This window comes from Myzus persicae, unplaced genomic scaffold, assembly GCF_001856785.1.
Source record: "Myzus persicae strain clone G006 unplaced genomic scaffold, MPER_G0061.0, whole genome shotgun sequence".
NCBI lineage: Eukaryota > Metazoa > Arthropoda > Insecta > Hemiptera > Aphididae > Myzus > Myzus persicae.
The window spans coordinates 29,923-160,083 of record NW_019101136.1 but is presented as its reverse complement, the minus strand read 5'-3'; the positions used below and the strand labels follow the sequence as shown (position 1 = coordinate 160,083).

Here is a 130,161-nt window from a genome sequence, read left to right as displayed (position 1 = left end):
AAAACCCGAAAAAGAATTGAAATGCAAAAAAGGCAAAATAAAAGTTCGTGCATTTGCTTCTGAATAGTAGGTATAGGCAGATCGAATTTATGGCTGGCATAGATTCGTTTTAGAGCTTTGGAAAAAAAATCAAATGCCTCAAAAATCCGTACTCGGCATCCACCTGCAAGTTCTTGTGACACGTATTAATGCGGAAACGTATGGAAAATACATTTGAAAAAAAAAACACTACACAACAGTATTGAAGTGTACCGTTTTCACGGAGGACGACTTTAATTCTGTATTCACAGGACACGCCGAAGTCAGGGGGCACGCGGTATCCGAATGAACGCACTTGAACGAACGAAGTTGTGCGTATACCTATATGGTTCGTACCACGAACTCACGCGCACGTAACTCGAGCACATTTCTTTTGACAAGTCTGACATTTTTAACTTAATATTACGTCAACCGGAGCTGTCGATCGCATAAGAACGCGTGCGGATTTCCGTGATAATTTAACGTGGACCAGCCGCGCACGCGGAAAAAAAAAAAGAATTTGGAACAGTGAACAGTTAAATATTTTTTAAGTCAGACTAACAATTACGTGACTACCGTAACTATAGTTGTTGAGTTGTCATTACTACGATTAAAAGTTGTGTTCGCGTCTCACAAATAGTTGAACGGTGCTGGTAAAAATAACTAAACGTCACGGTTATTACGTATAAATTTAAATATTCAGTCTTGGTGAACACAACTATAATTTATAGTAAAATATTATCAAACCATCCACCGCGGGTTAATACGGCTGTATTGTAAAACAGGCTGTACTTAAAAAAATATTGCAAATTAAAATAAGAGACGTTTCCCAATAATCGTTTGTGATAAATATTATATTACATCCTCTCCGTTGGGCCGGGCAGCAGTGCCGACTACGGAGTACGGAATATTATACTCGTGTGGTCGTACTGTCGTGTCTCCTCTGTTGACTGTTATTCCTCTATATGTGTACACGACCGCACTACCACTCTCCCCCGTGTTTACTGTTTGTGAATTCATTATTCTCCTTGTGCCGAGTACAGACGTATTATAGTCGTATTGACGCGGACAATCGGAGCTCGGTAAGCGTGTTTAATATTCTACTTGACCGGGTGTTCACTCGTGGCACGTCTAGTGCGACGAATCAAATGTTTCGATCCTCGCCATTACCCGCCACGACGACGACACTATAGCGTCCGTATACCACTACCGGGTGCACCTAACCAAACCTGACCACGAACGCATCGCGCGGACGTAACTCGAGCCCACTTCTGCAGACGCGTACGGCGTTTTCAACTCGACGACATTTCAACCGGAGCCGTCGATCGCATCGGAACGATTGCGGATTTCCGCAACAATTGAATGTGCATCGGCAACGGGCACGGCGACGACGAGGGCGCGGAACGCATTCGTATACGTGACGACATTATCGCAATATCGAAATTAAGATGCAAACGACTCTCAAAACCAGACCTAATCGGGCGGCGGGGGACTGGTAGGACGAAAACCGACGGCACACGGCAACGTCGGATCGCGCAGACGCACGAGACGGCGACAGTCGCGGAACGCCCAGTGTCACAGCGGAAATAAAATTACGTCGGACGAGGGCATATCACTTTCACGAATTAAATTCTCGACGGTCACCAACAATGCGTTATTTTGTGTAACTACAGTACGACATGGACACGACGCTTATTTCATTTTAACATATTAACGCCAGACGGCAATATTATTATAACAAGGCGTGTGATACGTTATAATATCGTACAGGGTGATTTTTTCGAACACGATCAATCCCATTTTTCCTTTTGTTAGTATCTACGTCATTTATTTCTAATTCTGATTTTAAAAATATGCAAGTGAACATAAATATTTTAAAATGTCTGATATTTATTGTACTACTTAAGGAGTGTCCTGTGGCGATGCAAACTCATATTTTTCAAATGAGAACCCTTCTTTTTTATTGCGAATTATTTATAGCAGGCGATTTCCTTGAAAATTAGATACATTAAAATTCTCAAAAAAAATATCTGCTGCATAATCAAAAGCCCAAAAGGGGGAGGGGGGGAAGGGGATCCCTGTTTGAAAAATAGAAGTTTGTATTGTTATACAGGATCATCCTTAAATGGTACAAAAAATCTCAAGTATTCGGAAATATAGTCTTTAAGTGTATTTAAAAATTCCAAAGATCAGAATTTCAATACATGCATACATTGCATATAGGCAATTTAAGCATAGAAATAGGGTGCTGCCTGTGCATATACCTGTATGTTTATAGTATGGTAGTAACAATTTTGATATAATTTAAAATAGTATTACATTAATAGTTACACGGACAGAAAAAAAACCCGACGTTAAGTTGTAGAAACATTATTAATGATGGGAACGGTCGGCGGATTGAATGTTTATGACTTATGAGCTTATAAGTTTATGACCATAGGAAGTCAGATGGAACAGTGAAGGTTGCTTGACTTAATATGAAGGTACCCGGTACACGGTAGTTATGCTGGCAAGGACATTGGTTGCATCTATCAAGAAGAGTGAATCTTTACTAATGTCATCATTACGAATGTCCACATTTGTTACCAAACGCACGTTACATAATATTATTATATGCAATAAACATGCACCGAAGTAGAAAAAATAATCAATGTGCATTTATTATAATTTATATTATAAATATAATAAATTCGTTCAAATTAATAATTATCTAAAATCAATTAGTTTCAGCTTATATATTGCTTAAAAATTATATATTAGTAACACATATTACATAGGTTAAGCCTTAACCTATGTAATATCACTAATATGTGTTACCTCCGTCTTGCAAACGTACAACATATCAAATTTGAGTTGAGCAGAACCAATGTTGGGTTGTTACCTTAAGTATTTAAGGGAATTGACCTACTGCTAAACATAATATGGTAAAAAGTAAAAACATTATCTCAGTTAGTGTTGAAATGTTGAATGGCTTGACTCACGACCAAGCAACACGTGTGTAGCCTTATCGTATCGGCGTTTTTATCTTTCAGTAGAAATGATCCAACTCAAGGATAAATGGTAATATTTTGTTTTCATATATAAATAAATAAAGTAAACTGCTTATCTAAATTAAATTAAAGTTTAAATAACAACGGTGATTATTCGTAATTAATAACAAACCGTCAATCACAACAATACGCGTTTAAATTAAAAATTCTACCAAACTACCTCTAAATGAAAAAGTATTAACTTTCAATTAACGCAAACTAATTCCAAAACAATTTCCACCGAATTCACCTGTGTGTGTAAGTACACTAGTGTACTTAAAAATAAGCTTTAATATTTTGTTACAGAAATTATATGTCCAGTAGAAAATATTGATACCCCGATTAAGGTTAAAACCACAATATTTCCGGCGCATTCGAATTGCGTCCCTAAATTATATTTGATCCGAGTTGCGTCCGCGGTTTTCTCGTGACATGTACGAATTGCGTCCAAGAGTTTTTCAGCGACCAAGTATAATGTTTGGTGATAAACTCGTAGGTAGCTTCGGTTATGGATATCTTATCTGTAAATACAGTTGGAAATTAATTTTTTTAAATTAATTACACTATACATTATACAATTACAATTTTTAACCTCACCATTTTTTATAGTCAACATTATATTTCAAGAATTTATTTAAAAAAAACTATGACTCCGTTTAAAAACAAAAATATAACACATCTTGACTTACAATTTGCAAACAAAAAATTACCACTTTTTTAAAATCAACATTACATTTTAAAATATATAATATTATAATATACACTATACAATATACAATTACAATTTTTAACCACACCATTTATACAAACGACAGTCCTCAGTCTATAAAAGTGGGAAGGAACATATTATGTATAATATTATCCAATTAATCAATTATTAACCGGGACGCAACTCGTATATGTCGTGAGAAAATTGTGGACGCTACTCGTATGTGTTGTGCAAAAACCACGGACGCAATTCGGATATCACGATTTTTATTTTCGTAATCTGGGACGCAATTCGTATGCAACCGATATTTCAAATTAGGTAATCCCTTATGACGAATGACATACGGTCCAATAAACTTAACCGTTTTCACGATGTATGTACTTCGCTCATAAAGTTAGAATGGCTCTTGCCACCGACTGTTTCCACTGTCAATATTCTGGCGCTTCACATGAGCTACACCTAACCAAACCTAACCGACAGGTGACAGATCACGAACAACAGGATCAGTGTCAAAACCGTGAAAGGGTTAAAACCTTTACCATTGTGGTAACTGTTGTCGATTGCGTCTAATCACAATAACCATACAGCTGATATACTTATGACTTATATATAATATGGAATTTTGTCGGATTAATTTTGAAGTGTTATTTTGTATTATTTATGAAGGCGCCACACCTGCAGCTTCCGTTGTATTTTGTGTATCCGTCTTATAAGCGTGTAAAAGGAAGTTTGCCTATTTTTTTTTTTTAAATGACCTTTAAGCAAATTATTAAAAAGTACCAACATTATCCGTGTTTTTTCAGCGTTTTTTTTCGATATTTTAATTTGAAATCAAATGATAACATACAATTTTAATACTGTATGATCTACGTACAAGTATACGTTCTTACTTAGTTTAAAAACTAAAATATTGACAAAGCCCTCTGCGAGAAAATTCAGGTAACGTCATTACTTTGTAATTACATTGTAGGTCAATTCACACTTATATTAAAAGTACAAAATTAAACGTGAACTGCAGTTGAACGCAAGTGTGTTTGTAAAACGAACACTATTGGAATATAATACCTATAACTAAAATTCGGGTGTGGCGACCTCGTAAATATCACGCAAGACAATAAACTATAAATGTGTTTGATTAAAATAATAATATTAAAATACTTGTCCGCGCCAATCAAATGAACTTATTGCTCTTTTATTCCACACTTCAATTTGTATAATCATGTAGCTATAAAAATGTCTGAATACACTGCGAGTTTAATGCGAATTTCGGGTTCAGCGTGGCAGGTCTCGGAGTATACAGTCACGTAATGTGGGTTTTGAGAGATTATTGACAGGTGGCCGTAGGAGACAAATTGTACGGTCTCGGGTTGACAGTTGTCAACCCTGTTCGTCGAAAGTATTTGGTTTTCAACAGTTGGGGTTCGGTGAACCTCTGGCTGTTTGTCCCCACGGAACGGCATAGCACGCTACAATTATGTTTGAAACGCAAGCTGGATCCGATAAATGTCCGGTAAGAGTGCACTCTATGAATTTTATCATGATCGATGGGAATATAACGTATAATACTACATTAATCAACCATGTAACCAGTACATTTTTATTATCATTTTTTTTTTCTGAGGGTTAAAATAATCAATATTTTTTGTAATCACCAAGTCACTTAGAAACGTAAAATGCCTCCAAAAGTTAAATTACAATTCAGCTTTTGTATAAAATCTCATTTTTAATTTGTATACTTTTTACCTACTACCTACGCCAATAATTGTTAAAATGTAGAATTCACAGTAATACAAGTTCGAAATAAAAAAAAACACACTTTCTTTAGAAACTTGATAGGACGTCAAACACGTTGGCCGAATCCAGTAATGGATTCGAGCTACGCCGAATCGATCGTTACCTCCGGGGTTGACTCACTTTATTTCACCGACTCGTTGATTACCGTAGACTATATAAGCGATTATACGATGGTAAAAAATTCAAACATTTTAAGCGATAAAAACGACAATCTGTGAAATTGAACGCTTAGTGTAATTAATTTGAGCCTTAGACGTTAAACGTAAGATCGGTCAACAAATAATATCGGTGATGTAGTTCGCATTTATTTTACAGTGGCCAGAACTGTTCGTCGAAATTAACCATACATATATTCATGTGTCGTTTGTAATATGGCTGAGTGAACGTGGGGGTAGCGATTGGGATTACTATACGACGACATGGAACGTCCTACGTCATGTCACGATGTTATCGGAAAAGCAGCAACGGACCATCCGTCGCGGGAGATTTCAATAATATAATAATATGCATAATATAAATCACAGAGTAAAAGCAGACGCCGGCGATCGTGTCGTACGTCAACCGCACGGCCCTAAATAAAATCCCGAAGACTTTTTCCCGGCCATCGTGCATTGACACACTTCTACTGATATTCCGAAATGTTCGGTCGCAATTACAATATTGTAACGTCGATGGGCCAAATCCAATTGCACACCACTCAACCGCTGAGGCACTGTCGTCACTGTACTACGCAGTGGCGTACTAGAAAGTGTTCGGCCCAAATGTCTTGGCGATGCATTTGAAAACGATATAGAGCATTCAATTATACTCTGCACACTGGGGGTACTCCATGCCGATCGAATTTCGGATTTCAACAATAACCGATCGGTAGGTATTATCGAAGTTGCGAGTGTTTGTTTTTGAAACTATGCGGTCATTGTTCGACTTTTGTGTAACGAACACATATTATTTATTGTGATGCAATCGTGTTTTGCAAACCATTTTCTCTCTCGGACAAAAGCACAATTCGTTGTGTTCGCTGCTGCTGAAATCCGTCGAAGTTTCAATATTATTATTGTTATAATATATTATATCACCGCGAACGAACGCAGACGCCGATGACCGACATGTCATCATACGTCCGACACACACCTCTAAATGAAATCCGGAAGGCTTTTTCCTCGCTATCGTATTTGCACGAGTCGAACATTTTCCGTCATTCGCAGTTGCGCTGCAGTAAGTGCTGAATTGTAATATTTATGGGCCAAATCCAATTACATGTACACCACTCAACCACTGTCATTAATATTATAGTCACGTACACGGAAAGTGTTCGACCTATTGTCTCGGCGATGCATTTGAAACTAAAGTGCATTTTATTAGATACTCGGCGCCCTAATTATATCGTGAAACCGATCGAATGACGGATTTCAACTGCAATAACCGATCGGTATATTATTATATTATCAAAGTTACAAGTGTTTATTTTTGGCTCTATGGTTTTTGAACAACTGTTATCAAACACGATCATTTGTCATATCGTGTTCTAGAGACCATTTTATACAAATTTCATGAAAAAATGGGTTTTTTTTTTTAAAAAAAAACAATTTATTTCCTCATAAATGTAAAATGTAATGTGAAGCGAAAACAATCCAATGGTATTTAGTAATCACAAAACATTAAAGGTTTCTGGGAAATACACTATCCCACATCAATATATTTTTATAGGTAGGTACCGGTATTTTTATGACAAATATTAAAATATCCGTATTAATTGTTATAATAGGATTATTATACAAAGTACGCCGTATTGACAAATGTGAAATGACGGTGACAGGTTTTTTATCTATTTTTGATGAAGAACATCAAGTGTTTATGAAATGTATTGTGAGTCTGGACAATTTTAATATTCATTTTTTGACCAGTTTTCATTTGTAGAGTTACTGAAAATATTATTTTGTATAACTTTCGTAATTTAAAAAGAAATGTGTTGTTTTTTTAATGATGTCTTTTGTTAATAGAAGAATGGTAGGTACCACTAATTATTTGTTTTAATTGTGAGTTATTTTGCTACATTTAAATGAGAACAATAAATTATTGCACTTCTTATTTTCCTTAAAATAAATACAAAATGTAATATAAAAATGAAAAAAAAAAAATGTTTACGAATAGTTTTTTTAATAATTATTATATACGTCAAAAATAACTTATACCTTTATACTTTTGTTTAGTACAGCTAATGCATAAAAACAGTACATAATTAAATAAATATTTAATAAACAGTTAAACCAATGAATACTAAGTGGAAGTATAATTTTACTAAATTCCAGGCGTGGGCACATAAACAGCTTAAAATGTTTGAATAATAAATAAGATTAATGCAATACATTTTCTGAAATAAATATCATGCGATAATAATGGAATTTAATTATAAACATCTACAAACAACGGTGGCTAATTCAAACGCGTTTATTATTTAGGATAACACTCACTATTTTCACTTTAAATATTAAAAGAGTCGAATTTATGTTCTGTTTGTTATGAGCTATAGCAGTACCAATAGTAACAGCTATATTACGATTGATGCTCGATGCATGACAATAATATTATAGTTATTATTTGAATACGCAATATAATTTAATTTATTACAATTTAATTAAATTTGTTATAACGTTCTTATGGACTATATATTTAGTACGATTCATAGTGTTTACGTACAAATATCTAAAAACCAAAAATATGTTAAACTCTACAACAACCTTTGGAAGCGTCTAAGTATTTCTCATATAAAAAGTTAACAGTGACTTTCATAACAACACTGTGTTAATTTTGATTTCGGTTTTTCTGATTGTATTTCTATTGTATAGACCATCAATAATGGTTCCTATATGTTCTACGGCCATAGCTTTTCAAAATCTTTGCATCTTAGCATGATGTAACACATTAAGCATTATTAACTCTGAATATTTTTCGTGTAAATAATTTCATCTATAAAATAATTTACAGCAAGTACTTAGGTATGTTATATATTATAATAAAACAGAATAGAAATGTTCAGTGCTCACTGTGAACGTGCTAAAGTCCAAGTTTTTGCGTATTTTAATATATTTTCGCAATAAAATAGAATCTCATATTGTACAATTTAAAAACAATTTGTTTATTACTAACAATTATAACACAGATAGAATCACATATTGTTCAATTTAAAAACAATTTATTTACTGTTCGTCATGTCATTCATAACTATGGTAAGTAACGGACGGGCGACAACAGAGATATAAGGTGTTCTTAATGTATGCGTTACATTGTGTTTTATTAGTGTGAAGTTTTATTAATATGCTATGGGCAAAATGTATTATGTGTAAGATGACTTATGTTCACTGGAAATTGAAAGTATTGATAAAAGTTGAAAGTGTTGGGTTGTGTGTATTTTACAAATAGCATTTAAAAGGGTGTTTTAATAATTTAATTTTTAATACAACGAAATAAATTATAACTCCCATAAACAATTTATGTACAGTGACTACGAAAAGAAATAAATATAATATACAACAGCAGCAATCGTAACTGTATACTGGAAATAAATAAATAAAAATCAACAATATATATACATATATATATAATTTACATACATCAACAATTCTGAACGAACGGACTCAACAGAGATATTATAATGTGTTCTAAACATATGTTTAGGAACCTAATGCATGCGCGTAATGATATTTAAAAAATGCGTTAAACAGGGCTCATCGGGGAGATGTACCCGCATATTATAACATCTACCAGACGGGAGGGCCGTTGACAATTTCGCTCTCGAGCCTTGTAGTTGTAATGTTGCGAGACTACTATATACGTATGCATTGCATGTCTACATGCACATAACAAGTTCAATTTCGTCCAATCAATCATTATCGTAGAAAATCATCGAAATCAACTGCATCAGCACACCACACGGGGAAGCCGTTGCAGTGCAAACCTACGTCTTGTTCAGGAATTTACAATCTATATATGTATACGCCGCTGTACACAATAAGCTCAACGACGCTTGCTATATTATCCATGTCACGTACATTTAACGAATCAATTATAACGACGGAAAAGCGGAAAGCGCCGACTGAGACAACAAATACAGCCGCGTGTGCGCTCTCCCCCCCCCCCATCCGTACCACCTGACCGCCGAAAGTACGCGCTCGCGTGTTGCGGGTAAACGTCAAACCTCGAGTGCTTACCATCGAGAGGGTTTTGGAAATTTAACGAGCGGTCGGGGAACATTACTCCGACTGGGATTAGGCGTGAAACGTATATGTATGGGCACAATACGAACGAGCACGACATTATGTTACCTATGGCACAACGCGATTTACAACGTCAATAACGTTGAAATAATGTTTTATGCCTACGTAAAGAGGTCTCGCTTGATATCGATATTGTTTTCCCCCTGTCGCCGACAATGATTGGAAGATCATTATTCATTAATGAAGACGACTGTGGGACTGCTTGGCGGGACGGTCTCGACATGAGGACATAATTAGTGATTTTTTCAACAATAGTGTGTGCGGTCTACCGCTAACTACTAATGGAATAAAAGAACATGGAAAACATTCTTAGGAGTCGGCCTTAGAACCTGACAGCCGGCAGATAGTCTTCGCTCAGTATCGTTATTCGTATACAATGATTAATTATCGTTGAACTCATATTCACTTACACATCCATAACAGTGACTTGTCGATATGGTGGGGAACACTCAGAATTCGCTTACAGCTGTGTGAGTTCCGAGTGTTTTTTTTTTTATAGATAAATGTGGCATGATATTCTAAAATAATTAATACTTCACAGAAATGAAAATTGAAATGCTATTTTTTAGAAAAAATGGGGAGATAATCGCCCTACTGTACAGTAAGCGTTGAGCGTTACACCTCGTCATTGAGTAAGCCACATAACACAGTGCAATACTATGATTGTTAGCCTGCACGATTAAGATAAAAAAATACAGGTTATTTAATTATAATATATTAATGCCTATTGGCTATTACTTATTAGGGCTATTTATATACTTACATACCTATTTTATATTTTTTTTTACACATATGTTTTTAATTTTTATAATTACATCATGGATAGCACGTTCTCAATTCAAATATTTCAAATTCCGATATTATAATATATTTTATTTTTATATTCGTGTGATGATAATTATTATTGTGAGCGTTTTTACAAATATAGTATACCTACCTACAAAATTATTAAAATTATGAGTCTATGAAATATTACTTTTAAATAACTATTTTTAAATACAACACGACTTTGCATTAATATTTAGTTAGTTATAAATTATATTACAGTCAGCTATAGTCAGCTATATCGCTTAGACTTGAGGAGTCGTCGCCCTAAAATGTAAAGTTAAAAATAGGGGATTTGAGTTGTTTAAAAATAATAGTATCAATAAAAGTCTAAGTAGGGCCCTAGATAATAATCTTACGTTTATATTTTATAAAAAGTCAATTCACTCTAATATCAAAACTAACAGCACACTACTATCGAGACTGGTGAATGAAAATTTGATAAGTCGTAATACGTGTGTTGGACGGAGACACCACATGCGACGTCCTCTTAAAATAATATGTTGTATAAGTCGAAAGGAGAATGTTTGTGTAGTATATAAAGGTACGCGTCGAGTTTTAATGGAATATTTAAGTGTTTACGAAGAAATTTTTATCGTAAATTTATGTTTAAATTTAATATTATTAATAACGGAAATATTTAATATGCATGCGCGGATGATGTTATGAAAATCGATTACGAGTTATTAAAACTTTACTCAGACGAAGGATCGGTTTTCCCGATGGTATAACAATAATATTATAATATAATTGTGGTTTGCGAAAGTTGTCCGCGGATAAAAACGGTTCAACGCCAGGTTATACTTTGCAGAATTGTTTTAGAGTCGATTGTTATCAATTTCATTACGCCGTGTGACCCGCGTGTGTCTGAACAACAGGAATGTGTTTTATTTTTATTTTATCACGCGTTTTAGTATCCATTTCCAATTACTATATTTTTTTCGATACAATATTGCGACACTTTAACGCCCACCTTAGTCTGATGTGTCTTCGACGCACGTCATCGGTATACCAACCCCATTAACCATCCACGATTTATTATTATTACGTGATAAATATTATATTATATGATATATCACGTCCTTCGGCGGAAAAATGATTAAATTTGTTACGACCTATAGCTGCCCTATAGACTTTTAAAAGTTTTTAATCATCAGATAATAATATGTTAGTCATTTTCAAAGATCCGTGTCACATCCATTGTATGTTCCAGGTTGTTCCCAAACGGCACCCGTCCTTATGAATAAGTAGATCACCTACCTATAATGGCTCCGGTTTGACAACAAAAGTTCTATATCTAAAATCGATAGTACATTTTCATAATTGAGGAACAAAGATTTTGAATTTGTAAGACCACTGAAACATATTTTGCTTTCTTCGCCTACCGCACAGTCAAATTAATTGGATTTTTCTCACAGACAATTTAATGGCTTTTGCACCGAAAGACGATAATATATTGTCCATGGTTTTTGAAAATATTATTTAAAGTTTTATAATGCCAGATGGTCGTTTCTATCCAGAATTACGGGTCGAGTGTTCATCTTCCACTTATTTTACCACAAATGCAGGCTGTAAAATGTTCTTCAGTAAATTCAACATCAAATTCAGTACTGATCATCCCATTATATTAAAGATTATTTACATACTGGCCGAAATACAATCCAAGACCTAAATAAAAAAGCTCGTAGTCATGGTAATACTTTTAGCACCAAATCAAGAAAAAACAGGAGTTCGCTGAGGCCGTTGTTGATGGATTTTAATCTAATAAAATACAACTTAAATAAATAAAAAAAAAAAACGTGCTTCGAAAATGTAATTGTCTTAGCCCGAAGACTGACAACGAATAATGTTTCAACGAGAACATAATGACTTTATTTATGATTATGATTTTTTTTTAATCGAAATTTAAATTATCGATTTATTAAAAATAATTATTATTACCATCACATCAAATCAAAAAACATCAACCCGTTTTTAACCGCACCTCTTTTGAGACTAAATTACTTGCCTTAAGTATGCATGTGTCAAAAACAAAAGCCGATTGGGAACTGACGTATTCGTAGAACTGGAGCAGCTTGGAAAAACGGGGAGCCAAATCGGCTATATAGCCGGTCGAAATTGGGTCATTTCGCTATCGTGAAAATTATTAATATTAGGTATATACATAAAGCAAATGTAGTACCTCGCGAATTAGATACTAGACGACTCACTGATGCTCACAATGTTATTATCATATTTCTGAGAATAATTGAATTCGTTTAGCCGTGAATAATTTAAGTATAAACGCGTATCGCGGTTGTGGCCGAACAAAAATCATCACGAAATAATACAATATTATGCAACGTGTTCGTGAAGAGCAGCAATACGACGTTATGAGACGATAGCACCGCACTTGACGTCACCAAAAGCAGTTATGCTTATATAAGTTATTGTTTTTCAATTAAATCCGCAATTAATCACATTTTTAATGATTCCTTTACACTCCGGCGTGGTAGTTTAGTTGGATTATGTAAAAACCGGGCGATATAAAGTGCAGTCTACGGTTCAAAACGAGTATCGTTATGACAACAATTGTATTTCAGACTTAACGAAATAACAATAATTGCATTTATCATTAAATAGACGTATCAAATCCGAAATCCGGACATGGTGTTAGACTTTCAATCACCGCGGATAAAATAGTTACGGATAAGTTTTCGGATGCCGTTATCGAGTTATTTGTTTGCGCTGTAATGTGATTGCAAAACTAGTTACAAAGTACACACTTGTAACATATTATTATATACATGCCACATAATACATCCATACATATATAACACGTGTCCACAAAAACGGGATATGGGTTTACTGTATAACGCAGTTAATATTGCAATACTCGGTTCCCTATACATATATGTTGTTAGATTTTGTCCGCGCGACATGAGACTAAACTATTGGATCATAAATTCTTACGACTTACAAGTTCTTGACTCTTGTATTTTTCCGTGCTCAACAACTTCACTTTATCTGTGTGTCCTGCTTTTGTGGTCACATTGTGGTGCATTAACATTGCGATTGTAAGTTATTGTTTTGTTTTTATACAACAAATAAATGCGAGTCGTAAAGCTAGAACCATTACCATACAAAAATTACTTCACTGCGGCAATTCAAAATTAATTGACAAGGTGACATTTGAAGGCAATTCTTCATACTTTAATAATGTCCCTAACGCCGTGGGCCACTATACTGTCTTGGAAATAAACTTTATATTTAAGTTTAAAATACCCCGATCGCTAACGTTTTAATATGAGAGTTTGATAGATATATATGTGCGTCAAATTAAAAGTGAAGAAATGTTTTCATGTGACGTTTCCTGGTTTCCATTAATATAAGTTGAGCATATTAGTCTTTATTAATATAGCTTTAGGACGATATTTTAATTTCATTTTGGACGTTGATGTATATACATTTTACGTGACCAATGCATATATAGGTTTTTCGCCATTTTGGGTCTTTCAAAATGTCGTTATGTTCATTATTTGATGAAAAAATCTACAGAAACGTTAACGTTATATTAATGACTGTTTCCAGCGTTCTTCGAAAATCGTTTGGAATCGAATGCGATAGAGCATATACGCTGATTACAAACGTTCTCCGCTTCCTAGTACGCCATAATATGATACTAAAATTAATAGTGGCTTGTGAATTTTTTGGTGTGTCCGGAATCTTATATTTTTGCAAAAACCAAAATCGAACTTGATTTGGACACACCTTGAAACTCATATTATACAGTAGCATTCACCACGCATACTCACACTCGTATTTTCCTCGATAATGAAATTCAAATTGTGATTTTTGAAATTTGAAGTGTAACCATATTTTAAAAATACTTTTTTTTTTAAATTTTTATCATAAAATTTAATAGGTGTTTAGATGGTGACACCAACTTTGTTGTTAGAATAAAATTATAACAACTCTTTTTTTCGTGTTCTTTGAGAAAATGTTGATGTATCCATATCGATATACGAACAAGTAGTTTTGAAGTTATTGAAAATTGAGTGCTAAGCCTAACACAAGATAATGGGTTTGGAAGACATGAGGGCTCCGACGGTTTAAAAATATAATGCAGTAAAACCTCGATAAGATGGAACTTGGGTAATACGGAAAATATCCTTGTTCTTTTTTTCAAATACATATAATTTATCCCACTGAGACGGAAACCTCGCCAAGTCGGAAACGGAGACGTTTTTGTATTAAAAGTGGCTGAAAACCCTCTCTAAGACGGAAATATAACATGATTGTGTAATAAATTTAGTTTCGTATTGTCGATACCCATAGACAATCGATATACGAACGCGTACTTTGTACGATTACTAAAAAAACTAATACAATTGATATGTCTACACTATGCAACATTATTAGACATTATACACATCCAACAGGGAGGTTTTGGATTTTACTTTGAGAGCCAAAGAGTGTGTGATACCTTTCGGAATAAAATACAAAAATCAATAACCGATTTTTTTTCAAAAATTTTAATTATTATCATTTATCAATATATTATACTGGCTATAAATAATTAATTTGTAATTAAATATAAATAAATAAATGTAAGTATAAAATTTAATTAAATATGTATGTAATTTGTATTATGTATTTACTGATTCAAAATAAATAATCTTTAATTTGATTCAATTTAGTTTTTTGAAACCAGTCAAGACAGAGACCCCGTTAACACAGACAAATTTCACGGTCTCAAGCGATTCCGTCTTATCGAGGTTTTACTTATCTTACTAATATTAATCTGTGAACATTTTATACTTCATATACATTTTTTTAGAATCATATTAAGTAAGTATATTAGATTTAATACTGGTACGTCTATTTTATAGTTTCCATACAAACCATTTTTTAGGAATATTAATAATTACTATCCTAAGTATGTATATTTTACCAACTCAGAAACTACTCTTCCAAATTGTAATTTCATGAGATCAAAATTTAAAAAAATTCACATTGGCAAAACGCAATGTAGTTTTGCATTCCGTTCACTGCAGGCGGGAGTGAGATCGTCTAAAACGTCTGTGCGAAAATTCGTTAACGTATGTGTAGCTGCTGGCAGACTATAAAAACCATAATGTTACACCACACATGGGTCGTTTATCTTTGTTATCCGGCGCGCTCGTGACGCGGAGAAAATCGATTATCCGTTAATTGAGATACCTCGGTACGTTTGGTAACTACGTCGATGATTTACGCGTGATGGAAAAATATGGAATAAGTACAGTCGAGTTCCGTCCGCATCAATTATTCTTGTTCACATAATAATTGTTACGATTATAATTGAAATAACGCATAATATTATGTGATCACATTATTTGATAAGCGAATAAGCGAATTAGCCCCGAACACTATACTACACGTCTGCACCCACCGAAGCCGAGAGAAGATTTCCAGACCACCAGCACTTAATAATATAATTATATTATATTAGTAATCATTTATTATAAAAGACAACATAGAGTGTTTATGTTTATAAATGCCTTTCAAGTTGCAACGCGTTTGAACTCGTAAATTCATAACCATTTTTATAAGTTTTTACACACAACACGAAGCCAAGCCGCGATCATTAAATAATTTGATGTTTAACGTTTCATGTTTTGGCAGTTTTTTGTCAATGTTAAATGTTTTTTTTTTTCAATATAATTTAAACTCGAGGGTTCAACAGAAAAAAAATCTGACGTTGATTTACTCTTTACTTTTATTTTCAGATTCCGACTTGATGAATATTTTGTTTATTAATATTTATTTTTCGTTAGTATCGAATGGCTTAACTAAACGCGCAAACCTATTGACAGTATATACAATTACGAGATAGTACCGTAAAAGGTTTTAAACAAAATTAATAATTTAATAAAATTGAGATTGTACTTTTTCAAGGATAAAGAACGTTGATCTCAATATGAATGTATATATTACGTCCCACACTTTCCTTCTATGAAATATTCTACTGCGAAGTATAACATAGTCCATAGAGCAGTGTGCACACTGGTAATCCTAAAATAGTGAAATTGTACATTTCATCATAGGTAATTTATATTCCTAGTTGTATTATTAGAATATATTGGATTTCAGAACAATATAGGTTTATTTCATATTTTTTATTACAGAGCATCGGTAAATATATTTTTCTGGCAAAATGTTAGTACTTTAAAAGTTGCATTTGTTCGTACAATATTGTCATTGGTTAAAAATCGAACACAGATTGTTCTTACTTTTCAAAAAGTTAACTTTTATTGTTTTGCGGAGAATTACAATAAAAATATTCAAATAAAATAAAATAAAATGTATGGAAAACTGTTGAATAAAAATTATAAGAACAACTTCAGTTGGACGTAAAACTCTGATATAATATTATCATGAATTATTATATGATGAGTTCAAATAAAAAATTTAAATATATTGGTAATCAGTGTTTTTAAAAATATATATTATATTATAAATAACCAATAAGGTTTGTTGTGTATGTCCCTATTTCTATTATAACCTATCCTTATGGAATTATTGATGTTATAAAGGATTATATTATTTAATTGCATATACAAAATAAAAATATTGAAATATTATGCATTTAGTCTTTGCAGTTTTATACATTAATAATGGCTCGTTACAGGTTCACTATACCATATTCTAATATCATACATTTAGGTAAGCTCAACTAAGTATATACAATTTTTAACAAGCGTTTGTGGAGATTAAAAACGATGCTCACACTATAATAAGTATACTAATTAGTATAAATCATAAGCTTCTTTTGAACTTAATAATAATCGCAGGCGATATTTTTAATCATTCTGCAATTGTACGACCCACCCAACACTGTATAAACTATGGTCCGTATAAAGTATTTACCGTTTTTTCCACCGTTTTTTTTTAATTAGTTGAAATCAGATGGACACTCATCTGGATTTTTTGAAAAGTTGTCTACTAGCTGATAAGCCACTAATCAAAGTTACAAAACAACTAACTAACCAAAAAGAAGCGAATAAACACTTACAGAAAACAATCGATTCGCAATTTTACTGATACAAGACAAATTGTGTTTGTTAAATTGTATTTAAAAATTCATCGAGTAATAAAATTAAAAACATTTATTTTTCCTTCATGAAACAATTATTTTTTTAAATTATCTAAAACAATATGTTATATTAAACGTTTATAAGTAGGTTTTTACTTAAAAATGTAATCAAATAGTTAATATTGAGCTGATTGTATACACATTTGTGCACTTCAAAAAGTACATAATAGACGGAGGCGAGGCGACCATGTTGTCACTTAATATTACATTATTCTGTGAATTAAAGTGTATATTCCTGAAAAACGTATGTGTATGAAAAGTTTTCAACAGATTATCAACTACTAATATATTAAAATGAAAAAAATCGCAATAAAAAATATTTTAGTATGAAAAAGTAAATTACAATACGCATCTTTTCTACTAAACAAATAACTATTTGTATTTTCTGCAATATGTGTTTGTAACGATGAGATAGTAACGGCAAGATAAATTTGTTAATTGAAATAAAATTAATTAATTAATTAATTGGTAACGAATGCACAAAAAATAATTTTAATGAAGATTATCATAATTATTTGACCTTAGAACTTAAAATATTACTCCCCCGAACAACAGTAAGATCGGTCCAGAATCTCTTACAATGCCTAAATAAAGCACCACAGGACGTCTGATTGTAATAATTTTGCTATTAAAATGTCATATTGCAAAATATTATACCTCGTGTCCTCGTGGGATACCGAAAAACTGAACCCTTCGACGTGTACTTGAATTGCCTATCTAAGGCGCCGTGTTACAATAATAGTTTTGCAATATTATAATGATATGCATAAACTAAATCAACTTATTTTGGTTAAAGTATTTGCATAATCATGATTTGATTATTATTTCTAGAATGAGATTTCTTTAAACCAAAGTTTATACATAATAGCGCGTATATTATTTGCACGATAACGGTAATTATTTCTATTTAAATAAAACTAATAGTTTTTGATCTTCGACGACTAGCTAAAATAAAGTGACCTTTCAAATTTGATAAATAAAAAATGGAATATAATAGTATTATAGATTCGAATACTTTTATAGTATATACTGTATTCGTGTGTATGATAAATTTATAATTTATAACTACGTCCGCAAAAAATTCCACGCTTTTATGAATAATATTTTAAATATTAAAACGATGATAAAAGAGGTGCCAACCTATAGTGGGATAGGAAGAGTAAACCACTTAAACCAGCGGTGTCGGAGGTGACGGATAGGGTTAGCGTGGTATAAATATTATTATTTATGACACCCTGAAAAATCGACCTATGACATCAGCGTTGGCGAAAAAGACAGCTGTGTAATCCTCGTCGTATTTTTAGGGATTTAGAGGTTAAAAATATCTCGCCGCGTTTCAGTCATACAGAACCGTAGCTGTGTGGAAGACTTGTTGGATAGATTAATCTTTATAATGATGGCGCGTACAAGCAAACTACAAACAGACAACATCTATATAGTTCGAGAAGTGTATTTGTACGATTTATATTTTTTATTGCGATTCCGCGTCCAAATTTCGGAATGCGGATGTTGAATAGGAGCAATTTTTTTCGTCAATATTACATTAATTTGCGTTTAAATTATATTCCCCCTCCATAATGCTTGCAAGTAATGGGTTTATAGCATAGAACGTGACTTAATTATTAAGGTACATATCTATTATGATATCATACATAAGTATTTGTGTTAAGCGCGTTCGTAAAAATAAATTTTCAGATAAAACCACATACGTTTCAGAAATTAACATTAATAATATAATATCTATGTGTATGATTGTATTATTAAAAAGTAAATTAAGAGTACTGAGGGAGAACTGTTGTATTAACCGAATCTCCTAATAAAAGTTAACTTATTGAAAAGCAAAGTCAAGCTGAAGTTAAATAAAACATATAAAAAAGTAAGGCAATGAAAAAAGTATCGGAGAGACTTATTTAACAGAAAAGAAAATAAGAAGATTACGAAAAAAAAACAAAAAAGATTGTTCTTCAGCAAAAATCAAATAAATGACACAGAATGCTTGTACCTACTGTAGTTACAATTATAGACTCCGAAGAAGATTGGATTTGTGCTAAAAATGTCTAAAATGAGCCCATTTGACATATGCTGTAAAATACGAAAAATGTGACTATACCTTTATTTGTGAAAACTACTTCTAAACAAAATACATCATTCCTATTTTAATTCACAAAAAAAAACTTATTTTAAGTTGTTAATTTTATTTTTAAGTTTTGATTATTTTTAGAAAAATATTTAAAACAGAAAACAGTACCCATCCCTAATACTTTATATATAGTAAAGGGTAAATTTTAAACATTTTGCATCTTATTTTTCATTTTATTTTAAATTTTTTTTAGTTAAAAAAATGTTTACATGTTTTTGTATATCTTTTTATTTTCACAGTATATAAATACATATAACATCTTAACAACTGAGGTTTTTAAATTATATACTCCACACTTCATAAGTTGTATAATTTTAATACATTTTTAACCAAAAATGAAGAATTTACATCAAGTTAAACGTTATGTGTCTCATTTTGCCCCAAGTTCTCCTATTGGTATTACTGGTTTTAGTCTAAAATAATAAATAGTTTTATACCATTATAAAGTTTAGTTGTTTAGAAGATTTATGATAATATTTTGTAAAAACGTAATAAATTTATATTATGGTTTAATTAGAGTTATTTTACCAGGAATGCATTCAACAATGACAATCGATATATTATTAAACTAATTGTGAAGGGAAAATTAAAAAAAAAGTTTACGCTTTGACACTTTATTAAAATAAACAAATTAAAAAAAATAATCATGAAAATAAAATTCGTCAAAACTACCATAGCATTTGTTCGGGGCGCATTATTTATAATATACAAACATTTTTAATTACATTATTACGAATAGATAATATAAATATTGGACACAAATAAAGAAAAATATATACATATATAATGTAATGGTATACTCTTAACATCCTATATACTGACCTAGGTATACCTTCAAACGTTATTTTAAAAAAAAACACTTTGTTGATATTTATTTTATCGGTTCCATTTTTATTTTTGTTTCTATTTGTCATTATGATTTATGTCTAATTATTTTGTTTTTAATTATGTTCATAATGTCTTTCATTATTTTGAAACTTACTGTTAAAGACATTTTAAGTGCGTCCTTAAAAAATCGAGGCTCCTAGATAATTAATCTGGCTTATACTGTGCATATGTATATCTTAGTATTTTAAACCACCATAGTATTTTATTTAAGGTGGTTTTAATGTTATGTCATCAGAATTGGGTTTTCATAATTATGATATATTTGGATTCTTTTGAAATGCAATCACAAACTGATGTCATATATACCGATATGGAAAAAGCCTTCGATAGGGTTAATCATAAATTATTAATTAAGAAACATAAAATGTATGGATTTACTGAGCCACTTCTTTCATGGTTTTACTCTTTCATCTCTGGCCGTATTCAAGCAGTTGAATATACCTAAACATTAAATCTCTGACTTGATACGCGTGACATCAGGTGTTCTCCGAGGAGATCGTTCATCTCCTATATTATTTTGTTTTTTTATTAATGACATTTCTGATGTTATGAGAATTCTAAAATTATTTAACTAGCTGATAATGCAAAATATAACAATGTTTTATCGGACATTTTTAATTCATACCAAACTTCGAATTATTAAAATTATTGAATATAAATTCAAAATTGAAAATGGCAACATCGCAGAGTTATTGCTAGTGTTGTTGCGTTGTTTTGCTTTTGTATTTCTATATACTTTGATACGCCAACAAATGTATTCCATCGTATCGTAAAATAATATGTTTTATGTTCAATCGTGTTCTAGTCATGTAATTAACAGTATAAAATCGTATAATGTGTATGTCTATTCATTATCATCCATAAAATATACTAGGGAATTTCGGTAACAGCAAACATTCATTCATCATAACGAAAACATTGTTTTTTTATTTTTATTTTACTATTTACACATATACTTATATATATACTTTTTTTGTTTACCTAACTATTTTTTCACAAATAAATTATTTGTAGACATAGTAGTCAAAGATGGTCCGGAAATAGAATGTACCACAGCTCGTCACGTCACGTTGACTTCAACAAATTTCCCCAAATCTGTTCACCAGCGCTATCAGTGTTGTCGGGCGTAAATATAAGTAACACGTTTACCTATGTAATTAATCATTATAGGCTTTACCGGAATCGTTTATAAATCAATATTACGGCCAAGGCAAAATCGTACAAGAATATAAAAACGCATTCGGAACTTTCGTTACCAAGTGTAGTCACTTACATCATACCATACAATACGCGCGCGCGTGTTGTTGGCAGTACGTTTTACCATTTATTAAAGTTTACGATATTTGAGACATTTGTGCATAATATTCTTATCAAGCAAATCAATTCCATAATAATTTAATAAGTAATTGTGCTTAACGCACTTGATATTATAGCACTGAAGTAATTGTATAACTACCTATTAGTATACAATGTTTTATTCTTGAATATCACGGACAAGATTTGAAATAATGAAGAAATTTTAATCGTTCAAAAGTGTTACACGTCGTACCAATATATTATCTGCGTGTACTTAATTTAACGATTATATATGACTTTGGAATAACGGCGAACCTTGTAGCTTTGTTTACCAATTGGCTATTGGCTAAAAACATTATAAGGAATTTGTACGTGTCTATATGCAATGTGTAGAATTCCATATTACAAAGGACTTGAGTTCCCCGGTAAGGAGATGAGTCTGTTGTGATGATGTTGAATGTTGGAATTAAACATGGAGTTGAATAGGGAGTGGGTGTTTTTACGGTGATAACATTTAGGTCGTCGGGTAATAAGTAGTTAGTGGTAAGCCACTACTCACTATGATCACTGCGGCATTTATATTAATATTTTTAAATTATGTATTTTTTTGAAATTTAAATTCCTTCTAACATCGTGCACCCAGGAATAGGATAGCGAAAACGAAAAATGAACCGAAATATGTAAAATTCTAGCTGCGATGGACGTTTTACTTCGTATCTTCGCGGAAAATGCCGTAATTGCTCTCGTTATAGGGTAACAAATATATTATATCGTATTTTCTAACTGTTACTAATTAGTCAAATAACAGTTTTCGGGTGTTCGTCTCATTATGATTCCGTCTCGAAACAAACTTATGTACAACTAAATATTGTAGTAATACCACCGTCAAAATGCACTTATTCGGGTGATTGGACACCGTTATTGTACATATTCAAATATTAAACTATTGTTATCATTATAAATGTATGTCTTGCACGGCTGCAAATTATTACTTACATGAATTCCAACGAAGGTACACAGGTTTAGGCAACCGGTCGATATAATATTAATTTGGTAATAATCTAATATGCTCATAACACAGCACACAAGGGCGAATAGCAGTCGTTAGGATATTATGTAGAATTACGCGTATACTCGCTCTGAGCCGAATACGTATGTATACAAATACAATTACGGGTATAACATCGTTGGTGAGATCATAGCTATACCCAATAATATAAGCATATATACACAACAATAGTATAAGCCTTTTAAGTTTTAGCCTTATACTATAAGGTATAATTGTAGTAAAAGTGCGCAAACGCTAAATCTCTAAGCGTGGTGCATTAAGCCCCGGAATAAACGATTGTTTTATTATTTTATTGCGGCAAACGGCAATAATAACGTGCGATGCCAATAAAATCGAATAAGTATCAAATTTAGTGCACTACAACTTATAATATGACAATATACAGTTTTATAGGTAGATATATTTTACGATCAATAAGGTGTATCCGGGGGTAATAATTTTAGTCGTATACACGTATACTGTCGTATAATGTATATATATATATAAATGCATCATAAAGGGATTCTACCAAGTATGCTCACTCCAATTCGTTATTTTAATAATACATTTATTCAAAATCTGATTTTTGTCATTTTTTAGTAAGTACGCTCAACTGCCACATTTTCAAATATTTGGATCTTTCATACCATATATTGAGTATCTTATGATGATAAAAACTTCTGATTGTTGGTGTAAATTGTTAAATAGATATTTTTTTTAATGTTGATGCATTTGGATAGAAATTCGAATGATTACCTAGTTATTGGGTTATTCAACTTTATGCACTATAAGGATAATAACCCTGTATTAGGTTTGCATATCATTTAAAACAAAATTTGCAATATTTTTAGTACCTACTTTAGTATAGTTAAGTAATCTTTACAAATTATAAATTATTATAGATTAATATAAATTAATATCATTTTCAAATCATCATAGTTCTAAAATCGTCATACAATATTGCTGCATTTATGTACAACCCTATATTATCATTTACCGTGTACTTTTATTCTTAGTACATTTTGATTTCAAAATTTCAAAATCAGAATTTTAATAAATGCTTAATTAAACGAAAAAATGATATATAATTTATAGGTGTATAGGTCGATTCACCACAATTCATACAGGAGGGTTTATCGTATTTTTGAGTTTCCTCGTTGAAACTCGACACAGAAAACTAAAAAATCACCACTGTGGCCTGTTACCCGCCCTGTATAGGCGTATTTTGTGGACTGTGGTGCACAGGTGAAACGATAAAAGAGGATTTATCCTTCGCGCCGTGCAGATGAGTGTAAACCTTTTCTAAGACAACCAGACGCGAAAATAAATAATCCAAATGACTGATCCCACTCATTCTTGAGGATATACGAAGTGTATATAGTGTAATGTATATTGTATAAATATATATATATGTGCATGTATGCAACTATATAGGTATATAATATATAATATATTATCGTGTGCATGTGTGCGTGTAATTTTATTGCCAGGGAAAAAATTTGAACGAGGTATATGTTTGCCGAAAAGAAACAAAAAATGAAATAAAATGGATCGCGTAATTTAGCAACGCGTTTCGAGAACACTTAGGTAGAGACCGTCATACACTGCGCACAGTAAGTAATATATATGGGTTTTTTTGTCAAGTTACTACAGGGTAGTGAGGACTGTGTTTTATATATAATAATAATAAATACGGCAACATGATGATCCACTAAACGTAAGATGGCTGTGCACGTAGAGACGTAAAGAAAAGTTTTTATCACTTTGCTCGTAAACTCTAAACTGCAATAAAAAAAAATTCGTACACACATATACCTACCTACGCATAGAATATTATATTCTCCACGTTACATAGTTTTTAATATATTATTTTATACACTGAAATAATATTCAAAAATGGTATATACCATACGGTATTAAACAAAGTTACAGAATCGCAGATATGAAAACTTAAGACGGCCGTTTTGACGTTAAATAAAATATTGATTTATGATACATAAAGCATATTAATATTGCATGATCAATATACACATGTTAGGTACGCATAAAATATTATATGGAAAAATAATTGTAAGATCTCAAATTAGGTAATGTATGATAGTCGTGTGGTATTTTATTATATTATATAAAGTGCTGCAATTATTGTAAGTTTTCTATCTGTTTCTAGGAAAACATGTTTTAGAGAAACGAGTTTGGTAAGTTTTACTGATTTTATACCTTTTTTACGTGTAAAGTCTACAGCTATAATTATTATGTTTGTTGCCGCCCAAATTAAATGTCAACTCTGCATATATTAATTTTGGATCAATGAATTTAACTAATTTATTTTGGCCAAAGGCGTGTTAAAAATTATGTAACATAATATATGTATATATTAACAATACGATACATTTTCAAACTATATACCTACCAATTTAAAATAAATAACGTTTTATTAAATTACGTTTTCGTTCCAATTTGATGACCAAAATTTCTTAATTATTCGCCGTTTTAGTCAACTTATTAGTTAGTCAACTTATTAGTTATTTATGCACTTGATTGGTGTTAATTTCACTAATTTCACGTTTAACTATTTCGATGGAATCCGCATAAATGTATTACCAAAGGGTAAGGAGTGAGTGTAAGCTCTACGAAATTATATAGCTGAAAAAAAGGCCCAATGGCTAACAAACTGTCCCGGGTCAACTTAATTTTTACGCATGGAATGTAGGCTCACCAGGGTCTCGGGAGAGGTACGTTTTACAGTCACGCCAACATAAAATATGGTTTGTGTATTAACATATAAGAAATTGTAAACAATCTAGTAACTAACGTATACAACACTAAACACATACAATAACGTTTCGTCCCAATGGAAATCGAGTTCCAAATAATTCTGATGTGAAAGCGGTTGAGGATTTTTCGTATACCCGTCGGATAAAACTGGGGATGAATTGGAGGAATTTACACGTGACCTTTTTTAAACTCAAAAATGACCCGTAAGTAAGCCTTACTATGCGATAGGAAGAGTTTACTAATACCCACCGGCCACCGGTTGAGCTTACATTTATTTACGTACAGGTCAAAAAGTTGTGGCGGTGGAGTTGACATGTTTTCTAATCCGACCTCAAAACGTAGTAATACGTGAAAACCTGTGGAATTCATACGCTCGGACTCGCATGCAAATCGTAAATAATTCAATAATCCACCCTACGGCTATATATTTAATAAAACTCATTTTAATCATGTAGTTCTGTAACCAGCACTACTATCGAGGTGACTGAAACAACAGCTAGGGCCCAAAGCAAACGTCCTTGCCTCGTACACCTCTCTTACGAGCAATATAATATAATAATAATATTTTATGCTTATATATTAAATGCTGTATGTGTAGGTATATTACGGTTGTGGCGGTGTCGCTTCGTCATACAAATTAGGAACCGCAAACGTACATCAACGTCGAGCATTACGTTAACACAACCACTTTACACAATATTTAGAGTTGGTCGTTAGTAAGTATGCGCAAGTGATGTAGGTTCAACGAAAACATTAAAACGCAGTTTGAAAATTCGATTTACGAATAACGTGCGAATAATACCCACCTCTTCGGTTCAACAACCGTCTATTTCCACCAACGTCAAAATTGTTTTCCCCCAACAAAAAATAAATAAATAATTGAGTCCATAAAAATATTATTTTAAAAAAAATGATGAAAACATTACCGAGATATGATCATTTAGAAAAATAATATGGTAAGATAAAATGTATACGTTTTTATTTTAATGTTTTAGTGTGAATAGTAGTTAAAATTATGTTTGCTTAATAAATGGCGTTTGTTTTCACGGACATAAGAATACAAATAAATAATAATTCAGAATTTCAGAAGTATAGTATGGTATGAATGTTTATTAAAAATTCATTTAAGACCAAATTCTATTGAAAATTCAAATTCAAATTTTACACTAAATTTTATATGAAATATAATATTATTATTGTTATACAATTTTTTTTTAATATTACTTCGAACTTAACAATGTAACTGCCATCATATTAATAATAATGTGATTTTAATTCATATTTTTTTTTTAAACAGTTTTTATCCCATTTAAATTTGAATGCATATTTTACTATTTGTATATAAATATAAATATTTTACCTAATAGATATTAGGAGAAAATAAAAAGGAATGTAATATGTTGCATTAAATTAATTGTTACAATATTGGATTTGGAAAAAAAAATACCAGTAATAAATTAGAATTGTATCTTATGACTTATAACTTATAAATTATAATGTATATTTCTGTAAATTAAACTAAAATGTAAATCCATATCTCTATTAGTTATTAATAAAATATGTGTCTACAGCACTTGAGTAGCACATTATCCCCGAAATTAAACATTTATTTTAGGTCTAAAAATTAAATTTAAGCCCCATACGAATATGAAAACAAACTTACTTAAACATCGACTATTTCAGTTTTTTGGTGAAATCCGTTACATGTACATAGTGCAACACCGCCGACGTGGGAACTCTGCAGCAGTTATCTGAATTGAAGACATTATAATTTATGAAAAATAAAACCGTACTGAAGACGATGGGTTTTTTGTTCGTGTCCTCTTTGTTTATTGAAATTTTAGAATCGTTAATACACTCCGTCCTCCGTTTGGAAAAGTATTTTTCTATCAATACATAAATACGTTTAGGTACTTAAATACTTTGCAATACTGATTGCAGTATAATTGATCATAACCGATGGCATTCCATAGTATTATATAGTTTCAAATCCCATACCTATATATATACGTTTGATCTATGATAATTGGTCCCCACGAAGACAAACGCCATATTTGAACAATTAGACAATATTTTTATATTTATACACGATGAATAGGACTTTCAGCAGTTGAAGAAATAAAGACCATGGAGCAACAACAAGACATGTCCCAATATTTCCGACAGTGTCGGCCTGGCCATGGCCGCTAGGCGGCAAACGCGTCCGGGGCCCTCGGCCGTATTTGTGTTGGGGGCCCTCCGCCCCCGATCGTACTCAGAAATATAAATATTGGATAATGAATATTATTGTACAATTTTATCATTTATAATAATATTATGTATTTATGTGATAACTTTTGTTATCTGTATGAGTGATTATTGTGATAGTGAATAGTAGATAGTTTTCGACCTCCAGACGAAAAAACCAATGTACCATTAATGCTAATGTCCATTGAAATGGATATTTTGATTGACTTAGATGAGTTGATTGATACGATCGCTAACTCATCTAGTGAACTAAAAAAATTACTCATATAAAGAAAATCAAATGCACAATTAATTTTGAATTTGAATCACATTAAAAAAAATACTAAGTTGTATAATGTGAGAAGGTATTATTTATATTATGTAATATGTAAAAAAATTTTTAGAATAATAAATTATTAATCTAACTTAAATCTTAACTTAATGGATGGTTAATTTTATATATGGTACCTTTAAAAAATTATAATATTTTACACTACTTATAAATACATTTTTAATAATTTTATGAACAAACATTTTTGGGGGCCCTTCTGAAGAAATGCATCCGGGGCCCTTAAGGTACCAGGCCGACACTGATTTCCGACACTAACTTTTCTATGAAATAGTCTTCATGGAAGAAATACCTTATATTATATTGGTACAACGTACAACCATTGAACTATATTATAATCATAGACATATATAAACAGTATATTACATATGTATATATATATCATATATGTACTATAAATGTTTATATATTTCTATGATTATAATAACTGGAACGCTCACCACGCAGTGTGGCCCGAGCGAGGATGTTAAAAAGAGATAGCGTATTTATTTATTTATTTATTTTTATTTTATTCTTCAAGAAGATAATCGGCCCCACTGAACATGTTCGTGTATATATTAGGAGTATTTATCTTTGTTTAACATATGGTGCCAATTTATAATTTTATTTAAAAAATAGCTATGTATCAAGTAATAACTATTAGTGTTTTACTATTTATGCGGCTTCATGCTTGAATCATAATTATTGAACACTACGAGATATATTTTTACAATATAAATATACGTATATATACATATTGTATGATACATGTTTGGATTAATTACCAATTAAATCTTACCCGCATTCAGAAATTAAACCATCAGCTTGATAAATTGACAACCGATTTATATTTTGGTAAGCAATCAAAGTCTGTTGTTGCGATATTTAAATTATTTACTTATTTATTTATTTAAAAAATGTATTGTACAGAAACAGAATGAAATACAATATTCTGAAATATGAAATAATTAATATATTTACTTTTCCATTCAATATTTATTAGTTTAAAAAAAAAATGTGAAGTGTAATAATTAATATCATTATATAAAAATCTTGGGAAAAGCGAAATATTTTTTTCAATCAAAGTTTAGATTTACTGAGACAATAATGTGGCTCTCTAAAACCATAATGGAAAAATATTGCATTTATTTTTTTATGAATATTGAACGGATACAGCATAGGTATATTATATAGCATATATATCAGTGGAGCAACCAGGATTCATTTTCGGCAGGTATTTGGTAGTGAAGAGGAATTATGGTTAAGTTGGGTTTATGATTAAAATCTGAAAATTACAAATTAAATTGTTCAGCATATATTTATAGTTAATGCATATTGGAAAATAATTTAGGATCATACATAAAAATGACAGGGGCCAGACCTCCCCCCTAGTTTCACCACTGGTATATATGATACGAAACCTCCCCGAAATTATATTCTAACCTACAAAAAAAATAAATAACTAAATAATCAACCACAATCAACATGAATACTAACTTATGAAATATTAATTCATTATTAACATCACTTGAACTGGAACAGTTAGACGCACTACAACAATTCACCATTGCCTAATTGTACTCATGGACTAGAATATAAATTATAAAACAAAGTTAACAAACACGTCGATTCAATCAGAAAGAACAAAAAGGTGAAACATCGATCACAATATTTATGCCAGTAAACATTGAAAAGTGAATACGTTACAGCGTATTATCAATAAAGACAGAGATAGAAATACCTAACGTATTCGCTATCTCTTCCTAACACACTCGGTCGGTTTTATTTACATTAGTCATATGGGCGGTGAACGTTCCAGTTATCATATAGTTCAATGCGTGCAACAACCATACAAATTCGATTATTTTCTTCTGAGTTATCATACATTTCGTTAAGTATTTTCTGTTGTACTCGTATTCTCAGTCAACCAGAGAAATAAAAGACATACCTAATTCTTATTTTGTATCTAGGGAAATGTTGATTGATATAAGATATGAGATGTAGTCGGTGTTGAATCACTTGAAACACTGAATAATGTAGATCATGCAGGTAAGTATTAAAGTATATATATATCAAAAGAGTAGTTTAGTTATAAGTTATAACTAATGAGAATTCGTATTTTATCTTGTCCTGTTTTAAAATATGGCTCGTCTGCAGCTGACACACGACCATGTTTGTTAGTGACAATGTAACATTAAGTGATATTTATAATAATTTGAAAATTGTCATGTTTGTTCCACATTATAAAATAATTAAATTCTGGAAATTACTTACTTATAATAGGTAATTGATGAAAAACAACATTTCTGAAAATTAAACAACATTAAAGACGATTGTATGATATTAAATAGAATTTTTGTTTTAAATGTATTTGTTTAAAATGTATAAGAACATTAGTTACCCATATAAGTTACAATTTTTTATTAATATTTGTGTCACTCACAAATGCTTAAATAGCATTTATATTGACAATTTATAAGTATAGTAAGTAGGTATAGCGCATTTTCGTGAATGTTTACGAATTCTCCACCTGTCAAATAAGTTCATAATTTAAAATTATAATATACCTATTAGTTAGTGTATTGAGAAATACGTGAGACACGAATAACCACGACGATACACTTTTAAATAATACAGATATCAACATAAGAAAGAAAATGGCGATCGTATTTATATATATAATATGTGTGTGTACAATGTGCATACAACATATAGTTGGCACATAACCATATGTGTATATATAGTAAGTACACACTCACGACACGAAATCTCGTGACGCGTCAATGTATATATATATAAAGATCTGTATAGACAGTTTTTCAATCATCTCTCGAGGAAAATTCGCCCTCCGAAATCCCATAGGCATACTTTGTATCTATATATATATATATAATGTATACGAATGCACGGCCAGGCGGCCTATACCCACCCACCTCGCGGTCGTGTGACGCCGAAGAGGGAACACTCATCGAGCAATACGGACGATATTCTTTCCCAAAAATCGGAAAAAAAAATGATATTAAATATTCTTCGCTTCACACTTGCAAGCCGTGTGTTCTGACAGCCACCATCTCTAAAGTATATAAATATGATATTATCATCGTCAGAACGCGTCTTGCGTGATCCCGTGAATCAAAACTACGAGTATTCCTATACAGGGTGATTACTGAATGCTACGAGCGGTGACATAAGATTAGTTAGGACGTTTTTTTAATTGTAACCACACAAATATAACCTACGTACTCATAACCATAATAAAATGTAAAATAGTCATTGTTTTGTCATTATATCTTTTTGATACACACGCAGGTACTAAAATTGAACATTTCTGAAATATGTCCTGTACCTACCGTTACGCGTCATCATTAAAATAATTGCCATCGCCGACGCAATGATTGTTTGTTTTGCTGTTGTTAATTATACTGTAAATATGAAATAATTGGCAAAACTGAAATATTTTAGTACCTAACTATAATTATTACTAGAGATTCAGACAAAAACAAAATATTTGATATTCATAATGTCCAATACTATTTTAGTAGTTATAAATTATTAGATTGAAATAACTGTTTAACGATTGTAATAACTGAAGCGTGTGTATATCACGCAATACTGAATTGATTAGTTTTAAAATTACTCGTATTTCTTAACATATTGCCAGCTGCAGGTTTACAATAAAAGAATCACGCTGTACATTGAGTATGTTATAATATTTTGTGTATATGACGTATATGCTGTATATATATATTATGTAGTATCAATGTATAAAGTAATAGGTTTATAGTGCACAAGCAGTATATCATATTTATGCTCGTCTGTCTTTGGCACACGCATATACGGAGTGATTCGCCAAACATGCTAACCCCAAAGCTTTCCTTTAATAATAAATGTATTCAAATACCGATTTTAAAATTTCCAAGTATACTTAGGTACGTATAATATTTTCAAAAACATTGCTTACGCCATTTAAGGAGTTTCCTATGACGATACAGACTTATTTTTTAAAATAGAGAGCCCCATACCCTTTTTTTTTACTGCAAATTGAGAATTTGAGAAGCATAAAATGTCGTACAAATTCCCAAAATCAGAGTTCGAATAAGCCCGCTATTAAATCAAACGACGATGCTCGGTTAATCACCCTGTATATACGTTTTACTATGTAACTACTATGTATATACGCCAAATACAAAATATACATATACCTTTAGCCTATTATAGGCGCATATATATAATAAATTACATTATATTATGTGATGCGTCTGGAAAACAATGCACGAGTTAGCTCCTCGCGCGAGTGCACACAAACTTTCAGCCAACAACTTTGCTCTCATTGCGTCCATCATCGTCTCGGCGATTTTACTTATACGTATATTGCATATACATATATATGTACGATATGTGCGCATATAGGTCTGGTTAACGGTCTAGACTCGTCTTGCAAGCCCCCTTGTCACGCGCAGCAGCATCAATCCACGTGACTGACAACCGCCGCGTGATTCTCGCACCCCATCCCCGCACCCAACACACCCACATCTGCCGCCGCGGTATACCGAAACATTCGCGAGTCGTCGTTTTTGCGACTTCCTCGGCGATCTGGGCTGGTGCCATTGCAGTGATTAATTGCAAAACGACGACGAAAAACGAACGTTACCGAATATCATAATAATTAATGTGCAAGCACGTGCGGACGATCTCGACGTCGAGAATAATAATAATCGTGAGCCGAATCAAAATTTGCAAGACCATTCTATTTCAGTCACCCTCTCTCCTGATTAGGTTCTATATAAACCTAACCGGGGGGGCATGCCTCGTTGCCTCCACCAACCGTCGGACGCATTTCTATTTTATTTTGTATAGGTTTTGTATTAATTTGTCCCAGGGGCGTCCCTAGACAGTTTTCAAGGGGAGAGGGGGTGAATTGAAATGTGTTGATCATAATATTATTTTGTCGACAATGAGAGTAATTTTAAACATTAAAAATTGTTATGGGGGCGAACGCCCCTTAGCCCTTTCCACCCTTGGGGACACACCTGATTCATCCATATTCCATATTAGATACCTATGTAATATATGAGTACGTCATCGTCAGTACTCAGTACGTATAACATGATAATATTATGAATAATAGAAATTGTATTTATTATATTTATTAATAATTTTTATTGTACCCCACACCTTTTAAAAATATTTTCTACGCCACTGATATATACTTATTTATATTTTATATTTTATATAGAAATATTACCTATATTTCAAATCACTCATCTGAATTTTATGATGTACACACGATTCTTATTTGAAATAAGGTGAATTTTGAATAATGCGAACTAGGCACTTATTCAAATCGACCGTTTTTTGAAATCAACAAGATAATAAAAATCTAAACTTAATTACGAGTTTGTAACGTAAAATTAACATTTTATTAGAATCGCTATATGTACCGGAAAATTAAATCATTTGTATCGGTTTAAATAGTTATGATCAAAGTTAATTGTAAATAATTGTGATCATAAGTCATAACATAAAATAACTATTTCATTATTAAGGCTAATAAGCAAAATAAAAATACGCATTGCTTAAAAAAGCAAAGTGCAAAATCAACTAATAATAGTTTCTTTCCTTTGTTACCGTTTTTTTTAAAATAACTTTTATGATGGGTTTTGTTCTTATTTAACTATAGGAAGTTCAATCGAAGAAGAATATCGCAACTATAATAAAGCTTATCTTGAGATAATTGAAAAAAACAAATGTTGTATTGAATCAACTGATTAATGTCATGATTTAGGCTTGGGGATTTGTAGCTCTAAAAAAACCCAAATATGCACCAAAAAATAACCGTATATGTACTAAGATATGGCCCTCAAAAAATAGGTCTAACAAATATATGCTAAAAATTAAATATTTATTTTATTAGAATTTATATTATATATTAGAATATTATTACTTGAATTGAAAATTATGTAATAAATTGAACTTTTAAAAGGTAATTGGTTTAAATTTTAGTGTTCTTCAGTGTCTTCCGATCCTAAAGTAAAAATAAAATAATGTTTAAATATTCAAATGTTTTAATTCTTATTATTTTATTAATTTCTTTACCTTGCACTTCAATTACACTGCACAATAAGATATTTCCTGATGTTTTCAAACGTGAATCTACGATGATTACTTGACAGTACATTTTTATACACGGAAAAACTCATTTTGACATCTACAGACGACATTGAAGCATACATAAAATAAACCAGATCATTACTTGTCAAGTCTTCAGTCAATTCTTCCATATCTTCAAATTCGCCGGTTAAAATTTTTGAAATTTTTAATAAAGTTTTGAAACCAGGATTTTTTTCTAAAACATCATTTAACTTCTTTACGACTGCTTTGCCTTTTTTACATTTTTAATCAACAATTTTATTTTTCGCATCTTCGACCATTTTTAATGAATCGAATAATTGTATTCCTCTCTTTTCCAAAAATGTACGGATTTGGGTAAAAATTCGAAATTCGATTAAATAAATGCCAAGTTACACTGTAAGTTATTCTTTTTCAAATACTTTTTAGCTGTCTTAATTGAAGCGGCATCATCGCTGTCGAATGTTTTATAACTGTCTGAATGTTCTCTAAATGTTCGCAATAGTGTATGATGGCATTTTATCCAAGTTTCCCATCTTGTTAGTATAGGTTCAGGTGGTAAAGGAATCTCGTTTTTTGTCATATTTAAGAATGTTTTTATACGTAAGGGAGATTTTTGAAATACACTAGTGAAAAGCACAAGAGAGACGAAAAAAACGACGGATAATAATCGACTAAACTAAATTAATAACTATTATCGGCTATCGGTCGATAAGGTTTTATAGGATTATTTGTATCTACACAAAAATTATAACGAGATATGATTGGTAGTTTCTAGATAGCATATTATTGGAAGTATTAATATATTTATCATTTTCAGGATATTTTTGTTTTATTAATAGTCGATTTTCTTAATATTATATTATTAATTGTTATATTATTAAACTAATGTCCATTGTTATTTATTATAAATTATTCGAAATGGAGTCCACGTGGAGCCTCAATGATTACTTTACTCAATTTGTCAAAATATACAAAATAAGCATAACAATTTTAAAATAAGCTCTTTCCTGCAAAATCTATCAAATATGCAAAAATATGCATATTCAAATTATAGACCTGATATCGTGGAAATGAATTTATTTCGCACTCTACTATATTTAACGATAATTTAAAAAGTATGCAAATACAACAAGTCCCTAAGCCTAAACTCGTGAAAATTATCTGCACAGATGTGATCACATTAAACGGAACTCTCTGAGTGTAGACTTTTATTCGTTACCAGTCATTACGGAAATAAATTTAAAAAATGTAAGCGATAGGGCTGCATTAAAATACAAATTATTTTGTATTCTTCTTTTTAACGTATATTTTGCTTGAACCAACTAACATATAGTTACACTCAAACGCAAGTAATACTTCTAAAACATTTTTCAATATAGGTAGCATTCATACCACATAGACATAGTAAATAAAGAATTCACATTTTCATTTTAAAAGAACTGTGTATTGTGTAATGTGTTATTCGATTTCCTCTCGCAGATGTCTTAAAAATAATTTAGGTCGAAACTGATTGGCAGTTTTTGCGATCAGTCGAAAAAATATAGAGAACACAATTCATGTAAGTATTACTACGTGGTATAAGCATTACGGTGTATTGGTCAAAAAAAATTAAACATCTCTAAGATATAATAATATACCGAGGCTATCTACATTATACGTAAACGGAAAAAGCTCTTTCGAGAAAAATATCGAGTACAAACGGCAAGTAGGTACCGGTACCTATACGTAATTATTTAAGAGTTAAGTTTGAGTTAGTCTTAATATTTTGAAATTTATATCGAGGTATAGAAAATGATAATTTAAGCGACAGTGCAATGTTTTAAATTTCTACGATTCAAAGGTACTCTTTGAATAAATTAAAAAAGAGCCAAGTAAGTTCAATACCGCAATTATTGGAAACTGGCAAGAGGCTTACACTGATAGAAGACGCTGGAAATTGAAGACTGATGATATTATACGAGACGCATAAAAGTACTTATCACCTGCTATAGTTATAATTTATAAACATCAATATGACCAATCTGGGTGTACAAATTCTATAATGAGAATAAAATGAAAAATAAAACCATGACATTTTCATAATTATATTTTTAACATATTTATTTTATTTTGAAACAGTTAAAACGGAAATGTATAAAGCCATTTAGAAATACATCTCACACATATTGAACTTGTAAATCAATTCAATTATAAATGATTTTTCATATCAATTAATTCAAAATTTAAAGAATGTATTTTTGAATATTTCAAGAAGGGCGAAGGTTTCAATTTTGAAATATATTTCGTACTCATAACATTCATAACCCTATTCCTAAGACTTTATTTACTTCCTATAATCACTGTAATACCTACAGCGCCTAATATTAATCAATTATAAAACTGTGTTAACACGGCGCATTAAATAGGCAATTTAGATACATCATTGTCGCGGACATTACATTGTTGCAGTGTCAATATAATATAATTATAATTGAGGGGTGGAAATCCTAAACGTACTATTACCAAAATTGACAAAAACGAGTTAGTTATCAATTCTAATATAAAAAAAAAAACATCTATTGTCAGAATAGACCAAAACGTACTATTTCCTGGTCAAATCAGCTGTTAAAAATGACTACTTAATCCAAAACGAACCTTTTCCATGCAAAAATTTATATTTAGATAATCAAAACGTACTTTTTCAAGTTTTACGTCAAAACGTACTTTTTTCAATGTTAAAAGAATAAGCACCAATTATTAACCATACCAAAACGAACTATTTCCGTAAATTATTCCAAAACGTACTTTTTTTTTATGTTATGTCAAAAAGTACTATGACCCGTGTTGTAGATACAGGGAAATAAAATAGTTAATCCAAATCGTACTAAAATGTAATTTAAAATTTAAAATATTAAGTTATTATCAAAATAATTAAGTTTGAAATTAAATTAAAAATATGATCCTAGATTATTAAACACATTTGAATCGTTTTTAATATAAATAATATATTATTAAGGGGGACGGAGTGGCCGAGTGGATAACGCGTCGGTCGCAACGCGCACCGTCGCCGGTTCGAATCTCGGTCACGGGTGGCACTTCTCTCCGGGCAGTCACGGTGTCTGGAGAGAGAGGCCGCCATCCCCCAACCGGGTATGGCAGAAACCTACGGGTGCCCACTAGAAATTCTGCCAAACAAACACACACGTGTTCCATAACCCTACAGTAACCCAACAGTCCCAAAAACCCTACAGTACCACAACCTACAGCTAATGGCCTCAGTTGCCGAAGCTTAAGATCAATAAAAAAAAAAAAAAAAAAAATATATTATTAAATAGTTTAAAAAAACTTCCTTATCTTCAAAATGACTCGTCTATTTACAAACGGCTTGTTTATATTGATAATGAATATTTTCCCTCGAATATTTACTACGACCACGATGCAATTATTGTTTGTTGCTCGCTTATTAGTCGCACACTAACTAAATACTTGATTCCAATGTCATCTCCATTTTGGTAGTTAATAACTCATATGATATTAAATTACAATAAAATAATATTGGTCCTAAGTTTCTGAATAATAAGTAGATATTTAAATCAATGACTATGGTTTTGGTATACACATTTCAATGGTTTTTACTTTTTCACATCTCCTGCAGGAGATAAATAATAATTAAGAGAAACAATTGTTCATTGAAATAAGATATTACATTCGTTTTTTTTCGCTCATAGATATTTCACTTGTCTTTACCCCGACCGTTTATCGTATACCACTTTCAAATAGGCAATAGCATAACTTATGCCCGGATCCTTACAGGCAAAGTTAAGTAGGCCATTCTTTATCCAAATGCTTCACATCAAGCGGTAAAATAGTACTGAAATTAGGATTACTTTTGATATCGGAGAAAAGATAGAAGAATAGAATAGAGGTTTGAATGTCTAACGCAATTAATATAATGTATGAACAAACAAGCACAGCCCAATTTTTCTAAGTGTGAATTATCTAATAACAATATGCTGTTGTCGTTGAAGTTGCTGTGGAACAAAAATGTAAATGATTGTATTAAATACCAATTTTTACAAATGTGTTTACCGATCCGCACGATCGACTTTACACTTTCCAATAACACTATAATTATATGATAGCAACAATGTTTACTCGTGATCGATGTCCTATCCATCAACGTCGCGAGTGCATCCGTCAAAACTGTGTGTCGGAAGTGTTAAAAAAAAATTAACAATCTATGAACAAAACAGCATATATTTTGAAACACCAGAAATTCGCAGAATCAGATGTATGACGAAACACGAAAGTATGGTCTCTTCATTTTCATTGCACGGAACGTGACAGTATTATGATTGTTGTATCGAGCTTAAACCCTGGGCATTTTATTTTAACTCCCTATATAATATACATATAAGAAAGTTCAAAAGTTGTACATTTTTATCCATAATAATAATTATCTAAAAACCATTAGGGGCTATCTGAAAAACAGTATAATATATTCTCCGATGTATACGATATTATTATATTATAATGAAATATTAAGTATTGAAATTAAACAACAGTACGTCGGTATCTATTATTCAATTAACACTTCTACAATTGTTAATTGGAAAAATTTTATTGATTTTAAAAGAACTTGTAACTGTAAATGTGATTTGGATTAGTTGCACAACTGTAACTTGAATATTGTAATATTTTAACCATTTACAACTAATCACACGTCGAAATCTGTATTAGATTTAACAGCATTGGCAAGTGTTAGTTATTTTTGAGCTAGTTCTCGATTGGTATAATCACAAATATCAGAGGTTTGTTTAACATAAGAGTAAAACTAGCCCAAGACTATGTGTTCCATTGACCACCCAATGTAGTAAAAACAACACCAATTTCGTTTTATATCATATATTCAATTATTCATATGTCACTTAACCCCCTACTATTCATAGTTATTCCAACAATTGCATTTTTGTAAAATCAAATTTCTGTGGTCAAGATCGTATATCAGTTATTACTGTCACTGGTGATTCCTATATCATACCTACGACCTACCTATCAACAACTTATATCCAGATGAAAATTCTAGACAAAATCTTTATTCAAGGTAACTTTAAGAAAATGTCAAACCTGGTCCTAAGAAAATGTACTTTTATTACTAGTTATATTTACTATTTATTATTAATAAATATTTTACACATAGGAGTATGTGTCATGTGTGGCTCTAAATATATTATATATTTTCACTATTACATCATATACTTAATTATGAATGGTAAATGGTAATTAATAAATTAAAACATTAAATTTGTTTTTATAATAGATAAGGGACGTTTTATCAAAATCCATACATTTCCTGCTAGAACAGTAGGCATATAAAGCCGATCGACTGAAGTCCAAATCGAAAAGAAAAAAAAAGAGTACCTATAACGGCTATAACTAAACACGCAAAACTAGGTAGTCAAATGTATACGAGTATTGTGGATTGCACATTGCTGAAATACAATTTGTCACTACATATTATTTAATTTTCACCCAAGAATTTTATTACAAACGCAATTCCTTAGGAACGTCATTAATAACTATAGTTGGACGAAAAAAAGTTGTTTATTTAATTATTGATAGTTTTCGTTTATAAATTACTTATTATTCACACTTAAAAATGTCTTATAGCTAACATTATGGTTTAATGCAAACACTGTAGGAGTTAACGTTTAAGTATTAAGTTTTGCTTTTCAACAGGTTTAATAATTTACGTATCTAATTTATGCTCAATTTTTACTGAAACTGGAAGTGGGGGGAGCAAAATTGTGAAAATAAATAAACAATAGTTACGAAAAGTCGTTTCTACCGTAACAGTCATTGCATACTACGTAACTAGTGAATGATAAATACATTATATATGAGAGTAGTAATGTAATATAAGTGAAATTATATTATTTTCGAAGTGATATCGCTTTTAAATATTAATGTACCTAGGTATAAGTAATTATTTAACAGCAAACATTTTAAAATAGTTACACTAGAAATTTGATGATAAGCCCCGTTAATATGACTTTAGGGAATGCTTAAAAAAAAATTGCTTGAATGTAATATTTAATATTTTTAAACTATTATTATAATAACGAATAAAGAAGATTGTATTCAACTTTCAAGCTTTTTGACACCATAAAAACAATTTAATTGACATTTATAGAGAAAAATAAGTATTGAAAATTTGTATAGAATATGATTAATACAATATTTGGTGAAACTTTAAGTACTTCAGGTTATTCGTATTAGGATAACAATGAAATAAGAATATCTTTCTATAAGATTTAATTTACGACTGAAAAATCTAACGTCAAAAAAATTTGAATTTCAAACGCTCATATCAATTAGTTTGACTTTCCAGTACATTTTCTTTTTTTCAGTTAAATGTAGAAACTTATAACGATAAAATATTAGAGGATTAAATATTTTAAAAAACAAAACCTTACGAAAAATCTGTCAGAAATAAAAAAACGTATATACACCCCAAAACATATTTATATAAAAAAAACCCACACACACACTTATCATTATAAAATCAATACAGATATTCATCGCACTACTCAAATCCAAAACATTAAAATAGTTTTAAAGAAATAAAAAGTAAATAATTCTGTTCTGAAAAACGTTCCTACAAAATATTAGTAGGTATAGATTAATTAATGCTAATTAATCATAAAATCCTTAACAATTTCAGCTACCGATTGAATGTTTATTTTAATTTAGTTTAACATTATTATTTATCTACATAATATAATATACTGTAAACATACTTTTTTTTTAATACAATTTTACTAGGTATTTCATAGAACTTATATTAAATTGTTCTTATAGTACAAAATAAAGGACTTTAGTTATTATTCAATCTTATTCGACGTTTTTATTATTGCTATCAACCCGACCCGTAACAAAAATATAATATTCTATTTCATTTTTATTTAGTTTTAGTTCTTAAGATCAGTTGCCCGCTGATTGCAAGTTGCGCCTTGCAATCGCAGTTTAGCTAATTCAGGATTTTATAAAACTCTAACATTTGTATAATATTATAATACCTATCATGACGTGTGAGAATCATTTTATTTTGTCATACTTTTATCATAATTAATTGCAAATGCGTAAAGAATAAAGTGACAGAGACGGATCTTATTAAGGGGATAGGAGCGATAAGGGATATTTTGAGTGGCATATTAAATACAAAGAACACTTGAAATTTTTTAATTAAGCAATTAGCAATAGGGGTTGAACAATATGGAGGGGCAATCGCCATGACACCCCGTAAAGTAATAACTTTTAACAACGCACATAAGGTATACTGTAATTTGCGTTTCGTGTATGTATGAGTTCAATTTTTGATTAATATAAAAGCGAACAAATTTAACTTTGTTATATAATGTATAAAATACGGAATTTGTTTACCGATCCACACGATCGATGACACTTTATAGACAACTTTAGAGTTTCCAATAACACTATAATAATATGATAGCGATAGTGTTTATTCGTGATCGATGTCATATCCGTCATCGTCGCATGTGCATCCGTCAACGCCAGGCTAAAGGTGTTAAAAAAAATAATAATAACCGATCGACAAATAAAGCAAAATAATAATATGTTTGATGTCTTTTTCAACTTCTTTGTTTTATATGTAGAAAATATTTTATAACAACGCATTTAGTAAAATTAATAAATAATAATATTTCTTAGTGTGAGGGCATGAAAAACTTATGTTAAAATTGACACTGTGAAAATAATAATTTTTCTCTCAACGGGAAAATATACAATAAAAAAAAAATTATAAATAATAAAAACTATAACCTAGTGTTGAAATACTGCGGAATGATTAATAAAACACTTTACGTACTACTTTTTAACAATATAAAATAATTAAGTATCTACATATTTCACTGTTAGGAGATGATTTCTGAATCGGGTGCAGCTTGGACGTGTATATCACTTAACGTTCTAGCTGCTCACTGTGGATTCGCGTCGAACAAGTCTTTGATGGTGGGGCAAAATATCATGTAACTGTCGTTGGACAGTTTGTCGTCGATCGTGCTTTGCAATTGTTTCAAACCGAGCTCAGAGAATACCGCATGCATTGTGCCAGCACTCCACTCCAACACTGGAGCATCTGAAATTCGCATAGAAACATGAGATGTGGTTTCATTATTATCGTTACAAAGCGTATCAATATTATTGTAAAGACCCTGTACACTACGCATTTTTCGTTTTAACTCCCCGTGAATGATACAAGTAAGCAATTAAAAAGTTGTATGCTTTTTTTAAATATAATATCCATCTAAAAACTACTACTTTCTGGAGAACAGTACATTTAAAGTGTAGACATTTTTATTGTTATTTAAATTAAATACAGTCAAACTGACTATTTGAAAACAATACCTATATTATAATTTATAACGTATTATTATCATAATTGCATAATTATCACAAATCTATACAATTACTATTTATACAAGTTTTAATATACAAAGGAGTTTGATTATATTACGATGTAACTGAGTTACATAACTGTACCTTGCAACAACTTCCAGAACTTAATAGTACTTTGTATCTAGAAACCAATTACGACTAATTGAATTAATTGCACAACTTACTAGTAGTAGCAGTGGTGTATACGAAAAAAATATATCACATGATCCGTTAAAACGAAATAATCTGCTAACTTAAAATACGAGTATATTAGCATTACAACTATCTTAGTTTAATGTTTGAGGGGGGGGGGGGTTGAACCCATATGAGAAAAATGTGTATTGTGATATTCGTATATACAACGCACCTTTTACGTAACACTTGTGGGCTGTCGCTGGTAGATAAATAAAGTCCTTGGACATCTTCCTAATGTCTTCGACGTTTGTCAAGTACTCCATTCCCCAGTCCAAGAAATAAACCATACAGTCCTTGTCGTTTTTATCTAAATCGTTGGGGGCTTTCACGCATATAGCCCTATACCACAGCTCGTCAACTAGAAAAAACAAAAACAATTTTTTTTTTTATTTCAATACAATCGCAGCGGTGAAACAATGCAATGAAGGTGGTTAGTTTGGGGTGTCGTGGTCGGTCCTTTATCGTTTACTACTCACAGTACTTGGCCAGACAGAGTTCATTTTCAGCGGGTGTGTACAGAGGATCGGCAACGGTTAAGCAGTGTTCTTGGATTTTTGCTTCCAAATCTGCCAGCGTATCGTCGATCAGATGGTCCCTCATCATCAAACAGTCACCGTTTACACACAAGAACGTCAACGTTTTTGCAGCACCTTTTAGCCATCTCGCGTACTGTACGTCTTTGATCGTTAACATGCTGGAAAACCGCTTACTGTGATCGGCGGCACCAGACGTTTGCTGTTCTTGACACAGGGTTGTACTCTGAAAACGGTAAGTGTGTAACACAATAAAGTATGAGATTTCGGTTTGAAAAATATAAATCAAAACACCAGTGTACTTTGTGGTACAGTGGGGTCACTGCTTACCAATAGATTTTGTTCGTTGCGGCTGTTGTTGAATTGAAACTGTCCTGAGTCTTCAGGTATGGGGGTCGAAGAAAACGACGGTAGCCCAACATTTTCCTGAAACGACGAATCAAGAGTCGTATAAACGGTGATTTAGAAACGATCGAAAACATAATATTGTTATTAATAAGCTGTTATTTACTAAGACATGAGCACTACGAACCAGATCGTCATAAGATTGATCTACTGTAGATCCCTGCAATACTTCCACCACTGTGACATTGTCCAACTGCAAAAATATAATTTGTTTCGACTTGGTTAAAAAGAGCCAATAACTCACTTTTTTGGAAAATCAGGTGAAATTCGTTTTATTAATTTAATTATAAAAATTGCCGTGACTGGAGCTATAACTATGTTTTGTACATCTAGTTTTTTAAGGGGGGGAGTTGTAACGAGGTGGGTGGTCAAAAAAAATAAAAGCCACACCTGGGACAGAAGGATGCGCACGCCCATTGTAATTATAGTGACAAACAATATTGACCGTTCGTTGAATTAACACACCGGGATAAAAACTGAACGCTTTTGTCATGGAGTAGGAATATAATTAGTTCATTGTTTCATACTCGATTAGTTATTAAGTTATAGTTTTAAGAGAATATAGTACATAGAAGAATGTAGTTACTATTTAGAATTTAGCAAATATTGGTTTTCCATTAACCAAAAAAAAATAACTAAATATTCTTTGCAACAATTTCACAAATACAAAACAGTGGATTGTATGATTTTTCTAAAATAAATGTATTTAAAATTAACATGATTGAATTGCAATTAATAAAAAATCTTACGTGTTTTTTAGCAATGATTCTGAACGTCGTAACTGATAATTTTTCTTGCGGTTCTGGTTGTATCTCGATATTCACCAACTGAAACACAAATAACATTTTTTAGTACATCGGACGTCTTACTTCAAATTTAACTTACATACCGATTTTATTAGATAACAATATACACAATATAATATAGTAACACCACTAAACAATCAGTGGTTCGCAGACCGCAATTAGTGTGCATGTATATATTAATATAATAAACATGGATAACCAGAGACCGATATATATACATATTAACAAAACAAGTTATTTCACCTAATTAATCACATAAGCATTACATTTGAGCAATAATTGTGGAAAATCTATTTAAGATAATCGGTAGGAATGCATTTTCAAAATCGACATTATAACCAAATAAGCTTATCTTTTTTCGTTTAAATGAAGTGGATTTTAACTATATAGATTAGGTTAAATCAATAGCGATATAATGTATTACCAAAAAACATAGTCTGATGTACGTTGAACATTCCTGAGTTTTTTTTAAATCAATAAGACATATTTTAAAAATCTGGGCAGTCCAATGCTGTAATAAGAAAATGTAGTATTGATCAAGAACCACCGCGGAAATGAGCAGGGTGTGTGAAATGATGTTTGCTAATAATGTAGTTTGTTGTTAGAAGGTAAAATAAAATCACAAAATATGAAATATCGTTTACAAAATACTACTCAATACTTAAACATTACAAAAATGATATGTTTAAAACTATGTAATTATAGTGAAAAACTGAAAGAAATATTGTTTTAAAAATGTAATAATTTTAATTATTATTAAACTTTAAGCAGTAGGTACAATTCGTACAAGCTTATTTTCAAACTGATATGACACTAATGGTCGAATTAACCAATATTCATCTTATTTTGTTTAATAATCCGACGATTAACAGAAATTTGTATAATTGATGTGCCCAACTTTTCTCGTTTATTCAAGGCATACGATTTACAATAAAAATAACTATGATTAGTGCAATAAATATAATAACCGTAGAAGTAACCGTGAAGTAACTGTTCACATTATTAAGTATAGGAAGTTAAGGTCTTCGTTAACAATATTTAATAATTAATAAATAAAACCAACTTTAATATGCGCATAATAGCATATATAAAAAATATAGGTGGGTATAGGTATTTAAAAATAGTTGACTGTAATAAACTAATAATTAACAACTAATAGTTAAGAGAAAGCTATACTCGCATGCGTTGTCTCCTTCTTGCAAACGTATAACAAAGTAAATTGAATGTGCTGAATAATTATAATAGCGAGTTATGAGCATTTTAAAATAGTAAGTTGTTTGTACTTTTTAAAATTCTCATAATTCTCTCTTTAAAATTTAAATATAAAAAAACCTACGTAATCGACTAGATAATATTTTTACTTCTGAATTCGATAATAGGTCAATTCACCCTAAAGTTAAATATAACAGAGTTAATGAATTATTTAGAACGAACAATTTGATATGTTATGTATTTGTAAGACGAAGACGTATTTGTAATACATAATATCAAGATCGGTTGGATTCATAAAGACTGAATTTATATTTTTAATTTAATCAGAGGTAAGATGAAAAACATTATAGTTGTAAAATAAATATAAAATGTTGTACACGATCGTTGAATAAAAAGAGTAGAAATTTGAATAAATATGTAAATTACAAAAACTTAGATGGGAAATTTTAATTAATAATAAATAAAAAAAATTAGATATGCTCTGCAGACAGTAATCTTTCGTTTACTATTTCTATATAACAATGTCTATAAATGGTTAGTATAAAATGTAAATTGTTTATACTTGCATATTCTATACATAGTGGACACTGTATAGTGTATACTATATACTATGTATACCTGGGCTCATTGGTAGTAAAATACTAAAATATGAATTTATAAATAAATTTTAAACTGTGCAACGTGGAAACACATTATGATAATTATTCGCATTCACTGGTTGGTGTATTCGAATATATAGGTAATATCATATTAATATACAAACCTTATTTACTCCGTATTATATTGTAGCACCTCAGATCATACATTATACATACGAAGAACATACGTTAATACGTTGGAGATTAAATTATTTTGCGAAAATCCAATAAATTACCATTGAGTTAGATACATAATAATATTATATTATACAGTAGAAAAAACACCAGGAATTCGAAGTTCATATTAGTTTTTACAATGCACCAATAAATACTTCACACCACACACTTAGGAAAATATTGAGTTTACGTTCAATTATTTTTTTTTTTGTGGTCCAAATACGCATTATAGTTTGTATAGGTAGGTAATAAAATATATGTCGTTCGATTGAATCGCTAAGACTTATACATCGCTGTTGAATCGATAGGGCGCACACACAATACACAGAACACGCCGTATGGGTTATAAAAACGGAAAAGTTTGCGGTAAAAAATATAAAACACACGCGTGCTAGGGCACAAAATCCGGACGGGAGATTTATTCCGCACGCCGTCAGAACGGGTTAGTACTAAATCAACCGTGGTGACTGGTGGGTACTATCGTCGTGGTCCGCAGTTTCCTGAAAATTCGGAGGTGTATTTTTGAAACAAGATATGATTTGTCGGCCGCCGTTTCACACGTACTTATCGTCGCATGAACCACAAAACGACAATAATAATACGCTCAATCTGCAGCACACCCCAATAAATAGATTAGATAGTTAGATAATATACCTAAAACCCTACCCTGACGGCGACTTTTAATATCCCTCCGGAAAAAATGTTAGTCGTTATTATTAGTACTTAATAGTGCTCAAATCAGAAGTGAAATTATTAATTTAATCTAAAGTATAATATATTAATATGTGTTAATGTTCAACTCATAACGATTTTTTAGTTCAAATTAGTATGATAAATCAACTATTTGAAGAACATTTCGCAATAATTGGCACAAATAGTAACAACATACTACAGGGAACAATTTTTTAACAAGAACTTCACGAAACAATTTTTGGTAATTTTTCGTTTTCAAATTAAAAACTACCCATATTATGTACTTAGCTAAGTTTACCGGAATGCATATTACGGCATGATTATTATTTTATTTTCAAATACATCACGAAGGGTGGTGAGGACGTTTCGACACACATAATATTAATATTATTAATTACGATCACTCATACACTACTATACACTTAGTCACTTTATAGCGTACAATAATAATTAATATTAATATGATGCGTAACCTAACCCGCTTTTGGTTCGAACTTTTAGTCGACGGCAATCGTTACTCAGATGAACAAAACGTTCATAAGCCCCACCCCCTTGTGAACGAAGCCCCCTTAACTCAACAAAACCAAAAAATCCGGGAAACCGTCGGCCTTTACACGACACGGAGTCATACGATTGAACAACGTGGAAAAACCGTGAAGTCTCGAGTATATTTTATAAATAATATAAAAAACGATATCGATTATATTTTATACGTGTGTATAAGACAACGGTTTAAAACTTGTTTTATAGTATAAGATATTATTTTCGTCTTGTCATATGTAGGCGAATCTACAGTTTTAAAAGGACGTCGCACCCACAATCCACATGTGTTGTCTCCGTCTTACACACGTATGACATATCAAATTTTTGTTTACCAGTTTCAATAGTATGCTGTTAGTAATTGGTATTGATATTAAAGTAAATTTACCTACTGTGAAATTTTAAGATTAGATTACTAGACTACTACTATCTAGAGCTCCAGGTTGATTTTTATTATTTTTAAGTAAGTTATGACTGTTATGAGTTATAGCACTTTTGAAACTGTACATTTTAAAATGATCATAACTTACTTAAATTAAATACATTTTACTATAGGGAAATTCGCTTTAATATCAAAATTAACAGCACACTATTGAAACTAGTGAACGAAAGCGTACTGTTGTACGTGTGTAAGATAGTGACAATGCATGCCAGTGCGATGTCCTCTCAAAGCAATATTTTTTAAAACTGTATCACTGTCCCGGGGGAAATTGTTACAAATTACTTTCATAGGCAAAGCGCCCACCACCACCCCACAATCATTTCAGCGGAAACGAGAGCGATGAAGTAAAAAACTGATCAAAACTGACTATATGGTCTTTGCTGGTCGGAGTCAGTTATGCACTCGTGCATAATAATTTTTATTTTGAACGGTGAAGACTAATGACAAATAATTATCACTGAAACGGCCCGTCTTAATCTCCGCACTATCTTCCTGCATATATACTAACTCTAACGAGCATTTATGCTATGAAGTGTCTATTTTGGGTTTGGACGTCTTGTTAATATTTACTTAAAACTATTTATTTACACAAAACCTATAGGTGTATATTTTAATGATTTTAACAGTACCCAATACAACAAAAACGTATGTAATTTAATATTCGTATTAAATTATGTTAATTTTACTTATTATGTATTTTATATCTATACAATATGAAACAAACACTACGATTTCTATGTGAAACACATCAATTTGATTTGTGTTTGCCACAAGGAACCCCCAATCTATATTTTACACCTCACGGTGTAGAGAAGATACGTGGACACTGCTCCCGTATCTTGCAATGGTACGATAAAAATAATATAGAACCACGGCAGTTAGGTAGTTCAGAATTTATCACTAAAGTACGCCACCATTCGCACGAAGGCTGACTTTTATACGAGTCGTAATGAATATTTACATTTAAATTGTATTTAAGTGTATTAATTGTTATTCAAATGTCAATAATCTACATCCCAACATAACATATTTTATGTTATATTGTAAAGATTATTAAAATAAAAATAATAATATCTTAGAATCATGTACTAATTATTATATGAAATCGTAATAATATTACATGGTATGTAGCCTGCATATCGTACAAATTTATTTATTTAAATAAAATGTATTTGTTATTTTGTTCATTTATTATTTGATATATATATGTACAAAAATGGAACTAGTAATATTTACATACAATAGGTATAAGGTACGAGTCTTAATTGTTAATAAACGCTCAAATAAACTATTACCTTATGACTCAAGTACACAAATAAAAAATCATAATTGCAAATACATTAACTAAAAATATTATTACATTTTATTTACAATCTAGAATGTATTTTGTATGTGATGTAAAGAAAGCCACTAGAAAAAAAAATTAAAAACAAAAATATTTAGCGAAGCAGTGTAAACTGATATACCTAACCGTGTAGCATAATATTGTTGTTAAAATATAATACAATAAAACTTCCTTAATTGAAACTATTTTAAATCCTACTTATGTTTAAAATGAATTTATACTTTATTATACACTTCGAAACGTCAGATCCCAGTGGGACACATACCAAGTACCATTATTTTTGTATACAAAATATATTATGTACATGCGTGCTCGCGTGTGTACAACGTATTAACGTTCAAAAACGAAATGGATCGATTTTATTATAATATACAGGATATTGTCAACAAGAGTTAATTATTATATGTATACCTACGGCCTTTAGCTGTACATGAGGCATATAATTGAATAAATACATTTTTTTTTTATTTGTATATAAATGAAATAACTAATGCGTTGTTTGTAAAATGAAATGAATAAAAAGTATTATTACTGATATCTATTCTAAGAAAAGGTCAATTTGAAGAATTTTTAAATGTCTTAAATATAAACCAAGTAGGTACCTAATATACACAAAATTACATTTTCAAAAAATGGCCTTGGGAATAGATAACGAAGACGCTACAATCGAGTTAGTTAATACCCGGACATTGGTGTAAAAGTTGACTTGAACATTAGTCATTGTTTTTTGTTGATTAAATTGGCCAATGAAGTCTGTACACACTACACGCCTATGATAATGTTTTATATGACACTAGCTCATGATGCACCACATCGGCATGGGTATTAAGCTACAAATATCCCTGTTATTGGGATCACACCTTTAGGTATACGAGTTGCTAGCTTATAAGAGTCAAACTTATTTAAGCAAAATATATACTAAATTAATAAGAATAAAACAGTCTTGTACTGAGACAGGGTAAGAAAAATGCACGTAATTATACACTTTAGTACCATGACAAGGCAGTCAGAGATAATTCGCCGAATATTAAGAGTTGGAAATTAATTTGAATTGTCCACATTTCTACGTTATATGTGTTTTAACTATATCAATTTGAACAAAAACATTTTATTAGATACACATCATAAGAATAATAAACAAATACGTCATGCGTTTACTCACAAGTGATTTTCCTTTGTATTTTGACGGCATGCGGAAAATTTCTTTGACGTTGCGAACGACACTGAAATTTCCAACGTCCACAAGACCAACTTTTGCGGTGACTTGATCGATTACCTCCAACACTTCTCCGCGATACCTGGAAAATCGAATATTTGTAACAAATGTTAAACGTGTTCTCAGCCATGCTATTTTACCAACTAGGACTAAAGTACACGATACACGGCATATTAACACTGACAGATTTAACAGATTCGAACGTTTTACTGTCTTCGAAAATTTGATTCTCCAATTTTATGAATTCAAGCCGACTGTCGTACGTGTAAACAGAGTACCTCGAAGAAGATATTTTTTCGGCGACCCAAACCTAGTGATTATTTATCAAATTGAGTTAAATAATGATTTAATATATAAAATGTAATTATAGTAATAAGAATAATTGTAATGTGTAAAAGGTAAAAAAGATAGAAATAACAAACCTGAGTGACAACATCCAACGGCGGTTTGCAGTACTTTATCACACATTTTTCAGAATCAGTGTCTAAAAATAAAAAAAACAGCATATATTAATAATATAAATTATACTGACATTTAGGATAAACCTACCACCGTTGGCGTATACGCCGCTTTGAATATGTTGTCCAATATTTCCTTTGCCTAAAAGAGTCTTTATTTCTTTATTGATATTGCACTGGGTATTGACTGATATCAATACAACTTTGTTTTGTTCGGTGATAGAGTCCTAAAAAAAAAATCTCCTAATTAAAAATTGCACTTAAATTTATACAACCGAAAGGACAATAACTGATGAGTAATACACCTACAATTATAAATGTATCTGTTTGACTGATATTCTCTATGTAGTGCAATATTGTGGGATTAGCAGGTTCTGCGTCTAGTCCACGTAAACCGACCATAAACGTAGATGGACAATTTTGTAGCTACAAAATTACATGTGTTTGGAATAAAATAATTAATACATAAAGCTTTAATTTCTGTATACATTTTATACGAGAGTAATTATGTCTAATTTTACCTGCGATTCGGACGGCTGTACCATACTACCTTTGTGTACAGTATCACAGAATCCAAAATCAATAAAACAGACATTAAAATTGTCATTGTCTACTCTAGAAATAACTTCGGCCCTGTAGAATTTAGTTCCTCCTTGTTCTCTTGCAGCAATGATTTCACCAACTTTAGGATCGTTTTTAATAGGACTTTCTATGAATTACGATACATATAAATTACGATAATCAAGCAAAGGCGAAAATAAAAACTATGTAAAAAAGGAAAATTTAAATTGGGGATATTTATTAATAAAGAAATATTTGTTTTTGCTTTAATTGATACACAAAAATACCAAATGAACAGTGGATTTTCATATCTTGGTTAAAAATGCATTATATTATTATATTGTAAAAGCTAACAATTAACTGTCCGCTCTTAGCGGATACGTTACTTAATGATGTTCACATATAATGAACACAAAATAAATTGTTCATCGAAAATTATTACGTTAATTAGGATTAAAAAGAGTATGGATGACGCTATGATTGAATTGATATATAGTTTGATACCTAGTGGATATAGTTTCAGAATAAATAGAAGACTAAAATAGATAGTATATTAATCTCGTTTCCGAGAATATAATTTTTTACAAGAAATTATGATAGAAATTATGATAGAAATAATCTTTAAAAATGAATTTTTTAACACACTTTAAATTTATTTAACTTTTTATTGTTAATTTAATTTTCGAAATTCTGTCGAGAACATACTCATTCAATTTTAGTGTTTTAACATCAGAATGATTTTTAGTTGGTTCGCACTAAGAGTTTCTAACGTATATAATATGACGTATTTAATTGCTTAGCATGTTATACCAATTATTATAGACAGAGATAATCAAATTAAATTCTAAGTGAGTAAGTGTCCTCTTAAGGAACGAAAGTAAAATAAATATTTATAAAAACTAGTGTAGAGGTAGGAACACTAAATATTTACCTAACGCGCAGGAAGATGAAAAATTCTCCAAGAATGATTTAAATTTGTCCGTGCCATTGTTAATACGTCTGACGTAAATAGCGTGTAGATCCACAAACATTGAAATATAAACAATATCTCCTTTGCTCAACATCTGCACTGTTTCTGGCGAATCTAAATAATAAATAATTTTATATTACATAACTGAACAGTAAAATGTATATAATCAATTCAGTGCATATAACAGTGGTCGCTTTATTTTACATATTTCTTTAACAATTATTAAATGATATGGGTTTATCATTTATGTTTGATAGTTAATGGGTTTAATGAACATTTTTATGTGGTTTAACCTCTTTCTTTTTGGGCCAAAAGGTTTATCAGATGATTGTTAACATTTTGTTGAGTTTTAATAGTAGTCAAAGTCACAGCATTTAATCCATTTGGACTTTTCTCGTCAAATTCCTAAAATATATAATATAGAACAATATATTTTAATAACAAATAAACCAACATATTCATATTATAGAAAATGCATACAATAATTAATGGCAAGTTTTCGCAGAGCATATTGACATAAGACATTGCTTGGGCGTTGAGAATTCCGGAATCGATACCTTTGAGACGTATCGAATAAATAGTACGAGGAACCTAAAATAAAACGAGATATATTAATAATAATCACAATGAATTAGTAAGCAATAAACATGTATAGTTATGTCATACTATTAGAAGGATGGCAAAAACAAAATAAATGATTTTACACCTCTATAAAAACAAAACCAAAATTAACATAATAATATGTCAAACGTTATACGTCATTATTATCAACTATTTTAAAAGATAAAAATATTTTTTTTACGCATATATTCACGCCACACAGTAACAATATGATTATTCAAATCACCTGGACATTCGGCCTATAATTTCCAAAAAGTCAATGCATTACTACCATCAAACTTTTTTTAAAAATATTTTTAGAGTGAATCATATTTTAATTGTATTATAATAATACGAGTGTATAGTTATTCCTAATATCCTATGCATATAGGTTAGAAAAAAATATAAAAATCAATTATAATCACAACTCACGAACATAATAATATAATACCTACCCCCTAACGAATTATAACTTTGTTCTGATCTAGTATTTTTTTTAATTTTTTATAATATATTGAAGTGTACGTTAACAATGTTAACTTAACATGTATAAAATAAAACATTGTTTTTAATACTAAAAATAAAAATTTTCAAAAACTTGATAGTAATAACATATAGGTAAGTTTTATTTTTTATGACTTTTTGAAGTAATTCATTAATTTAGTCATAATTTTTTTTTTAACCTCAATTTATTAAAAAATGTTTTTAATTTAATTTTTTTTATTCAATTTTTTTATTTGACAGAAATATTGAGATCTGAAAAAATTGCAAAAAAATGAACTACATGATTTAAGTAAATGTTTTTATAGTTAACGTTTTCCTAAAAACAAGACTTACAAATAGGCTATATTGAATTTTCCAAAACATTTACATCAAATTATAATTTTTTTATTTCTAGTATGAAAAAATAAACTGTTGTATTAAACATACAGCGAGAGTGTCATTAAATTGTACTATATAAAACGAAAAATTAAAAATATTGATTAAAACAATAGTTATTTTATTTGACAAATCTTACTGTTACTCTCTATACTCTATACTATTGAGTCTATAGTATACAATGGAAGTACTTCTACTCGAAAAGTTGGGTTGTTACGAAATGTTTAAGCAAGAGAATAATACGGCTGTTATACTGTATAAGTAAATTATTCACAATCATTAAAAAACTACACGCAATTCTTTTATTTAACGGGCACCTCAACCCCTTTAAGAAAATTATAAAGCATATTTTTTCCATTCGTCAACATAAAAAACTACGGTACATTCTGTATTTTATTTTCTATACGCCGTTAACGATTTAAATGAAAATAAACCGATAGGTTTATTGTTCATATATTTTGTCTTCGAACACAAGTTGCGTGAAGGATCGGAGCTAGCAAATCCAGATTTTCCATTTAAAATGTTGCTCCGTGGTGACATGCGCTGTTTTTTTCCATATATATTTATTTTAACAATTCAGACCCTCGGTTTTAAAAGCATTTTTTTTTTAATTTGAGTACATTTTTCATCTCGTGCCATGGTTTCCGAAGACATCGTGGTCGAAAAACTACACACCAGTACACCACACCGCCCAGTATAACTGTGGCCTAAAAAGGACCGTAATGTTATAAACAATCACAACCGTGCCAGTTATATGTATATTATATGAACATATTTCAAAAATCTATTTATCTTATTTGTATCACTTAGTATTGTTCTATAAGTGAAACAGATGGCATAATGTAGAATTTTGAGAAAAAAAGAATATTTTTAACAAAATAAAATTCTGTTTGTCTAATGACGAGAAAATTGTTGGTGACGTAACCGGTGATAAATAGTGTACATGTTTTCTTCGTGTACAAGTATCATATACGTAATACTATCAACCCTTTAGGCACAAAATAATATAAAATAAAGAAAGGAAAAGAAAAGAAAAGAATAGAACTCGATAGATTGCAGGTTTATATACATATATATATGGTATATAGCAAACAGTGTTACTAAAATGATTACTCATCAGCATGAACTCGGAAAATATAAGAATTTTTTTCAACATTTTAATACTTATATACTATTATACATTTGTCTACGAATGTCAGTACTTTGGGTAGGGTACCTATTTGTATAAAAGGTAATAGTTTCAAAATGACCTAAGTTACTAAGTTTTTTTTTTGATATATTATTGGCTGGTTAGTGATAATCTGTATGGCCGTACATAGACTGCTATATCGCAATAGCTAAAAAGAATCAGTTTTTGCCGTTTTTGGGAATATCAGCTTTATAATATTTCAAAAATTATGAATCCTGATCACCTATGATTTTCAGAATACAGAAGAATTTTTATTCATCTTCTATAAATCTATATTCTATATACATACAGGTGATTTTCTAAACATGCTCATGTCTATTTTTCCCTTTAATAGTACATTTGTTCAAATTCTGCTTTGTATAATTTTTAAGTATACTTATAGACTTTGACTATACTTTCAAATTTCTGATATTTTTTTAACTACTTAAGGAGTATTTTGTGACAAACCTCTATTTTTCAAATGGTACCCTCTTTTTTACTGAAAATTATTTAGAGGATAATTTTTTTGAAAATGTTCATCTATATAAATAAAAATTCTAATGAGCAATTTCTGATGTTATTAAAATGTTTATATTAGGGATAATAATTATTAATAATGGTTTTAAAAATATAAAACTATGATATGTAATGTTAGATGTAGTATTTATTACCCTATTTATTACACATGGATCATTTTTACAAATTATTCATATTGATAAATCAATAGTAATTGCTAAATTGATGTTATTGGTTGCAGATTAAAATGGTAATAGTAGACATTAGTATCTTTTGTTTTGTTCATTTAAAGTGATGCCATTGGTTACGTAATACATTCCGTCATCACCTACCATTATTATATTAGTAGACATGAGCAACCATTTGAATAGGCATGGAGAATATTGGTTTTTTGTGAGCTGAATAAAAATACATGTATAATTTAAATACAACTTGGTAAAACTTTGATACTTTAGAATTAAATTATACATTTACGTATGAAACTTTCTGTAAATTAACTACCTATTACCTGATAATATACTACTCGCATAACCACAAGCTAGTCTAGATTAAAATATAATATGATTTACACTTAAAAAGACATTTATTCAATCACAATTTTTTTTCCTAGCAAGGCCAGAGGGGACAGACAGCTGGATTATTCTATATTATGTTATACATCTATTCGTGAAATAAACGGTGCTACTCAGGAAGAAGTGGCGATATCATAAGTACTTTAAACGTTTTTTACGTTTAACGAAAGTTTCTGAAACCTGTACAGCCCATTTTTCATTATTTATTACTAAATAATACCATTTTAGAACGTAAATGCACCAAATAAATAAATAAAGTAAGTGTATACAATAAGTGTATGTGTATATACTAGTATATATTATATTACATATTGAGTGCAGTATAGACTACATTAGTATATTATTATAACACGTTAATCGTTCAGTTTTCGAAGTTTTATAATTAATAATTATTTCAAACACGTGGACAGTTCTATAGACGAAGCCACTCTCCTCTCCCGTGTCAACTTTAGAGTGCCACAGCATTCTTTCTGCTTCTATAATCCTCTCCCAGTGCCGAATTGTTCCACAAATTACGGTTGTAACAACTCTATCCATCATATGATGCGCATGGCTAATGAACAACCAACTTTTCTATCGTTACCACTTTATTTTACTGTTATCTAATGTACTATATAATATACATGTTACTTGTAATTGGACTGTGCTCTTAATGTTAGAATAATTAAGTGGGAAATCGTTATTTATGATAGTAGAACGGAACGGAGGAGGACAAAATGTGACAATGTATTCTCCTATGATGATCCAGTTGTACACAAAACAACATAACATTTCACAACGGGCAATTGTAGGTACAATAATAAATATTTATCTATTATATCTGTCTTTAAAATAAAAAAGTAAGAAACTAAAACCTATTACCTATTTTGTTTATATTTCATGGTCATCAAATGGTAAGCCAAGGAGGAAATTATAAGTAAAAAAAAAAAAATGATTTACCTGTTTTAAGTGTTCTGGAATTTCCACAAAACTATCTGCTGACACAATATCTTTAGTGCCTAAATCAAATAAAACTACTTTGTATTGATTTTCATTCAACTTTTCTTCGATAGCACCCCTGTTAAATGAGTTATCAATAGATGATCTGATGCCAAAAACTTCACCTACAACTGGAATTCTGGTAATAGGTTGAGCTGTAAAAACAAGAAATGCTGTTCATGTATACCAAACTATTGATTTTTTTATTTTTAATACTTACAAGTCAAACAATAGACAGAAAAGTCTTTTAAAAACTTGTCGACTTCAGTTTTATTAAAAGGCACACTGATATAAATATCCTTTAAACTAATAAACGCATGAATAGTAATTATGCATTTGTTCGTCAATGGTGGAATCAGAGGGACAGTGATGTTGTTAGATATATACTTCATACCTTAAGTTCAAATTATATAAAAATTATAAACATTGTAATAATATTTTATTTAGTTTTAGATTTACCAGAAGTAAGTTGTAAAGAATTATTGATGATAGTACTGTCCGTTGTGGTGCTGTCCACATGCAATTCATTTAAATGATCTATCACATTTTGATTGTTGCTAATGACAGTGAACTTCACTTTAGTTAAATCTTCAAACTCCTTCATTAAACAATAATTCATTGAGCTCAAAGCAATACATATATAAATTCATTTATTTGAGGTGATAATTTAATACTGAGTACAGCTGCCACTAATGATTATTAATAGACACCAGTTATCAACAACAGTCGATAGGACATAAAGTTAAAAACATTATCAAATTATGTTTTTGTTGAAGGGGTCATAATATAAGAAGATACAAAAATAAATTTTGTACCAAATCCTTACCCATTGATAATAGAGGAATCAAGGAGAAATCACAAAGTTTACTAACTCTCACCTGAATGTTTAAATAATAAATAGAAAACAAAGTAAGTTTTTTACTTACTATTTTCAGTGATTCACAGAGTAACATCAGATTTTCTAAATAGTTATGGCCTTCTGAATTAAGATTTTCAAAACTTGCACCTTTGAGCCCAACTAGAGTAATAGTTGGAGTCACCTACAAATATTTGGTATAATAACATTAGTAAAAAAATACAACATATAATTAAATTAATATGGTGATTCAATTACTGAGCTTTCGGTAGATAAGATACTTAAAATGTAATTAAATTAATTTTTTTTTTTTTTTTAATTAATTTATTACATTTAATGTATTGATTAACTTAATTTAACACATCTTATTTGAAAAATTATTAAAATTATTAAAAATATTTTTGCATTATTATTAAACAAAATCTAAGAAAACAAATAACATTTTTACTATTTTTTATTAAATTTATGCTATACGACAACAGGTATTTTTTATTTAAGCTGAAAAATGATATGGAGTATTTCAATATATATGATTAGAGTTAGGGGACGGAGTGGTTGAGTCCATCTGTCTGGAAAGAGGCTGCCATCCTCCAACTGGGCATGGCAGAAACCTAAGGGTGCCCAATTAAAAACTCTGCCTAACACAAAACACACAAGTGTTAAAACCTATCGTTCCTCCTCCTACAGACCAACAAACCTACAAAACACCTAATGGCCATAGTAGCTGGGCTTATAAAAGAAAAAAAAAGAATAATGAAGTGGACTAAAAATTGTGCAGGGAAACCCTGTGCCACACCACTCTGCTAATCTTAAATTAGATCTTTTAATTTTAAAAACTGAATTGTCCAAAATTTAATTTTTATAAATCTTCAGTATGTACTCCAAAAATATTATGCTTTGAAATTAAAAAAATGAATGTTATTCCAATAAAAAAAAAATTTGAAATAGTGGCATTCGTGTAGCAGGTTATCTACTACCTCGTTTTGGGTGTATCAGGTGATTTATCGTATTATACTAGGTGTAGTTAGTGATCTACAATTATTATTACCTACTATTAGGTATATTATATTATATTATTCTAGGAGAGATATAAATTTGTTTTATGAAATAGTGAAATTAAATACTAAGTTTGAATTTGTATATTTTTGCATAATATTTCGTCATATTTTAAGAAATGCAATTTTTAGCATATTGGGCATATTATGTTTTACTTTAATTTTTATAAATGTAAAATTGTCAAGAAAAATCATAGTTGGGTGATCGTAGTTTGTTGTATCTAACACAACATATGTAAGTCTGTTTACGATAGTTTCGCGAAATGCAATGAACTAGGTACAAAAGAACTATTACATCGTCATCTGATTGAAGCATGATGGAGATCAGTTAATGTTCAAGATACTTTTTTAAAATTTTTAAATGATACTAAAAATGTTTACTGTAATTGAAATTTGTATTATATTTGGCAAATTATTTTTTCTTTTTTGATATTTGAAGAATATTTGTATGATAATATTATGACGTAGGTAGTCGAAATAAAAAATATTATGTTTTTATACAATTAAAAAAAAAATTTTTTAGTTTTTTACGTAGATCACTCGTCCTAAATTAGCAGATCACTCTACTGCAGTAGATCACCTGCTACACGAATGCCGAAATAGTTTATAAAAAAAGTAAGTTTTTGTTACAAATACACACCAGCATGTGTTGTCTCCGTCTTAAAAACGCGTAACATAACAAATTTAAGATCAGCAGTTCACGTTTTATGCGGTTAGTTAAAAAATTAGAATGAATTGACCTAATATGAAACTTGATGGTAAGAACTATATTTGGTTTTTGTTGAGAAGTTTTTTTTTTACGTTAATTCAGTTTTTAATTGAGGTTTGCTTTTATAAGAAATGTAAATTAAAAATATTCATAAATCACTTAAAAACTGAATTATCGTAAAAAAACTTCCAGCAAAACACAGATTAAGTTCTTACCATCAAGTTTTATAATAGGTCAAATCGCTCTAATTTTTTAACTAACGGCATAAAATGTGAACTGCTGAGCGTTACGCACTTGTAAGACGGAAACAACACATGTGGGTGTGGCGTCCTCATAATAGATTTCAAAACAACAAATGTTCTTTAAAATCAAAAATCACTCTATTTATTAAAAATGTAATTTCAAAACCTTAACTGAACATCAAATTAGTATTAAATACAAGACAATATGATTTAAATAATAGACTTTCTTGAGGTTAATATTATTTTAAACAAATGTGTCACTTAATCATAACTACTAATTTAACTTAATTTAACCTGTTGTAGTTGTATAGGTAGTGGAACAATATTGGCAACATTCACACTTTCTTCAAAACCAAAATCAATAAAAATTGTTTCATAAGTTTTTTCATCAATTTTTTCAATTATCTTTGCTCGATAAAAACGTCCGTCAACTGAACTTTGAGCGCCTACGATTTCATTTAATTCTGGAGATTTACTTTCGGAAGTATTTCCTATAGTTAAAGATAACATTAAATTAAGCAACAAAATGATTTCTTAAGGTAAAGTACTGACCCAAAATACAACAATTATTGACACTTTCAATAAGATTTTGAAATTCGACATTAACATCTTCAAGTTTGCGGACATAAATATTATACAAATCAATATATGATGTAATAAAGACAATGTCCCCATTGTTCAGTTTATTTGTTTTGTCACACAACTCAGGATCTTTAACAATAACTTCAGATGCTTTAGGTATGTCTGGTAACTCCGTAAATTCTACTTCAAAAAAAAAATTTTACTTAAATTGTCATAGGTGATTAAATACTATGTACAAATAGGGCATACGTAACCACAATAATTAAAACATTTGACAATACGAAAATTAAAATAGAAAATGATCATAATATTTATTTAGTTACTGAATTGTATTATTTACTCTATATTATATCATAAACAAAATTAAAATATAGGTATAACCTGTTACATATTTTAATTTTTTAATTTTGTAAATACCTGTTTGATCTTTATACAAAGACATCAATATTACATAAATAATTAACAATTAATGCGTATAACTATACTATACTATAACTATACTCAGTTCAAATTAAAAAACATATTCAGTGGCACCAATTTTAGTATGGCCGCAGTCAGTCAACACCAGTTTGTCAATCTTATGGAGTTAACTACCATGTAGTATTGCATATGGCCTAGCACATAGTTGGCAACTGACTATGTTTCTTAAGATAATGTCATACTCTCTATGTCTTGTATCTTACAAATGCTTAACATAGTAAATTTTACACTCGGCAGATCGCGTTTAGCTCAGTTTAAAAATTAGAGTGTATTGACCTCTTATGAAAATCAAAGTTAAGATTATTATCTAGGGCATCTCATGGGCTTTTTCTCATATTTTAATTTCAAAGTAAAACTATGAGTATTAAATAGATGTACAAGCAATTTACACTTTAAAATACTCATAAATTGCTTCAAAATTAAAATATAAGAAAAAGCCCACAATATCAAGTCGATACATTTTAATTTTTTAAACGGAGCTAAACATGATCTGCCCATGTGAAATTTGGTATGTTAAGCACTTGTAAGACAACACATGCGGGTATAACATCCTCTTAACCTCAACAGAGTATAGAAAGCAAGAATATTTTAGAATTTACAAATCATATTTTTTATATTAATTATTATAGAATGTATTAAATAAACGAAAATTATTATAATTATACCTTTTACATGTTCATCTTCAACAACATTTTTAGGTATACTAATGTTTTCATCCTTTAGAAGTTGATTTAAACTCTCGGCAACATTCTCATTATTTTTAATTACTACTAGTGTAACATCTTTAATAGGAAAATTATCATCAAAATCCTAGACAAAATTGAATATTAAAAAAATTTTGCAATACATAATAAAATATTATTATTACATCTATACCTTTAGTAGAATATTCAAACAAAACTTACTATTGACAATGGCTCATACGTTGATAACAAGTTTGTAATATAGTTTGATGCTTCAATGGTTAATGAATGAGACTTAATGCCTTTAAGATTTATTTCCATAATAGTTGAAGGAACCTAACAAATGATACATAGAATAATGTTAGCTTATAATTAACTTTAATGGTTAATGTATGCATTACCATAAAATCTGTGGGAATTTCAAATGTTTTTGACAAGTGTACATTATCTTTATCGCCAAAGTCAATAAACTGTATTGAATAAGTAACATCGTCAATTTTTTTTAAAACTTTTCCCCTATAAAAACTACCATCTAATGTAGACTGAGCTCCAACAATTTGACCAATTATCAAAGGTCTATTAATTGGTTCAGCTAAAAGAAATATTCAATAACAAAGTAAATTTATTGTTCATAAATACTAATTCATAATTTAATTGTAAATTCATATTTACCTGATGAACAGAATTCATTAATTTTGTCCAATAAATTATGAAATTCGTCATTGTAATCTTCCCACTTTCTTATATACATTTCATCCATACTGACAAAAGCCGTCAAATAAACTACACTGCCCGGTTTCAAGGTAATAACATTACATTCTACTAAAGATTGATCTAAAATTAATGTAATATAATAATAGCTAAATCCTTTAATGATTTAATTTAAACCTGATTTGAACTCTTCATCAATTTCAATCAAATCATTTATATTTATTTCCTTGACATTTTCAAACATTAATTCCTTTAGACGATTATTAATATTTTCATTATCTTCAGTTTTCAGTATTACTTCATTTGTATTGTCTATCGTGTCCTATTTTTTTAATTTACTAGTTAAGACAACTATGGTACAATAATTATTAACTCAAAAACAACTTACTATTATCAAGACGCCATCAGAGATAAAAGTGATATATTCACGAGCTGCTTCATTTAACACAAGAGATGAAACGTTTTTCAGTTTAATCAAAATTGTGGTAGGAATCACCTAAAAAAATAATGAGGCAACACAAACATGTAATGATATTACTTTTCTGGTGTTATGATTCTCTTTAAAAATCCATAGGTTGAAATAAACCGTACAAAATATGTATACTTTAGAACAATTTATATTTTGAAAAGTTTTTCAGTATATTTCTCCATTTCAAGAATCTTACAAATTAAAATTCAATAATTTAAGTCATGATTTTGTTTTATTTTATACAATATTAGAATATCAAATTGCATTCAAACCAACCTAATCAAAATGTTGAGACTAAAAAATTTATTTCGCATTAATTATAGATTGTGAGCGATGAATGCATTGATTATACAATGATGAACGTTTTTTTTTTTTTTGCTTTTGTGTACATGATAAGTAGTAGAAGTAATGCTTCGATTTTCAACTTTGGTATCTTTTCTAGTAAGTAAGCAAATCTATAATCTATGACATGAAACATGCGACAATAAACTATATAGATTGAGAACCCATGGCATCAGTTGGGGTAGGCAGTGCAGGAGGCGGTGCTCAGAAGACATCGAGGACGTCAAAATCTAAATTCCTCTAATTCTTTTATAAGTATCATCCGAAAAAAACTTGAAAATTAAATAAAAGATTTCTCGAGAGTTTGACTACCATTCCCCAAAATAGAACTATATCAAAGGTCAAATTAAATTTTTATGAGCATTTAAGTTCAAATTTTTAAATGATAGAATTTTTATAATATTTAATGCTGTTTAAAATTCTTTTAGTTTTTCTTTTTCTATAAATGTCAATACAACTTTATTTATTGAGTCAAAAAGCTTGAAAATTGAATACAAAGTTTCTTGTCTTCACACATTGTTACAATAGCAATAAAAAAAATATTAAAAATACATAGACAAAATTTATTTTATAAGCATTAAAATTATGAAAAAAATTGAAAAAATTGAAAATTATTTATGAAAAAAAACTTCCAAATACAAATTGAAATTGTCCAATGCCCATAAATAGCTCAAAAATAGTCATATTTTGAAAATTATATGGTTAAATGGTTCGTCATATATATAAGGTTGCTATTGGTTACAGAAATTTAATTCCAAAAACAAAATAGTTAAGCCAACTGTTACTGTGAAATATTTTTGTACATAATAGAGGTTGGCAGATTGCCCATTTCTTTTAAATTATTTGACAAATATACCAATAGTGCCGTATTTCATATTTATTTATTTTTTAATGAACAAAATTGAGTAATAGTATTTAATAAAAATATAGTCCATAAAATATTATTGTTCAATAACATCCCTAATCTCAATCTTTAAAAGTGAACTTGAGCACCTTTTTTAAATATAAATTGTTTTATTTTTAGATTATATTTTACATACCTGTTTAAATTCAGTGGAAAGATTAACAATATCAGATAAACTAACATTCTCCTCAATCCCAAAATCAATAAATTGTACATCATAACTATTATCATTTACTTTTTTTACAACTTTTCCTCTGTAGAAAGATCCATCTATTGATTTAGCTCCAATCAAGTCGTTTAATTTTGGTAATTTCCCAATAGGGGTTTCTAACAAAGTTTGAAAACCCATTAAACTTTGGACAAATATCATCAAATTTTATGAATAGTAAAATGAAAACAATAACTACCAGCCGAACAATATGAATTCACATTTTCTAGGAAATTAGTTAGCTCGTCAGTATCATCTTCAACTTTACGAACAAAGCAATTATGTACATTTATGAATGTTAAAATGTAAACTGAATCTCCTTTTTTTAATCCTGGTGCAGTTCCATTACTACATGTATTTTTTTCAACATTATCTAAAACATAATAGATAATATTTCTGAATTATTTTTTTAATATAGATGTGCACATACATGGTAGCCATGAAACATTGTGTACTAATATTTTACTTAAAACGTCACTTTCCAGATATATTTTGTCTCTGTCTCACAAGCGTGTTACATACCAAATAATCTACAGAACTTATAGGACATACTGTGTATTACAACTTTAAATATAAACAATATTATATAGCCTAGGTACCTTGTTCAAGTTGATTTTTTAACTCTATTGTTGATGTACTGTTATCATTATTCAGTAATTCATTTAATCGTTTATTCACATTTTCATTACCATTCACTGTTGTTAAAGAAACTTCTTTAAGGGGTTGTACTGGAGAAAATTCCTAAATTAAAATATAAAATGAAAGCTTGAAAAAGAAATAATTTTTATACACAATTTGCCATTAGATAGAAGAACAAATTGTAGACATTGTGAACTATGACAAATAACGATATTCATCAAAACATTTTAAATAATGATTTAAACTAGTCAAAAAAAATATGTTAGTTGTCACACAAAAGAGTAACCCCAGGCAAGCTTCTGCACACCATGGTAATAGGTGAGAAAAACACTCATCAAATAAAGCACTTTTGACACACTTTAAACAAATTTCATATCCACTTTGCATTTTAGTAAGATTAACATGAAAAAGATATTTCTTAACCACAGTGTTGACAACAAAAGCTGACAAAAGCTGTTGACAAAAACCACCAATTTACCAAGGGATGTAGTCTGACTGGACCAGATAGAAATCAGTCGCCAACCTGGTGTTACTCTTATATGAGATGGAGTACATATTATAATTAACCACTATTTTTTTTCTCTGCCTGTTTTACATATAATATTGTGGGTATGGTATTTCGTACTTTCACAGCTAGATTTTTTTCTTTTTTATAAAGATTAACTTGATATTATATTTTTATTTATTTAATTTTAAACCATTAATAACTTATCAAAAATACTATCTTTACCAGCTATGCTTCCATTGTACAGGAAATGTGATTCTTCAAAAAATTCATCACAGATCCATTTGTTTTAAGCATAACCAGATTCGTGATAGTGGAATTACGGAATACCTTTGTAACTATACTACACAGGAGACGGACAGAGAAAATAAATGTTAGTGTGCAACACAATTCAAGTTATAATGTTTGCTCAAGAGCTATGGAATTGCTGTTGTCATAATTATTCTCAGGATAAAACTAGCTCAAGTAAGTAAAAACAATAAATAAATTTAATATTTCAATTCATTTTAACAAAATATAAATTTCAATACTTACGATTATCATTGGTTCACAAGTGGACAATAAATTAGAAACATAGTTTAAAGCATCTACATTCAGTGGAATATCATTTACTCCTTTCAAAGTTATTTTAATCACATTTGATGGAGTCTATAAATAGAAAAAATTTAGATATATGAACAATTTATCTAAAATAAAAAATGAATATATTACCATAAAATGCTTGGGGATTTCAAATATTTTTGATAGAGGTACATTATCCTTATCACCAAAATCAATAAATTGCAATGAATAAGTGATGTCGTCAATTTGTTTTAAAACTTTACCCCTGTAAAAATTATCATCTATTGTAGACTGAGCTCCAACAATTTCTCCAATGATCAGTGGCCTATTAATTGGTACCGCTAAAACAAATAATTAACCATTAATTGAATTTGTTTCTAGATCAATGAATTTAGTTTGTAATTTGTATATAAATCATAAAAATATAGTTAACATTTACCTGATGAACAGAATTCATTAACCATATCCAAGAATTGTTCATGGTTGTCATCATGATCTTCTAACTTTCTAATGTATATTTCTTTCAGATCCACAACACCAGTCATGTAAACTATACTGCCAGATGGCAAGAAACATTCTAATTGTTCTGACATAGCTAGAGAATCTAAATTTAAATTTAAAAAACTTTACTTGATTAATATTACCAGGAAAAAACAAAAAATAATAAACCTGATTTCACCCCGGAGTCAACTTTCACAGGAATAACTGTATTGGACTGTAAATCAAATAATTTGTTGGAATCGTGTACACAATTGTTTAAGCTTGTATAATCATTGTCATTTGATGGATTTTCCACAAATGTCTAGTTAAAAACAAAGAAATAACATTTATTAACAAAACATAATTACAATTTCATAAACCTAATGTAGTAGCAATTATAAGAACATTTATGATTCTCAAGAACAAATAATGGTTATTAATGAACTGTACATATTATTTAGTTGAGTTCATAATCAATTTAAAAAAAATACATCCATTTTGGTTCAGTAATAAAGTAAAACTAAGTTTTTGATAAAAATAATAATGACTTTGAATAAAAACAATTTTATGAAATGAATAATCACTCCAACACAAGTTAAAATAGTAACTAACCACAGTAAAAACCTATGTTTAACATTGTAAGACATAATTTAACATACATTTTTGAGCAACAATTGTACATGTTATTATTACTTAAGATTATATTTACCACAAATTTCATATTTTCTGTTCCAAGTGAATCTAATAAAACTATCAAAAGTACAGTAAAACCTTATTATAACAGAACTGCTCGGTGCCAACTTATTTTTCCACTTTAAGTAGATTTCTTACATAGAGACATATAAAATATAATTATAAGGGACTGTTATTTTCTTTTGTAAGATTTCTGTCTTATAGGGAAGTTTTACTGTATTTACATTGAAGAAATTTCATATTATCTACAATAGACTTGTAATAACTATTATAATAATTGATAGTATGATATGTACATATAAACACATAATATATGAATTGATAAACAATGTCAAAACTATTTTGTTATAAATTCATTTAAGTATATTATGACTGACATGATCATGTTATGTTATCTTGATATTTAATAAATAAATAAATAGTTCCAATAATAATATATCATAACGAATAAAATACTTCAAATTAAATTTGTCTTACTAGAAGTTCTTTAATATGTTCATTTACATCTTCATTGTTTTTAATAATAGTTAAAGTTACAGAATCCAAACCAAAAGGATCATGGTCAGGGTATTCCTAAAATATGATAAAAATTAATTATTTAATATTAAAATACAATCAATGAAAAATAAAAAATAGAAACACAATTTAAAAAAATACAATATTAAATGTCGAAGAAACTCTAATAATAACAACATTTTAATTTTACAATCTCCTACCAATTTATTAATATTTTGGTATAACTCACTATCTCAGGGTTCTACCCTAAGCAAATTTCAAAAGAATACTATTTAGTACAATATGGATGTACTATTTATCTTAATTTATTTTAATTAAATCGACATGATGATTTCTTACCAATACCATGGTTGTAGAATTTTCAAATAATTGTTCAACATACAAAGACGTTTCATGTGTCCAAGGCTTTAAAGTTATATCTTTTAAACCAACTAAACATACAGTTGGTGGAATCTAGGATACATAAAAAAAGATCATATACAGTAGGTATACATATTATAATAGACCTATAAAATTCTACCATTTAAAATTATATATTAATCAATAAGTTTATAGATCTATACCTTTTTTAATGTGTCTGGTAAATCGACTATACAATCAATTGAAGCAGATATCACACAACCATTGTCTATTAAATATAAAGAAAACCATGAATTTTCTAATATGTCAATGACTTTCCCTCTGTAAAATTTATCTGTGCATTTTACAGCAACGATATCACCTATAGTGGGGTTTCTTAAAATATTTGAAGCTGAAAAAATAAAACTAACACTAAGCACCATATTTACCAAATATTTTATCTTAACTGAAATTACCATTTTCACAATGTGTCTGCAATTGCTTACAAACATTAACAAAATGATCAACACTTCTCACAAATATATGCCTCCAATCATAAATTTCTACTTTCGCTATGACGACAGAACTACCATTTTTAAACATAAGTGAATTATAATTTGAGTCTTCGACATTCATACATTTCTGTAGATCCCAATTTTTTATGATGAACTCAATAGATGTAGTTTTAAAAAAAAGTTTCATGGTTTTATACATTTCATTGTTTGGTTTAATTTTAAATGGTTCGAATTTTGCACAATAATCTTTGAAATTCTGAAATTATGATAAAAATAATAATTAAAATGTAGTAGAGCAGTTTTAAGGTTGGAATATTATTACTGCACCAACATTCTTTTAATGATGTAAATAATTTTAATTCAACACTTAAAGGAATAAACATTAAGTACATTGTGTTAGGTGCTATAGATCCAATAAACTTATATATTTTCAATTGTAATCAATATGGTTTTAGGAAAGGACTCAACAATCATGCTATTTTTAATGTAACTAGATGTATATACATGAAAATATTAATTTTTAAAATTAGGTATAAGAAATATTTATTGACATGAAAAAAGGGTTTGATTCTATTAATAAAAATATTATGATTAAAAAACTTGAATATTATGGTATTTGAGGAGTAGGTAGTACTAGGTACCGTTAGATTTATTTCAATTATATTTTTTCAATGGATCACAAGTAGTTAGAAAAGATTATATTTTTAGTAAAGGAGAAAAACTACTTTTAGTGTTCAACAAGGGACTGTTTTAGGCCAGTGTTTTATTTTTGATTTATATCAATGGATTGTTAAATGTAAATTTTGGTAAGGTAATTTGCCTTGCTGATGATACAGTTAATTCTACTTTGTCATTTTTCTTTTTAATGACAATTCCATGGATAAACTTTAAGTTAAAGCCAAATCTGGTTTAGCATTAGTTCATAAATGATCATACAATAACTCTCTAGGACTAAACTTTGATAAGTCTTATTATTTACATTTTATTAAAATTGAATATTGATATGTCCAGGTATAAAATAGTTCTGTACAATAATACAATACCTACCTATTCAAAATAATATTGGAGGATAGGTTTTAAAAAAACTTAATTCTGCAATATACTTAAGTTTTTTTATTAATGATAGTTAAAAATGGAATATTCATATTGATCATATCGACAATATTGTAAGAACATTTTTTTGTATTTTTAGTCTACTCAGAAATATTTTGTCACCAAACTTAAAAGTTATAACTTTCATAAATTTGGTTCAAATCATTTTAGTTATGGGCTACCTTTTTTGGGAATGTGCATAATATAATATTCAAATTAATAAATCTAAGATAACAATTAACTTTTAAAATGTATAATTTTTACGACAAGGCAATACCCCAGTAATTATATTTTTAATGATTATTGTCTGCTTAATTTGGATACCTTGTATAACTAACAATGAGGACTTAATTTAGTTCTCACTACATACTCTGCTACTAGATATAAGAGTTGAAGTTGGGGTTTAATCCTAAAAGTCAGAACCAATTTAATAAGTTTTATCCCCTCTTCACTATTAGTTTTTAGCAAAATTTGTGTTTGGTTAAAAATTAATTTATCTATTTTTGGTAATAACTATATTAATTTTGTAGGCCACATTTAACATTGACAGTAAGATAGTAAAATGTATGGATTTTGTCATGTAATAATATTATAATTAGGCATATATGATTTATACATTATTTGAAAAATATAGTAAATTTAGTTTTATTGCATATATTGTATGTATAATTATTTTTTATTTAATTTTTGTTCTATCTTAAACCCACCTCATACCACAACCATAGGCTGCTTTAGTGGATTACTGTAAACTAACCTTGCAATATTAAATTGTATCAAACATATTATTGTTGTTGATAAATAAATATTTTTATGATTATTATTTTATTAAGTTAAAAAGACAAACCAGTGAAGCACTGACTAATTAGTATCAACTACATATTTTTTCAACTTTTTTTAAGTATCTAATTAAAACTTATTTGTAAATAGTTTTTCAAATAAGAAAATATCCATAGTACATTTGTTAGCAGATATTAATAAATTTTGACGTATTTGTAAATGTATATGCACTTGTATGTTAAGATATTAGTATTGTCTACCAATGTCTTTATATCTATGCTAATGCTTAAGATATTAGAATTGTGTTTCATTAAAAAATATTTAGTTGGTTGAAAATTAATAATTCATCATACAATTACATATAAAAAACTAGATTGGTTAATGATTTTGAATTTACCTCCATTAAATGTTTTAATTTTCCATAAGGACAAATACACTTAACCTCAGCTTCAAATGTAATAACTGGTATATGTTTGTACTTTTCTGGAATATCTTTAAGTTTTTTTGTTTTAGTCAACTCACCAGTTTCACAAAATACAACATTAGCCTGGTGATGCAAAATAGATACAACATAGCACCGCATCCATGTTTTATTTTGTGGATGAAGACAAGCCAGTAATGAACCAGGTTGTATATTAGACCTTAATTTACATTTTAAAAAATTAATACAAATGTGTAAATCTGTATAAAATATGAAAAATAGCAAAATAGTAAAAACATTCATTTAATTTATAAAAATAATAGAAAGGTAGAACTTTTTTTTAGAATTTCTTTTGACAGTTATAAAATATATCATTATAGTAAACAACTAATTCAAAAAGTTAAGGAAATAATAAAATAATAATCAAACAAACAATATTTTTAACTTACAAAGGTATGACTGGTTCATTCAGTAAAGCCAAATTAATATCATCATTATTAATAGATTCACATTCTTGCAACAATAGGTGAAAAATAAACGTATTGTATTTGTTTCTTACAATATGTTTAATTTTTCCAGTTATTCCAATGTCCAAATAGTTTAAGGTATCATTAAGTAATGGAAATGGTGATCTAAAAATAATCAAGTGGTCACCTAGTGTTGTGTTATTAAAATATATATAGTACTATTGGTTTTAAATTGTACTATACACAAATTAAAAATAAAAATTATTACCAGTATATAATTAACAGTACCTGTTTACCTAATTATTTAATTTTAAAATAAATAATAACTATTTGTACCTACCTATCCGATTCCATATTATACTTCTGGAATCAAACACTCAATTAATACTCAAAATAAGTGTACTGCAAACAAAAAAAGATTTACTTAATTACCAAATATTTTTTAACCACCAAATTTCTACAAAATATAATACTTATGGGGGATTAAAATTTATCTTAGCAATTTATAAAACATAAAACAATTATTAAATAGTTACTACATATTTAGTAAATATTAACACATAATTACACTATTTTTAGTTAATACATTAATATAAATAAAAAAAACATATAATAATAGACATCAATACTCGTAATTTTATCACAATATGTATAGGTAATTAATAATTTAACTTCTAAGACTCACCTTTAAATAGTTATAAATTTCATAATTTCTAGGACTGCTCCTTTTTGGTAAGGCACTACACCAGCATGGTTATAGTCTAATTTCAGTTATGTGAAATTACAGAGGTATAGTATTTTGAAGAAAGTCCCCAATTTATGACATTGTTCTTATTACACTTGTATTATATTATATTACATGATTATATTAATTAATACTTGCAAAACGGTTTAACTCAACAACACATACAAATAGCAATCATTAACTGGTAGCTCCAACAATAAAATTTCACTAAAATTTAAAGAATGTACCAATGGGTATGCAAATTATTCATTTTTAAGGGCATATTTCAACAAAATAAAAGAATAAAAGCTTATTTTGTTTAAAGTTTTTAAAGATCATATATTATTTCAATTCTAGGTACTAAGCTACTATACTATACTACAATAGAGATATTGAGATTTGAAAATGGACTTCCTAAAAGTGTATAAATACCCAAAAACATAAAAATATCAAGATTACATATACCAATGAATATTTAATTTTCAATAGATGTTAGTTGATTGAATTTGGTTTAACATAATATATATATATAAATATAATATAGTCATATAACATATATTTAAGTCTTATGTCTTAGTCTTACACATAATTTAACTATTTATGTTACCAATCCTACTCTTAAGGTTTAACTAAACCTCCATGATTCAATATTACCTATTGAATGTTTTTGAATGAACATTGGTAAAATCTAATCAATGCTAGATAACAAATAAAAGATTGTCATATTTTTTTTAAATATAAAAATTAATTTAAAGTATACTTAGTCTATAACATAGAAATTATTAAAATATCGATGAAACTAACCCAAACTTGTTTATAAATAAATATTTGTATATATTTAATAAAAATGTCTAGGTTTATTGTAACTGAAAAAAGCATAAATACCTAATAAATAATTTCTATTCAAAGTCATTTTATTTTATATCAATAGCTATCAATAAAACTAAAACCCTACTTACTAGTTTGGATATACAAAATTAACTGTTTATGCAATAGTTAAAGTCATACCTAAATTAATTATTATTTATTATTTTCATTAACAAATGATTAGGTATGTAAATAAAATATTATGTTTACTCACATAATATAATGTGTTTACCTAAATAGCATTAACTTCTAATATAGGTAGGGAAGTAATGAAAAAATGTAAAATGGCTCCTAAAAATTAGATAGCAACAATTTATGACTAGATAATTAATTTTATATTTTTACACTTTTAAAAGTAATCAACATAGAATACAATTTGAGTAAAGTGAAGTAAAAAATAAAATTTGTAAAAATATTTGCAAAAAAGAACAGTAAGCATAGGTTGGAATTAGCAATTGCTAATAATGTATACGTCAATGCATACAGTAAAATGTAAAATTGTACTATTTAATAGTGCTTGGGTACAAAGTTTTAGAATTGTTGGGACATCCCAAATGCTATACAATATTTCCATTGAAGAAGTGACTGGCTAGCAACATATGATAGTATATAGTAGTATACCTTAAGGCTTAAGTTATGAAAAAACCGGATTGCAAAAAATAAATCCTTGGAAAAAAACCCCCGGCAAACAACCCTGGAAAAAAATCCCCAACCCTAGAAAAAAAAATTCCTAGGCTTCAATATTACTCAAGAACAAGGCCGTATTTGGGGGGGTCAACACCCCCCCCCCCCTGAAATGTTTTCGTGTCACATTATGTGGTAGTAAAATAACTATATATTAATATATTAAGAACTAAAATAAAAATCATTGTACCTAATACTAAGTGGACTAAACTGACATCAATGATACTTGGTGGGTTGAAAACCACGACGGAATTCAAAGATCATAATAAAATTAGAATACATTTTAGCTTTTAACCCCCCTCCCTCCGAAATTAATTTCTAGTTATGGCCTTGCTCAAAAAAACATGTAAATTATTAAACAAATATGTTTTTAGATGCTAATTGGTGTTATTACTAATCAAATACCTTTTACTAAATATTTAATTACAAATATATACTTTATACTAATAATATTGTGTTTTATAATACTGTGATATTATGTATAATTCTGTAAAATTAAATAACTGAAATAATTTTTTTTCTTACGATAGACTATTTTCTATAACATTTTGGAAGTATTAATATATTATATACGATATAAGAATTAAGAACTTAAAATGTTACCTATTGTAGTGTATGGTATAGTACTGTAGTGTGTAGGTAACTATTGTTTGATAATTTATTTTATTTTATAATATTTTAAATAATTCATCTATATAAAATAAAACTTGTAAAAACGCTCCCTAAAAAATATTTTATTCACATTATAATCAAAATATTACAAGAAACGTAGGTAATATTTTAAATGTTCAAACATTAGGTAGCAATAGAAATTGGACATTTTCTCCATTTTAAGGATATATTACTAGGTACATTATAAGTATATATTTGTAATTAAATATTAATAATGTTGGTAATTACATTAATTAGAGTTTAAAAAAATATTTGGTCAATAATTTGCATGTGTTAGTGAGTAATATTGTAGTCTGTGGAATTTTATTACGATTACCGAAAATACCTCTTTGAAGGATGACTTTTAATAGCGGGCAATTCAACTTTTTTTTGAACAAAACCTACCACACATTTGTTTATGTATTTTCAAAACTTTTTAACTTTTAACCATAATTTTTCTATCCGCACCCTTACACAATTTAACCAAAAAGTAATCAACAATTAGAATTTTTGAAAATTCTACAGAATACCTAGAACAAAATTTTGTTTTCATATCTTTCATAATTTCCGAGTGATACCGTTGCTCATCATAACACGACTTTCGTGATTGTAATTATTGTCCATTGACATTGGACAATAATGGACAATGAGCTTAGATGATGCTAATTTTTGCAAACTTTTTTCCTCATTTCAATTTAATAAATATGATTTGTACATTTCTGGTTTGATTGTGTATTAATTGATCAGCATAGCACAATAAAATAGCTTTGAAAACAAAAATATTGTGATTGAAAGTTAAAAAGTTTTGAAAACACATCAGCAGATTTGAGGTATTTTCAGTTTTGATTTTAAAAAAAAGTCGAATTGCCCATAATTAAACAATTTAAAAAGTTAGAACCACAGTTTAAGGGGATTTTTTTCACAACTCAAGGTATGCTATCATGACGCCGATCTTTAACTTTTTCACGGGACACATTGTAAAATATTAAACAGTTAGAAGCCTAGCAAATAATAGCTTCTTTAACAAAAATATAAATATTAACAGGATATTGAATAAAAAAACTACAGGAAATCTCGTAACTGAACACAGAGTTAGGTAATAATAAATAAACAAATACTTACTTGAAAGAAACAACCCCAACAGGATATAGTATTCGAGATACGAATACAATCACACAGGTAATACCTTGAGTACCTATTCAAACAATCACAACACACTTCGTACCGATCAAATATCTGAGAAAATATTTGCGATTTGTGAATGTTAGGCTAATTAACTCGGCAAATACCTGTATATTTGTAGTGGTAAATTAACAACAAACAAGAGTAAAAGTCACGCTAAAATCTGAAAACACGGCAGTCCGGCAGTTATCCACAAAAAGTATGTTCAAAAATAGATAATTTTGGGTTATGGTCGAATATTAATTTTAAGAAACGAACTATAACCTACAAATTGCGAAAACAGACGCCCTATGCGATAACTAAATTTAAAATCAATGTTATTTAGAAATTATTTAATTTGTTTTTGACCATGCGAATACAATGAGACAACAATTTAAAAAGTCTACACCACTGATGGACGATTTGCTTTTTTTTACCAACATTTTTAATTATATTCTTCATGTTAATAATTCAAAAATTTATATTTTTTTCATTGTTTTGGATAAACTGTCATTTGCCATCGTCATCGTCATTCGCGATTCGCCAATACAATATTTATTGTGTTCAAATTCTATTTATACCATTAAATACACTGATAGCTGCAGCTTGCAGCTGATGGAGAATCATGGCCAACTATACATAATATACAGAATAGATATCACAGACTTCTATATTTAATATTATAATACTAAAGAATTTGTTCCTGCTCAATATTACACAATGAATTATTTAAAGTGTATTCATAATTTTTCCATCATTATGGTTGTCTCTAGTTCGGCCTTCGGCCTATGGTTGTTCTAATAGATATAAAAAGGACCAATCATTAAGTTTTTTCAAGAGAGTATTTTATTAACTTTTTAAAATATCAAGATTTTGTGCTTATTAAGAGTATGTGTTTTATAAATTGTGTTGTTAACACAAGTTTTATTTACAGTTTTCCCTTAAAGAACAGTATTTTACTAAAACAATGGGTAAATGCTTTAATAAGAAAGAACTTCAAGCCTACAGAGTGGAGTAGAATTTATAGTGAACATTTTACCAAAGAAGATTCTGAACATCATTATTAAAAGTTGATTCTGTGCCTTCTATTTTTAAAGGCTTTCCATCTTATTTACAACCAAAACCCATAAAAACTAGAAAACTACCTTCACACAAGAAATCAGTTGCTTAATAATGAAAGTATTTGTATATGATTAGTATTATTTTGATAGACTTAACTGAATTCCAATTTTTATTTAGGTACCTATGGGTACTTTCTTATAAGATATAATTTTAAAATGAATTTTATCGATTGTAGTAGGTAGGTACTAATTGTAAAATAAATTACTTAAATCACAATAATATCATAAAATATACAGTGAAACCTCCACTAACGGACACCTCCCAATAGCGGACGTTTTTTGGGGAACGGGGACATTTTCACTACTTTTCAATAGGAAAACCTCCGAATAGCGGACTCTCCGAATAACGGACATTATTTTATTAGGGAATTTTTAAAATAATGGTAAATCCCTAATCATTATTTGAAAATATAATCTGTAATATGCCTATCTGTATTACGTTTTAAAAGTCAAAGAAAAGTACTACTTTTTGTCGACAATGCAGCTCCTCATCCCCATCTTAAACTGAAAAATGTCGAGCTAGTCTTTTTTCCCCCAAATATGACGTCTCACTGCCAACCTTTGGACCAGGGCATAATCCAACAATTTAAAAGACAAAGCTCACCGATTTTTTCAAACAAAAATAATTTAAAAATATGTTAAAATATGTATTTTGTATAATTTTAATTTTAATTGTAATAATATACTATAAATAATAATACGTAATTTGTAAAAATATAAAAATGTAATGATAAATATTAAATAATAATTTTTGATTTTGATTGTAAAAATATACTTTAAATAATAATTTTTGATTTTGATTGTAAAAATATACTTTAAATAATAATTTTTGATTTTGATTGTAAAAATATACTTTAAATAATAATATGTAATTCGTAAAAATATAAAAATGTAATAACTTACAATAAATAATAAGTAAAAACATTACATATATGTATATTTACATACATAGTACATTATTATACAAATAAATTTCAAAAATGTATCCCCTCTGAATAACGGACACCTCCGAATAACGGACAAAATGTTGGTGACCAAGAGTGTCCGCTATTCAGAGGTTTCACTGTATTTAGTATTATATTGGCTGACATTCTAGATTCAGGATTGTTTTTTTCATATACAATGATTTTATATCATTGACTTCAAATTTAACAAGTTACAATTGGTTCAAAATAATAAATTCTTGACTAAACAAAAAAAAATAAGAAAAATTTTATCGGGAGCAAAATTTGATTCTTCTAAAATAGGTAGAATTAGTTAGAAAAAGTAGAGTAAAAATAATTGTATTTATTATTAATGTCCTACATGTTTATGTTACCAAGAGCTGATATTTGCATTTTAGATGGCAAGTTTTTTACCACATCAATCGACAACTATTATTCTACTATGGGATTTATAGTAAAAATTAAAAACTAGTATAACATAATCAAATGTACATAGTAATGACTAATGAGTACTAATGACTCTAAAAGTAGTATGTAGCGTTGCTGAATACTTTTCTCCTTTATACTACATAATATTATATTTAACAACTTATGTTGTGAATTGTCAATGATAACTTTAAAAATATATTCTTTATTTATAACTAACAATGAAAAAAAAATAAAATTGGTAATGATAAATTAAGTAGTTTATATATTTGTATACAAATTAAATGCATTTTATTATAACATGAACAAAATATATGAACATTTTTTCACTTAAAAACAACTACTTAACAATCCAACTGGCTAATGCAGTTTTTATTCCATCTTCAAAATTAGTATGTGTTCCAATTCCTAATTGATTAATGCGTGAAACATCTAATAAAGTATTAAATGGACGTTTCACTCCACCTTGTCCATTTACTGGTACTACTTGCTTCATACTAATGTTAAAAATCTTAGCCATTTTACCCACCATATCATACTTTGTATACATCTCTTTTCCACACCATTGATAAATACCACTGATGTCATTACTCTGAAAAATCATAATTTTACAATAAGTAAACATATTCTGATAAAGAGAATTTAACTTACAGATGCAATTTTTTTTGCCAGTAAATTAAACACAATGTGTGCTATATCATGAACACTTGATGGATTTCGAAGTTCATAGTTAGAGACCTTAAATACTTCATTATTGTTTTGACACTTTTTCAATCCCATGAACAAATAAGTAATTGCACTTTCTTCTAAACTTTCAACAGGTCCATATAGTACTGGAATACGGAGAATGATATTATCTGTAAATAATTTTTTTTAATAACTAGTTTGATTTCCAAATAAAAATATTAATACCCTACATAAGCAGTGTTTGGCATTATCTAGATACTTTTTTCTTATATTTTATCTCATCTAGATAATTTAAAAAAAATTAATTTATCATATCTATTTTGATTAAAAAAATTCTTATAAGACCATCTGTTACAGAGCTGAACAAGCTTGATTATTAAAATAATAAAAATAATAACATGAAATTAAAATAATGAAAAGACTTCTTTGAAGAGAGATACTTCGTCATGAAATATTAGTTATAATAATAATTATTATTATTATAATAGTTATATGATATGTATAACTATAGTGATCTACATATTATTGTATATAGATAAAGTCATAAAGATAATGCTTTACTATATTCTCTATATTCATACAAATATAATCATTATTATTTATTTCTGACAGAATGTAACTTTGTGGCTTCAATAATAATACTGAAGAAAGTTATAACTTTTTTAAAAGCATCATGCATCATCTCGATTATCAGATATTGATATCGACATAACAATTAATGTTTAAGCGCTACAAGCTATTCTAAAAGACTCAAAAACTCTAAATTATTAAATCAATACCACATGTTGAAACAAATTTTTTTCTAAGACACAATATTAATCTACCTTCCTCAGCCCCAGTTCAGAGATTGTTTGGTGCAGCCAGTCAAATTCTTACGCCTTGTAGAAATGTTTTACACGGCAATCCATTTGAAAAATTATTATGCTCCAGTTTGACAAAGTAATAATAAAATATTATTGAATATTTACCGAGATATTTACTTATAAAGTATTGTATTATATTTATATAATAAAGTATTATTACTTCAATGTGTATTCTTTTAAATTTAATAATTATCCAATGTACATATCATAATGTAAGTGTATTATAATTACAATATATAATTACTTTATAATACACTTCAATAATATTGTATGAATAATGTAGCAAAATATAAATGAATACACCATTTAAATTGTAATACATCATTATAAATTGTGTATAATAAGCTACCTATACTTATTTTATAAAGTATTAAGTATTATCTAAATAATTTTGTTTAAATTTATTTATCCATTTAGTCCATTTAGATAATTATATTGAAATGTATACCTATATTAACTTTTTTAGATAACTATTTAATTATCCCATGCCCAACACTATGAATAAGTCATACTTCGATTAGCAGCCAGAACTGCTTTTTCACCAAGCAACTTCAACCTTCCATATTCATTTATGGGCGAAGGTTCGTCAGTTTCTTTGTAAGGACTTTCATCTCCATTAAACACATAATCTGTACTGATATACAACAATGGCACATTGAGTTGATCTAAGAGAAAAAATAAATTATTTATCACAAATGAAATTTAATTTTTATACAATTATTGTTTACAGGTGAATGCAATTTGTCATATTGTATAATGGTGCCTTTAATATTAATGTTGGGGAGTTAATGATTTGCATAATTTTATTTACATATCTTTTAGAGGTTGTTTAATTGATGGTTGTTTATAATTTATATATCAGTTATAACTAGATGTAAAGTAGAACATTTACTTGCTACATCAGCTAAATGAGCTGATACTCCAACATTCAGATCATAAGCAGCCTGAGGATCACTTTCTACTTTATCTGGAAACCGTTCAGCAGCACAGTGAACAATAACATCAGGACAAACCGTATTAAGGAGATTAGTAACTGCGTCTTTATCGAGCAGGTTCAATTTTGTCAACCCCGGACTCGTCCTGGAAATATGTCAAATTCTAATCACTCATTCGACTGTCATGTCACACGTATATTATACTTGCCTTTTGAACGAGATCCCGCACACAGTCCAATCCGGTTCATTCAGAAAACGTTCGTATATAGACCTGCCCAACAGGCCCGACGCACCGGTTAAAAAGAGTTTCATCGTCAATGAAGCGTTTGAAGTCTTAAAACAGACTTGTGGAAATGCGGAGATCACTCGAAAAAAAACAAAACACGTACTTTTCGATACTGATTACAATATAATACAATACATGTTTAGGTATAATGGTATTATTGACGTCCAACTTCGTGCCAGTCTTCGAGTGTTTGATGGCGGGGTTCCGGGTGACGGGGAGTGTGTGGGAAGGCGGAGAAACATGTAAACGCTAATATTTTTGTTCGACATTGACCAGCGAGTGGCGACCGTGGACGTCGTCATAGGTCAATATTTATAATTATTAATTTACTATCGTATATATAAGACGTTAGACGTGAGGCCAATTTAAAGTATAATATTATTATTAATACATTATGACCACCACTCACTAGATGAATGTACCAGGGTCCCACGACTTCGCTTGTGTTTTCGATTTTTTAATCTATTCTGTATGTATTTCTGTAAGGCAAAAATCTAGGTGAATTGATAAGGTGTAAAGTGTTAATCTCTAATAACGTTTTCCATCTCACTGCACCGGTGTATGTTAGTAGGTTCCAACCGGAGTACCTATAAGTGCGCACCAAGTACGAAGTAATCCATCCTTTTCATGTTTCATCTCACTGCACTACACCAGTTTCTTCCACTCGGTGCAAAGATAATCGCACGTGCGTTATCATTATCCTGATACCACAGACATCTAGATTCCATTCAAAATTTTCTTGAAAATTATTTTTTCATTATTAAATTAAAACATTAACATTATAAACATTTGCAGGTAAAAATATTTCTGTTTTCATTTAATTGAAACGTCCAAGCAAATACTCTTTATAGATATAATTGTTTGTCTAAATGTATTACCTATAAAAACAATCTTGACAGGCAGAGGCGGATTTCCCATTAGGCATTGTAGGCAGCTGCCTAGGGCGGCAAAATTTGGGGGGCGGCAAATTTTGTAGTGTTTTATTAAAAAACATCAAACATATAGTACATCGTATATGATATTCAGTATACCAATCTATTTTGGTTCATTATAATTTATAGTCATTACCTATAAATATTATAGTAAACAATTATATAGAAAACAGTTTTTGATAATACTATATATTTTAACACGTTGGTATAGTCCACCCAGAGCCCGCATGGGTCATAAAAATATATAAAGCAACAATGGTTTTATTATTCTTATCGGGGATCGACGTCGCGCGTCGTCGTAATTTCGATAAAAATAAATACTCACACTGCCACACTATATTACTAATTCGACATATGACAATCATATGAACTCAGAACTGTAACGAATAATGATAATAATAATCAAAAATTTGGTTATTAAATTATTATATTATTTCGCAATCTGTGTTTGAAACATTGAGTCGCGTGTCGTAAATAACTTCAGGCGAAAAAAATAGTCTAAAAATTAAAATGGATGTCCACTACTATTGTCTATATATTAAATATTTAGAGTAGGTATTTTGGAGGGGTATTGTAACTTTTTCACCTATTATAGGAGCGGCAAATTTTTGGTGCCTATAGCCGTAAAAAAGATAAATCCGCCTCTGTATGACAGGTCTATGATGTATGAATATAAAAAATATTATTATTGGAACAGCATAGTACGTAGACATTTTTGGAAAAATCAGAACTAAAAATTATCTTACTCAGATTTTTAGGAAGGATTGATTTAATTTTAATTATGATTGTGTGTACAAAATAATAAATATTAAATCATCTCAATTCTCAATTAGCTCAAGAAAATCTCACTAAGTGCGATTATTGTACATTTACTTTGAAACTATTTGTCGTCGGCTTAATATTGTATGTTAAAAAAAGAATTAAATATATCAAAAGCATTAGGTGTATGTCGTTCTGTTGTACAGTAAGTAACAAGTGGGTCACTGTAATAGATGGTGACATGGTGTTAAATTTGAACTCGATGATATAAAATCATTGAATACGAAAAAATATTCTGAGCGAAGACGGTCTGCTAGTCTGTAATATTACTTAGTAATTTAGTATATTTCATGATATTGTTGTGATTAAAATAATTTATTTCACTGGTAAACAATTATAGAACTATGCAGTAGATTAAATGCATTAAAAAAAAATACATTTGAAAAGTCATTGTCGGTGTAAAATATAATAATATATAATTTCATCCAAATTTGAACACAAAAAAACTGTGCCATTATATTTTTAGATTTTTTAGTTACAGAATAACTTTGTTTTTAAATTTTCAACCTTTAGCTATAAAAGTTGAAAAAATCTTAAAGTGTTACTATAAAATTATTTTAAAATGTTGAATGGTATGAATTTTGTCAAAATTTGAACTTTAAATACATATAAAAAAAATTTGTGCCCATGTATTTAAAATATTTTTCAACTGCTATTGTAACAATATATCAGGAGCCTAGTATAAACTTTTCACGCTTATTGACTCAACAAATAAAATTTTATTGACATTTGAGAAAAAAAAACTGAAAATTGAAAATGTCCGTAAACAGCTCAAAACGAGTCAAAATATTTTGAAAATTGCATGAATTGATAATATAAACATATGGTATAAATTTCAAGTATCTACAGTTATTCGTTTTTGAATTACATCATAATAAGAAAACCGCTGTATGAGAAATTTAGTGAACATCTAATGTTGTAAAAATTTCAACTTCAAACCGTCATAAAAATTTAATTTATAAAATTTTTCTCGTAGAATTTTTTTTTAATAAAGGTATCTACACTTATAAGGAATTTTGTATTAAATTTTCAAATCTTAGGTATGAAAAGAAAAATTGTTATGAATTTCTACCTTAAAATAATTTGCAATTGATATAGATTTTAAGTATTATATCTTATAAAGGTATTATTTAAGTATACTTACAGTTGTTTTGAGTAATATTGTAAAATAGATATCTAATTTATTGATGACCATCCTAAAGAATATTTTAACAGTGGTCTCGGTTAAGTATTACTTTTTACAGTTATTACAATAACAATTTTAGAACTGTATTTCCTATAAGTAGGTAATTTAAGTAACTAATTTTTACTTAAGGATTCTACCTATAAAAAATGATACCTTAAAGTCAATTTATATTCTTATTAGGCATACATGAGCATGGAATAATATCAATAGAACTTACAAATCCACATATTAATCCTAAGTATAGGACTGTTACTGGTATGATAGAGTAGAAAAAATGGAACCTTGATCCACATATATATATATATATATAAATTTATTTATTCCAAATTTGAACCCGTTTATGAAAGATAAATAAACAGTCAGGTATGAAAATTTTTAATATACTCGTAAGTAATAAGTTTATCAAAGAATTTTTATCTAGAAACACTTCTCACAGGGCGCATTAGTCTTGGATTTTCGAAATCATATTTCTAAACAATGTATTGTGTATACACTACATTTCCTCAAGCTTTTGTTATTTTTATTATGTTCGATTTAAGCTACAAATTTGAAAATCAATGTTCAATACGTCCTGTAGAAAATTATCCTCTAACTAACAAAAAAAAATTATCAAATCTGACCACTCTACAAATCTACAATACGTCCTAATTTTTCCTGTAAAGCGTGTTTTGTGCAAAAAATCACGCTTTTTATTTTTGGTCGGCGGTGCGGTTGACATGTGTGTGCGTCCAGTGCGTGTGTACTGTGTAGATAGGTATAGATAGCTCTGTATCCGTATACAATCACACTCACACTAATTATCATTGACTACTAACACTAATGCCATGGGCGGTGGTAACGAAATTGCTTATTGCCTAAATATTGCCTCTTAAAAAGATGCACGAGGAAGCCCCTCGAAGGGATTTGCTAAATCTATTTACGTTTATGCAGATATTTTTACCACAGATAAAAGATCAAATGTATGTACATGACTATGGCATTAGGCGCCAGGGTAAGAAAAGTTATCTAGACAGCACTATAACCTCCCAATACCAAATTAAATATACATAGATATTAGATATAAATATATAATTTATATTAATCAACCTAATCTATTCTTCTTCTTCTTTAGTTACGGCCCTTGAGACCATCCTGTAAACATTAAACTTTGCCACCTATCCCTGTCCTCCGCTACTTCTCTCCATTTGACACCATACTCTATCTTTTCCACTTCTCCCTTCACACCATCTTCCAATCTTAACTTAGGTCTACCTAGTGGTCTTTTTCCATAAGGCTCTTCTTCGATCACCCATTTTACTAAAGTACCCTGTTTGCGACAAGCATGTCCTGCCCAACTTAGTTTCCGCTTGGCGATCTCTCTAACTATATTCGGCCTCTGGAAAAGTCCTTGGAGTTCCACGTTATGAAGTTTTCTCCATTCATTCATTTGTTTATCGTATAACCTAACCTATATATGTAATAAATATAAATATTACCAATACAAATATCGTTTCCAGGTCCACAATATTTTAGTTCGTGGTTTTGCTAAAAACTAATGAACGCACTACCACAATCTACAGGATATATGAAAATATAGTCTGTGGCCTATTCATTCTTTATTATCTTTGGTGTTTACTTAAATTAAGTACCTATGAACTTATGAAATACAATAATATCCAACATTTCGCAGTTGATAAGCAATTATTTATTTTTCAAAATCATTACATAAATGCTTGATAAACCACAGCGCTGCATTTATAAAACTATCCATATCAGCAGCAACAGTACTTAATGGATGACAATCATCATACATCAACACTCTGCAATAAAAAATTACAACAAGTTTAACTACAGTAATAACTACCAATTAGTAAAGTAAATTTACCTAGCTGTGACACCATGCTTCTTAAGAAGATGGTAATATGCCAAGCCCACGCATGGGAGAAGACGTACATCTTTTTCACCGAGTAATAAAAGTGTAGGCGCTTGAACTTTATGAACGTTTTTACACGGTGAACAATCTGCTAATTTCATTAAGACATCTTTAGAATTTGCCAAACTATCTACATCAGAGAAATTATAACCCGCTTCTGTAATGGCCCTGCAAACGAGTAAAAAGGAATATAAATCTTTGTTAAGTTTAGAGTCGCTACCTATACTTTATTATACACTCAGGGCCGTATTTAGGAGGGAGCAATGGGGACATTTGTCCCCGGCGGCCAAATATTTATCTATTTAGGGGGCGGCTGGGTCCCCCGCGGGAGCTCTATGTACCTAGTATTGTATCAATAGATACTTTTTTTTTTGGAAAAAATTTGTACTATGACTCGACCCTTGTGAACTTAACAGTGCAACGATAACGGATAAGTGCTAGTGCCTAGCATAGAATATAATCAATATTATTTTAACATAACCACGGTTGTAGATAGACAACCATGACTTAACCACAAAGAATTATAACTAAAAATGTGTTAAGAAAAATCAAAAAAGTGGATCTATTTTTAGTTTGGGGGGGGATGTAAAATTATAGGGCCAAAAATTGTGAATACGGCCCTGGATACACTCTTAAATTAAATCTAAAGTAAAACATCTAGCATGAAATAAGTCTGCAATAAACACAGCAATACAAGTATACAACATACCAGTCAGGAATATCAGATGATCCAAAGAAAGTAATCAAATCAGTAACAGGATTCTGTGCACACACTGCTTTAAACATTGACTGCAATTAAAATATTCAATAAATTAAAGTACAACTGAAAAACGTTTACTATGCATGTAAAACGTTAATTTTGTATCAGGGTGCATTAATATAAAGGTTAAGTAATGTACAAAACAGTACTTACAGGATACTGTCCACTTAAATGTGTAACCAAAAACCCACCATGTGAACCACCAAATAACACCAATTGTCTATTGGACCACAAAGGATTAGACTGGATTGCATTATAAATATCCTTGACATCAAAATCACCTATATTGCCAATTAATGATTCAAGATAATCTTTACCAAGACCTGTGGATCCTCGGTAATTAATAAGCAACACAGCAAAACCTAGTAACACGTCAATAATAACAAAACTAAAATAAAAATAAAAAACTAAAAAAAACTGTAATTAAAATATTATTAAAACTTGTCATTACCTGTCTGAACAAAGAATGCAATATCTGCTCTAAAAAAGTCTAAAGATGACAAATGAGGACCTCCGTGAGGCAATACAATCAAAGGACAATTATTATTTTTTGGGCCATAGAAAATTGTAGTAGGTTTATCTATAAGTACATATAATCAAATATTTATTACAGATCTCAGTAATTAATTTAATTATTTGAATCTTACTATAAAGAGTATAACCATGCTCAACGACAAAGTTTTCACTATTAGGAAGACTATGAGATGGCGAAATTTCGTGAATGGAAATATTATTAAAATTGTATGCTTCGAACGTAGAAGGTATTTTGATGGCAAATAATTGGCCGGGCTTATTAAGCGATGATTTATAACATACTAAAACATTGTTGCAGACATCTATTACATTAACACTTTCATGAAAAGGTTTGGTGATTGGAAGATAACGGATATCTTTAGATTCTGAAAAATAATTAAAAATTAGAGTTTCAAAAATATTTTGACGAACATAAAACTTGTATAACAACTAATTAAGTAGTACAACTATTACCAGTATCAATAGCAAATGTATGTACTGAACCACCTTGAGGAGTGCTTAATACAAGAGTTTTATCATCATTCAGCCAACAATTTCTTGGTAATATGTTGATATGATATAGTAGATCATACAGGCCATAGAATGGTAATTGTTCATTGTAATCAACAGTATTGTGAAGTATTTGATTGTCAAAATCAACTATCGTAATAATCTAAATTTATTATAAATAATTATATTAATTCATGATGTTAAGCATAATTTTCAAACAACTAAGAAACAAAATGTGAATAAAATAACCTCTTTTGTTGACCAATTGAGAGACATCAGTTTATAACATGAACTATGTGGTCCACCCGCTAAACGTTCTAACCACACAAGCTTTGTGCCATTCAAATTGAACCTGGGATACCGCACACATAATTGTTCTGAATTGGAACTCAACACATCTATGTAATAAAATAATAATTATATAAGGTATAATCACAGAATAGAGACAATAATTAAATAGTATAATTATTAGTAAAGTATATATATTAACTTACGGGAAAATATCTATAAAGTGGTATTTAATAACACTACAAACACCTATTAATTTAACAGAATATCTGTTTAAAAATAAAATATTTTGATACACCATTATTAACCATAATACTACTAGGTAATATTTGATATCTCCATTCTATTATTCCACCTACTAATCTTTTTTACAATACTCAAAAAGAAGTTTTACATAAGTAAAGAGGTTTCAAAGAGATCTAAGATTTTTGGCCTATAAATGTTATTTTTAAAAAAATGCAATAATAATAATAAATATTTTAATTTTAAAGATTAAATTCATGCTACATAAAATACCGAAATATTATACTAACCATATTGGCCATCTAATGTGAGAGAAAATACAATACTGGGACTATTGGCACAGTAAATTAAACCTAATTTACGAGGAGTGATTATGTGTCCAATTGCCACGACTCCTTTTCCGTCAGGTGTCCATACTGCAGTGGCAGGATTAACATCATTTGGAATATTTGAAAGAACATCTATAGTGTCTGTTTTTATGTCACATACCACCAAAACTGGAGTAATCTTTCCGACCAACTGTTCACCCCAATCTTGGCTCCAATCATATTCTTTACCCTACATATTCATCATTATCATAAAGTATTAGTAACTCACACAGTTGGAAAAAATATCAGTAGGCATACCAGCACAATTTCATTATTATCCACACCATCTTTATAAGTCGGTGCTCTAGGTTTTTGTTTATAAAATGGTTCTGACTTTTGGACTTTTTTTTCAGCAATGTAAACAATTTTTGTTTCATCAGGAGACCACTCTAAGGTCCTGAATTCGTCTATAAATTAATAATCAGAATGTACAAGGCACATCAAATTATGTAAATTATTAAATTTCTTATGTAAATGTTAAAATTATTCATACTAACCATCAGCATAAATTTTTCCATGCACATCTAAAGCGCTCAAGTCATAATTCTTTACCAGTGAACAATCAGCCCATACTTCTAAGTACTGTTTGATTTCATTTCCAGATTTCACTTCTCTGATCACACAAAAATACTTACTTGATTTTGAATGAGCGCTTATCAACCTAAATGCGTATTATTTATTTTATTTTTTATTATTTTGTCATATGGTTACTCATGAATAATGTTACTATGGTCATTATACTCATTTGTTATATCAGTCGGAGGTGATGTTAAGGTATAAGTCTTATAATCTGAAAAGACAGTTTGCCGGAACTTGATCACCGCTTGCCTCTCCAAAACTTTTTGTATCCAAACAGAATGAACACAAACGGAAGCTTTTGAGCAATTCAGTATTCTAGCAGATATTAATCCTGGATATTGTGCGGTCACTCGATATGCTGCCACAACTTTTTCTAACTGGAATGTCAGTAATGTCACACAATTAAGAATGATATTAGATACGTTTATAAATTATAAACGTTAATATGTTTCGTTGTATTATTTATTCTTACTTGAGCCATTTAAAAAATAGGTAGGTGCCTGTATAATTCCAATAACTCTATCTGAACTCGTGCTATTTATAGCCGTATAGGTGTACCTATAATTTATTAAACAAAATATTAATTCAAATAAACTGTTCTACTACGTAGGCAGGTAGACACTATAGTAACTAGTAAGGATAGTGGTCGTTCTACCATGAGAAAATGACATTCTTACGTTGCAGTTCATCGTTCATGGCTGGGTGTTGGGTGGGTATACATGATTTATTTTAAAACCGGTATATTGCAGATTAACCATTAACCTATGACATATGTAATTTTGTCGTAGTAATGGGAATAATATTCGGATTTTTAAAAATCCGGATTTTCTATTTCTGGTTTTCACCTGTGCTGAATAATATTCAGATATCCAACTAAATTGTACCGTTCAATGGCCCATTTTTATAGGTATTCTAAAAAATTGAAGTTCTACTGAATTTTTTTAATATGGTAGGCGGAAAAAAGTCCACGGAAAAAAGTACAAAAAAATAAACACACCACAAAAAAATCCAAGAAAAAAAGTTAAAATATGTGAACACATGTACCTATACCTACTCTACTCCTAATTAGTAATTAATAATTCATAAATTATTATACACGTGAACATTACTCTTATGCTTAACTATTAATTATGTATAAAAAACAACTTGTAATAGTAAAAACAATTAAATATAAATATGAACTCATCTAATATCTATACATAATATTATGCAGTGTTATAACTTTATAAGTTATAAGTCAAAAAACATCAGGGGTATAAGCATAGCATCTTAGGTATATACCGCATATACCTACATAAATCTACACTCATACAAAAATCACACATAATAATAATTTATGACATTATTTTCATTAATCATTATAATATATTATATTTTGTTATACAACAAGGTACACTCCACACTGTAATTACTAATTAGGAGAAGAGTAAACATGTGTTATTCTGTATTCACAGTTATATTTAATTTTTTTTCTGGGCTTTTTTTCCACGATTATTTAAATATATCTCATTAGGTACTAACTCATTATATAATTGACTAGCTGCCCGACCTTCCTCCGGAAGAAATTATTATTTTATAATTTAATTTAAAAACATAAGACTATTTTTTGGCTATACAAATAATACAACGATTATAAAATTAAAAAAAACAGACATCGCTATCGGTGAATATATGAAAATAATTGGTAATTAGTTAATTATTATTATTATTATTATAATGAGGGTTCAAAATCGGTTTCCTTCGTCTCCAAAATCAAGTTAGATTCTTATATATATAGATGACCATTAGTGTTGACTTGCCCTAGAACAAATCAAAAACCCAAATCCATAGATCCAGTTGATCCGAATTCGTTAAGTCCGAATAATTCGAATATTCAGATTTCATGCCTACTACTAAATGTTGTCATGTTAAAATATGAGCTCATGGGGGACGCCATTTATACGGTTGAATGTCAAATAATAGTTGAACCTCAAAATCTTGAACATAAATTTATGTCAATATCTTGAACATTCAAAACCTTGAACGTTACAACCTTGAATTTCAAAATTTTGAACAAAAAAGTCTAATTCGAAAATTCTTGCAAATCATTATTTTGGAAGTTATACCAAAAAAACTATAAAATAGTAATTTTTTCAAAAATACGTGATATCTACGATAAAAACATTAAAAAACTACATTTTGATTTTTTTTTAATTGTATGTTTTTATGATCGATGGAAGTATGCATAAAGATTCTAATTATCGTACTTGCTGTTTAAAAATTCAAAAAATTGAAATCAAAATTGTTAAAAAAAATTAAAAAACAACTCGACATCACAATATCCCTCGGCGGTACTTATCATTTATCTCGACTACAATAAAAATTATAAAAAAACTGTTTTAAAAACTAGCAATAATTAATAATTCACTGTAGGAGGGAAATGCTCAGACATGCAATCTAAAATATCAATTCTTTAATGAAGTGTGTCAGTGATGCTATGCTAGCGGCACTCGTCGCTACGCTCCTCGGCGCCGTCGCTGCGCTCCGCTAATCGAAAATATCCCCCGACTTGCTGTGTAAACCCACCTCATGTAAGTCACAGGTTAAAAACTAAATGTATTAAGGTATTTATACCTTCCAACAATCGCTGATAATCTTAATAATAACAAAATAAAAAGTTCAAAGTTTTGACGGAAACTATTTATTTGTTCAAGATTTTGACGTTCAAAGGTTTGACGAAAACTATTTTTTTGTTCAAGGTTTTGACGTTCAAAGGTTTGACGAAAACTATTTTTTTGTTCAAGGTTTTGATGTTCAAGTTTTTGAATGTTCAAGATGTTGACATAAATATTTATGTTCAAGATTTTATCGTTCAATATTTTGACATTCAATTGTTTGACATTCAATGTTTTGAAGGCCTCCCCCATGGGAAGACGATGTTTGCCGAATATTTTGATGGCAACAGGTGAACAACACGGCCACACGGAGTCAGGTCGGGGACTGTTGCTTGAAAAATTATAGAGAAGTTTATACCTACCAGAAATTACGGTGGAGTACGATTGCGCGCGTTTTACCTTTTTGGGCATACGATTGCGCGCGGTGCCGGAATAACAAATAATCATGCTTTTGCCTATTCAAAAGCGTACGATTGTGCGTGAAATTGGATGCGACGTTGCCAAATTATTATTTAAATATAAAATAATAATTATTATAAAAAAAAAACAAATTTTTGACTAGCCCAGTGATATCTTCTAAATTCAATTTTTTAGGTCAACAAATTCAAAAAAAAAAAAACAATAATTGGTACACGATTGAAAATCATCAATTTCGATACAAAATCACATTATATACAAATAATAATTTGGTTAAATTATATCTCGTTAAATCCATAACACAAAATAAAACAGATTCTTTATATTCTTTAAAAATCGTTATAATAAAATAATATTAATCTGAAAATTGATTTTGATTAATTATTTCAAAAAATATTCATATTGATTCAACTTACTTTGCGCCACCAAGCTTGTCCCAAGTGAAAACGGCAAGTTTTAATTTTGACATACGGAAAAACTTCTTTTGTTGCTTCAATAGCACCAATTTCAAAATCAATGTGTAATATTTCATATTTACCGTGCACCTATAATCTGTGTATTTGGCAACGTTGCTTAGAAGTAAAAATAATTTAGCACGCGCAATCGTACGCCTAAAAAGGTACCGCTGATAAGGACCGCGCGCAATCGTATTGCAGCCAGGAATTATACCAACGTATCCTTAGTCCCTACGCGGGTGTCTCCCAATTGCGGCCCAAAGTAACCTTTTTACCTTTTCACCTATCCCAATTGCGGCCCGTACACATTAGGTAGGAAACTACCATTACAGTGGTTATTAAAACTAAATAAATACCCCGATTGCATCATTTGCATCCGATTATTAATTATAAGTTATTTTAGTATTTTGTGAACCAATGTGTGTTTGGATGGGCCGCAATCAGGATACTTAAATTTGGGATAAAATACGACTACCTGTATTCAGGCCGCAATCGGGCAACTCAGTCCTACGCGCGAATGAAGTGTGCATGAGACGCGTAAAAAGAACCGAGAAGTCTACAATTGTAACTATAAAAATATAAGAAACCAAATTTTCACCATGAATAGAGGTGGATTTTAACTGTGTAGTAGCATTTTTATTTTTTCGATAAGACCAATCATCAATACATCAAATGTTATTCAAGTTTGGAAAACATAAAAATATCAAATTTTTAAAAGTATTATAACTTTTTTATAATTATTAATGATATCAAGCAAATAAAAACGCTACGACACAGAAAATATTATCTTCTATGTATTGTGTACAGTTTCGGTATCTCTCTTTATTTCACTTCAATCACATAATAATATGGAATATTATGACATAAAGTGTCTCTCCTAGGACTACCGACAGAATGGTTTTTCCCGCTCAAAACAGTTTTTTGGCTATGTAGTTGTACATTTGTAAGACAAAGACAACATAATGTTAAGAGGGTTATAGCGTTTGTTTTGCAGCGGAAAACGCCGTCTTATATCGACACAGCGGACACCTGGCTCCTTAAAGCGCGTACACACTAGCGTAACAAAACGGCGAACTTGTAACACGTAACAGTGTTCGTGTGTCATATGCGTGTAACAAATTGTCGGCATTGTGGCGAAGCATCAAAGGGCAGTGGCGGCTCCAGGGGCTAGCCCCCCCCCCAAGCCCGTATTTATAAATAAATGTATTTTGTAAAAAAAAAATTACAAACAAAAAAAGCATATTATAATACCGACTATCATAGTATATGATCTAAGCCTCGCGCCCTCACCCATAATAATATATTATTTTGATAAGTACGGCATAATACAAATTAAAAAACAGTAGCATACAACATACGAAACGGTTAACAATAAATACTCACTATATGCATTCAAACATATTATACCTACGTATTATGTAATTTTTGTATCAGTATCGTAATATTTAGTAGCCAGTAGGTACCTACTTATTATAGTAATCATTCCGGCAATATAACTTAATCGTTAGAAATTAAAAAAATTACGAAGGCAAATTGAAAAAAAAAAATTCTCGTGGCCACGCAAACTGTAGGCTTACAGTACAATAAATTGTCGACAGTTTTTGCTCCCGCCCATTCGATCTCGCCTACATAACGTTATAAGCATTAAGCAGGGATCGGGACTTATAGCGTTTGTTTATTTGTATGGTTTGGCATAAAACCCAGCAGATTGCTATGGAAGTGTTCGTCATGTTACAACACGTTAATTCATGAAATTAGAAAGTGCTATTTTTTGATTTTTCAATGATTTTTTGGAACAAATGTGCCACATCTCTCACAAATTTCAAATTTTTTTAAGACTTGTTAATCCATAGATTTGATATCATATATGTGTATCTACATTATCTATATTAGCCTATCAGTGATAGTGACCATAGATAACTGACAAATAGTAATATGATAAGTGATAACGCGCAACGTGTAGTACACACTACGACTAGTACGACTACTACACACTTCATTACTTCAAGCAAATACTTTAAATGAATTAATTTTTTCTGTAGTATTTGCTTTAATTATTTAGAAGCTTCTATTGAACTACCTTAAATACTTTTCTATATATTATTGAATATAGTACTGCACAATTAACTATTGAGTGTTAGTACCATATTATAATATATCTTACTACACTTCTTTAGGGTACAGAACATTAGAACAACTTATGTTGCATAATATTGTACTAAAATATTAACTACAACATTTCAACGTTTATGATTTCATTCAATTTTGTAAATCCTATTCAAAATTATGAACGAATCACCGGAAACCGTAGATATAAAACCGAATTACAACACAAACGATGTCGCTGTGGAAGAAATTGTAAAACGGCCATTGGATGGATTGGAAGATGTCTGTGAAAGCAAACCTAAAATATGTAAACTAGACGAAAAAATTGATACTGACCAATCTAACAACCTGTCAAAAAGGCAGCTAAAAAAGATCCAAAAGCAACAGATGTGGATGGAGAAAAAAGCGCAACGAAGGTAAAGTTAAATTTTAAATTTCTGCAGCTCAATGTTGTGTAACCTAATCCATACTTATATTTATTCTCAGGGTAACAAATAAAGAAAAAAAAATAGAAAGGAAAAAATTGAAAGCCCAAATGAGGGAATCTGGAGTAGAAATACCAAAAGTAAAGACAACCAAAATGGCTGAGAGTGCATGTAAACAACGTATTGTGCTTGATATGTCGTACGATGACTTGATGTCTGATAAGGTTAGGTTGTATATTTTATTTTTTATTTTGTTTATAAATCCTAGCCCTGTTAATAAAAATATAATAATAATTAAATATTTTATGTTATTAGGATTTATGCAAGTGTTCAAATCAAATATTGAGGTGTTATGGTATGAATCGTAGAATGGATAATCCTATGCAATTATATTTGTGCAGTTATAATGGAAAAATCAAAGAAATTATGGCTAAACATAATGGCTCTGAGTCTTGGGATGTAGGTTAAATAAACAAAAATTAAAGACTTATTCAAATGCTTTAAAATCTGCATTTGTGTTATGTAACACTATTAATCTTATAAAAATAAATCAATTTTATCAAATAATATTATATTCATATATTAGAATAAATTCATAATAGTACAGTGAATAGGTGTACTAGGTAGTATCTCACATGTCCACATAAAATGATGATGAATAAAATAAATAAAAATACAGATATAGGTATAGTACATAATAATTTGCAACCCTCCGATAAATTAAGGTTGTGTTGGTTTGAAAGAGAATTCACAATATTTGTCTAATAATTTATACTATTGTTATATCTAATATTACAGTATTTCATAATTTTTTTAAATTGACATGTTTTACTATAACTTAAAAGGTTTTATATTATAAAAATCAAATATATTTATATGATTCCATTAAGAATCCTGTATAAATTAATATTATTTATAATAAATATTTGATAAATTGTCTGTCTTATATAAAATATTTTACCAAAAACTTTGGTGTATATTATAATTATTTTAATATTTGAATATCAACCTAACTTATAGCCAGATTGTATTGTATATAACTGTGTTTGAATTAAATTTTTGGTATTTTAGTACCTCCTATTCAATTATTTGCATTGAAATCTGTTATCAAACTGAGTAAGTCTATAAGTTAAAATTTTGTAGATGGCAAATTAAATTATTGAAATACTAAATAACTTTGGCAAAGTGCTATTATGAAAAAATTATCAATTAATATAATACAGTTTAATTTAATGTAAAATACCAAAAATAACAATGATTAAAATATTGAACTTCATTATTTTTTAAATTTAAATTTAGATATTTTTTCTGGATTATCTTTCACATGTTAAAAATCAAAAATATCTTATACTTTTCACTTATTTCACTTATTTACTTTCAGATAAAATATTTAGAAAATTCATTTGATAAAGAATTCCAGAAAGAAGAAATTGTTTATTTGACCAGTGACAGTTCAAATGTCTTAGAAAGTATAGATGAAAACAAAGTGTACATTATTGGTGGTCTGGTTGATCACAATTCATGCAAAGTATAGTTGCCCAAAATTCTTCAACCTTTGTACCAATTTAAAAATTAATTAAAATAATTTTTTCCAGGGCGCAAGTCTGAAAGTAGCAAATGATCTAGGTATAGCTCATGCTCGATTGCCAATTGATGAACATATCAACATGCAAACTAGAAAAATTTTAACTATAAATCATGGTAATTTCATATAATATTTTATAAAAAAAATCTAGCACTGTATTGTCCCTAGTGTGTTGTATACACCAGAAAAATATCAAAATTAAAGTCAATAGAAAAATCTTGGAAAGTTTTTTTTTATAGCTTCTATTTAAAAATCTAGCTCAACAATTATCTTTGAAAGTTGATCTGCTTTATACGAAATTTTGAGAATACCTCTAAAAAACCTAAAAACTGCCACTGTATTGTAATTAAATTTGAATTCAATAATAAATCAATACACATAAAACAATTTTAAGCACAATCGGTTTATTATACTATTGTTTATTAGTGATTTATTTTTCTATTTTATATGGTATGTTAAACTATTTTTTTACGTAAACATTGTCATAATATTATAATTACTATAATATTTATATCATATTATGTATATTATATGTATATATTTATTAATATTTGTCAAAAGTCAGTATTGACTTATAAGTGTACCTTAAAATGGTTTGTTCAGGATCGTAGTAAAAATAGATAAAGGTTAGTCTAAAAAAAATTTTAAATGTCATTGTGTTAATAAAATAGCAATATATTATGTTTAAATGACCTCAAAAATAAGTATCTAATTCTGTCAAAATTTAAACACCAAATGCTATCGAAAACAATTTATTTTCAATGTTTTTAAATTGTTTTTAAAACAACTTTTGACAAATATTTAAGCCTCAGGTATTAAAATTGAAAAACTAATACATTTTTTACTACAACAGTAATCTGCAAATTTTCGTGATTTCGACAAATTGCTATCAAAATTTAAACCACAAACATTTAGAACAAATTCTGACATGTATTTACCATATTAAAAAAAATTAAAGTACTTATGAAGAACTTTAGAAAAATGTACCAACTAGACAAAATTCTCTACCAGAAACTACAAAAAAATCTATAAATAAATAAATAAATAGTAGGTACACATAATTGAAAAAAAGCACATTCAATACTCAGATTCTAATAGTATAGTGCCTAGAAAGTGTCTAATAAAAGTTAATCCTTTTCAGTTTTTGAAATAATTTCAAAAGTGGTGACTGGAATGTCTTGGAAAGAAGCATTAATTGGTACATTGCCGAAAAGAAAAATGTTCTCAGTCATAGATGAAAAAGACCTTTTGGAGTATGAAAATTGCTCTCTAGAATCTAAACCAAAAGAAGAAATTGAATGTCCAGATGCAGAAAAAAATGAAAATTTAATAGAACAAAATCTTTCTGTTGAAAACTAAATATATATATTTTTTTAAATAAAGATAATGCATAATCATAAAAAAAAATTGTGGAAGTCATTACATATGTATAAGCTTAGCTTTAAAGTTTACTTCATTATTGTGCATATACTTTGATGATTGTATTGAATATTATTTTAATGATAAATCATTGTGTGTGCATAATAATAATTGTAAAAATGATTCTTAGGTCCTCAGCCTTTATTTTTAAAGGCATTTTATAATTAATTTATATTATTATTGATTATGTCATACAATATACATACTAATGGTATGTATAATCGATGCAGCTAATAATCTATTTTTCTACTAGAAATATTGTGGGTTTATTTATATTTTACCAAAAATATTGCGTAATGTATTATGATATTTTGTCACATATTTATATATTATTGCTGATAAACTTTTAACTTTTTAGTTATTACCTACATACCATATAACAGTATAAAAGATTTATGGGATAAATTAGTCAACATTTTTTGTGAATTTCATTTCATGATACACAAAATTAATTATAAATCTTTACTTATTAAATATCCAATTTCATCAAAATTTTAAATTCAAATGTTCATACAAAAGAGACAGCTTGTATTTTTGATCATTTACTATTGAAATATCATTACTTTAATAGTATTTTAAGCTGAGCCCCGTACCTATTAAATTTAAAAGTTTTGGGTCAAAAATACATTTTTAAATTACAAGTTACTTTTGACCGCACAAAGTAACCACTAGTTACAATTTGCCCCCTGAAACCAATTTTTAAATTGAAAGTTGAAGCATTTATAATAAAATATAATTAATTATTAAATCCTATGTATTATAGATTATGATAAATAGATACACCTGATACACACTTAACTCTTATAAATAATATGAGTATATGACTATAGTATATATAGGTACCTCGCCTAGCATTTGCAACCGATTTGTTTTTTTTTTCTATAGATATATTTATAAAAAAATGTTTATGCCATATTATTTATACTATTTATAATAGTAATATTATGTGCAACCAATGGCAACCATTTAAAAAAAATATTATTTTTCGTGAGCTGAAAAAAATGCATGTGTGAGCAGACCTACAAGAGTAGAACAGTGTACCTATTATTTCAACAAAAATTTCTTCACAGGAAAATTCTCACGCCTTGTAGAATTTTGGATTTTGAAAACAATTTTGTTATCTGAAAAAAGGCAGGATGCATTGAACTCCGATTTTTTATTTTATTGCAAATAATTTGAGAAAAAAATCTTAGAGCTAAGTTTTAGCTATCGTATTTATACGTATAAGTTTGAAATGAGATTAAAATATTGAAAGGAGTTCAACGCACTCCCAGGAGAATATAACCATTTATTAGTTAATGAAAAAAATTTATCAAATTCGGTTGATTCTTCAGGACAGGATCATAATTCCCGTAAAGTGTATTTCTGAGAACAAAATGATGCCATTGGCCTGTATAATTATAAATATCATAGTACATTTAAACAAATGTGAAGATTGAATACACTTATATAAAATAATATTTTTATTTTTTATGGTTCTATCTCCATTCTGATATTCAGTAGTTCATATTTTAAATTTATTATGAATATTTTAATCATTTTTATTTTTGTGGATACCTATCTTATTGTAACAAATTAGTTTTATCAACCGCGACTGGTAGACACAAGTTTCATAAGGATGATAGATGTGTTTGATTAACAAGTTTAGAAAACCAATGGTCCCTTCCTTCAATTTGATTGTTTACCCATTCATTATCATTTAAGGTTGTTAAAATGTTAATCGAATATTCCAATATCCAAATAGAACTACATAAGAATAAGGGAAAGGACCCGTGATATTTTTAATTTTAATTCTTTCGTTTTTACCTAATATTTTGGAACTACTGTTTATATTAATGGATTCAAAATACTTTATGAGATCTGTCGCTTCATCGGTTAGGTTAACATATTTTTTTTAATGTTTAAAGTACTTCTTCTTTTGGAAATCGGACATTGTTACAGACTTGGTACACTGTCATACGACCACTTTTAAATGACTTTAGATAAGTATTTAAATACTTAAAAATTCTTCTCAAAATATCATCAAGATGCATATATCAACCACCTTAATGGCCGGGCGTGTGGCGTTCTCTTAAACAAATTTCTCGATAAATGAATTAGTGAATTACATGTCAACAATTAATTTGAATATTAAATTCCTAATTATAAGATAACAAGTACCAGATACGCTTTACTTTTTTCTTACAATTTGAACCCCCCCCCCCAGGTACGGCCTTGAATTGTACCTCATAGGAAATCTATGATCGTTCTCAAGCCAAACCGAATGAATACTTTAGGTCTGTAAATGTAAAGTAACATCTAGAGTTGCCTATCCATTGCGCCGCGTAATCGAAAGTTTGCGTATTAAAAACAATAATTGGACACTCTCCGAGCCGTGTGGGATTTCCCTTCTTCTCCATGCGTCGTGAAAAAAACATAGTATAATAATTAGAGCTAGGATTTTAATGACCTAAAAAATACACAACAATTCACTAAAAAAAATATGCAAAAATGACCTAACAACCCTAAAAAATGAACTTAAAAAATGACCAAAAACTGTACTTAGATGAGCGAATAAAATTTATTTTAAAAATAAATATTATTATTAATTATGAACAAAATGGACTTGTGAATGTAACCGCTTCCTTATATAATTATTCTGAAAAATCAATAGAAGCATAAATTAAAATAACTTAATGAAAAATATATCATTTTTTTTCACCTGTACGCCATATTATTGTATTGCATAATTAGCTGATTCTTAAGATTTTCAAACAGGAAGCGGCAACGGCGGTCAGATAAAATGTTTTGATATGAAGAAAAACTTCGTTCAAGGTTCAACGTCCACAGAAGTAACAGGGGCATATTTGAAATGAACTCTATCATTTAAAGCACCATACCGTCCGTAGAAAAAAAATCGGCACTAAATTCGCTCACAAAACTATATAAACGGCTTCCTACTGTTGACTTAATTTTTGGCATTTGTACAGTTAAGATCGGTAGAACCACATATGTACGTGTCGAATTCACTACTAAAGCTACTATTGTATATCTAAATAGTTATGGGTTAGTTCGATATTTAATCTTATCGGATAAATCGACAATTAATTATGTTACTTTTCCAATATCAATGGACTGGAGCAGGTAATTGCCTATAGGTACTAACTGGGATTACCTTTACAGTTTACCACACATATTAAAAAAAGCTTAAAATAAACAAAAATTAGTTTAAATACACAAAATGAACGTAATATTCGTAAAAATGACCTTTAAAATGCAATAAAATGAATTTAACACAAAAAATGCAAAAAATGCAAAATAAAAATTACATATTTTAAATTGTTACTGAAACAAATTTAGTGTTTGGTTAGCATTGTATAACACTTGAGAAAAAAAATGTAAAAGTCACCAAAATCCTAGCTCTAATAATAATTATTGTAGAAATGCTGGTAATATAAAACTGTAGTTTGATGAAGTCAGATATGTACAGTAAATAACAGACTTGTATTGGACCTTTGGATTAGGCTTATAGCCACCTCGACTAAGTCTACTCGAATAAGGATCCGGAAAAAACGTACAATTTGTAAGGTAGGTAACTACAAGTTTCGTGTTTTGTAAGCGACCGATCATTTTCGTCACGACTTTATGATAGGTATTTTTGCCGCCATTATAGTGTTTACATATTAAGAATGAGTGTGTTATAATATACCAATGTCCTATTCGTTAATCGTTAGAGGTATACTTATGTAGTTATGTGCTACGATTTCTGTTGTATACTGAATAGACGTACCTATGAAATCATGATTTGTGTAGATATATGTTTTTGTCAAAGCACGCTCACAACCGTTTTATCCTTGAGCAATTGCCCATTGATTAAAATTCCCAAATCATAGATTTTTGAAGACATATCCAAAGATAGAAACTTACAAACGTTTTAGATTAAAAAAAAAATGTTTCTTATTAAATCTACTACCTCCCTTTTTAATGTACCTAGATTATTAATCAGACCAATCCATCCAAATTTAAACTTTAACGGGTTACTTATGAGTTATTAAACTTTATGTAATTATGATAATAATATAGTAGGTATACCTACTAATATATAGTACCTACTACTTAGTATACATACTCATAACTATGACAATTTTTACTTAAGCTATAACTGTCCCACTACGTGAATAGTGAATATTGATTAGATAATGATCATCATAATTAAAAAAAAAAAAACATAGTGAATCAATGAATAATCATCAATCTCTCATAGTGAATTTTGATTAAAAAATATATTTAAAAAATATTCATCTGCGTGGTGATTTAGAATTAAGTGTATTAAAAGTAGGTAAAAAAGCGAAGTTCTCATGTTCTGCACCAATTCGAGTTTGTATATGGACACACACTATACACTCCTCAAATCCCGTAAAAGTCTAAGTGTTCGATAATTGAATAATATGGTCTTGTAGTAAATAGATACGGGAATCGGGAGAAATGAATCAGAATAATTTGAATGAACGCATTATTATAAGGCGGATGAAACAGTAGCCGCTGTGAATCCACAGGTATGTGCGGTAGACAGAGGAAAAAAACGTCGAAAAACTAAAATGGTAAAAAAGCGTCGACGGCGGACGCGTACATAATGTAAATCCGTAAAGGTCGTTTACACCGTGGGAACTGCTTCGATGAGAAAAAAAAAACGACACCGACGACGACGACAATAATAGTAATAATACAAAGCGTACGACGGAGACGACGGCAGAGCGTAATCGACATTATAATAATAACAATATATAGGCATACGCGAGACGTTAGAAACAGACGTGCGCGCGCGAGCGGAGAGAAGAGCACGCGCGTGAGCCGCCGCCTAGATAGATTGCGCGCTCGCGTTTATTGAATCCGTCAAGGCGGCGGCGGCGGCGAAAAGAATATAATATAATATAATAATAATAATAATAATAATAATAATAATATGATATCCATGTGTGCGTGTGCGTGTGCCGCGCACGTACCGCATCATTTTTTTACTCTTAAGCGGCGGCCTCTCCGCGTAACTTCTCGCGCGGGTGTCGGCCGGAGGGGCGCGCGTGACCGGCACGTCCGCGGCGCGGCGACCGTCGGGTCCGCTTGTTCCCACGCCGATCCGTCACGTAACGCGCCCGTCGCCGACGATCCGCCGCGGAGACGCGACGGCCGACTATAATACGCGATCGCTCACGGATCGCTATCTCGCCCACTCACTCGCTCTCGCTCTTTAATTGTGCGTACACTACGCGTTGCATATAGGTAGGTACGTCTAAGTACCGGCACTTGTGGTCGTTACCGATACACTCGAGCGCGTGTTTAGCTCGGTCCGGACCGGTTTCACGAGCGGCATATTATTTATTTATAAACATGCACGCCGGTCGTCACTGCACTGGGTCACTATATCGGTGATCGTTATTTATTATTATTATTATTATTATTATTATTATTATTATTATTCACGATCGCTTCGTTTCGGAACACGGAGTCGTCCACTTTTGATGTGGTTGCGCACTCGTTTCCGGAGACCATTTTTGTGTTTTTTAAGAAAAAACCAAACGTTATGACGCGTCTTGAAAATTATTTTTGTCATTAAAATTATCGTCCTATAAGCCTCAGCCTATGTACGGCCGCAATCCAGACGACTGATCTCGATATAGGTAGGTAGGTAGGTAGTAGTTACCTTACATAGGTAAGTATCAAATAAAAACCAAAAAAAGTGTGTCGACCAATTCGTAGTCTGTTTTACTGTTCAGAGAAACTCTGGTAAATGTAAAAATGAGTTAGTACCTATCGCTACAGAAGACTCTAAAGTATGAAAAAATGTAGTGTACTACTTGAGATTTTTGTACGGAATCATATATTATATGTTTTTAAAAAAAAATGTATTAAGGAGATCATTACGACGGTAAAGTAATTATATTATTATTTATAAATGATGATCGATTTGATTGTTTTTTTTTATTTCCATCGTGAACCTAGAAATATTTGTGTGAGTCCCTCTTGACAATGTGAATTTTGGAAAATTCTGTCTTAGTGAACTCCTATGCATCACGATTCACTGTACAAAGGTACCATGACGATTTTAAGTCTTTAGCTACCTATCATAGTTTTGTTGTATGTAGATTGCCAGAGATCCTCTGCAGATATTCAGTGCATTTCCAATGAACAGACGATTTTCAACAGTAAATATTAAAATAATGGTTTATTTAAGCAAAACCTATAAAAGTGTACAAGTCGTGTCGGCGTGAGTGAAGTGAAGGTGCTCAGGACTCAACGGCTGTAGCACATTTGATCCTGCTGCACTGCGTGCTCCCTTATGAGTGAATCCTGATCTGTTGTCGTGTGTTTCACAAGTGTATTTTGGTCGAATGTGAATTATGACTGCGCATGGCTTTTTTAATTGATAGCCCGCTCGTGGCATCCGCACGTGGCAACTTAATTGTTGGTCGTCGAAACCTTCCAGCTGTATTACAGCTTATATAGGTACTGCACAAGGTTACTACTATCATTGATTATGAATACTAGTGTTTATAATCAATGTCATACTATTAATCGTGTGTATGTTACCTATTTTATCTATTCGTTGTAATTGGTTTATAAATTCGTGGCATCATATAGCCAGCAACAGTTTACTAGTTTAATTTAGGCTCGATCAGTCAATCAGTCTGTCAGTGTCAGCATCTGGACACTATATTTTATATCTATCAATATATATTTTAATGAAAGTCGTGTTATAGTTACACTATTTATTACTCAAGAACGGCAAATTCGACAATCTATTCTTAATTTTTAATATAAATTAGTATTTTTTAAATTTTTTTTGGTTGCCATTGGTCATTGGGTAGATCGGGTATATAAGCATGCATCAAATCAAATGTATGCAAATTGCCTACCTAGGTGGCTGAGTTGCACTTATATAGCCGCTCATCGGTGTGTCCACAATCAAAATAAAAATAAAACATATTATAATGTATGCACCTATCGGAGTCTGCAATCCACCTGAGGTGGATTGCCTTCCTGATAATATACTGCTCGCATTATCACAATCGAGTTGCATAGAGTTGGCATTTTTAACGAGCAACGAAGTGCATGGGATCAGCTAGTATATGTATAGATATGTTAAAATGATCCCTTTGGTTCTATGGCGTTGAAATTTAGCGACTCAAAATTAAAATCATAAATTGGTTTATTGATTTAAGCTAGACTTTATAGAAAATAATAGTTACTCAATGACGGTGAAAATATAGTTAAATATATTTGTCAAATTACATAATAATATTTGTTATTGTGTTAGAAAATGTCCAAGGTGTCATGATTCTATATCAATTTATGTGATTGTAAGTTGGGGCATAGCCGGTTTCCGTCGTGTAAAAGACGTATATACTTTTTCCTTTTCCTCCGAAACCATATAATTCAATTTTCCACGATATCTTACAGCTTTTAAAATCATAATTATTGTAATTCATGTAACGTATTTACTGTACATTTACAACCCATTTACACATATTGTTATACCTATAACTGTTGTTTCCTACATTATTTTATCATTATATGTGGTTCACGAAAACATAATTCACATATTTAATTGGTATAATAATTAACAATAGCTAGGTATAGGCCTATTATATTTCGTTTTGTTTCCTAAATTGGAGAGCAGCAAGGAGCTAGGGGGTCCTAGCTACTACATGTTTATTGTTCCGTCTTTTTCTAAAATATCATCAAAGATATATTTTACGACCGGTAGTAAAATACCAATCGCCGTAGGAGGTAAACAGCACTTTTAAATATTTAAGTGCTGCCTAGAATTATGTTTTAATTTCCTGTTCCCGATATTTCGCTAATTAAATGCATGTGCTCCAAACTTTAAAAATCATAATCATCAAAATAAATATAATTCAAAATCTTTAAGTCATGATTTTAAATAGTCGTTAGCGATTTCGTATTGTGTAGGACACCAACAAAACTGCAAGAACATCACTATCCTTCGAGATTCGACACGTCATCGTTATGGTAACAAAATATGTATATTAAAATATAATATTATTATATGTCATGTCCTATAGAAATATCAAACGTCAACAAATAAAAAAAAAAACCATTCAAAATAAAAGTCTCAACGTTGACTGCCAAGTGTGTGTGTGTATCACAGTTCGATTTTAAATGTCTGGTTTTTAACAGCGACAGGTATGATAGGTATATGGCTATACATAAAGCTATAACCATTACGGGTATAATATTAACTTATATTACAACTGATGTTATTCATACGCCATACCTACATCGGGTGTGCACTCTAGTGATGACCTAAGGAGTATTGTATTATTATTTTTGATAGTGCCCAAAAAAAGTCAAACGCATAGGTATTTTGGTATATAAATGAGATCAGCTAGTAGGGAGTAGTTACGTAGACGAGCATTTAAGTAGGTATAGAAATCATTGTCTTAGCTCTTAATGTAAGAAGTCTAGTAGTCTCCAAAATGATCTGTTAGATATTATTATCAATTATATCGTTATTATCAAATAGGTCAACTCCAAACTCGACTAGGCAAAATTTCATCAAAATCAATGTTATACATTTACAACAAACAATTCAAAAACAGAAAAAGGTTAAGCTAAGATGAGGTAAACGAAAATAGAATTTCTGACAGTTATGATTGTCGTAAAGACCATAAACAAAAAAAAGATTATAGTGTGATTAGTATGGCTTACTTGGCCAATCTAACAAGAACTATTATTTATTGATCGATGGATATGCGAAGATAAAAAATTAATAGATGGATATGAGGAGCGATAAGAGCCTATTCCTATTGGCAATAGACTAATGATGTATTCTACAAGGTATTATGATAATTAATAATACAATTTTATCAGGTATACAAGTTAACTATTATTAACTCTACATAAGTATTTTTGTTTGGTAATGAGTTCAAAAATAATTAAATTACATGTTAGGAAGGTGGGTGTCTTTAATATTTTACGCCATCGTATTGCATCTACATTAATTGTACAATCAATTATAGTGATATACTCATAAGTTATAACAATTTATTTATTTACATTTGGTACGACTGCTCAACTGAAACGGTGTTCAAACTTCTCCATGGATCTAGGATCAAAATCGAATTACGTATTTTTGTGTTGTTGTCAAATACAATCAAAATTTTCTTCTGCAGCTATTATAGACGCCCATGGTAAATAATAAATTCAAATCAATTATTATATTTTATTCATTATCCTCAGTGTACTATAAAGGTAATTATAAATAAATAATAGGCATCGGACTTGTTGTACTATTCTTTAGTTACGCATTGCGCCTGTAGTGGTATACTGAAATGTCTGAAATTAAACTACCTACCGATTTACCTATGCTACATACAATATTACGATTTAAATTTGCTCCAAATACAAACTTCAAATAATTCGATCTAGAGGTATCTGGTATATATTATTTTAAGTTATAATAAAATAACAACATTTTAAAACGAAAAATTCATATATGTGATATATTACAATAAAGACTTAAAGTTAACAAAAAACTTATTTTACAATTTTATATACCTAATTATTTTGTTTGCTTATAATTTTTTTAATACATCGAAGTATTTCTTGTATAGGTAGACACTACACAAATGGTTATTTTTGCCCATTCATCTTTTTGCGTATAACAGTAATAAGTAAGTAAATACTGATTCTTAAATTTAAATATTGAAGCTTGCACGAATATTTAATTCATTGCGTCGAAAAACACAAAAAAATATTTCAATATCAGATTTTAACGCATTTAATGATTTAATTCAATTTTTAGCCAACCAAAGGTGTTTTATGAAAAATAAGTGCATTTTCACTTACAACGCTTCAAACCACCTCAAACAAATAAATTTGCACGTTATTGGTATAAAACCTACGAAATAGTTTATAAAACAATACGTGTTTCGTGTACTTCTTTATTAAAATTATTGCACAAAGTTCATAAATTGATATTTTTTAATACTATTATATTATTTTTTTTTATAGCAATTAAGAATTGTTATTGTATTTTTTAAGAATTTAACTTTACATTCAGTAAAATTATGGATTCAGTTAAAACCCTCCAAGATAAAGATTCTAGTAATACGGTTATTTTGTGGAAAAATGAAATTCCTCCGAATAAGTGCATACCAATACTCGAAAACCTCCACCAATATGGTGGTCATTTATACAAAGGACCCACTGGAATGAATGAACACTTTTCAAATTCAGTAATACAAACGACCGAAGATTTCGTGAATGAAGTGATTGCAGTTTCCGAACGGGCTGTGCGGTACTACTTACAAACGAATAAGTAAATTAGAAACTGATCACTATATACATCTATATTTATTTAAATAGTTACAGAACGTTATCACTTATCTGTAATAACTTATAACTTATACAAAGAAAAACTGAAACTGTATAAATTAAATTAATTTTAAAATACCTATTACAAATTACAATGAATTACTCTTAAGTCACCTTTTGTTATACTTTTAGATTAGGACTTTCAAACTCTGGCGATGAAAATGAAAATAAAGTGATAAATATGAATGCCATACGAGCATGCAAAAAAAGGGCTAAGTTAGATTCCAATTATCATTCATTATTCCTGAACGCTAACTGGCTCAACGAAAATGGAATTTTCGACGACCAAGTAGCCATAGCAAATATTTACGCCTACATAAAACAGTATTGGAACTTAGAAGACAAATACTTATACACGGTTGAGAAGTCATTACTAAAAATGCCTGATATTTCAAGTCACGGCTACAAGGTAAGCTAAATGCACTATTTCAAACCGTTAAAGACATTATGCATGGCTGATTTTTATTTGCAAGTTTTGAGAGCAATTGATAATAAAATAAAATAAATACCAATTGAAACAGAACTTAATCATCTTAATCCAAAATTAAGTATAAGCTTGAAGCTGCGAATGGTCTATAATATTTATTTTAAGGTATCTATTAATATGAATAATTTGTATTGCCTAAACCCTAAGTATAAAAAGTAGCTAAAAATTAAAAAAAAATTTTTTCCCATTGCATATTTTAATCTAAATCTCGAAAATTTACCCCCTCTTCTCATACTATAAATAGTACCAATGTTGACGGTGGTAATATTTTTTTTTCAAATTCAATTTATTAAACAAAAACAATAATAAGAACATTTAAATTGTACATCGCTTTTGACTTTAAAAGAGTTCCTATGCTGACATATTTAAACGTTGCAGGCAGAGTTTTCGGTGTCTAGCAATGAGTATCCGATTCCTCAAGTAACGGTAAGTGCGTTTTTCACAGTAAATGTAACGCATTTAATGTCACTTCCGGCGGTGTACGTAAGTTGATAACATATTTATTTAATTAAACTACCTATACGCATGCTATTATTGTTTAATAAAATATGACGACGCAACAAAGTTATTTATTGACCGACTATAATATGTCATGTGACGTGTATGTGTTGTAGATAAAATATCAGTTGGAGATGGACAGGCATGTGTACGTGGTAGGCAGGCACACATTCAATAAGAAACATTTCGAGCGCCAGTTTAAAATGAAATGTTACTTATACATGGACATCAACAAGTATGCCGGGTGGTTGTCATCTGGACCAAGTCACAGCACTGGCTCCAATTCTTAAAACAAAATACTTTTCAGTTGTTTTTGTTGTCCGTTGGACATGTCTGTTGACTGAAATATTGTATGAAATAAAAAAAAATAAATGTATGAAATATATGGATATTATATTAGGTTATCACATGATTAATATGCGTTTGTTTATATTTATTTTATACTGGGCCAGGAGTCTTTATCCAGTGAAGTGTAGAAGTTTAAATTGCTCTATTTCTTCGACTATAAATAATTATTCAATTACAAATTACTATTATACTTGTATAGATAGTTAATTGTAAGTAAATCATAAAATGAATTATCTTAATATCATTGGGTTAATTTTAGTTTTCAGATTTCAACACTTTAATCCCTTTCAATCCAAATATTAATTTAAGTTCAAAAAATTTTCATTTTTCTAGTTGCAGATATCTGAAAATAAAAATGCTTATAAGTTGTATTATTCTTTCTTATGTATCTTTTATTTCTTGTCAGGTGGCACTGCTGGGAGCCTTCCTTCTCTTTTAATTGTTATTATTGTTAATTGTTATATTCTTTAAGTCACCACACTTACTTATTATACACTGTATGTATAGATTGTAAATACACTTTTATTTAATAAAAAAAAAAAAGAGTATCTTTTTTATCTCAACAAAAGATTTATTTTATTTTAGCATGAAAGTAAATCTTATAGTTTGCAATGTGCATCCTTTCTCTATTTAACATGCAGGGTTGCATACTGTATCTTGTAAAATTATAATAGTTGTATAATATATTCTTGGGCAATAATCAACTGTCGCTTATTTATTAAAAAAACATATATTTTATGTTTTCGATTTTTAATTGCACATAATTGTAATGACAATCGAATGGCATGGGTACTTACATGGGTAATTATTAAAAATAAATGTTATGTAGGTACAACTGTACATGAGTAACATAATTTGCAGTAAACTAGTTAGGTATTTTTTGGTTACTCGTTTTTTTCCCAATAAAAATAACTAATGCGTTAATTTATTCAATGTCATTATATATTCTTGATAATTTGTATTCATTAATTAGTAATTACACATTACCGACAAAAACTTCAAATGACTATAGTTAGACATTTTATTAGACTCAACAGTTCTATTAGAGCATTGTCCGCTGCAATATATTTATTAGTATGTTTGTAAAATACTCAAATAACAATAAGAGTGATAATAATTCGCACTTGTTATTCCTTATTGAATATCGTTCGCGTGCACATTAATAATAATGAAACAACAGAAAACAAGAAAAAACCCTCTTTAAACCATAAGAAAGAAAACGATAGAATTAAATGTTGGTGGTATATTGTGTGTTTGGCAGAAGAGAGGGGAGTCCAGTCCAAGGTGGCCAGAAATAAAAATTTCGGGAGTGTCTACCTAATAAAAGTTTAACTACACTAAGACCTGTGCCGTCGCTGCCACCACCGGCGTGTACGACACATGGTGAAAGGCGGCTATAAAGGCGGTTTTTTACGACCGACAAAGAATTCTGTTGAGTAGGTGGGGAAATAATAAGAGTAAAAGAGAAGAAAAACTTAGATATACATATAGGAGCAAAACAAAAAAATTACCAATTATTCCGTCGTGTCGTCGGGTGTCGTTTTGGTGTCCGTGATTTTTTTAATAAGTCGTAAAATATGATTATATTATTTAAAAAAAAACTACATGGCAGATTAATATAAATGGTGGCTCCGTGTTTTTTCTCGTCCACCGCCGCCGGTCGTTAAACGATATTTTAAGACCGATACTTTTTATTTTGGCTTTTTATATTTTTATTTTTTGACAGCAGTCTCACCAAAAATAAACCTGAACGTATTATTTTTTTTTGTTTTCAATTTTTATTTTTATTTATTTATTGTTTTCTTATATATATATATATATAGGCCCCGTATAGCAATAACAACATCAGTTCATCCAATAACCGGTTGCGGTGACGGGGGGTGGCCACACACACAAAAAACTAAAAAGTGCGCACTCCCCCGACCCAAATACGGTTTTGTGTAGATTTGTCTCGATTTATTTTTAGTGTAGGTTTTTGCACACATCTGCATCTTTTTAATTAGGGACATCGTTTTCATAGTATACAGACTTCCTCCAATCGACGGCAGCAATGGGACATCGTAGGAATAAGTATAAGGCATAAAGAAGGAGCAAAAAAAAATAATAATAGTCTTAATTCGTAGGCTTCCGTAAGACATTTTTTCATGGGTTGCGTCTATGAATGTTTTTTGGTAAAAAAAAATCAATCTGACCGAATTAGTATTGACGATTGATAAAAGTTCAAATACCGCGGTATGCTAGTATTTCTTTTTTTTAAATTGTGTGTCTAATTTAACCACATTTAATACGTTTTCGTAGTGATATAACTATAAGTGGACTATATTAAATGTTTGTAGGTAATTAGGTAGTTGGAAAAATGAGATGTGTGTTTGGCGTTGGAGCGATGACGTCATACAATTAATAAATCCATGTCCAATCACCGTGATGGAAAAGCTATAGCCATTAAAATATTTTAACCAATTTCTAATTGCTCAGTGTTTTTCTCCATATTTATTTTTTAAAATCTTGAATTTTAAAATAAAAACTTTGGTTTGCATGAAAAAAGCAGCTCACAATTATAAAATTTGTATTAATTCTTCAAGAAGATAATAAACCCCACTGGAATTGTTCATACATAAGTTTAGTAATACAAACAAACTAATGGGAGAAAATTAAAAGTAACAATTTTGTCATTTAGAACGCAATAATAATTTTTCTCCGTATTGATCAGTCGGGTTGATCTCATTCCGCAGAGGTAGTGTAACAACTATAAAGTACAACTATATTTTCAAAAATTAACTGGAAGTATTTACGAGTTGAGTTAGAAAGAAAATGATTATTTTGTTTTCTTTAGAAGCTATATAAAAATGTAAGAATAGTAAAAATAATTTATTAATTTATTTTTATTATTAGACAACTGCAGTAAATGTGCAAGGAATTATCACTGGCTAATTTGGGTGAACGAAAAAGCTGTTCTTTCATGTCAATTAAGATATTCAAAATATAACTTACCATAATAATATTGAATTAGTACCTATTTAATACTTAAAACTATTAAACGTTTCTTCATTCCTTTTTAGGGAAAAATATTTTATATGCCACAAAAACAAGTTTTGCTTCATTTTTAAATATTTTTATACTTGCAGTTTAACACCAAAAATCCCATAAAATAAATATAAAAATAAAAATGTAAAATAGTTATGTCTTATACTCGTATGTATTAGTTTTAAGTCGGAAAACATTATTTATGAAAAATAATATTAAAAATATACATAGTTATTCATTTATTGCTGAGGTAAAAAACTATTAAATACTTAACGCACTATGTGCCAATGTCCAATATAGAATACCATTTATATTACTCGTAGGTACATAGACGTATTGGTACTTACTGTAAAAACGTCTCATTAATTGTTTAAACTTGTATAAAATATAATAAAATAACTAAAATATATTCGATATATGAATGAGAACCAGCTAGGGTTACAAAAAATACCAAATAATAAAAATAAAAGAAGTATTTTTTATCATAATCGAACATCATCTTAATTGTAATACGTAAAAAAAAAAAATAATTTACAATCTTCATACTGCATCGTGTATGATAATAATGTATTATAGGTCTTACTAAATCTAACAGACTAAAGCCTATTTCGGTAAGTTACCAACTGTTTCAACAATTCCTTTCTCATTTACTATAGTAATTTAGTTAATTCGTATGTGTAGTATTATACTTATTAAGGGGAAGTAAAATAAATATATTGTACCAACTACCAACAATATTTTACAAGTTCATGGTTTATCATCAATGTTTTAAACAGTATTTTTTTCATTTCCTGAACCATCCTGCTTCTATTATATGCGTATTCACTCATCACTATCTACATATAGAGTTGTATACTAGAGTCGGTACCTATTCAATTAAAACAACAATTCCAAATTTAAACAAAATAAAAACAAAACTGATGGTATTAAAAAATATAGGTGTGTATTTATTTTCGGTGTATAGGTATTAAATGCTGTAAAAAAATTCATACAATCGTCTTTATATAGCTTCTGAAATAATTTTTTTACAGTAATGCAGTCAATAAAATAACCATACCTTTACAACATATAGAATAGAACATAAAAAATGAAAGAAAAACAAGCCGATCCTAACGAGTTTTAAAGAAATAAAATTGAAGATAAATTGTTTTAAAAAAAAATAATAATAATAGGTATAAATAGCGATTATTATAGCGTCATGGGCTCGTAGCACTTGATTCGTATATTATTAGGAATATTATTATGCCGGTTTGTACCTAATAAATAATAATTATTATATATTTTTTTAGAAAAACATGAAATGGGTTTAGTTATGAAACCGGCGTTGCACGAACGGATGAGCAATTTAACACGTAATGCAATGTGTATAGAGAAAACTTCCTTTGATTCGGGTATTTTTGAATCTTTATTTTACGGCAATTAATGCGGATATTATCTGCCGGTGCAAGGAAGGCCTATTTTTTTATCGGTATTACAGTAATAAGAGTATGCATTCGACAATACTTTGGCTGTTTGTATTTATACGTGTTCTTAGATTTTGTGAATTCTGACGTTATTACTTAATTTGTATTCTACAATATGTTATTAAAAAGTGAAACTGATAACGTGAGGTACTTGGGATGTTCACAGTGTAAACGGTGATTTTGAAATTATAGGAATAGACTATAGTTCAAATAGGTATAGACATACAGTACACGCAACACAACACTTTCTATTGTAATGTTAAAATTCACTCAGAAGCCCATCGCAAAATGAGTAAACTATGTATGAATACGGGACAGTAACATTGCAACAAGTGTCAACAACACCTAATTTTCTCGAGATTGCACTCTTCAGTCAAGCCCAGTTTGGAAGGTCGCAAGACGCTCCTCCCCTTTAAAATCGAAGTAACATAAACAGCATTTGTAAAACTATCTTTCATCCTTATACTAGTTTAAACTAATTTTCGAAATTTTATTTTGAAAAAGTATAGCTTACCGACCCCGTAAACTATCTAGGTTAGTTTTGAAATCCGCTCGAAAATCCTTCCACCGTAAATTTCATAACGAGTAAAATATGTATTGAAATTGCCAGCAACATGTGTTGCCAGTAGTCAGCACCTATGAGTACGACAAATAATAAATTTATAAAGATATTATGGTAATTGGATGGAAGCTTGGTTGTGAGACGGGATGGTCTTAAAAGCCCAATAAACCCTAAGAAAAAAAGAAAAAAAGATAATATTAAAATTAACTACAATAACAAAAAGTAATCGGCTGTTGAATTTGAAAAACTATATTTGCACAATATTTATTCCAAAAATACTGTCAAAATCAAAATCTTACCCTAATATTTTTTTTGCTAATTTCAATAGCTATCATTGATATGCATTTTTAAATATTTGATAGGTATATTTTATTAAATTTATGAATGTAAGCTCTCAAGTCATAATTTATATTCATATATCTATTATTGTTTATGCTTTATTAATTATTACCTACATTATTGCTACGTCCACAAGATGGGTTGTATCTGCCTTAGAAACGTACAATAATAATATAGCGAATATCAATACGTTGAACAAAAAGCAGAACCTATTTTGTTTAGTTACCTTTAATATCAGAGCGAATTGACCTAATATCAAACTCATAGGTGAGGAAACTATTAGTGTTTGAGCGATGGGTTTTTACGATACTTAATTTTTAAACGAGTTATGAGCATTAAAGCTAACAACACAAAATAGGCTCTGCCGCACGTAAGTTTTCTCTATGTTGTATGTTTGTAAGACGAAGACAAAACATTTACACATCCTCTACAATATAGAGTCTATGTATATTATAATAGTTCTCTTAATATTGGCGGCCCCGAGGGCTCTCGTTATATTAGTCGTTCGGCCGTCTCTCTCTCTCTCTCTCTCTCTCTCTCTCTCTCTGCCCGATGGCCGTCTCGCTAAAAAGCGGTGGCTGTGAACTTTTTCCCCTTATTATTGTATATATATATATATATATATATATATTATATTGTTAATAAAAACCGGTCTCGGTGGGCCTGCGGCCGTCTCGCATTATGTACACATGTACATTGTACACACACAGACGAAAATCTACACTCGTACACACACATTTATATATTTATTATATATTATTATAATTTATAATATTATTTCACACACACACACACACACACCGATCGTCGCGCGCCTTGGAAGACTGAGGCGTCATATTATACGTACGTAATATATCGTCATTATCGCGCGGCATCATCGTCGGCGCGTGTGCCGCCGTGTGCGGATGAGGCCGGTCGTGAATTATAATATTATAATAATATTAAATTTTTTCATTCCGATTTTTTTTTTTTTTTTAACGACCGATTGCTTGCTTTAATATTATATTACATTATATTGACGAACCCGCGGGCAAATTCGCAACGAATTTTTAAATATTGTTTTGATACCTGTACTAATAATGACAGTAATAGTACCTGTGCATAGGTATGTATGCTTTGTCACAGAGGCGAACAAAAATAGGTTTCTCCCGTTTTCCGAGACGTCTCCCGCCCGGTCCCAGAGAGGTTGCTGAATCGCCGTGCACGACGTGCCGTATTGGTACACGATACCAGTTACCGCGGCGGCATGGCTCTGCGCGTATGAATACAATAATATTACATATTATTATAATAATATTATATTAGACTCGAGAATCCGTTTCTCGTGCGCGCCGCCGCCGCCGCCGCTGCGAGGGCGTGCGACCGGTTTATAATAATAATATTATCATCGTCGTGGACCGTGTGGTTATTATTATTATTATTATTATTACTTCGTCGTGGCCGCGCCGCATCGGTCGCGGGCGCGCGCGAGTCCGAACGCGCGCGCCGCGTGGTGCTGTCTCTGCACGCACGCGCGCGGGCCGTGTGACTACCACGGCGGCGGCGGTCGTGACTCGGTTATCGAGTCTGCGTGCGGCGGCGGCGGCGGCGGCGGCGGCGTATGCCGAAGACGAAGAGAAGAACGAGCGGAGGAAAATAAAACTCCCAATATCATAAGCCGCCCGCGGCGTCCGCCGCTCACTTGTTACACGCGCGCTTAATGATATAGGACGTGTATTATAATATGGAGTGAGTGCAGTGTGCGTATTATACATATTATATTATATTTATTATATATAATATATAATAACGTATGATGTGCACGAGTGTGAGCGTCGTGTATATTATAATAACGTCGTGTTATTATTATTATTATCGAGATTTTTCGAATTTTTTTTTACGAACCATGTATGATAGGACGAACGCAACGCGGCCTCTTTTCACCCCTATCGGACGTCGAGAGGGTTTGTCGTGGGCTTAAAACGCGTTCACTAATTTTTCAACACTATCAGCATAATATTGTGGTTTATAATATTGTACAATCCGTCGGCACAAATATCACTACAGAGTTCATATTACAATATAAATATACAATAGTATATGATATCAAAAACAATCGTTTTACACGTACCAATTACATTGATAATCTTAAGGTCAGTTATTTTGTGTGTAATATATATGTACCAACACTGTGGGAAAGGTAAAATATATAGACGGTAGGTACCAATGTGGTAATATAGATATTCGACCAACACGATACGTGAAGACGATGACTTTGGTCGGTTCGTATCGCGTGTCTTACAAAATAATTTTGTCTCAAATTTTGAATGCTCGATGTATCATAAGGCGCAGTGTTAAAATATTCTCAGATCCTTTCTCGAATCTTGGTCACTGTTGGATACATGGATATAGCATCCTAGATGAATATTATTATAATAAAAAATATGATTATTATCGACAAGGTTCTAATAATTCGAATAATTGGCTCTTATCGGATTGGTTTACTCCTAGATGATTGTGCGATCGGGAAATGCGTCATAGCATACAGTTATATAATTTTTGCATGTTAGGTTTGAATTTAACGAACATTATTATATTTTTTTCCGACGACTACGATTCATGATTACGAGTTTCTTCATAAGTGAGTCCATTGCGTAATCGGTTGCTAATTCAAAGAATATTTTCTTTAAAAGCTTCAAACTAAATCGTTCTTCGAATTTGAAATATTAATTAGTAAGTACAAAATATTGTACCCGATAAATAAAATCAAGGACCTAATGTGTTATACCTACATCAAATGAGCATACGATTATGTGACAACTTTAAAAGTATAATATTATACGAAAAAATTGTAAACGACTTACTATATAATAACAAGTTTGTGGAAGGATTTCATAATTTCATATATATACTACGTACATTTTAATATCATCATATACAAACTATTCTGAACACCAACTAAGCACGCTGACCACCCGCGAACGATGAATACCCACGCGTTAATCAATATTATAATGTTCAACTAATTATTATCATTTTAGTTGTCGGCGAGGATACTGTGATGGTGTTGGCAAAGTGAGCAAAAGTGTATGGTCCGTTCGATGTGTGAGCAATGATCTCATAAGCGCCACGTGCGTAAAAATTTGACCGACTGCACGTTTTTAATGATTACGACTATAAGATAATAATAAATATTATGTATTTATATATAATTACTGCTGTGTTATTGTCAGTAAAAGACACATGTGCGAGATTCGATATTTTATAGAACGCATATAATGTTAATACCTACATAATTATAATATTCCGATAACCAGATAATAATATATGCGCTTATGATGGAAAACATTTTGACGAAATACAAATTATTATAATGACTTGTATAATTATGATTTATGAACACCGCTGAAGTGTGGCATTGACTGTCAGTGACTGTTACGCTGAAGTATTTATCTGCGTTATCTGTATTTATAAGTATAACTGTTATCAATAAAAATAATTTCGAACACAGCGTGTGTTTAATATATTACCATCCGAACTTGTTATGTATTTTAAATTTTAATATATATTTGCATAGGCCGTCAGATTGGTATAAACTAAAATTCAATTGTATTAACTTAATAATTGTATATATATTATGAAAAATAGTGGTATATTTTTTCATTGGTCGAACCTAACCATCTATCAAACTAATAAGTAATAAGTAATAACTAATAACATACCCCACAAGTCACACTAAACGTTGGGTAATATTGGTACTTGGTATTGGATATACGAAAATAGAAGAAACCTTTGAATCAGTAAACTTTATCAGTTAAACGTATTACATACATATAATTATTACCTCCCGTTGCACTTAATATGATTATGATAGATTGATAGATATACATTTATATAGATTATAGTTAATATAATCTTTATTTAGCTGTACAATTAAATTAAAATAATTTATAAAATATTTGAATATACCTAGGCTATACTAGCTATCGTACAAATCGATAAAGTCTCTATATACATATTAAAAATAGAGAGGTTAAAGAACTATATATATATTGTCTATTACATAATTATTTCATTTTTTTATACAAAAATGTTCAGCTATAAAAATGACTTCTAACAGGATCCACTATTATTGTTCTTATAAGGGAAAAATAAGGCTCAGAAGCTGTCACCGTTTATAGTAAAATTCATAAAATGATTTATTATGCCTATCATATAATATATAGCAAGGTATTTCTGTAGCTAAAGTTTTAGGACGTGTCCTATTCATAAATGTGAATAAAAAGATGTCAAGTCTTGGCTATTTATTTTTCTTCGTTCTCAATTAGGGCGAAAAAATATACCCAATTAAAAATGAAATCCTCCGTAGTCTTTGGGATGCTAATATGCTATATTTTCAAAGAAAAATATGCATTTGCACACATATGGCATATAAGTCGTATAACCACAGATAATATATTATATACATATATAAGTATTTAACCACTATGAACGCTCAATAGTCCGACCTGTCGAATGAAAAATGTGAATAACTCAAATAGAAATATGATAATAGAAAATGTATTTTTCAAAAGATGAATAGTAGCATAATACGATACATTCAAATACTTCATGTGTTAGAAAATTCTACCTATATTGTATATTACAATAAATATATAATAAGTTACTCAGATTCCCATTAATTCGTTAACTATCAACGTTCACATAATCTAGTTAACATTATCGAGATAAATTATGTAATTTATTATTTCTATACGTTTACAATATATAATATTGTTGTTCATTTTCCGAATGAAACATAGATCGCAAGACTTACAGAACACCTTGCAGAATCTCTCGGACACGACAGATCCACACTCGTAGCAATCGTCGAATTCATCATAAAAGCAAAGCTTCAAAACAAAATTAAAAATTAAGAAATTAAGAATTTAATTCTATTTCTAATTTAAGAATTTTTAAATTCTATAAATATGTACAAACTTAATATCACTTATAATAATAATTTCTCCATGTAAATAATATTTGTATCCCAATGACCTATGTCAGCATGTCGCCAAGGGTAATGATAGCAATAAAAAAATATATATATGTATAATATTGTATATTATTAGTTTAAACGGGTTCATAGGCCTATATTATGAATAAACTGTTTTTAAATCGAAAAACGAAAAAAGCACGGAATGCATTTACTCGGCTTGTTGAACAGACAATATATTACATACCTAGTGCTTTGTTAGGTAATTAATAATTATTATACATTTAAAAACAATGATAAATTATTACACTAAAAAAAAACTTTGTATGGAGCTCGAGACAAACTCTAAGTCGTACTTTTCTTATTTTAATAAGTGTCAATACTTTGATCGCAAAGATATTGTATACAAGAGTTTAATTTCAACGATTATAATATATAGTTAATAGTTATATATATTTATAGAATAACAGTTAATTGCTAATGCTACAGCAGTTTGTAATACTACACATATTATAGACATTGTATAATACTTTTAATTTGATTAAAATCTAAGATCCTTTTAAAATTATACAAGCTTATTGTTATCCTATAGTATTAACTTGTAAGTTGCAAGCTTTTTAAGTTATATTGTTTATTGCCTTTAATAAGTCTATTTTATATTTGTATGACTGTTTATTTGATAAATTATACTTTTTTTGTTTTGAAAATTAATGATAGCCAAAATGTTCATCTAGTCTGTCGATACATCAAATAATTTATATTATCTCATACGTGTTATACTTATTACTTATATACAATTAAAAATTACAGTTTCCTATTATTAGGCCAATCAAGGCTTTATAAAGTGTTCGAACGTTTCAAAACCTAAGCCGCCAGACGGACCGGTGTATCAATTTGTTGGCACGTCTGCCATTATTTATAATTAATCGGTTTGGGCAATCTTCCAACTGTGTGCCGACAATACACAGACAATTCACCTTCGAGCGTAATGTCAAGTTCTCACGTCAATAAACACGTCACTCGATGTTTTGCCAATATATACTATAGGCTCCTATATATACCTTAAGTACGCCTATTTAGATATACAGCGTTTAATAGATAATTTAACTGTTTTCTAATATTGGAATAAAAAAAAAATTGAAAATATCTAACCAGTAACCAGCTAATGAATAAAATAATTTGTTTGAATTTAAAAGGTAAACTGGACAATGGACATATATGAATAACGATGATATACATAGTTAATTAGCTTGATATTCGGTATTTTTGGCGTAAGCTATAATAGATAATTATTGTTATTAATTATCTAGATTTGCTATGATGAGCTTAGACATAAAATAAATGAATATATTTTAAGTTATGTGACTAATATCGAATATAAAATTAATCTTCAGGAGTCTCGACGAATACTTGCGTGCGACTATAACCAAATTGTTATAATAAAGAAAAATTGTATAATTCAATAGTTCTCATATTTTAATCATTGAGTGTGTAAATTCGCCCTATTTGTTTTTCACGTCTCACAGAATACAACCAAAATAATGTATTAGAAATTTAAAACGATCACTACAAAATTAATAATAGTGTATTATGAAATATAAATACACTCCGTAATGTTAGAAGAAACCATCACAAATCAGGTAATATATTTATACACTTAAAGGTTAAAAGCAGCAGTTAATGGCAAATAATAAGTAATTAAATAAATAAATTAAATAAATCACAAGTATATTAATGTTGTATTGATTTAAAAAAAAAACAATGTATTGATCAAATAATCAATTTTTTCCAGACATAATATATTGTACTACAATATTGAAATAAATCATCTTTAAAGAACTTAAATTACAACACTCTCCAACGTTGCATCAAGTTCTACAATGAAACAAATACAAAAATCTGCACGTGCATTTAAATCCTATTAATACGCTTTTGTATAGTACTAATGAGAATTTAAATAATGACCTCATTAAAAATACGCACCAAGATAAAATTTCTAATCGGAAAAGATTAAAGAGTCACGTGTGAGGCTTTTGAAGCGCCTTGTACACCTGTACTCGAATCAAACGATAACGACTAACAAACGGAGGAGAAGAAAAAAACACGTCGTAGTAAATAGTCGTCCATAATCTATACATAGGTCTGCGTTAGGTATTCCTCGCTCATTTAGTTCAAAACGGTATCGGTCGATCGGACAGACGATACCGTATAATAATATTATGAACTATATAGCGATAGTTTATAATTTTTTATCGACATATCGTTATTAAATATTGTGTACCAACCCACATATATCTATCTATATAAATATTTTTTAATCCAAAAAATGGCGAAATCTTCTCCGGCACCCCACAATATATTATGCCGGGCTGTACACATAATAATAATAATAACAATATATTATATAGGTATATTATAATGTGCGGGTACATCGAAAACCGGTACTGTCCCGGGTTAACCGCGATATGGCAACCCTAATAATTAATAAAAAAAATTATGCCTACACATACAATATAAGTAGGCACCCATATGGTATTTACGGTACATTATTATACCACACATCATATATACGGCGTGCACGCTTATACCAAAGGGGCGGGCGTCGGGCGCGCGCAGGAATTTTTTTACAATATATATATACGTCGGTCGGCGGCGCGTCTTCGTCGCCAGTGGCTGTGTTCGTGTATATATTATTAAATATTATTATTATTATTATTATTACTGTTGTCGCTATCTTGGTCGTTTTATTTTATTTTTATAAAAAGTATCATGCGATGCAGTGTACGTGAGTGTGCGCGCGAGCTGCTCGTTCGGTCGGTGGCGCGCGCGCCGCGTGAGCAGTACGCGCACGCGGAACAGAGATATTACAATAATAATATTATTGCGTTTCAAGCGAGCGCGCGCGCGCGCGCGAGTGTGTAAGTACGCGAGGCGGCGGGAAGAGCGAGACCGAGCGAGAGTGAGAAGGCGGCGGCGGCGGCGGCGAATACACGACAGTCGAGTGGAACGCCGCGGCGGCAGGCTCTGTGGGCGCGTGACCAAGCGTCGGGCCCGCCACCGCCGACGCCGCCGCCGCACTGCGAGGCCGTGGGAACTCGAACCGGAGCTTCTCGTCGACACGAGTACGCGCGCGGCAATCACCGCCGCCGACCCGTTGTGCCCACGTTACGTTCGCCATAAATATGTACATACATAATAATAATATATGCGGCGCGTAATACGTACATCGTTATATGACCGTATATTATATTATTATTACTATTATTTATTAGGTATGTATAGTGATAATATATATGTACAAATATTTGTTTTCAACACGAACGCCGCGACGTAGCTGTTTGAATGTTTGATACGCATAATAATATAATAATATGACATCGCCACCGGAGTTTATTTTTCGCCGCCGGACGTTCCATTTCCGTTTGATACGGGTCGATGATAAACGAAAAAAAGCGCCGACACGAGTTTAATACATAATAATATTATAGTTTGTGTGTAGTATTTGTAATGTTTTGGTACGCCCATCGATCCCATTCCGCGATCGTACCATTAGACGTGGAAATTTGGTTGAATTCTTATAACACTATTATATTATAATATAATGCAGTATATATTACCGTATGAAAATATTAAGCTGTTCTCAGAGATATCGGAAAAGTTTAGACAGTTGCAGTTTGAATCACGTTCGAAAATAAACCAAATGTTATCCAATCCGCCACAGGGCAATTGTCCATCTCGGTAGGATTAGTTCACAAAGCGAGGTACACTGACACAGATTTACCCGTGAACTGTGGTACACTAAAATCAAGATACACCTTTATAATATTATACATCATTATTTATATTTTATTAACATAATATTATATACAATATAGGCACATATCATTTATATATTTATTTTATATATCTAGAAAACATGACATGTACGTTTTGGTAAACTTTATTTGTAAGTAATAATAAACTTTCATGTATGAATAATTATTTGGATCAATCCACATTTATTTGTAATATTTAGATCCTAAATACCATTCATGCTCCCGAGTTACGGTTAAAATATACTCAAAAGAAATTCTTCCCTGAGTATACAATATTCAACTGGTCATCCCCTACCACGTTTCAATATATATACTGTATAGTACTATATTTGATATTTTTTCATTTTTTCACTGCTGAAGTTGGTTATTACAGCTAGTACATAATCAAAATGTTTCTATTGATTTAAATATAATTATGTAGAGTTCTGTCTTTTATGAACGCCATGTAATGTTACAAAGTGCGTGAACTTTTTACGTTTATTATGTTTGTAGTATAGGTGCAAGTAAGAAGAATTCACATATAATAGCAATATCAAAATTCTATTTAAAAATGTATTTTGATTTATACGTTTTCTAAGACAAAAAAACATATTCAATATAAACAATAATATTCCATTTTATGTATAATTTAAACACTTCTTTACGCCTTATACCTAGTTATTAAAAACACTAAAAAAACATGTTTACCACCCTGGAAGCTCCTAAGGATTACCTAAGGACTCTTGCAGGATGCCTTTACCTATATAGGTGCAAATACCCCAAATTTTTTTTTGGGGGGAGGGGGCGGATTAAAGCCCCCTCTTTAAATATTTTCTAATATATATATGCTTTTAGATACTAAATGTTGAATTGGGGGGATTTGGTCGAAATTTAGGGGGACTAAGTCCCCCCCCCCCAATATTTGTGCCAATGCAGTTACCTACACCGGTATTTTCAGCTGTAAATTAATACACACATTCGTCTTGGCCCTTGGGTGCGAATCGTACACCAATACACCACGTACATAATAATAATAATATTAATACTGTGATCAATAATCGAAAGTCGAAACGCCATCGACGCCGCCATCTGATAAGGTTCCACCGACCCACACAGACGGTCAATTATTTGAAACGGTGGCCGCTACGACGGTTACGCGTTCGTTATAAACTGATAATATTAATATATTATAACGATTGCGATCGGCGGCACATATGCTCGGCGGAAGACACATGAGTCATCGGCACTCGCTGGACTCTGGAATTTTATTTTTTATCTCGAACGCGAGCTAGTTTTTTTCCACGAAAAGGCTATCACTATTTTGTTTGGTCCGTTTCGGTCTGACTTTTAATCTTTTTATTCGTACGATTGTACCGTTGAATGTAAGTTCCACGAACTTAAACGAACTATGGTTCTGTATAGTATAGACAAGTGTGCCACGGGTTATGCGTTCGTAATGCCTTCGATAACATTTTACGAGAGTATTCCTTTATTGTTTTCGGCGAACGTGTCTAAATAAAAACTAATAGTTATAGTATAGTTATTCCATAAACACGGCCGAAAGTGTATGCACGTCTTACATTATAATGCAACATTACTTTTAATTACACAATTTATATGGATAATAAGTTATATCAAAGGGAAAAACACCCTTCAGAGGCAATAAAATCGAAACAGCCAGAGGCCGCAATTATAACTATGTAGTTTATATATACCTATACGTTTACGGTACAAATGCAACCCTGATATACCCGACAGTTCTTTGAATTATATGCCCTACCCTAAACATTTTATTACCCATACGGATACACGTTTTGTTTAATAGATAGTCATTTATGTATTACCGATGTGTGTGGCTTTTAAATTAATTTTTTATTACATATACAATAAACCCGTCAAAAAACGTAATTTTCATAATAATTATTATTTGATATAAGTTTTAAAATTTAAGATTCTTAAATACACAACTTTAACATTACTCTCAAATAGTTTTATTAGCACATTATTGTGACCCAATGATGGTCCATGTTGCAATAGAAAATTCATCATGAAATGTTATTTAATATTATTCATAGTTATTTTTTTTTTCATCTACCTGCCTCCTTAAAAATGAAACAAAGATCAGGGCTTACATTTTTTTGAATTATATATAGATAAAAATATAGTAATATTATGTTCTTGTTCAGCTGTTTTTCTTTCACAAATCCCAATTAATGATAAACGACAAAAATACTAAATATAATTAATGAACAACGGATGCGAGTAATGATTCATCCGTTCATTCACTTAAATGGTTCTATAAACTGCTATTCATATAATCATATAAGACATTAACAGTTTCATGTGTGTGTTTAAAATGTTTAAATGATTATGATACTGCATTCACCATTTAACCGTTCATATATTATAATATGAAATACTTTTTTGTATTAACGACACTTTGAAACATTCAAACTGTATAGCTAATGTATGATTATATCGTTTTCGAATTTTGAAATGGAATACGTATTTCATTTCCATTAAAAAAGAAAGGTATGCGTACCAATAATTATAAAGAGTTATTACAAATCCTATACAAATTGATGGACGTTTTGTCATATAGCAATAAGGAGTCTACGATGGCCTGCATAAACTAACTCTGAGGATGAGTTACTTGGGTAAATTTATTATTGAATAAAAATATAATACGTCATTCAACTTGGACTCATGAAATGTACACAAAAAAAAATGTTAAGATGGAAAATTGTATATTAACCATAAATTGATCAAGGCTGTGACGGGAATAGAGAACTACAAGAGTTAACAATCGGTCACTGCGCCAGTATACGTCATCATTATTCGTTTGATTCTAATATTATTTAGTATTTACTATACGAGTGTTTGTATAACATTAATTATGATTTATGATTTGTGATTTATCGGCAGCGATTGGGGCTGTTATTTTTGTGATTTTTTTCAACGGTTTTCGAAAAATATAACTTGTAAAAAAAAATAAGAGACCATAATATTATACGAAGTGTCGCCGCCGCACCCGTCCTTATCTACGGCCGCGGCGGCGGCGGTGGTGAAATCACGCGTTTCCTGTGTTTACACAACCATTAAAAAATAAAGTAAAATAAAAAAAACCGGCGGCGGTCACACCAGTGAATAGTGATATGTGTGTGTGTGTGTGTGTGTGTGTGTGCGTGTGTGTGACAATGAAACTGGATACACACCGAGCTCGCGTCGAACAGACTACGGCGGAGATGGTCGGCGGCGGTCGGTCACGGGCGACGGAAAAGGCGGCGGTGGCTGTAAGACGGTCGACGGTGGCGCGGACGGTCTCCGTGGGGGGGTGGCGAGGAGGAGATCCGAAAGTCGAAACGGCAGGTGTACGCACGCCGTCATATTATAATGCCCCGCCGCCCGTCCGCCGGCCCGTCCGTGGTCGCCGCCGACGACCGGTCTTCCACGCGATCACGAACCAAACGGACCGGCTCCGCACGCATATAATGATATACGTATACGTAAGCGCATAATACACGACGTGTGTGTGTGTGTGTGTGTGTATGTGTATACGAATCCAATCTTCTTTTCGTTGTTGTGAGCCGCCGCCGACACGGCATAACCATATATATATATATATGTATATATGTATATATTATTTTATTATACATTACATATAATATGTATTGTATATTATAACAGAAAGAAACAAACAGCCCAGACGAGTGTGTATGTGTGTATGAGCTCGACGGGTTTTTTCCCCTTCATATACCGCCCGAGGGGGTGAGGCTGCCGCCACCAATGCTCAGCTCCCATCGAAGGGGCATCAGAAGCATCATCGTACGTGACGTCGAAGACGAGACGAGACGTCGTTTGAAATATCTATAGGATATATAGAAAATATATTACTGTCATCCAGTAGGATATCGTAATATTATCTCTTGTTAAAAATTATATCATAGGTCAGGGGAAAGATGGACATTATCTCCCACCCGCACTGGAACATCGAGCCATTTGAAAATTAAAAAGTCTCCAGACGCAACAAATGTATGGCATCATTTCGATTCAAATTACGTAAATGGAAATTATAAAGGTTATATTGTGGTTAGATGCTAATTATACGAGTATTCGACTCGTACGAAATCCACCTATATTTCCTCCACGTTATTGGAATACGTGTTCCGAAACTCAACTATAGGAATTGGCCGAACAAATAATGTTTGTGAAAGGTGACTTTAGAATATACCATAATTATTTTTATTAACCTGACGTAAATTTCTAGAAGGCATTAAAAATGTAAGCACTTGAATAATTTAAACGAACCAAATATTTAGATATCCAGATTATAGAACGTCTTCAAAAGAGCAACGCTATTGCAATTATGACATGAATGTAACATGTAATGAATTTGAATAAAAAAAATTGGAGATATTATACATATATATTTTAATGTAAGCTACTGTCATTTAAATTTAGTTAATTTAGTTATGAATAAAATAAAATAATATTTTTTATTTTAATAATAAAATAATAGTTTTTTTTTAAATTTTTTATACGTTCCGATTTGTTTTAACCTTTTCTAAGGGTACATTTCCTAAGCCAAGGGAAAATTGTCTACTAGTAGTAAAGATATGTCCGAGGGGAGAGAAATGTCTTAATGATCAGTCAGAGGTATTTAGACTTTTTCATCCAACAGCCCATCGTCTCTTCACAACATTTTGGTGGGTTCCAAATTATTAATGACTCACAAGTTTAATGTTTTAAGGTTTAATTATTAACAATAGATAAATTATAACTGACAACAATTAATGTAGTAATAATTATGCTTAGAGAACTAAAATTAAATGTTTTACGTTTAAGATAAAATAATCTACTATTCGCCATCATCATTATAATATTTTTTGCATCTTCAGTGCCGCGGCTCCCTCGGAACCCCAATGGCTCAATGTACAGTTTAAATAGATATATAGGTATTTGATATTTTTACCATGATACATTATAAGCCGACGCACACTCAAAATTCCAAGAAATTTTTTCAAGAAAAGCGTTGGATATTGCATGTCTTATATATATATATATATATATATATATATGTATTATATATTTGTACGAAATATTATGCCCCCGTCGGCTATCGCCTATCAGCGGAGCTATGATCGACATCGAAATATATTCGTCAACATCTTACTCGGACTTCCTAAAAACTGCTTCTACAGTAATGAGTCATATTATGAAAAACGAAAACAGTTTTATCTTTTCTAATAAGATTTTTTTCATGTATCCAATTTATAAACCTTATTATTAACTTACAATTACCTTTGGGTACGATGCCTTCCGGTACGTGGCGGTAGTTCTTTGTAATAAAAATAAATAAGGGATGTAACATATATTTGACATGATGATTTCCGTTCGTGTTTTTTACTCCACAGCCCACAGGAATCTATGAAACAAAATAAGGCTATTGTATTATGATTGGCGTTGTAATTTCGCGGGTACCTACCTTTTTATATCATATTTTATTATGTTCTTACATAACCTAGCCAAAGATATTATTGTTTTTTAAAAGTTATTATTATATCTATAAAATAACACAATATTAATCAAAATTAAAATTAAATAGTTGTCTAA

At 30.0% G+C, this 130,161-nt stretch overlaps 5 protein-coding genes and 1 long non-coding RNA gene across 13 annotated transcripts; 2 read left to right on the top strand and 4 right to left on the bottom strand.

The window, feature by feature from the left end:
• Nucleotides 1-42,224: 42,224 nt before the first annotated feature.
• On the bottom strand, nt 42,225-76,532 carry LOC111027893. Of its 8 annotated transcripts, none has more exons than XM_022306380.1 (43): nt 76,234-76,532; nt 72,871-73,137; nt 72,526-72,587; nt 72,168-72,350; nt 71,695-71,938; nt 69,390-69,684; nt 69,138-69,325; nt 68,914-69,027; nt 68,536-68,631; nt 67,555-67,687; nt 67,325-67,489; nt 67,036-67,226; nt 66,859-66,972; nt 65,780-65,921; nt 65,380-65,553; nt 65,109-65,299; nt 63,646-63,753; nt 63,435-63,579; nt 63,219-63,365; nt 62,948-63,138; nt 62,769-62,882; nt 62,529-62,673; nt 61,354-61,566; nt 61,096-61,292; nt 58,866-58,979; nt 58,399-58,537; nt 58,160-58,333; nt 57,901-58,094; nt 53,707-53,817; nt 53,520-53,631; nt 53,188-53,340; nt 52,217-52,404; nt 52,005-52,121; nt 51,787-51,922; nt 51,660-51,721; nt 51,378-51,547; nt 51,184-51,319; nt 44,918-44,995; nt 44,275-44,361; nt 44,094-44,189; nt 43,707-43,989; nt 43,403-43,588; nt 42,225-42,736 (listed from the first exon to the last, which is right to left on the bottom strand). In XM_022306380.1, exons 3-43 carry the CDS (start codon nt 72,537-72,539, stop codon nt 42,576-42,578), a joined length of 6,201 nt encoding a protein of 2,066 aa, XP_022162072.1. In that variant the 5' UTR covers nt 72,540-72,587; nt 72,871-73,137; nt 76,234-76,532; the 3' UTR covers nt 42,225-42,575. The 8 variants fall into 8 exon arrangements, with proteins under 8 accessions (XP_022162072.1, XP_022162068.1, XP_022162070.1 ...); XM_022306376.1 differs by having other exon boundaries at nt 63,219-63,380; nt 76,234-76,531; XM_022306378.1 differs by having other exon boundaries at nt 61,354-61,563; nt 63,219-63,380; nt 76,234-76,531.
• Nucleotides 76,533-79,008: 2,476 nt separating this feature from the next.
• On the bottom strand, nt 79,009-82,192 carry LOC111027903 (methionine adenosyltransferase 2 subunit beta-like). Its single transcript, XM_022306402.1, has 5 exons — nt 81,457-82,192; nt 81,206-81,393; nt 80,826-80,978; nt 79,415-79,620; nt 79,009-79,355 (listed from the first exon to the last, which is right to left on the bottom strand). Exons 1-5 carry the CDS (start codon nt 81,558-81,560, stop codon nt 79,104-79,106), a joined length of 903 nt encoding a protein of 300 aa, XP_022162094.1. The 5' UTR covers nt 81,561-82,192; the 3' UTR covers nt 79,009-79,103.
• A 3,940-nt stretch (nt 82,193-86,132) lies between these two features.
• Nucleotides 86,133-90,314, bottom strand: LOC111027906 (acylamino-acid-releasing enzyme-like). The gene is made up of 13 exons (XM_022306405.1): nt 90,117-90,314; nt 89,807-90,021; nt 89,563-89,726; nt 89,324-89,472; nt 88,988-89,255; nt 88,416-88,564; nt 88,131-88,329; nt 87,791-88,042; nt 87,595-87,723; nt 87,297-87,505; nt 87,093-87,172; nt 86,336-86,551; nt 86,133-86,270 (listed from the first exon to the last, which is right to left on the bottom strand). Exons 1-13 carry the CDS (start codon nt 90,123-90,125, stop codon nt 86,156-86,158), a joined length of 2,154 nt encoding a protein of 717 aa, XP_022162097.1. The 5' UTR covers nt 90,126-90,314; the 3' UTR covers nt 86,133-86,155.
• Nucleotides 90,315-95,456: 5,142 nt separating this feature from the next.
• Nucleotides 95,457-98,683, top strand: LOC111027905 (tRNA methyltransferase 10 homolog A). Its single transcript, XM_022306404.1, has 6 exons — nt 95,457-95,692; nt 95,763-95,925; nt 96,017-96,160; nt 97,083-97,229; nt 97,297-97,402; nt 98,428-98,683. Exons 1-6 carry the CDS (start codon nt 95,457-95,459, stop codon nt 98,643-98,645), a joined length of 1,014 nt encoding a protein of 337 aa, XP_022162096.1. The 3' UTR covers nt 98,646-98,683.
• A 2,563-nt stretch (nt 98,684-101,246) lies between these two features.
• Nucleotides 101,247-101,701, bottom strand: LOC111027909. Its single transcript, XR_002603857.1, has 2 exons — nt 101,407-101,701; nt 101,247-101,343 (listed from the first exon to the last, which is right to left on the bottom strand). It is a non-coding gene; the product is annotated as an uncharacterized LOC111027909 (long non-coding RNA).
• A 7,070-nt stretch (nt 101,702-108,771) lies between these two features.
• Nucleotides 108,772-110,460, top strand: LOC111027910. The gene is made up of 4 exons (XM_022306411.1): nt 108,772-109,023; nt 109,212-109,488; nt 109,945-110,049; nt 110,181-110,460. Exons 1-4 carry the CDS (start codon nt 108,773-108,775, stop codon nt 110,352-110,354), a joined length of 807 nt encoding a protein of 268 aa, XP_022162103.1. The 5' UTR covers nt 108,772; the 3' UTR covers nt 110,355-110,460.
• The last annotated feature ends 19,701 nt before the right edge of the window (nt 110,461-130,161 follow it).

Excerpts from the sequence above, each read along its gene's own strand:
- LOC111027893 (XM_022306376.1), bottom strand. Across the intron at positions 68,632-68,913 it reads ATTCTACAACCATGGTATTG|GAATACCCTGACCATGATCC; the intron begins GTAAGAAATCAT and ends ATCATATTTTAG. Across the intron at positions 42,737-43,402 it reads CCACAAGTGTTACGTAAAAG|ATGCTCCAGTGTTGGAGTGG; the intron begins GTGCGTTGTATA and ends TGCGAATTTCAG.
- LOC111027903 (XM_022306402.1), bottom strand. The coding sequence starts at position 81,560 with ATGAAACTCTTTTTAACCGGTGCGTCGGGCCTGTTGGGCAGGTCTATA. Across the intron at positions 79,621-80,825 it reads AGTTCTGGCTGCTAATCGAA|ATAATATCATTCTCCGTATT; the intron begins GTATGACTTATT and ends AATTATTTACAG. Across the intron at positions 79,356-79,414 it reads TGGCAAAAAAAATTGCATCT|AGTAATGACATCAGTGGTAT; the intron begins GTAAGTTAAATT and ends ATGATTTTTCAG.
- LOC111027906 (XM_022306405.1), bottom strand. Across the intron at positions 88,330-88,415 it reads TCAATTGGTCAACAAAAGAG|ATTATTACGATAGTTGATTT; the intron begins GTTATTTTATTC and ends TAATAAATTTAG. Across the intron at positions 86,271-86,335 it reads AAGCATGGTGTCACAGCTAG|AGTGTTGATGTATGATGATT; the intron begins GTAAATTTACTT and ends TTTTTATTGCAG.
- LOC111027905 (XM_022306404.1), top strand. The coding sequence starts at position 95,457 with ATGAACGAATCACCGGAAACCGTAGATATAAAACCGAATTACAACACA. Across the intron at positions 95,926-96,016 it reads ATGACTTGATGTCTGATAAG|GATTTATGCAAGTGTTCAAA; the intron begins GTTAGGTTGTAT and ends TTATGTTATTAG. Across the intron at positions 97,403-98,427 it reads AATTTTAACTATAAATCATG|TTTTTGAAATAATTTCAAAA; the intron begins GTAATTTCATAT and ends AATCCTTTTCAG.
- LOC111027910 (XM_022306411.1), top strand. The coding sequence starts at position 108,773 with ATGGATTCAGTTAAAACCCTCCAAGATAAAGATTCTAGTAATACGGTT. Across the intron at positions 109,024-109,211 it reads TACTACTTACAAACGAATAA|ATTAGGACTTTCAAACTCTG; the intron begins GTAAATTAGAAA and ends TTATACTTTTAG. Across the intron at positions 109,489-109,944 it reads TTTCAAGTCACGGCTACAAG|GCAGAGTTTTCGGTGTCTAG; the intron begins GTAAGCTAAATG and ends TAAACGTTGCAG.